Below are 121896 nucleotides of genomic sequence, written 5' to 3' on the forward strand. Positions count from 1 at the left end.
AGTGGTCATCCATCCTTGCAATATCAGTACAATAATTGTATTTTTAATCCAGTCTCCATTTCACCTTTTAATTTGCTTCCTTATATATATGTTATATGTATACAAAACATTCTATCCTTCGTGTAGAATACTCCCAAAAATTATTTCATACAACCCAAATAATATGGTGATGTTGAAGTATTTATTGGTACAAAAATGGACAAATATGACTTCTGGGTCAGCATATTTCATTCATGTAGCTGAAATAATCATGTTTTCCAATCACTAAGAATTCATCATTATTCATATTTTAGAGAATATAGGTTCCACTATACATAGTTCATTTTAGCAGCAAACGTCCAGTGGTCTGCAGAAGTCACCTCTCCAGATTTCTTCAAACTCAGAAGGTATATTTCTAGGGATACTTCTTTTACATCCACTGCCATAAAAAGTAACTCTACCCTTTCTTCCTCTACCAGCATGCCACAACTCCGAAGTTGCAACAGTAAATATACATGAATATATTTTTGCCATGATGTAATCCAATCCAGATCCATAGTGTACATAAGCATATGACATTCTTTGTAGTTAATGGTTAAACTATAACATCTGTAGCAAAAAGAATAATTGTCAGAGACAAATATTTAAAGATTTATCCTCATTTGTAAGTGACAGCTTGATGTAGCTGGTTGATACAGGTTGTTACTATATTTCAAATATATTGCCTCCATTGCATAAACCTATATAGCAGAATATTCCTCTGCAATGTGAGTGTGTTGCAACAAACATTCTATTCCGCTTCACTTCTGCTTTGGTTCTTTTTTCATAGTAATCACTGTGGTATCTGATATCTGTGATGCAACATTTTAATATGTCACTTCGCAGAACTGATTTTGAATGTGGTTGAGATGTTCTCCCATTACAAATGAGATAATGTTGATATTAATATTGCTTTATGTGGTAATGCTAAACAACCGCCCTTCAGAGACTACAGCTTCATTCATCCAGTGATGATACACTACAGAAATGTTGATTAAAAATTTAAGCTAACATGTTATAAAAGTCTCTCTGTGTCTATGTATGGTGTATACAAAGCAGTAACATACAACATAGATAACAGCATCAATTGATTATACTGTATTGTGCAAAATAACAGAGTAGGGAAACGTTTTAGTCAAAATCATATTTCATTTGCATAGCATGTTCTGTTATAAAATTGTGCATGAAAAACACAATACAGATAGTGTCATATATTAGCTCTGAACAATGTAGTAGAGAAATCACCTGTTGGGGCACACATTTATGATTTGGCCCATGTGGACTGCTATATACAGAAATACACCTTTCGCTCTTTTGTGTTCACATGCCCAGAGCCCTGTGTCTCTACATTTTATTTGTACAAATACATTTTGAAATAGGCCTCATAGGCATATTGGGAATATCTCGGATGAAATCCTGGTTCTATTAAAGTCAATGGAAGTTTTGCCATTGACTTCAATAGAGCCAGGATTTCATTCCTGCTGTAGCCATAAGACTTGTCATTTTCTTGATTGGAGGAAGTGGGATAGGAAGGATAGATGAGAAATGAAAACTGGGTAAATAGTGTGAATTTTGTTGACTTAGAAATATTTGCCATATTTGTACCCCTTTATTTGCCGTGGCTGTTCATATGATTATTCCTGAAACGTGGATTTCAGGTCAAAGGTAGCGAATCAGCCATTTTAGCTAAGTTATGACACCAAGTGACAGGGGAAACAAGGGGAGTAACTTCAGCATCCTCCTCAAATGTATGGGAAGTCACTATCCCATCTTTTTTTCATTCTTAATACTAGTCCCATTGACGCTGGTCCTGCTGCTCTTTTCCACAGCACAGTGCACATTTCAAGGGAATACATGGGAATTGCTCACTACAGAATATATTTGTTAAAAAATATATTTAAAATAAATAATAAATTAATTGAAAATGGGTCACTTCTTCCTTCATTTGCAGATACAGTGAATATAGAACTGTTTAAGTAGATGCGGATATGGATGACAGATATTGCTCAAACGGCGCACTTCTGTGAGCACAAATAAAAGATACAAGGTATGTTTAGTTACATTTCCATTACTTTAATATGATAGTCACTGCAGGTCCAATCCAACTTCTGTTGGAGTAACGGGAGTTTTTTATTGACTTTAATAGGAACTGAATTAGGCCCTATATCATCCAACATTGACCTATCACTTGGTAACTTATGTTCACTTGGAATCCGATCCTGCAAATTCCTAAGCACTTCAAGAGGTGCTGAGTGCCCTATGATGAACTGCTAGGCACCTTGTAGGGTTAGGTTCATAAGGCCTCTAGTTACATTTCTGTGAGTGATTATATGCTGACAGTAGCACATTGACACGTTTTTCTGCATAAGAGTTAATTTTTAGTCCCAAGTGGTAGTGATTAACTTTCTCAGAATTTAAAACTTAGTTGGTCAAACAGAACAGCCAGGGTTAAGCACAGCTATGGCTGTTAATTAACTTATATGACAGCTATCAATAAAGAGGCAAGGTGGGTGAGATAATACCTTTTATTGGATCAACTTCTGTTGGTGAGAGACAAGCTTTTAATCTCTCTCACCAACAGAAGTTGGTCCATTAAAAGATATTACCTCACCCACTTTGTCTCTCTAATACCCTAGGACCAACATGGCTACAACAGCACTACACATAGATATCAATAAATATTTTAATTTATTGGGACTTTCCATTTCAAAGACATTTAAATGGGGGGAGGAAGCAGAATAGTAGCTTGGAAAATCTAACTTAATTGTTACAAGAGATGGAAGTTTTTCTTTCACTGATAACTGCAAACCAAAGTCATGTTCCTACTTGAATGCATATCTCAGCCTTGCCTTGACATTCTTAAAAATCCAAATTAAGGTATAATTTATGCATATACATATAGATTATATAGATATTTTTGAAGATGCTTCTTTTAGAAATATCATAGTTATCATGTATTTTGAAGCAGTCAGTCATATTCACGTTTATACTAAATTATTTGCACAAGTTTAGTATTTTTAAGAAGTTCATCAAATACCAGATTCTGCATTGCTATCTCTTGTATTTGAAAAATGGCCAAAAAGAACTCTCTTTCATCAAGTCATTACAAAAGAGGAACAGTCACAAAACTTATGTTGAATTTTCAAAATGTTTTAGATGCGCCATACGTGCATCTAAAAATGTCATGTGTATGTGGGTGAATGTTCTAACAAATTAACTATATGTAAACAGATGAGTACACGTGTGAGCAGCTTTACACATCAGACCAGAAGGGAAGAGGAGTGGGTTTGGCAAAGATTTGTACATGCATTTGGATTTATCATTGAGAACGTATGAAGGAGAATTATGAAACTGAGTGCCTTTTACAGTTATGCTGACATGCTCAGCTTGTAGCATAAAAAGGCATGATACTAGTAAAAATGCTAGAGAAGAAGGAGATTTAGGGTATGTCTTAGAGCTGGTTGGAGGATGATGGTTCCATTTTGAAGAATTTCAAAATTTGGCTTAATTCCAAATTGGAGCATTTTTTTTTGTCTTGAATTGATCAAATTTTTTTGTTTCAACAAATTCAAAATGTTTAATTTTGATTTTCACTTTCTAAAACAATTATAAAAATTTTGAAAAAAGTAATTTCAAAATGAAAAATCAAAGCATTTTGTTCTGACAATGTCAAAACAGAATGTTTTCAGAGACTATTGTATCAGCCTTATAAATGTTATATGTCTTTACAGGCTGGAAAACAACTGGAGATGGTTAAAACAGCACTTCACTCTCCATCTGTAAGTAGTGGGTGCCATCAAAAAAGAAAGACAATCAGAAGGTAGCCTTATTTCTGACAATAGTTGGTCTTGAGGTACTTGTTTAACAGTTGTCAGTTAGCTCAGGCAGAGGAGGTTAGCTAGGAAAATGTATTACAGAAATTTGAGGACTAGGGTGACTAAATGTCCTGATTTTATAGGGACATTCCTGATATTTGGTGCTTTTCCTTATATAGGTGCCTATTACCTTCCACCCCGTCTCACTTTTTCACACTTGCTATCTGGTCACCCTATTGAGGAGTAATACACTCCATGTCAAACTGAAACATCAGAGACATTTTTTTAAACAAAGAGAACAAAAAGAAGGTGAAACCATAGAAGAATTTGTGACTTATATAAGGCTGAAAGAGCCAAAAGTGCAATTTTGGGGGATGTCAAAGATTGTAATTCTGGGGCACTCCCATGGGCACCTCTCTCAGTCTTTTGGCTGTAAGTCTCAGGGAGGCGGCTCCCCCACTTCTGAGAATGACCACCAAACAAACAAAAAGGCAAACAAAATAATTCTGCAGCCCACGAAACAGTCCGGCTCACCTTACTTTTGTCTGCATTTACTGGAAAGTGTCAGGGTTCTGAACCCGCTGAGTCTGAGAGCCATTGTCTGTGCAGTCTGAGTGCTAATGAAAAGTAAAGTGAAGGTGGTCATTCTCCATCTCCAGAGGGTTCAGGTGGAAGAGGCTCTTCAGCAGCTTTCTTTGTAAGTGGCTGTGCTCTTTTTTTAAAGACACCATAGTAGAGACTCACCTTAAATGTATTCCCCAAATTAAAAATCAGAGTAAGAGGGCCAAAAAAAGTGCCACCATGGCTAAACACAGTAAAAGAAGCAGTTAAAGGCAAAAAGGCATCCTTTAAAAAGTGTAAGTTAAATCCTATTGAGGAAAATAGAAAGGAGCATAAACTCTGGCAAGTGAAGTGTAGAAATATAATTAGAAAGGCCAGAAAAGAATTTGAAGAATAGTTAGCCAAAGACTCAAAAACTAACAGCGACATTTTTTTAAAGTACATCAGAAGCAGGTAGCCTGCGAAATAGCCAGAGGGGCCACTGAATGATCGAGATGCTAAAGAAGCAGTCAAGGAAGATAAGGCTATTGCAGAGAAACTAAATGAATTCTTTTCATCGGTCTTTACAGCTGAGGATGTGAGGGAGATTCCAAAACTGGAGCCTCTCTTTTCAGGTGACAAATCTGAGGAACTGTCCCAGATTGAGGTGTCATTGGAGAGGTTTTTGAACAAATTGATACATTAAACAGTAATAAGTCACCAGGACCAGATGATATTCACCCAAGAGTTCTGCAGGAACTCAAATGTGAAATTGCAGAACTACTAACTGAGGTATGTAACTTATAATTTAAATCAGCATCTATACCAGATGACTAGAGAATAACTAATGTGATGCCAATTTTTTATAAAGGCTCCAGAGGCAGAGATGATCCCAGAGATTACAGGCCAGTAAGTCTAACTTCAGTACCAGGCAAATTGGTTGAAACTATATTAAAGAACAGAATTATCAGACACATAGATGAACATATTTGTTGGGGAAGAGTCAACATGGTTTTCTAAAGGGAAATCATGCCTCATCAATCTATTAGAATTCTTTGAGGGGATCAACAAACATATGGACACAGGTGATCCAGGATATATAGTGTACTTGGACTTTCAGAAAGCCTTTGACTAGGTCCCTGCAAAATAAGCAGTCATAGGATGAGAAGGAAGATCCTATCATGGATCAGTAACTGGTTAAAAGATAAGAAACAAAGGATAAGAATAAATGGTCAGCTTTCAGAATGGAGAGGTAAATAGTGGGGTCTCCCAGGGATCTGTACTTGGACTAGTACTGCTCAAAATATTCATAAATAATCAGAAAAAAAGGGTAAATAGTGAGGTGGCAAAATTTGCAAATGATACAAAGTTACACAAGATAGTTAAATCCAGATCAGACTGTGAAGAGTTACAAAGGGATCCCACAAAACTAGGTGTCTGGGCAACAAAATGGCAAATGAAATTCTTTGTTGATAAATGAAAAGTAATGCACATTGAAAAACATAATCCCAAATATACATGTAAAATGAAGGGGTCTAAATTAGCCATTACAACTGAAGAAAGAGATCTTGGAGTTATTGTGGATAGTTCTCTGAAAACATCCATTCAATGTGCAGTGGCAGTCAAAAAAGCTAACAGAATGTCAGGAATCATTAGGAAAGGGATAGATAATAAGACAGAAAATATCATATTGCCTCTCTATAAATCCATGGTACACCCATAGCTTGAATACAGCGTGCAGATCTGGTACCCCCTACATCTCTAAAAGGGTATATTGGAATTGGAAAAGGTATAGAAAAAGTACAAAAATTATTAGGGGTATGGAACAGCTTCCATATGAGGAGAGATTAATAAGACTGGGATTTTTCAGCTTGGAAAAGAGACAACTAAGGGGGGATATGATAGAAGTCTATAAAATCATGACTGGTGTGGAGAAAGTAAAAAAGTGTTATTTATGCCTTGTCCTAACACAAGAACTAAGGGTCACCAAATGAAATTAATAGGCAGCATGTTTAAAACAAACAAAAGGAAGTATTTCTTCACACAATGCATAGTCAACCTGGAGAAGTCTTTCCCAGAGGATGTTCTGAAGATCTAGACTATAGCAGGGTTAAAAAAAGAAATAATGTTAATGGAGGATATGCCCATTAGTGACTATTAGCCAGGATTGGCAGGGATGCAAAACCATGCTCTGAAGTGTCCCTAGCCTCGTTTGAAGAAGCTGGGAATGAACATCAGGGGTTAGATCACTTGATGATTATCTGTTCTGTTCATTCCCTCTGAAGCACTTGGCATTTGCCACTGTTGGAAGACAGAATACTGGGCTAGATGGGACCATTGGTCTGAAATAGTATGGCCGTTCTTATGTTCTGTGTGGAATTAGGGATTACTAGCTCTGTTTCCCTCTAAGTGCCACCTGTGCTCTGCTGGGAACTTCCCTTTTAAGGAGCCTCCACTATCCTGGTGCAGCAAGTTGAGGCTGATTGTGCCCAGAGAGCTCTTTGACTCCTTCCTGTCCAGGGTGAGAATCTGTCCCACCACAGGGGACTGAGTACTTAGTAAGAGACCAAACTGGGATTGGGATCTGGAACACACATCACAGAGAAAAACTATTTGAAGACCAGAATTAACCCTCAACAAAGCAGTTAGAATTTGTCATGCAATGGAAGTCACCCAGTCCAGAATGAAGCTTATGGAGCATGATATGGTGCTCTGATACTGTGGATGTGATAGAGAATCCAAAATATTGCAAGAAAAGAGACCTGAGGCAGAAAGGCATATGGTCTATATGAAAGTCAGAATCCAGCAAAAACAGTAGATGCAGCTGAACATGCTGTGACAATCAAGATAATGCCCAGCATATGGGAACAGATGCAAGACATGAAACTGATTACATCACTCCACAAGAGTTTTCAAGCACCAGTACAGTATACACAAAGAGGATGATGACAGCAACAACACTAGCTTAGATAAATTCTTCTTAGGAGCAATGGACATCTTTGCTGTAGAAGACAACTGAACTGTCAACCTAAAAGCAAATGGGACATTTATTACTTTATTACATTTTGTTCAACAGAAAACTAAAAACAAGAAAGCCTGATGTCAGAGTCACTGGAGACTTGCAAATGTATAAAGAGACAGATAAGACAAAACAAAAATCAGCATGATTTGGGGCCCTGAGAGCTGCCACCACTTCATGAAAATGATGTTGTGCATCTTTGTGATGGGAAACAATGTTAAATAAATCTGCTTGCTTAGAAAGAGCTGTGTAGTAACTTATAATGGTTGGCAATTACAGCTGTTGTGCCTTGGGAAAGAAAGGAACATGCAGATGCTGGTCTGTTTAGGTAGTCTGACTTGCTGATGATACCACAATGTAGGCAGGGAACTGTGCAGCCTGGAAAAAACCTGGTCAGGAGGGTGTGACTGTCTGTACCTCTATGTTCACCCCTTTTATAGGACTATGATAAATTTTGTACAAAGTATGCCTTGTGAGGTATCATTTGAAAACTCATAATTTGCTGTCATTATTGTCCTGGTAAAATGTGTGGCAACATTGCATGTAAAGCTATAGGATTTCTCCACATGGTATTACTAAGACATGTTCCAAGTCTGAAGGGAGCAGCCACAAACCAGTTTCCCAAAGACAAAAGTAGCCAACGCCTCAGTCAGGTGTCAACAAAGTCAAATGGACCATCACCTGTTTAAGTGCCCATTCTTTGGCAGGAAAGAGACTGAGTGAAAATCTACATCCTGACAAAGGAATAGTGAGGGGTTTCTGTACACGCAGATTTTCTGTCTCCTGAACTTCAGTTGGAGATAATTCTCGAAGAAGAGAAAGAACTATAAGAGGAGAGAGGAGATGCCCCCAAATTATTCCTCCCTTTCTCTCTACCCATGGCATCCACAAGACTTGAAGGACAAAGGAAACAGCATTGGACTGAGAGATGTTTGTTTTGAATTCACTTAGCTTGTTAAGTTAGGTATTAGTTGCATTGGACTTTTCTGGTATCCAATTCTGACTTTTTATGCCTCATTACTTGTAGTCACTTAAAATCTATCTTTCTGTAATTAATAACCTTGTTTTACTGATTTATCTAAACCAGTGTGTTTTGATTGAAGTGTTGGGGAAACTCCATTTTGGATAACAGGATTTGTGCATATCATTTTCTATTAATAAAGTTACAGACTTTATATGAGTGTGTATTGTCCAGGAGAGAGCTGGCCAGTACAAGACATTCATTTCTGGGGAAAGTCTGGGACTGGGAATTTACTGCTGTTATTCTGCAGTGTAATTCATGAGTGGCTGGCTATAGACTCATACAATATAACTGGGAGTAACTTACGTGTTAGAGACTGTGTGTGAGCAGGCAGGAGTGGTTGCTCTCACAACTCAGCAGTATAAAAGGCATCCCAGGCTGGAGAATTGAAGAGACACAGCTGTTCTTCAGTCCAGATTGTCAGGGCTAGATTTAGGCAGGCAACCCTGGGGTGCTGGGTTTGGGAGGGAGGGTGCTGGGCTCGGGGTGCTGTTTTTGTTATTAGCGACTGTAGGCTGGCAACATGGCCCAGCTGGGGTGTCACGACCCTTCCTCGGGCCCAGGCTCCGAAGAAGGCCACAGCGCCTTGCTACACAGGGAAAAAGCTAGCAGGTTATGAGTCTTTAGCCCCGGCCCCAGGCAGGGCGGGCTAGGCCCGCAGTCTGTAGCCCCTGGCACTCAAGTGGGGCAGGGCAGGCAAAGTCTGTTGCCTCCGGTCTTCAGGCAGAGCAGGTCAGGCAAAGTAGTTTGTAGTCCCCGGCTTTCAGGCAGGCGGGACTGACAAAGTCTGTTGCCGCCGGCCCTCAGGCAAGGCGGGACAGGCAAAGTGCTCTATAGCCCCCGGCCTTCCAGCAGAGAGCCAAGCACTCCCAGCATGGCTAGGGAAGAGGGGAGGGGGACACAGGCCCACCCATCTCCATTGCATCCCAGCCCAGGGCCCTATCAGTGGCAAAGTGGGGCAGAGTCAGTGGGGATCCAGCCACAACATGCTGACCGGTGCAACCACAGACTCAGCCATCCCTGGGCTACTTCCTCTCACCCTGCACCCGGGTACCTGCAGCCAGGGGTCTTCCTCCAAGTCGCTGGGTTAGACCACGAGCGGGAGTCCCATGAGTCCCTCACTGTCGGCCGGCGGCAGGTTCGGAAACTCCTCAGGGCCATCAGTGGATGGCAGCTCCTCCAGGTCACAGGGTCCTAGTGGGTCCTCTGGTACCCTGGGCTCAGGCAGCTCCAGTGGGTCCCTGGTGTCAGGCAGCTCCTCTAGGTCAGGGCCAGCTTCAGGAGTTTCTCCCAGTCAGTGGTCTCGGGTAGCTCTTCCCAGCTACTTGGCCTGGCAGCCCTTCCCAGTTACTAGGACCCGGTGGCCCTATCCAGTCACTCGGGCCCAGCAGCCCAGGCAGGCTTTTGTTCTGCACAGCTGCAGGCCCAAGCCATGGCCTCAGAGAAGGCACATCCTTCTCCGGCAGCAGCTTCCCCTTAACTGAGCCTTTTAAGCTCCCCCTTCCTGTCCCGGCTCCACCCCTCTGCTCCTGGGATATTTGGCCTGCAGGGCCTTGTTCTGCTCAGCAGGGGTGTCACGACCCTTTTTTGGGCCCAGGCTCTGAGGAAGACCACAGTGCCTTGCTACAGTGACAAAAGGGAAAATAGGATGTTTGAAGTAAAATGTTTTATAGAGCCTAGTGTGCAAATGTATCGTCTTATATGACAGGGATAAATCATGAATGCAAATCATACATCAAAGTCATGAAATGGGCTACAAATGCAATAAAAAATAAGGTATTCAAAAGTTTAACAAATGGGGGGGTGGGGGAGGGAGCAAAAATACTCCTCTCCTGAGGCGTTATTTGGTTTAGGGCCAGCGCTGCAAATTGTACCCTGTACAGAGAGAGAAAGATATTGGTCTCTGCCCAAGAGAGGTGATAGTGAGGAAGTAAGCATTTTCCTTACTAATAACTCCTGAGAGAGACATTGACCTCACAGTTTCAGAGCTTGAGCCTTAGTGCTGAGGGAGCAATGCAAAAACAGCTGTAAGCCATCTTTTTGCCATTCCCAATTCTGCGGCCTATTTGAGGCCAAACCAGCTCCCAGCATTAATCGGAATAGTCACAGGGAGAGTGCAAAGAGATGGGAGGAATAAAAGAATCCCTTCTTACTCCCTGGCTTGTAGAAATTGCATAAATGCTTGAAGTAACACATTAAAATATTCCATATCTATCCCCTACTTCTTTCTTTGACATCCTGAAAAAATGTAGAAAATATATATCAATAATATTTTCATACATATGTGCACACATACATACAATATGAATACTTACATATTCAATATGAATACATACTCCCCTGTTTAAATCCTGCAATTTCTCTTTATATCTTACTCCAGTTACTGTTGCAATGGTCCTTCAACATTTAGGAAGGCAGTTCTCATCCCTGAACTTTTTTCAGTCCAGGGTGATGTCAAAGCAAATATTTATAGAACAAACTGGATATAATCCTGAATTTCACCTCCAAATGCCAGAACTCAGGCATGTCACTTCAAGAAGGTGCCGAACTAGGCAACAGCAAGAATCTCAAAGATTTCATCAGCTAGATCTCCTGCCTGGTGATTGCTCCATGCTAATGCTAAGCCATTGTGCTGACTGAAGTCTCACATTTCATAACTTATCTATGTGAAAGCAACATGATCTGTAATTTATGGTACATGGTCTTGTCTCTTTAGTGAGAGTGGAAAGAGGTCCTCTGGGCAAGGCCATCCTTTTGGCCACATTATTCCTCCCTATCGAATAAAATGGTGGAAACTTTTTAAAAACATCATATTAGAGGCTCAAAATAAATGCATATCGCAATTAAAACACAAGGGAAGGAGACCAAAAAAGTACCACTATGGCTAAACACCAAAGTAAAAGAAGTTGTAAGAGGCAAAAAGGCATCCTTTAAAAATGGGACGTTAAATCCTATTAAAGAGAATAGAAAGGAGCATAAACTCTGGCAAGTCAAGTGTAAAAGTGTAATTAGGCAAGCCTAAAAAGAATTTAAAGAGAAAATAGCCAAAAATTCAAAAACTAACAGCAAATTTTTCTTTAACTATATCAGAAGCAGGAAGCCTGCCAAACAATCATTCGTATCACTGGATGATCAAGGTGCTAAAGGAGCACCCAAGGAAGATAAGGCCATTGTGAAGAAGCTAAATGAATTCTTTGCATCAGTCTTCACTGCAGAAGATGTAATTTTCCACACGTGAGCCATTATTTTTAGGTGAAAAATCTGAGGAATTGTCCCAGATTGAGGTATCAATAGAGGAGGTTTTGGAACAAATTGATAAATTAAACAGTAATAAGTCACCAGAACCAGATGGTATCCACCCAATAATTCTGAAGGAACTCAAATAAGAAATTGCAGATCTATTAACTGTGGGATGTAACCTGTCATTTAAATCAGCTTCTGTACCAGATGCCTGAACGATAGCTAATGTGACACCAACTTTTAAAAAAGGCTCCAAAGGCAATCCCGGCAATCATAGGTCGGTAAGCCTAATTTCAGTACCAGGCAAATTGGTTGAAACTATAATAAAGAATAGAATTTTCCAACACATAGATTAACATGATTTGTTGGGAAAGAGTCAGCATGACTTTTGTAAAGGGAAATAATGCCTCACCAATCTATTAGAATTCTTTGAGAGGGTGAACAAACATGTGGACAAGAGCGATACAGGGGAAATAATATTCTTAGACTTTCAGAAAGCCTTTGACAAGGTCCCTCACCAAAGGCCCTTAAGCAAAGTAAGCAGTCATGGGATGAGAGGGCAGATCCCTTCATGGATCAGTAACTGGTTAAAAGATGGGAGACAAAGGGTAGGAATAAATGGTCAGTTTTCAGAATGGAGATAGGTAAATAAATGTGTCTCCAAAGGATCTGTACTGGGAACAGTGTTGTTCAATATATTCATAAATGATCAGGAAAAAGGGGTAAACTGTGAGGTTGCAAAATTTGCAGATGATACAGAGTTACGCAAGATAGTTAAGTCCAAAGCAGACGGTGAAGAGTTACAAAGGGATGTCCCAAAAATGGGTGACTGGGCAACAAAATGGCACATGACATTCAGTGTTGATAAATACAAAGTAATGCACATTGGAAAACGTAATCCCAACTATCCATACAAAATGATGGGATCTAAACTAGCTGTTCCCACTCAGAAAGAGATCTTGGAGTCATTGTGGATAGTTCTCTGAAAACAACCGCTCAATGTGCATCAACAGTCAAAAAAGCTAACAGAATGTTAGGAACCGTTGGCCACTGTTAGAAGAGAGGTTACTGACTTAGATGGACCATTGGTCTGACCCGGTATAGCTGTTCCTATGTTTATGTTAAGGCCATTTCTCAGGAAAATCCAACCGCCTAGCTAAGCGTGGTTGTAGTTTCCCTCAGAACTTGTTGATGTTGCACAATGGCAGCACAATGCGACTTCACATCCTGTGAGTGACAGCACATCACACAGCTGTTAGACCTGCAGATTGGCCTTGAATTAAGTACTTTTTGATCTTAGATATTTTGGTGTGTGTTAGAGGCATGGCTGAAAAGACCAGAAGGTCAAGTTCTGGATAGCATATGAAGTGTTTTGATTGTTTTAGGAAGTAGCTTGGAGGAAGAAAATTAAATGCATCTTATCTCTCTGTTTGCTAAAGAGAAAAAATAAATAGTCAGAAAATGGTTCTTTCCAACGACTGTTTTAGCTAAAATAAGGTGGGTTAATTATTAAATCTTTTACTTAGTTGCTCATTTGTTCTGCTGATGCTGTAATCCTGGGTCACAGAAAGTTTAAGACTGCTTTACCACAGTGACTTTTTTCTTTTTGCTGCAAGTTTTCCACTCTGAAAGGATGTTAGGGGTTTTGCTGCTTGCTTTCTCCTTGGTTACCATTGCTCATGCTGAGCTCTGCAGGCCAGGTAAGTTTTGCAATTGAACCTCATCCTTCATCAGTTAAATGTCTCATCTTGGTGTACACTTTCAAAGCTGGCCTCTTCTTAGACTTCTTTTTGTAACACTTCTGTGTGGAGTTTGAGCATGTACACTCTGAGCCTTCACCTCTTTTGTGAGTTTGCAAATGGACTGCTGAAGCTGATCTGATTCTATTCTAAAGAGGTCATGGTTAAAACCACACTGAGAATCCAGGGTGTCCAGGCATATTCACACTGATAACATCGAGTTTTCCTAATCATGTAATAAGATACATTTAGAAGCTTTTAAGACTATGCTCTGTTCTGTAATACAGTTGGAAAAGTAAGTAATTTAAAAACCAATCTTCCAAGATGATTTTTATGTTTATTGCTTTCTTTTTCTTTGTGTCAGATGCACAGAATGCTTTCAAAGTACGGCTTAGTATCAAATCAGCTTTGGGAGATAATGCAGTAAGTAAAGTATCTTTATGTATTCTTTCTGACTGAATAAATGACAAAGGAGAGCTAGTTTAAATGATGAAATCTCTGAGGGGACACAGACAATTTGCACTGAAGTTTTAATTGTAATAAACTGCCCATCAAGTCATAATTCAGGTATTAGCTTCTTAAGGTTTGGATAGCATTGGTCTAAAACAAGCTTCCTTTAAAACTGTAAGTATAAAGCATACCTGTTCATAAAGATCATGTTCCATGTACATTAATTTGGAAAGCACTTTGAGATGTACCTTCAATATGAAAAGTGCTATGTAAATATAAATTCTGTTCTCTCCTAGTTTGGCTAAAGCAATTCTGCTTGAGAATGCTAAATGTAAAGGCAAGCAAGTTGTGGCAGATAAACGGAAAAGACTGGTAGATCTTCCTTAGTTTTGATCTTATTTCAGACCAGTGGACAGAATCCATCAATTCATCCCCAGTTTTGAATACTTGCAGTATATCTCCTGTGTGTTAAAAGGTTCAACACTGAATTAGATATGAAATGTCTTGATCTTTTTTCTTATTGGAAGACAAGAGCCCCGTTATGCTAGAAGCCTGGGAAATAAACTTCCACAGTAACATGTTATAAAAGGTATTTGTTGGAGATACTTGAGCTCTTTTTATGACACAGGAAGCTATTCCCAAATAAAACTGAAATGTCAGATAACTTAAATCTGTGTGAGCAGGGACTTGATTGTGATAGAAAGTGCAACACCCAGAACAAATAGGCAATAGATTTCCAGGATATATGGTAAAGTATTTGTATTTGAAAATCAATATCTATGTCAGCTTTCCTTACTAAGAAACTTTAATAAAAACAGGTTAAGTTGGATTGTTTTAAAAATATATTTAAAATAGCATAAACGTGCAGCAGAAAATTGGATGAAATCATACTTGAAACTCATTTGGATTACAACTGTTTCCATTCTGAACAAAGAATGAAAATGACAGTTCACAATGTTTTCTCCCTTAACGGTAATACATCTGTCTGACTGTAGTCAAATATATTTTTCAGTTACATCAACTATTTATTATTTTACTAAATTCTGCATCACAAAGCACTTAAGAACTGAATCAGTAGCCCAAAAGGTACCCCTTATTCTGGCTTTTTGTTATAATAAAGTATTTCTCTAGTTGTTTTACACAGGATAGACTGTAGTTTATTTCATGAAGTATAAGAGGTTTGAATAAAGCTAAGACTTGCAACAATATAATTTAGGATCATTTTTACATCAACTACCTGCTCAGAGTAGTTTGCTGACACACAAAAGTATCAGCAGATGGTCAGTAATTGCTTCTCTAGATGCACAACAAATGATTACCTTTTTACAGCACTTTTAATGCCATCTGCAAATAAATAAAATTCAAATAGATGTCAATATACCCTAAAATTAATTCAGTTTTAATAATTTGGGGCACAATGCTGTCTTTCCTGTTTTAATATGGAGGAGAAACAGTACAATCCACATAAGTTTCAGATGGAAAATACTGAATCTCCTAGTACATTTTTGCTTTGTTACTTAATTCTGTTTTATTCATTTTCAAATGAATGGGCAGTGTATAAAGATACAAGAGTATAAGCAGTACTGGCATTTTTATTCTTGTATGGCAGGATCACCTATAAAGAGGTATACATCCAGGGGTTTAGCATATAGCTCAGTAGAGCTAACAAATAATAGAGAATAGAGAAAAATTTAGTTAATGAATTTCACCTATATTGTAGTGGTAGCAAAGACAGACAGCATTCTTTATAATGTTCAGAAATGAGACTGTAAATTCTTTGGGGCAGGGACCATCATTTACTATGTTTATACAGCACTCCGCACAATGGATCCCTGACCTGATTGGCCTGTTGGTGCTACTGCAATATACATATGATAATGTTAATACTTTTACTTCCTTTAGTTCAGATCATTATAGGATACAGCTGAGTTTCCTAAACTGTGTTGTCTGGACCATTGGTGATCTCAGAGAGCCTCTGTTCACATGGTACTGTATATCCTCTGTGTTTCCAGGTCCTAAATCACACTAAAGGGGAGCTGAAAAGACAGTAAATGCTTTATTAATATTACTTTTCCATGTAAGCAATTGTTGTAACTGACACCAAAATGTTATTTGATCACCAATGGAGAGAACGTTGATCCATATGATCACAAAGTGAAGAGGATGTGGTCTGCAAGATAATCTGTTAAAATGGTGTTAACATGATGAAATAATTTGAGAACTTTGGCATTACTAGAATCATGTTACTGATTGTCTGTCACACAGGTATTTAGAGTGGCAGAGATAAATTAATAGGATTGTATTGGCTTTGGCCATGGTATAAATAAATGGAATATGTATTAAAGTCAATTATTGTTGTGCCTTCTTATGCCTAGCTCAGTTTGACCCATAGAATCAGACTGCTAAAGCATCAGGCTGCCTTCTGAATTCTAGATCCGTCTATATTACTCTGCTACTTTACAGAATATAGAGGATGGTATGTACAGTAGCTCTGTGATCAGCACAGAACTGATGAAGATGTGAGACAGGAACAACAAAAAGACTGAGACTTAAAAATAAAAGATACAGTGTAGAATATACTATAGTGTAGAATACACACTGAATACAGATGAGAACCATAATCCTATTTTTCATCATTTTAAGGACATCTGCAGTCAAACAACACTGCATTGTTTACTGTGCTAAAAGAAAAGATCTTCCTTTTATTTGTTCATGGAATTACTGACTGACTCACCACACACTATCACACTTTCTCAGAACAGCTCCAAGAGGAAAAAATCCCTGTTATATTCATCATCATACCTATTTGTACAGCTATCAAGAGATCCACATGATGCGCCTTGAAAATAGATAGCATGTAAGCTCTACTGCATGCTAGCACAGATAATAGACACAGTACAGCATTATCAAATACATTTATTTTTAAATAGCTGAGTAGTACAGATTTGGCTTATTTACATACTATTTATGCACATATTGTGCTGGTATATACAGGAGATATACAAAATAAATCACTTGCCATTCAGAAAGCAATAGCACACTATTTGTGAAAGAGAACTGCAATACAGTATTTGAAACTACAAGTTCTGTAGGAAGAAAGCTTGGCCTTGGGAGAGAGTCTGTTGTTCAGACTACCATTTTATCTTTCTAAGTTCTTATATTGGCACGCACTACTGCAGTTGTTAGCATCATTCTTGTTTCCTAGACCTTAGAGATAGGCCCAAATGCTGAAGTTCAGATTTGGATCTGGATCTGAACATTACCCAAGTTCTAAGTTGTCCAGATTCAATGTCCACATTCAGTCAAATGGCCCATTTAAGATCTCCTCATCTAGTGATGATTAGTTTGTACCACAGTTTATAGCCTACCTAGTCCTTGCCTCTTTTCCTGTGTTGATCCCGACTCCCCAGGGAGGCCCCAAGAAAGGTGAGAATGTTGTCATGCAGGCGGTTCATACCCTCGTTTATGCGCAGGAGTGAAATCCCTGTACAGAGGTATCCCTCCCCCACCCGCTCATGTGGTTGTAAGGGTTTAAAAGTCAAAAATTGTCATTTTCAGCAGTATGTTTGAATTGATATTATTATTTGTGTTTGTGCTGGAGCTGCCCACTCAAAAAAAACAAAAACAAACCAAAAACCCAGTTTCAAGTTGCCGGTGGTGCTAACTATCGGCTCTGCTGGGCTACTGGTTTAGAGCATTATAATGTGGATTTTTTTAAAAACTCCGTTTATACTGAAAGCTTCAGTGTGGATGTAGAAAGCAGTCTCTGACCTCCAATATTATCGTTCCAACGACTGATTAATGTTTGCAAACTGCTGGAGGGAGGTAAGCCAACCTGTCTCAGTTGTGGCTCTTGTCATAGAAATGTAATAGATGCAACCCTTGTGTTTGATTAGAATTAAATACAAAAAATGAAAGCCCGTTGGGCTTGTTGAAGTTTGCCTAAACTATCTGAAATTGTGACAACGTATTTCTTCATCAGGAGGGTAGAGTACTAGACCAAAGAAATTGAGGGAGCCTATATTTTGATGGCATTTGTACTTACTGAAGCAGCCTGAGTGCATCTCTCTCTTCTGCCTCTCTATGTGCAGTAATAATCTGTAGTGTATTTGATGCTTTTTGTAATCAGGGTTATATAGCGAGTGTGAAAGTCTCAGGTGCGCTGCATCCGCCTACGCCAAGGGACACGTGTGGTGAGCGTTAAGATTGTCGTGCCCAAGACAGGTCTAGAGCAGCAGGGCTTGTGCAAGTGCATGGAATCCCAGTGAGCCCTTTTGCACATATTAGCAGACATGCCCTGAACCACATTCCAGTCCTGTCTCTTTGTTCACCACTCTCAACTAAGTATTGCTGGCCCTCAGCTTATATCCCTTTTAGAAAATGCCATGACTGTCCGTAGGACCCAAAACACCCTTTCAGATGACCAGTCTCTGCAAGCATGTCAGTGTTCTGGCCTCAGCCACTAAAACACCCAATGAGAAGCATCATTAAGTTATCATAATAGAATCCACTGACTGATCATACACTGAAGGCAAAGCAATATTTCCAGAGCAGATTTTGAAAGCTGCCTTTTCAGGGATGTTATTCATCCCATTCGTTTGCTATTACTCGTATGAATATCTGTTATCCTGTACTTCGTTGTGAATAAAAAACATATGTGTTGTGTCAAGCTAGTATGTTTCTCTGTCTGCATATAGAAAACCTTCATGAAATCCTGGCCCCATTAAAGTCAGTAGCAAACCTCCCATTGCATACCTCCCAAGAGCCCCAGGTTTCCTGGGATTGTCCAACTTTGACCTCGAAGTCCCCTGTCCTGGATGAAGTGGCTCCTGTCCCAAGGGGCTGGCTGGGCCTGGCTCCTCACTCCGGTCATTGCGACCTGGCTCCTGGCACACAGGATCACATTGCTGCTCAGGTTTGGCCCAGCCTCCTGGGTGAGGGGCAACTCATTGCAGTGCCACTCAAATTTGGCATGGCCACCACCCCATCAGGGTGAAGGGAGCCAGGCCCAGGCCTGTGGCAAAGGAGCCACTGGAGCCGCTGCTGTGTAAGGTAGGCTCATCCTGCAACTCCCTAGGCCTCCAACCCCCTGGCGCAACACCCGACACCCCCTCCTGGGGCAGGACATGTCCAGCTTCACTGGAAACATTTGGAGGTATGCCACTGAATTTGCTGGGGCTAGGATTTCACCCACTATCTAGGAATGTATTTGTGGTTACTTTGTGACTATCTTGAAATGTAAAATAACATGCCCAGTGGTTAAAAAATATTTTCCTGTAGCTGAATATCCCTAATCTGTTGTAACATTTCCTTTGCTTTAATTTTAATTCTTCAATCATTTCAAAGTGCAGTTATGATCAGCAAATTGACTGTGTAAAATGACATCTTCTTACTCAACGTATCTCTAAAAAAAGTTAATTTTTACTACTTTTTATACACTTTGCCACTGTTCAACTAAGACACCCATGGAAGGGTTAGCTGAATTCATTTCTGTCTGAAATACAATCAACAACTAATAAATAAGGCTCAGATTCATATCTATTGTAAATTGGGCAAGTAAGGTTGGGCTGACCAGATATTCCGATTTTATAGGGACAGTCCCAATATTCATATTTTTCTTACATGGGCACCTATTATCCCCCATCCTCCTGTCCCAATATTTCACACTTGCTATCTGGTCACCCTAATGGAGGTATGCCAGGTTACACTAGCTAAGAATCTGGCCCTACATTCCAGTTGCAGAATCTTTATAGCTGATGTTGACAATTTGTGAACAAAAATAACACAGTTTGACTTTCAGATCTTAGAACAGAAACGCAGAAGCGGGCAGTTGGGGGAAAATATTTTACTTATTAAAAATGTTATTTATAATTAAATATTATTAAATTAAAATATTTTATTTATATAAATACCATATAAAGTTATTTAGAAATAATAAACATGAACTGCCCACAATTCCTTTTTTTTACAAAGTTACTTTGCAAAGTTTAATTGCACTCTAAGCCTCTTTGTCATATAGTTTCAATGAATGTTGTTACAGGTAAAGCTTAATATGGATTCAGAGATAGGAATGTTTTTTGATGCTTTCAGTTTTTAGCTCTTAGAACATTAATGATAAGTGCAGCCTTCTGTCAGGTGTCAAGACAATGGGTTGAAGTCAGTCCTTACAAAAGCAGGTGCAACTCCATTCAACTTAATTTAGAATTATACCCACCTATGCCAAAGATGAATCTGGTAGACTATAACAAGAGCATAAATAGATCATGATATTTTGAAAACTACATGTACACTGACAGTAATGCATTAATTGTAAAAGAGGTATTGACAGTGGTCCTTCATTTCTGTGTCACTATCTAGCCAAGGTCTGTTTTCAGTCAATGTTGCTATTGTCTGATTACTGGTCAGTAGCCTGTGTGAAAGGAGTTCATTTTTTAGTGTACAGATGTCCATATCCCAGAAACCAACATCACAACTAGCACTTCTTTCCCAAACTTTACCAAGGTGCCTGAGCCCAATACTGGTTGGACCATCTCTAGGAATGACAGTGAAGTCTGCTCTCTTGGCCGGTTCAAGCCAAGGACTGAATGGCATGGAGTGTAGACTTCACTTTCATTTGTAGAGTTGGTCCAACCACCATAAGGCTCAGGCATGTTGGTGGAGCTTAGGGAAGCTTCTGTTGATATTCCTCGTCTTTGATAAAGAGAAAAATGAGATCTGTAGTGCTGTCAGCCTGGCAACTTTCATAAGCATGCAGTCCATTCAGATTTTTGAAAAGTTACAATGTTCTGTGTATTGTACTTCCTGACAAACCATTTAAAAATACCTTGTGCACAACAAAAATACTCAAGAAGTTATTTTCATAGCATTGTCAGGAAGGTTTATTTCTTTTTGAATGCTAGACTATTTGAGGGTCAATGCTCCAAGCAACCCTGTCCCTGCTAGTACTAGTGCTAGAACAGTTCATTTTCTATCTTTCTTTATAGTATTCCTGGGATGCAAGTGAAGAATACCTGTTCAAGGCAATGGTGGCTTTTGCAATGAGAAGATATTCTAGCAAGGAAACAACACAGTAAGTGCATACTCAGTTCTCCAATATACGTGTTTACAATATTGCTTATGATGGAACATACTTTGATATAGAAAACCTATAGAAATAAACAGTATGTAAAACCAGCATATTGCAATGCCATTATTTTTTTTTTCTGCCATCCTGATAATGTGCTAGGCAGCTTGTGATCTCTGCCCCAAGCAATGTACAATCTATGGGTGAAATTCTCTGTTGCTGTAAATTGATCAGTTGGCCGTAAGTGTAACATGACACCATAAATGAAAGGTTCTGAACAAATGAATGGGAGAAAGAGGAAAGAAAGGACAAGGATGGCAATGAGAAATGCAATGTGATTTTTTAGTTAGGCATGATGGTGGCTCAGTTCCCTTTTTTATATCTTTGTCTTGTTGTTGGTTACTTGTGCTCCCTTCCATGTCTCATAGGCGATGTGGCAGAAAGACCAGCATGCAAGAAGAGGCAGAGATGCTTTTGAGAAAAGGAGTCAGACGTGATATACAATGACACACTTATCAGAATTTGGAAGTCCCTAGTAGTACATCTGCCTAATTACCTTATACTTTATCAGGAAAAAGCTTCAGATTTCACCCTTCAAGGCATAGATTGATTACCAGATGGAGTCAGGAGAAAATCTTCCCCATGTTACTGAGTATTACACCTTCCTCTCAAATTTGTGGCATTGACTTCTGTCATAAGACAGGCAACTAGACTAGATGGGTCATTTGTCAGCGTCAGGATGGCAGTGCCTATGTCTTTAATATGCTCACCTCCTTGGAGATGAAAACAATATAAAGATATTTTGGTATTCTATCATTTTTTGTTGTTCATGAACATTAACAGAAATGTCTGCAGTTCTAGTACATTACTGAGACAAGGCTTTAGGTTTACTTTTAAGCAAAAGAGACCCATGCTGGCAATGAGTCTGATGAAGCTTTTTCCATATTTGCAAAGAGATTAGCTAATCTGAGTCACATAATATTTGACTGCAGCTGCAGTACATGGCTTTTAAATAGAACAACCGCACCCATACTTAAGATGTTGGTTCATTATCATTTCATTCTGATTTGTCAAAAGCTGTCCTTTGTGCTAGAGAGTCAAATCTGGTATGTACCACCATTGCTTTCCTCAGGCTCCACAGGAACAAGACAGGTGACAGCATGCTTCTTTTTTATTTTACATAATTGCACACAATATGAGTGCTACACTGAGAAAATGATTTCAAGGTAACAAATCATTAAAGATGACCTTCAAAGGCTTTTCAGGATTGTTCACTTTTTCAGCTTATGAGACTCATGGTCCATGAAGCTTCCCTTCTTACTTATTTTTTATACAAACCCTGTTTTCATAATTTTTTTCTTCAAACTGGTAGCCATTTCACCCACATGGAAAAAAACATGAAAGAGACACTTAAGCTCCGCCCCCTAAAATTATGTATTTTTCACAGACATTTTAAAACCAATCTCTCAATTTTAACTTCGGCTGTGGAATTCTATGGATCGGTTTATACACTCAACAGCAGAATTATCATTCTCTATTAAATTCCATATTCACTTCAATTGAGTTATTATTGGTTTATACCAGTGTTGACAAAAAAAGAATTTATATCCTCAGAAAGTATTATAATCTATACTTTTGTGTCAGGAACTCAGCTGGCTGCAGGAGCGGTCACCTATCAGTCCAGTGAGCTCAGCTGGGCCCAATAAAGCCTCACTTAGGGACTATGCTTAATGGACAGAAGGGCCAAAAATCACCATATAAGCCTTGCAGCAAAACAACACAGTGTCTGCACAAGGCGTTCCACGCGTGCAGCTGCATCAGATCTCTTTCTTGCCTAGCCCTTGTTTCAACCCTTGCCTGCTTCACTCCAGCCCCGGTTCCTACCTCCCTCAGAACTCCTGGTTCCAACCACTCTCTTGTTCCCTGGCCACGCCTCCAGCCCCGTCCATTGAATCTGCTCCAAACACTAGGCCAGACTCCTGTTCTGACCGCTAGATCACACTGTCTACACCCTGGTGTGTGACATTTTGTGCCAGTGTTGTTACTTGCTTGGAGGTGGGGTTGTGTGTGTCAGAGGAAAAGGGATAATTCTTTGGTGCTGTATTTTATCAAAGGAGAATGTAATGTAATGTATCAGATTAGACCAATTAAAATGTTGTGTATTGAAGTCAGAGAAACATTCCCTCCCTCCACTTTCTTTATCAGGTAGTGTTCTTTAGATGCCTTTTGATCTAATGATGTAACTTTTGTGCCAGTAAATTATATGATTAGATAACCTGTTTAACTTCCATTTGCAGTATCGGTGATTTTACTGGCAAAATGTCAATGAATTTTCATTAGGAGTTGTAGAAAATTCACCCTGAGTTACTCAGTATCATTAAAAACACCCAAACCCTAGCTGGTTTCCACATAATGTTATGGTCTAAATTTACTCTGACAAACAATATGAGACATTGTATGCTATTGATCATAGATTTATCATAACTCACAGGAACAGAGCAATTGAAGGATTACGTTTTTGCATAAAGGTCCAAATCCTTGTTCCTCTTGCAAGTCTATAGGCTGTGTACAGAGGGGGATAATCTGAGAAAGGAAAGAATCATTGCCACAGGATCACTGAGCAGCAGGAGAGATGCTCCATAGCTCCTACTACAGTTTCAGGGTTGCATTAATTCCCACGCCAGATTCATACTCTTCAACGACATGGGAGATGAATAGCGGGTAGATCAGCACAGTCAGAACACCCTACCTGCTAGGATTCAAAGTGACCTTGCTAAATTCTTGGAAGAGGGATAAAATGGGATTTTCTTCATTGCAACGACAAGCTTTTGGCATAGGAAATGGCAGTACTGCCCCTGTGTTACTACAAAGCCCTGTTCAGACCCTACTTCTTGTCAGGAAGTCAGAGCAAGTTCCCATTAAATTCAAATTTCAATCTAAAATTAATCAAACTAGAATTTTAAAAGAAAACCACTGATTTGTGCTTAACTCTTTACAGACATATTACATTGACAAAGTTGTGTGAGACAGAAAATTCACACTACCCACTTGGGTACTCTATAATAATAGAAAATGAATGTTTATTGAAAAGTTTAACTTTTCCAAAAGAGGCACAAATCCTTGCTTTCCTGCTTAATAGGGCCTTATAATTCACTCTGAAATAGACATTCATGAGCTACATAAACCAACCTTTGATCGCACAGTGTTAAAAATTGATCCTCTGTAATTTGTGTTGGTAACCCTGGTTTCCCTAATCTGTGACTTGTTTGAAATAATGTGCATCTCTTTTGTGTTGGAGACAAGTTAATCTTTAGCACAGAAAGAATGTGAGAACATTTACTTTCAATCAAATAGCAGAATCAGTTGTTGCCATATCTTTTATCACAGCTATATTTAAAAAGCTGCAATATCTTTCATTGATCTGCCAGACAAAACCAAACTTTGTTCTGTATCTTCCACACAAGTATTTATCTTCCATATCCATATTTAAAATATTTTGATCATTTAGAAATGAATTACAAATGGTCGGGTGTTCTCAGATTTGAATTGATTATGTCAAAATGAGCATTTTGGTCCTGCTGGTTACTCTTCACAGAAAAATCCTCAGAGTGACCAAAAGGTTCTGTGGGGATGTGAAGGGTCTGCTGCCTTGCAGAATGTCAGAGCAAGGGGCTCAGAAGAACCCAAATTCTGTGGATCTCCTATGATCCAGTAGAGGACAGGGTCTGCACAGAGGCTTTATGCCTTTGCACTGCCTTTTGGCTCCCTGCCACTTTGTTCTATTCCTTGACAATCTGATAACTCCCCAAAGGAAGGAAGTTACTTTTCCCCCTGGCTAACAGGAAACTTACAAGTTTTTATCCCTTCTGCCCACTGATCTGAAAGAAACTATTACTTAGATTGTAAGCTTTTGGGGGCAGGGCATGTTAATTGTTCTGTGTTTATACAGTGCTTAGCACAAGGGGGTACTGGTCCATGACTAAGGCTCCTAGGTGCTACAAGTATACAGATAATAATTTGTTGTCATATATTAAAAAAGCAAACCAGTGAGATTTTCCCGTGCAAGTACTGTGGGCCCTAAGACCAGGCCCAGTGTGTCATTCTAACATCAAGATTCATCTATCATCTCCATGGCAAATATTGACACTTGCTAACTATTTCTACACAGAAAGCAGTTTTACAGTGACTTTATCTTAATAAATGTTTCTGTAAATAAATAAAAAATATCCACATGATGACATATGTTTACAAATGTACATAATGGTAATTTATATAACGAAGCCAAGTTTTGGAGTCTGAACAGAGTCTTACTGTTAGCTACATATAATGTTACAGCACAGTATGAATTATCACACATGTTGGAATGGGAAATGGTATGCATAAAAGAGTAACTTGACATGATAAGATATGTGAACTGGTACTTGTTGCACTGTAGTCCATCTACAGTGTTTACTCAGCCTTCTTGAAACTCTCATGAACAACAGCTTAAATCTTTTCGAAGCCTTGAGGGATTTGTTACTCCGAGAGTCTGTTGATAAAGAGTGGCAGTGGAGCCAAGTTCTGGGTGATCGTAATCATGCAAGGATTTTATATGTAACAGGGAGCTGAAAGGAAGTGAAATTTACCTATTTTCATGACTCTGGCTGCTAGACCATTACAAAAATTAATAATTGCATTTGCCTGTTAATGATATAAATAGAGATGTACCTACATCTAAGCACTTTGAGAAAGTTTGTATGCAGCTATGGGCCCAAACTTTTTGGCTGAAATCCATCTCTGAATGTAGTATGATAATTCCAACTATATTATCATCTTATGCATGAAATGGACAAGAAGAAGAACAACAACATTACACCCAGTTATGAGATGCAGAAGCCTGTGTGAAGTACTTATGTCCCAATCCTGCAAACTCTCCTCATATGGATCTCCTAGTGAAGTCATGGCTTTAGATGAAGTCAGTCAGAGTCTCCCAAAGAGAGTATTGGCCAAAAGTAGATTTTTTTCTCCATTCCTTCTCCTGCAGATTTTGCATCTTGTTCCTATATTTTTAGGAAAAAGCATCTACTTTTATTTTCTGCCTAATGCCAATAAACTGAAGGAAAAATTTTAAAAACACAGAGGACTGCCTTTTCCTTTTATTTATATGTGCTCTCTGTATTTGTGTTATTGAAATTTATGAAGTACTTAGAATTACAGACATGGTGGAAGGTAACAACACATAGTTCAAATTTACAAAAATAACACAGGGCGCAATTCTAATGCATATCTCTACACACTGTATTTCAATTTCTGAAACCAAAAGGCTTCTTCTATCCAAAGCATTAGGGAACCTTGCATCACTAAAACATACTGCTGTTATATAATATTATAAAGCATTCCAGTAACAATGGATCAATAATCAAATAATATAACATAAACAAGCCTATGTCCATTCCGACTCAAAACCTAGCCCACTTCCTTCCAGATCAAGATTATTCCTGTATAGGCCGTGATTATTCTCTTATGTAACCTCCTACCTTGTGCCAACATTCTTCTACAATCAGCAGGACACCCCTGAGGTCTTTCTAGAAGTCATTTAATTATGTTTCTGATCAGCCAGCAGATGTCACTACAGAACATTGCTCTGTAGTGGGTAGCTCTTTGCAGAAGGAAATATGTCCCACTAGAAAAAGCAGAAGGGAAGAAATATTAAAACTAGTCTCAGCAGTCTGGGCCACCTTTGTTTTTGGAACATAAAGTCAGTAGCTCTATTAGTTATACTTTAAATTCCTATAGGATTTTATTCTCTTACTTACTTCTAATGGTATTTACATGCTGAATTACCAATAAGTGTACGAGTATCAAAAAATCTAAATTTTAAAGACATTTTTTAACTCGGTTTTATGTAGCAAATCATGAAAATCTGATTGCATGCAAATATTCCAATAACTGCTTCATATGCAGCTGAATGTTTCTGTCTCTAGAAAGTTAAATATGGCTTAACATTACCTAAAGGTTATGGTTCAGTGCTAGAATGATGTGAGGTTTAACAGTCCCTGGTAAACTTAGCCCATTGTCTCCACAATCCACTCAACTCCCAATGCAGCAAGTGACTGAAGAGCTGAATTCATTCCCAGGACTAAGCTGGCTTTTTCTGGAATAAACCCTCTCAGAGGGGTTCAAGATCAAAAGCCTGTAGAGGATGCTTCAGTCAGATATAGTGTCCACAGCTTCTCTTACTTCCTGTGTGGGCATAGGAGACCAACACAGCCCCAAAAAGATGAGTGACACTGATTGGAAAGTGGGCCTGGCCCACTGTAGGGCAGCTGGGAAGTGCACTGATTCAGCATCCAGGAGCTCTACGGAGTTCCAAGTGGAAATAAAATCTCTTCTGCCCACAATCCTCCCTGAGATGCAAGGGACAATACTGGGGCAGGGAAGTGCAATATGCACCTCCTTATGGCAGCTTCAGGGAGTCTGCTTCTGATGTTATAGTCCCGGCTGTGCATTATTATTATTATCTTATCCCCTAGGCGCCCCAGTCTTGGATTAGGAACCCATTGTGGTGGGTGCTGTACAAACGCAGAACAAAAAGATGGCCCCTGCCCCACTAAGCTGGCGCTATAAATGCATTATTTAAATTTCAACCCGTCATGTGTATATCTGAGACCCGGCAAACATGTGATAACACATTTCCCAATGGTGAAATGATGGTGATGATATGGCCAGAAAATGTATTAAAAATAAAATAAAGCCTCTATAAATACAGGGATTGTGGTGGTGGTGTTTTGTTACAGTATTGGAGGATAGGAAATGGTATGACCAGTATTTCTTTCCCGGTCAGATATACAGAAGCTAATAATTTCCTTTTCCTCAGACTAAAACACTAACTCACATACAGTGATAACATCTGCCACTTCAGTATGTACTTCTGTTCTGTACTTATTTTCTAATGAATCGTTTTGTTTTAAATGTCCACAGAATTTCCGATGTGCTGCTTTGCAATATGACAGAGCGGGTGTCATTTTGGTTTGTGGTCACAGACTCTTCCAGAAATGTTACAACTGTTCCCGGAAGTGAAGTGGAGGCAGCCATAAGGTAAAGTCAATTGCTCCTCTCTCTGATTCTTCCTTGCTAACCAAAGATGCTCTCTTAGTGTGAGCCCGTGTCTCAAGCCATATGAACTAGCACTCTGTGTCTTTTAATTACATTAATTAGTTTATGGTTGAACACAGTGGAGTCTGTACTCTTCTTCCTACATGCATATTATATTAAAAGGAGCTATGTATGGATGAGGGAGAACAACCTTTTTGAACTCTTGTAACGTGATTTGAAAAGTGTCATTTTTTTAACTGTGGGTTCTCATGGTGTCTAGGCACCACAGAGCTCTGCCTATAGCCCACTGTTCAGTGTGCATCGCACATGTCCCTCTAACGGCTAATCCACAGAGTCTGCTACAGCTCCCAGCTAGGAGATTGAGTACTTTTAATTCAAGTGACAAAGGCTCGTGCTTTTAGTGCTGACTGTTCCAGGCTCATACTGCACTGTCAGCCCAAGCAAATAATCAAATGCTTACATTCTTTTTTTCTTAGATTTTTGTGGAAAGCCTGTCACTATAGTAGATGAGCACCATTTGCACACAATACAATGTAGCATAAGTTGTCTCACTTTCCCATTAAAAATCCTGTTCTGAAGCTAGAAAAACAACAATGGAGCTGCATAGGAAGAGAAGAAAAATAGGTTATCGGGCGTCAACAATCTACCACCTTGTGCTGACAATGACTTTGCAAGGGTAACTCCCATAAGCAGAGTTACCCACATGTTTCTCAAGTGTCAAGCGAAAAATAGACCCCTTTGTTTTTAAATGTATTGCACTTTGTCTTTAAAAATCATGTTATCTTTATAGAGGCATAATACCTAATTCCTGATGAATGAATATGCGTTCTTTTGGAAAGATTAACTTTAAGCTTATGAGCAGATTAAACTATTTCCTACAGAGACACCCAGCAACAACTTCAGTGCATTAGTAGGCGAAGGAGGTTATTTATTCACTGAAACTTGCTAAGAGTGTTGGAATGTACCTTTTTTTTTTTTTTTTTTGCATTAATTTCTGTTGTTCTTTTATACATTCAGTAGCATAAGCTGATTTACAGTAAGTCTTTTATATGCACTGTTTGCCACAGAAATTGGATGCTATTATAGCACGTTAGGTTTTTAACTGTTGTCTCTCAGTTTCTAAAGAAGAGTATATGCTTTTTAAAATGTTTAAATTCCTGCCACTAGGTTAGAGACAAGAAACAAAATTCCCTACAGAATGAGAACTCCAGTGCTCAGGACTCAACTCTTTTGGTTGCAGTATTCTGAATTTAGTGTTGGACATGAACAGATTGTTTCTTCTTTTTAACACAGAAATCGCACAATAGTGACATGCTTTAATATACACTTATCCATATACATCTCATCCACACATATAAAATATATATATGGATGTTTGCATGTGTGCATTTAACATGTAACTGTGTGACTCATGCTACAATACAGAGCATGAACAATGATTATTTGTCTGGGCCTGCTGAGGATCATCCATTAATACAAGCAAGGCTGAAAATTTGCCATGAAATCAGGAAAGTTCACCATACAATATGCTGCATAACATTATGGCTTTCAACCCAAAATAGAAAGCCTTGCTTTCCCCAATTATTACAAAACTCAGTGTTTAAGGAATGGGTAAAGTTATTGCTTAAAAGATGTCATGACTTCAAAAGAATTCCCAAATCCTTATAATCCCATATGTACAACATACTTGTAATAAACACTTGCACTACTAAACAGGTTAGAAGTTTTATATTTAAACATATAACAAAAAAGATGTAAGTGAAATACACACTTTAAAAAATTCCCCCGGAGACCAATAGATTAAAAGGAATTTATCTCAACAACTCATAACATTTTACAAAAGCTAGTGGATTTTAATATTAAAACGCTCCTTGTCCAATAGAGCTGAGATTGTGAACCAGAATGCATTAATGAGAAATGGATAAAAGCAATATTAATATCATAACACACAGAAATTCAAATGTTTGTTCTCCATAGAATTTGTATTACATCATAATTGTAGGATTTAATTTGCAAAAAACAGCCCTCAGCTTGGTTTGGTACAAATGTAAAAGCAACAAATGTACCATGTGCTCTGGACGGCACACTGAGTAATCAGTCTGGAATAATATAAAAGAAACTATGGACACATGTTGGAATTAAATATTGCCATAATTCCAAAACTGTGCATATGCAAGGTATTACAAGAGAAATGAAATTTCCTAAAAATAAAATACTAGCTATCCTACCCCTTCAGGGGTTGTATCTGAAAAGTTTCTTCCATTTTGAGAGAGATTTCTGGGTCCATCTTTATCGCTCAAATAAACTATAGGGACTGTTTCTCAGACTGGTAGACTCTTTGAAAATGGAAGAAATTTGTAAAGAGTTATCACTTGGTTACTTCAGTGTGGATAGTGTGACATTGCTAGACCAAACTAAACTGTGGTTCAGTTAGATTTGAGAAAATCTAATAATATAAGGACCACAACTCTGTACTCAGAATACAAAGGTTTGCTTGAATTGAATACTGCTTGAATTGAAGAAGATTTTCTATTACCAGTCAGTAGTAGAATTAATGATATAATGTTAGAATATAAGAATGGCTATACTGGCTCAGACCAATGGTCCATCTAGCCCAGTATTCTGTCTTCCAACAGTGGCCAGTGCCAAGTACTTCAGAGGGAATGAACAGAACAGGTAATCATCAAGTGATCCATCTCCTGATGTCCATTCCCAGCTTCTGCAAACAGAGGCTTGGGAAACTTTAGAGCATGGTCTTGCATCCCAGCCTATCCTGGCTAATAGTCACTAATGGGCCTATCCTCCATTAACTTATCTAGTTCTTTTTTGAACCCTGTTATAGTCTTGGCCTTCACAACAACCCTTGGCAATGAGTTCCATAGATTGACTGTGTGTTGTGTGAAGAAATACTTTGTTTTGTTCTGTTTGTTTTAAATCTGCTGCCTATTAATTTCATTGGGTGACCCTGGGTTCTTGTATTATGTGAGGGCATAAATAACTATTCCTTACCCATTATCCATGATTTTATAGACCTCTTTCATATCTCCCCTTAGTCGTCTCTTTTCCAATTTGAAAAGTCTCACTCTTTTTAATCTCTTCTCACATGGAAGCTATTTGATGCCCTTAATCATTTTTGTTGCCCTTCTCTGTACCTTTTCCAATTCTAATATATCTTTTTTTTTAGATGGGGTGACCAGAATTGTGCGCTGATTTCAAGGTGTGGGCGTACCATGGATTTATATAGTGGCATTTTAGCATTTTCTGTTTTACTATCTATCCCTTTCCTACTGGTTCCTAACATTCTGTTAGCTTTTGTACACTGAGCCAATGATTTCAGAGAACTATCCACAATGATTCCAAGATCTCTTTCTTGAGTGGGAACAGCTAATTTAGATCCCATCATTTTGTTTGGATAGTTGGAATTATGTTTTCCGATGTGCATTACTTTACCTTTATCAAGGTTGAATTTTATCTGCCATTTTGTTGCCCAGTCACTCTCTTTTGGAAGATCCCTTTGTAACTCTTCACAGTCTGATTTGGATTTAACTACCTTTCATAACTTTGTATCATCTGCAAATTTTGCCACCTCATTATTTACCCTTTTTTTCTGATTATTTATGAATATTTTGAGCAGTACTAGTCCAAGTACAGATCCCTGGGAGACCCCACTATTTACCTCTCCATTCTGAAAGCTGACCATTTATTCTTATCCTTTGTTTCTTATCTTTTAACCAGTTACAGATCCATGAAAGGATCTTCCTTCTCATCCTATGACTGCTTATTTTGCGGGGATCTAGTCAAAGGCTTTCTGAAAGTCCAAGTACACTATATATCCTGGATCACCCTTGTCCATATGTTTGTTGATCCCCTCAAAGGATTCTAATAGATTGGTGAGACATGATTTACCTTTAGAAAACCATGTTGACTCTTCTCCAACAAATATGTTCATCTATGTGCTGGATAATTCTGTTTTTTAATATAGTTTCAATCAATTTGCCTGGTACTGATGTTGGGCTTACCAGTCTGTAGTTGCCATGATCGCCTCAGGAGCCTTTTTAATAATTGGTGTCACATTAGCTATCCTCCAGGCATCTGGTACAGAATCTGATTTAAATGATCGGTTACATACCACGCTTAGTACTTATGCAGTTTCGTATTTGAGTTCCTTCAGAAATCTTGGGTGAAGGCCATCTGGTCCTGGTGACTTATTATTGTTTAATTTAACAATCTGTTCCAAAACCTCTTCTAATGCCACCTCAGTCTGGGACACCACGCTTAGTACTTATGCAGTTTCGTATTTGAGTTCCTTCAGAAATCTTGGGTGAAGGCCATCTGGTCCTGGTGACTTATTATTGTTTAATTTAACAATCTGTTCCAAAACCTCTTCTAATGCCACCTCAGTCTGGGACATTTCCTCAGATTTGTCACCTAAAAAGAATAGCTCAAGTGTGGGAACCTCCCTCACATCCTCTGCAGTGAAGACTGATGCAAAGAGTTCATTTAACTTCTCCACAATGGTCTTATCTTCCTTGAGTGTTTCTTTAGCACCTTGATCATCCAGTGGCAACACTGATTATTTGGCAAGCTTCCTGCTTCTGATGTAGTTAAAAAAAATTTGATGTTACTTTTCGAGTCTTTGGCTGATTGCTCTTCAAATTCTTTTTTCACCTGCCTAATTATACTTAATTTGCCAGCCTTATGTTCCTTTCTGTTTTCCTCAGTAGGATGTAACTTCCAATTTTTAAAGGATTCCTCTTAATGCTTCTTTTACTTTGTTGTTTAGCCACAGTAGCACATTTTTAGTCCTCTTACTGTGTTTTTTAATTTAATTTTTTAATCAATGAAATTATTGATTGTAATAAGACAGATCCCAAAAAGACAAACACAAGCATCTGAGCAGATCTAACTACCATAGACTCCAATTGACCTTGAATCAGGCCCACAGTGGAGCACTGTAATATACATGAACAGAAGGCAACACTACACTGTGGTTAGCACACCAGTGTTCACAAACTGTGATAGATGTGGTTAATCAAGCAGTGTACATGTACATCCAGAGAGACAGCAAAAACCTGGGAGTGTGCATTAAGATAAAAACAACTCATGAACTAGTTTGTTACCTTTTATTTTCAAAGCGTCCTTTAAGTAAGTGTTAAAATTTTACAAAACCCTGCAATAAGGTATTGACAGTCAGGATTTACTGACCCTGCCCCTTCAGTGAGCAAGGAGATACAAGGCCAGATCCTTGGTGGAAATCTGTCTTAAAGGGGCAGCTGGGAATTCACTTATCATAGGGAAATCCCGCGGTGGCATAAAACTCACGTAGCCAGCTCTACACTACTTGCTCCACCTTCCATATATGGATATTCTGGGGTGGCTGGAGAGTGCTTTCTGAAAATTTCCATCCAGCAGGGACTGTGACAACAAATAAAACTTAAAACAACTGTGTAGTGTTTTAACATGCACCAGGGGTCAGTTCAGTCTTCAGCCAGTCCCAAGATCGTTAATGTGGGAAGGTAGCCCAGATGCGGTACAGTTGAGGATCAGAGCCTAGTAGGATGAACGCACAGGCCTAGGAGCTAGGAATTCCTAAATTTTAATCCTGTTTCTAACACTGACTCCCTCTATAGTCTTGGGATAATAATACTTCCATACCACTACTTATCTACCACACAGGGCTGTTGTGAACACTCATTAGTAGGACCCTGTTCCTGCTCCCATTGAAGTCAATTACAATTTTGAAGATTAAAAATACTACCTTATGGAAGTGCTAAGTATGATTATTATTGCAAAATCTGTCCAGTGTTATGAATAAAAAAGCAACACCCACAAGTGTAAGATTTTTCCTTTAATAATAATTACACTAATTAATAATAATATTTGTTTTAGCAACAATTTCATTTGTTTTGTACATATGCCATCTCATCTATTCATGACCCAAAGTAGAAACAATAAATAATATAATAAATATGTAAACAGTGATAATATCAAGCCTCAACCTTGACCCCTGAGCTTTCAAACAGTTGCATATGGGACTCTTGAGGCTAATACCCTGTACAGGATATATAGGGATCAGTGATTGTGCCTATGTAATATATGGAGCCTAAAAATATCATATTGGGCCACATTCAGTCCTGCCAGAGTGGTACTGCCCACATCGTTGTCTTTTCATTTATAAATATGTTTATTGGTTGTGTTGTGTTTTGTATTTTTTTTTAAAAAGGATGAACAGAAACAGAATCAACAGTGCCTTTCTACTGACTGACAAAACGCTGCAGTTCTTGAAGATCTCCTCCACTTTATCACCACTCATTGAACCCTCTGTGCCTGTCTGGCTTATCGTGTTCAGTGTTGTTCTTTGCCTCACTGTGGCTGGAATTGCTTTCCTCGTTGTGTCAGGAATCTGGCGATACAAAAAGTAACCTGTGCTTTTGTTTTAACTAACTTTTAGTGAATTAAGTGAATTAGAAGTCTTAGAGTTGGATCAGTCTGCAGTTCACATTGGTTCCAAAGAAACAATAGCAGTCTTCTCTCCCCAGATGAAGATATCTATGTCCTTTCAAAGGGCGGGTGTTATTATTTTGAATTGTGGAGTTATTAACTCAGGATAACAATCTTGGAGGCTGTAGTGTGCGTAGGCGTGCAAAGGGGGGAGAGGTTGCCCTCCCTCAGCGTCAATCTTGGAGGGAGGCCACACCTCCCTGCTGTTATGTCCTGGGGTAACTACCTAAATCAAAAGGGGAGATTCGCAGTTCGTGGGATTCCCAGGATGCATATCGCACTACCAAGTTAGAGGGTCCCGGCCCTCAGGCTGGGCGGGGCAAGCAGCAGTCTAGCGCTCACAAGCAAGGGGGTGAGCACTAATGCAGGTGTCCCAGCCTCAGGGGGGCAGGGAGTCTGCCGCACCAGGGGTGGCGTGGCGGTGGGGCAGGGGAACACAGGCCCACCTGACTCCACTGTGTCCCAGCCCGGGGCCCTAACAGTGGTGGAGCTCCAGTACGAGCACAGCCGGCCCATGATCAGCTATCCCTGGGCTTCTTCCTACCCCATCCCGAGGTGTACCTGGGTCCCCGGGTCATCCTCAGCATACACAGCCAGTGTAACCCCAGCAGTTCTTTGGCGTCAGGCATCTCCAGCGACTCTAATAGTTCAGGGTTGTCGCTGGAATGGCAGGAGTCTCTGGAAGGCTCAGGGGCCGGCAGCAGGCGGTAGGCGTCTGACTCCCTTGGAGTCTTCTCCTCAACTGAAGTACCAGGCCCAACTTTTATACTTCTTGTTCCTGTCCCGCCCCTCTGCTTCCTGTGCGTGGCCGTGAACTTCCTGGTTCCACTCACCAGGGGTTGGGCGGCCATCCCTCTGTGTCAATCTCGGAGATAGGCCACACTCTGCTCCTGATTTGTGCAGATTCAGGAGCCATGTGCAGGCCACACCAATGACCAAAGGGATATTTGACTGAAATTTAAAATGGGCCTGATCCTGTAAGGCAGTGTGTGGCCTCAGCTCTCATTATCTTCATGAGTTCTAGGTGCTCAGCATCTCACAAGATCAATTGCAGCTTGGACTCACCATGAGACTAGTTTATCATGGTTATGCAGTAGAGTAAGAAATAGTTGTCTGCCCTCTCCTTACTCATATTGCAGCAGCAGTCATAGTGTTGCGTGCATAGTGCATAGAAGTCCTAGTAAGGGCTACTTACTTGATACTTACTGCTGTGAGCCAGTGAGTTGGAGGGGATGGAGAGGGGCAGGGAGGGGATGGAGCCTTGGCATTGACACCCCCCCACCTCCACCCGTTAGTTCCCCATTCTCTATTCCTAATTGCTGTTATATCAGATAGTTGTACTTGGATAAGCACATCTTTAAGCTCACCTGAGACTCTCCTGCTTGATCTTGCGGTGAAGAGAGAATCCTTTATTTGCTTGTGATCGTCATGGACGTTAATATGTTGTCACAAGCATTATGATTTCATTGCAGGCTCAAACAGGAATAGGAGATGGACTGGGAAAGTACAAACTCTTGTTGACAGCTGGATAGCTTAAAAATTAGCAAATGTACAGTGGCAAGGAAAAAACTGACAAACAATCCAATGTAAATGGATTTATGTGCGAAGACTAAGATGTTGCAGCAATTGCCCCAGTATGAAAGTGCCTCATTTTAGGTGAAGAGGTTAAAACAACTGAGTAAAAATAACATTTACTGCTAGGGTTGAGTGAACCACATGGAGTTAGAGGTTGGTGAACCTTTCAAACTACTTTTTTAGATTCAAAAGACTAGTATGAGACTGTGAAACTCTTCCCCAGCTAATCCCAGCCCTGTTTTAAACAACAAGAACAAAACCCAACCAACCATGGATGAAGCTAGTCTTGTGGTTAAGGCTTAGCATGAGACTCAGAACTTCTGGGCCCAGTTCTTAGCTCTGCCACAAACTTCCTGTGTGACCTTGGGCATCAGTCAACTCCCCTAAAATCAATGGGAGTTAGAGGCCTAAATACGTTTGAGGATCTGAGCCTTAATCTCTCTGTTACCCTTACAGAAACTACCCCTTCTGTAAAACCAGGATAATGATACTTCCTGTATCTCATCCTCTGTCTGTCTTGTCTACTTAGAGATCAGTTCTTCAAGGCAGGGACAGTCTCTTATTGTGCATGTGTGCAGTGACTAGCACAGTGGGACCATGATTCCCATTTGGGACTCTATGCCCTGCTGAAATACAAATTATTAATAATGATAATATTAAGTAATCATGATTCTGTAGGGAAGCCTGTGCTGTATATTAGGGACAAAAGACACACACCACCATCTCCTTCTTCCTTCTCAAAAATAACTAGGCTGGCACAGGAGGGCTCCCTATCTATGGTATATACTGTATAATTTATGTTTTCTTTAGAATATTTTCTCTTCCCTTTTCTGCTTCTTCCTCCTGTCAGCCTCTCTGAATTTTTTTATCCTGCCCTTTCTCTGCTCCATCTCTTGCCCTTACATTTTCATTAGATTCTTTTTCTTTGTGCTCACCATTTCTTCTTATATCTACCATCTTTTCTCAGCAGAACATAAACTCAGCTCATGTTTGAATTCTATCGTACTTTCAAGCCAACAGCAGTTAAAGGGGGTTGAAAATGAGGGGAAACAAGTTTGTTTTTTCCTGTCCACTGCTGGGGAGATTTGAGGGTTAATGGGAAGGTCTAGGCCACTTTGCTTCTCAAAGGAGGAGACAGACACTGGGGACCAGATTTTCAAAAGAGCTCAGCTTGTTCGGTGTTTGGGTTCTTTTGAAAATCAGGCCAGAGCTGTCACACTGGGTGTTGCTGCCGTTTTAGTGCTTTCAAAAATCTAGCCCCAGTTATGGGTGTTGAGTATTTGAAAATCTGGCCCTTTTTACTTCAGAGGGCTTTGGATCAGGCCCTTACAGAGTGAGCAATGTAAGGAAGTTTAGGTCTTCATTCAATAAAGTACATAAACATGTTTTTAAATCCCTCCCTATTCAGGACAGCATATAAGTGTGTGTTTAGCTTCAGTAGGACTTCAGCATGTGCTTAAATCTCATTGAAGTTAAGCACATGCTTCAGTACTGTCCTGAGTAAGGATGCTTTTCTTGACCAGGCCCTTGGTGAGTAACATTCAAGATCTACTGCTCCCACATAACACTCCAAGAACCATCTAGCTTTAGCTTCAGGTCCTCTTATTAAAGGGCTCAATCCTGCTCAATTTGCAGTTTGGCCACTGATTTCAGTGGGAGCTGGATCAGGCCCATACTGAACAGATTCTCTCGCCAGTCCTTCATAAGCCTGGTTTCCAGTGCATTAGCTCTATCACCATGGCAGCATGTCATCTCCTTCGCTGCTAACAGACTTGTCTCATTTCCACACTAGGAGAGAAACCCCCAGAAGATGTGACTGTGCAGAGCCACCCTCTTCCCTTAAAAGCATATCACAGTAGGGAGGAGAGGAGTTTATTACCCACTCTCATTTATTTTTAACAGGCCTCTAAGTCCAAGTATCTCTCGCAGGCCAGTAAAGTTTTATTATTGTTAATATTATTGATGTATAAGTTCTGAGTCAGGTTGTCATGATATGTGTTATGGGATTGGAAGAAATACTGTAGCTAACCTGTGAGTTTCTTATCATTCTAAGTTGCTGATGCTGCAGGATGTAAAGTACAGCAGATTCTTTGACTATGAACCAGCAGATCTCAAGGTCAAAATAAATCTGGAGATTAAGGGAACTATACAAACGTTGTTGGCTGCTTGTTCAGGACTATATTTGCTTAAAGTTTGTCAGTTTAGATCATTTTCTTCTGCTATTTTAGTGTGGTTGGTATCAGACTTTGAGTCTGGAAAAGGGAAAGTATGCAAGCCATATTGCTACTTAAGCTAGCAATCAAAGATTCAATGGCAGGAAGTTAAAGCTAGTGAAGTTTAAACTGGACATAGGATACAAATCTTGAACAGTGAGAGAAACTCACCACTGGAACAGATTACCAAGAGATGTGGTGCATACATTCTCTAACATTTAAGAGTCTGTAAATCAAGGCTGGATGCCAAGATTTGTTCTAGTTCAACCAAAAGTTGTTGGACTAGATGCAGGAATCATTGAGTGAAATCTATGGCCTGTATTATGCAGAAGGTCAGACTAAATTGTCATGGTGGCCCCTTGTAGCCTTGAAATCTATTAAATCTATGAATGTGTATTATATTCTTTGTTTTCCTTTTCTATTTTGAACCCTCTCCAGGCCATTTTATAGAAGGGGAAACTGAGGTATAGAAGTTAAATGAGGCGACAGAAGGGAACTAGTGTCAAAGCGATACTAGAATGTACTCAGGAGTTTCTGACTCCCATTCCAGGTTTTCAGACTACTAACCTATGCCCCTTTGTACATAAAGCATTGTAAACTTCTTAATAAAAGTGCATGCTAAACTATTTTTCTTATGTGCAATCTTTGTTGAATGGTACACTGTGATTGCAGTAATGTACTTTTGTTATTCCTTTATAGAAGTAATAAGGAGTCTGTAGAGACAGAAGATTTAGAAGATAAATGTGACACACCAGTGACAATAGAAAATGGGATTCCCTGCGATATACTGGATTTAAAAACAGGCCAGATTAATGGAGTCTACGCAGCAGATGATGAACGGTTCACACCACTATGAAATGTCAATTTCTTTTTGGCTTCTTTGAGAGACTCTGTGCCTACTTTATCTAGTCATGACTGCTGAATGTCAAACAAGAAAAATATGATCTGTCAGTTATTTTCCTTTGAGAGAAACTTTACTTGATAAAACACACACACACAAATCTGTGTTACAAAGCTAAAGCAAATGTGAGGACATCAACTCACCTGTTCATTAAACATTTTCAAGAAATGTGTGGTGGAATGGGGTTGAAGCCTGTCTTACATCAGATGCTTAGTTATTAACAATTATTAAGGACAGCATTATGGCTAGTTTGTTGTTTTCTTTCCCTGTAATAAATGTGAACCACATTACTCCTATGTGTTCCAGAAGAGAGCATTTGTCACTGTCAGTTTTCACTGGAGCTAGTCTTGATTTGGTTACGAATGTTTCTTTGCAAACAGACTCTTTATGCAGAAATGCAGTGTGTCTTTGGTTTGAATAGGAATTCATATGTGGTGTTTTTATTTGCTGTGAAAAAGCTAAAGGCCAAGGGTCTGATCTGGCAAGATGCTGACAGCCTTTATAGCTTATGGAAGCGAAGGTTCAGAGGTGACTTCATTACAGCCTGTAAGTACTGACCAGAGAAAAGTGATTTAGTACTAGAGAAGCCCCTTTAATCTAGCAGACAAGGACACAGGATCCAAAGGCTGGAAATAAAAGTCAGCAAAGTTCGAGTTGGAAAATGTGATGCATTGGGGATATTTTCAAAGGCACAAAGGGCAGTCAGATGCCCAACACTCATTGAAAATCCATGGGAACTAGGCACTTAACTGCTCTTTGAGCCTTTGGAAATCTTCCCCCAAATTTTTAACAGTGAAAATAGAACAATTTCCAATTTCCAAGGATTGGTAAATTCTGACTCACTTGGTCTCTTTAAATCATGACTAGATTTTTGTCTAAAAGATATGCTCTACTACAACCACCAGTTATTGGGCTTGATACAGGCATCACTGAGTAAAATTCCCTGGTCTGTGTTATGCAGAAGATCAGACTGGATGGTCATAATGGTCCCTGTTGATGATCTATTCATATCTATGAATCTCCCATTGACATGAATGGGAGCTGAGGGCACCTCACACGATCAAGCCCTAAATTCTGCCCTGGGACAACTTTAATGGGAGCCAGTTACACATAGTCCATGGCAGAAATTGATGTTAAGGACCCAGTCCTTCTCCCATTGAAATCAATAGTAAAACTTCCATTGACTGCAGGGGAATAGAATCAGGATCTAAACCGAGAAGAATTATGTGTATTGTTCAAAGAGGATATGAATATGTGAGGTGAGGAATTATATCTGCATGACTGCAGAAACATCTGCTTACTTCCTTCTAAATACTGTCCCATCCTCACAACTCCACTGGAAATACAATAATACACTCAAGGATAGAATTTGGCCATTGTCAATACAGTTTTCAGTTTCTCATTTCAAGACAACTATTTAGGCATTAGTATTTCACAGCACATTTTCAAACTCTTTCCCTACAACAGGAGCAGGTGTAAAGTGATAAGAGCTGGCAAACAATTCAGGGTCTGGACTGACTATCAGGATCCCTGCCCCAAGGAGATCAACCCTGCCTTCATTGACTATGTTTTCTTTTTTGGTCCCTTCCACTCATCCCTGAATCACAGGGGGGGGGGGGGTGAGCAAGGTGGGTGAAGGGACCAGGATATGGAAAAGCAGGTAACAAGAAGGAAAAGGTGCACTGAGACACATGAGAACAGGGAAGGGAAGAACGAGAAAATTAATAAAAATAAAATCATGGATCTAAGAAGATATATGCCTAGCATGGTCTCAGTTTGCTTGCATCTCTGTCTACTTCCTACAGTATGCCCTGTCAATTTAGACTGTAAGCTCTTTAGGGCAGGAATAGTGTCTTGTCTATGGGCTATGAGGTTCCTAGCACAAGTTTGGGCAACGAATTAATAAAATAAAAACATGGAAATGAATGATATGATCCCTGGGTCTCAGATTTTCCATCTATAATATGGGGGTAATTATACTCCCCTGCGTCATAGGGATGTTGCGAGGTTTAACTAATCAGTGTTAGATCATCACTTTGAGATCTTTTGAATGGAAGATGCAGTAGAAGTACAAAATATTATTACTGGCCCCCATTCTGAGGTCCTTAACTGGGGCATTGACTTATTTAAGGAATCAGGATTATGCCCAGTATTATTATTTGGCTGTTTATGTGGGTGGCCAGCTACCTTCTTAGGTGCCATACTCTGTATTGCTAGGAATGAACTGCAATGTGATCTGAATGGCTGGAACTGTGACATCTCTTCAGAAACTGATGAAAAGTTTGTGCAGTGTGGCCCATTGCAGAATGGCTTAAAAGCACAACAGCAAATGGGAAGTGCAGAAGAAAAAGTGCAGTTATACAATGTGGGGCCTGGTCTACACCGACAAGCAAATTTGGCAGCAGTCGACAGCAGTTACACAAGCTACAAAGAGTAGCTTGTGTAATTTAAGTCCACTTCCTAAATTCCCTTCTGCGCGCCTTCTCCACTATGCTGCAATGACAGGAAATGCATACCCGTCCATGCAGCGCTACGATTTTTGGGGAGGCGGTTTTATTAAATCGACTTCCAGATCAATTGAGCGGGTCTTCACTTCCACTCAATCGATCCAGATAAATCGATCTGAGAGCAGTGAATTTGCCACCATCAGTGAAGACATACCCTGGCTGAAATTCACTTTAAAGTGTAAAGGAACCCTGGCAAGGCTTTTTACACCACACAAGACCTTAATGAGGATTTGCACTGGCCAACACTTCAAAAGTGGTTGTCTTCTGAATATTTCATATGCTATAAACTATTATTGGGGACTAGTGGTTATTCACTAATCTCCTTCTGAATCAATTCTTCAGCAGTGAGATTAGTTAACAGTGACTTGGCCTGATTTTCTGCTCAGCATTTATATAAAGTGCAGACAGAGAGTACATTTTGTTGCCTCTACAAGCTGTGAGTAAATGGTCTGTGGGATATAAAGCAAATGGGCTTGTATCATTCATAGCAACTGTTAAACGTTATTCTTGGTTTAAGATTCCTGGCTGAAATAGTCATCGGAAACTGGGTTATACAAAAGCATAATTGCTGTGGAAGAAACTAGTCTGTGTTCTAGTTTTCTCATACTACAGACTCTAGAAAACAAAGATTTTGACTTGGTGAACTGTGTCCTTTTAAACACCACTAGTGGCACTATGCCCATTTACACCAGCTGAGGACGTGGCCCAACTATTTGATCTAACCTTTGCTTGTTTGCAGTTGTTGTTTTTTTCTCCAAGCAACCTGTCATAGAAAGATGAGCTTCATTTAGTTAAAGGCAATGAAAGGCAAAGTGCCTTAAATTACTTCCTTAAAGACAGTGAGACAATTCTATCATGTGCCATGAGGTATGAATTGAGCAACACTGATGTGGCTGAGAGGAGAATTTTGCTTTTCTAAGCGCTTGATAAAAGGCTACCAGTCATTACCTAAACTCCAGATAAATGAAATTGAATTCAGTTAAATGAAGCAAATATAAAATTGGGAGATGTTCTATAGAAAGAGAAGGTTGATCAAGGTTTATCAGTAACTCCACGTCCAGAGTCGATCACAGTTTCAGAAAGGACAATGTGGGTGGGCTTCTGATCAGCTAACAGAGAGAGTTTTGATGCCTGTGGGGTAGAACTAGTGCAAATTATGCATAAACAAACTGAGCTGTTGGTTTACTCTGTCACTCATTACTTCAGAGTGTTTAGAGAAGAGCTTAGAAATATCTGCCCCTTACTTAGAGAACAAGCTCCTTTTCACACTATTCATGTTTACTGATTAAATCTGCACAGAACTGTGACTGTAGCATCAGACACATTCTTTACTTTTAAATGAAACATAAATGTGATGATTTGTAGGAAAAATGGTGAACTAAGGGACCAAATGTTGGCAGTGCCTACTGAGGTAATTCTGCCATTGATGTGGGTGGGAGTTTGTAGTAATCCTTTACCACAATTTATGGTAGCTCTACATTGGGCTGACCTATCCTGAGACCTGGAACATATAGGTGAGTGAAGGGGTTTGCACTTGCTCTGCTGGAACATGGTACAAAGCGATTCAGAGGGAATGGTGTTTGTGCAAATGAGCTTCTTAGCCCCCACAATCAGACCTCCATGGATCCTGGTCCTTCTCTCTTCTCTTATAACTCTACTACTTCATCTCTGCACATCTACTGTGGGGTACAGATACAATCAAGAATGGGTTCCCCACCATGAGTACAAAATAATCATTGCGGAGGTGCTGAGGAATCTCTTTAAGATTGTATCTTCAGCCACTTGATCATGTTGGAGGTCTGGCCCAGTGGGCCCTGAACTCTGCAATCAAATGACAGTCTCTCTGTCCATTTGTCTTTCCTCTGGGAAAGAACTTGCCCTCCGTGTTGAGTCAGGAAGACACTGTGTATGTCTTAGTGCATATGGATAGAACAGAGTTTGTGCCTATCTCAGTAGAAAAAGGTTGGGGAGTCGCATAAGGCTTATAGAGCCATCTATGAGAACAAAATTTTCCCCCTTGGAATATGTATAGATCTCCAGGGCTTCAGAACCTGGCCTGATGGCACAGTTCCAGTACTCTGATTTTCATGGATGCATCGGTTGGGGTTGGGGATTAGGACCTATAGATAACAAGGAACCAGAGGCTTGTTGGTCTTCAACTAGCAGTAGTGAAGCTGCAAAACAGATAGAACAATTTTTGTTGGCACTGCCCATCACAGGCCATTTCGGTAGGGGAAAGAAACTTCTTTGTCACATGTTGGCCTTCATGATGAAGCACTTTCCGGGATATTCCTTATTAACCATCATCATTTGTGCTATAATTTGAGGGAAAACAGTCTTGCAGTCTAGGTCTTTTCTGTCCCATTTTGTTATCTACAAAAGAAGAGAGAGAGAGAGCTCTGCATGTAGGGCCCTAGGAAACTGTTTGTGGGAAAGGAATGTATGAGTTCAATGAATTTCTTGAATTGAAATTATTTTTTTTTGAAAAAACATTTTGAAATTGTTGAAATGGGACATTGTGACATATTCCAAATGAAAAAGTCTGGTTTTTTCTGTTCAGAACTACTTTTCATTTAAAATTTGTTAATTATAGTAAAACAAAATTGTATAAAAAGGTCAAAATCAAAACATTTTTCAGTTTGTTGGTTCATGACAATTTTTGAGATTTTTGACTTTTTGACCCCATGCAGAATGGGAAAATACTCTGAAATCTTGAAAATTTTCTTGAGATGGGAAAAACATTTGCCACCTACCCTAGAGTCATGTTCACACCTTGAGTGGGAGAAACTCCCACCCCTGGGGATAAGAAAGAATATACCCTTTAAAGCTTGGGACAGGAGCATGATGAAGAATAAAAACAACAACAACCCTTGGCTGTTTGGTCAGTTCTTCACAGCAATAACCTGTTGCTTATGAAGTAAACTGTTCTAAATATGCCAAGTTTATTTAGAACATATATTGACCAGCTGTCCCCAGCCCATTATCAGTGAGCAGGCTTTGCTCAGCTTTCTATGAAACTGCTCTAATTTGTTAATTTTGTTTTCTTTGAGAGACATGTAATAAGGGATTGTGCAGTTGAATTATGTTCCAACTTTCAAAACTAACAAACTGTTATGTTAATGAACTAATAAATAATTACTAATGAACTTCATTAATTAGTTAATGAGTAAGCCGCTACATAAACCTGTTTATTTTAAATGATTGAACTCAGGAGCTTTCAAATAACATGGAACAGGTACTGTGACTGAATGATGATCAGTGTCACATGTCCATACACAATTGTGCAGATATGGCCACTTGTACAAGTACATTAAGTGCCTTCATGCTGGGTGGATGCACATATAATAATGAAAATCGTAACTTTTGGTTTTGTAATTGAACGTTCTGTAGCCATATAAATATATATGCAGGTATATAATATAAATATATAAGAGGTGGGATGGCAAGTGAAAATTCCCCCTTTTCAATGAGAGCCAAATCTTCCTTTAAAGTCAATGGCAAACTTCCTGTCGACTTCCATGAGAACTGGATTTGTCTCTAGTGTGCATTAGAGAAAAGTTCAGTTTTTCTGCTCTCCCCTCACCTTCACCATTGCTTTGTTCCTCTTACCTGTTTTATGTGCCTTGTTAGCTGGGTTCTGTTGTTACCTGGTGCATTACTCCTTGGGGCTGACATTGAAGGTTTACCACCTCCTTTTATTTAATAATAATTAAAAAGAAAAAATATCCTTTTGGAAAATCAAGATGAAAAATGTTTACCTCTTGCTATGATTTTAGGCATTTGTACTAGCACTGTCTGTCCATTTGGTTTCTGATTGCCACATAGTGCAGTATGTAGCTCTTATCAGCTATGGACCAACAGGAATTTTGGACTTTGAATTAATGTTCTCTATGATATTGTATCTAAATGATATTGCAAACTATGATGTGTGGACATATCCCCACTGGAAACTGTACTGAAATCTTTCGCTCATTTTGCCTACCCTAGCCTGTGGTAGCAGTAGAGCAGTTCAGTATTTAATAATGCTTATGCCTGTGTTTCATGCATTAAGCAGACAGACAGGATGAAGAGTGATTGCACAGGTATTAGAGCAGATAGCTGGACTGGTGCCCTGGTTTGGAGTATGGCCTGACAGCTACAATGTAAAGTAAGTGCCTGGACCGTGATGCCCAATATGTAGCTGACAGAAATCAGAATCTCGTATTTTGTTTATGCTGAGGTCCTGTTTGAGATATACAAAGTAAAATTCTCTGCCTGTTGGCTAGTGTGAGTCAAGTTACATGGCGCAGCTCATCCAGTGCTATAGACAGCGAGTCAGACGTTTCACTAACATTGGCAACAGCAGCGATGCAGCTGACCACAGTAAGGAGCTACAGAAGGATCTGCCAGACAAGCCAGACTCTGAGAGAACTAAATGAAGTTTGCAAGGAAGGAGCCAGGAGCTGCCACTTGTGGTGTCGCAGAAAAGACAGGGAAGATGAGTGGGGAACTGGCATACCTGGAGGGGAAAGAGGCTTCTGCTGTCATATGAGGCTTCGTCTGCCCATTGCATGATCATTTTGACATGTTCATTATGTTCCCCCCTTACCCAGGGCCATCAAAATCAGCCCTGATTTCTCCATATAACAGTACATGTGGTGTAGAGAACCTCTTAGCAGCCAGTTGGTCCTCCTCTTCCTCCCAAACTGCTTGGCTGCCATCTCCTTTGCTATCTCCAGAGCTTGGGATTGTCTGAAGAGGCTGTGGGATCTCAGAATGTTCTCAGGCATCTCACACTACATGTCCTTTTCTCTGTTGGGATCTCCAAGTTAATATTTTCCCCCTCTCCCATGGCTGTTCTTCATTGGAGCAGGCCATGCTGCGTTTGTACTCTTGAACAGCATCCCAAACAAAGTTGAAGACTGATCACCAAGAAATCTGTCCAGTTCATCATAGAATGAACTAGTTTCCTCCCTGCCCTGGGCGTGCTGTTATTGTCTCAGGCCATATTATAAAGTCATAGAGTTCAAGGGCAGAAGGGACTACCAGATCATCCAGTCTGGCCTCCTGTATATCACAGGCCTCCAACACCACCTAACATCCACTAAACCCAACAATGGAAATCAGACTAAATTATTATCGCCCACAATAGACCAGACTATAATGTGCCACAGGCAGGACCAAGGTGCACCAGTGCTCTAAGCCCCTAAACTATCAGGGAAATGAGTACATGAGACATACGCAAGGTAATCCTGGAAAGTCACCCACACCCACATGCTGCAGAGGCAGGCAAAAAAAACACCCAAGTGTCATTGTCAATCTGACTTTGGGGAAAATTCCTTCCTGACCCCACACATGGCGATCAAGTAGACCCTGAGCATGTGAGAAGATCCAGCCAGCCAAGCAACTGAGAGAGAGAATGCTCAGTGCCACCTCAGAGCCCTGGCCCACCCTGCCCAATGTCCCATCTCCAGCCAAGACCATCCCTGAGGCTTCAGAGAAAGAGAGAAAAAATCTTCGACGAATCCATTGGGGGGGACAGACGGGGAATCCCTTCCTGACCTCTGCCCTTAACATTTTCCTGCATTATTCCCCAGACTGAGTGATGCCCTGATCATTAAGGGGTTTGGAACCAGGTGACAGATCAGGTGTTCTGAAATACAGATTTCAGCTACGACTGGATCTCCTTGTTGTCCCAGATGGTCATCGTCCCTCTTACAACTACCTCTGGACAGCTGATAAATGATGCTGTGAAACAGCTCCACAGTCAGAACCCTGGAAGTCGGAATCAGCTGGCATGGGCCAGCCACGGGCGTTTCTTTGCTGTGTGGACGTAAGCCAGGCAGCTACATTATACCAGTCCTACACTGAATTTGTTACTTCCCAAGAGATGTGGTCACATAGTGTCTCATTGAATTTACTAACTATTTCTGTAAATTAGCATCAACCTGGTAAAGGATTTGCAGATCTTGGACTTCCTCTGGCACTGTGAGACTACAGATAATAATCAGCTGTATCACTGACAGCATACTGGGGAAATATTAACTAAAAGTAAAAGCCTTTTATAAGAAGACCATAAAATGCTACTAGTAATTATGTTTCTGCAGCGTTAACCATTAACTTTTGTTTATTTGCCTTTTTAAAGCTATTTTCATTTCTGTCCTTCACTGGATGAAACCTATAAAAGGTCCAGCAAATTGGATTCTCCTTCTTTTCCCCTAGCACACACCTATGTGCAAAGGCTGATGAGACAGAAGCTGATTAAGAAGCTTATTTGAGGAAACCTAACTCAATTAGTGGATCTTGGCTCAGAAGGAAGTATGTTGGTCCCTCTTTGGCTTCTTTGTGGTCTCACTGCTTTTGCTACATCACAGAATATAACACAAGAGGCCAGCACCTTTTTGCTTCAGTTCAATGTACAAGCAGAAGATCTATCTTATGCAAGTTCACTTGCCTCATGGGACTATAACACCAACATTACAGAAGAGAATGCCAGAAAGATGGTGGGTACTTAGCATTGTCTAGGAATATTTGCTATTATTTTAGAAATGATATTATAACTACATTATAGTTGATTGTATGGCTGTAGATAGGTAGGAATTGCTAATGGATAAGGAACTATGCACTTCTAGGGATGGGGTCAATTTTGGATTTTAGTTCCGTAGTTACTGAAAATGTTCTGATGGGCAATTGGTGGGGAATGTGAAATGAGTTGGTGACCTAAATCTATTTCACTGTGGATGATTGCATCTATTCTCATAGATTAGCAGCTTTAGCAATCACCAGTGGACTAGGTAAAACTGTGTTGTGAGGAAAATTAAGTGAAGACAGACTTCCAGAGCCAGGTGTTCTGACTACTATATAGCCACCGGAAGGACAGTAACAGCTATGCTTGCCTTATCTCACAATAAGTCTCTAACTATCCAGCCTCTTCTCTGACTCTAGCTATCCAGTACAATCACCTGCCCCTGTAAACAGATATCATATGCTGTGACAGCATTCAACCATAATCTTATTGGTCACTGACGATTCCATGCTGCAGCCATATTAGAAAGCATCTCCTAACCTTGGAGTCTTGAAAACCAAGGGAAAATATCGTGGTGACTTCTGAAGTTATATTTGAAAACAAACACGTTTCAGCGTGTGATAATGCAGTGTAATCTCAACGGACTCAATTCTGAATAAAAATACAACCCAGAATCCCCATACTCACTGGAGTCGTACTCCTTAATTAAAACATGCCTTAACTGTAACATTTCTTGATTAAAATACAGCCATTGATTGCAGGATGAAATCCTCCCAGCTAATCATTGTTCTGTAACATTCCCAAACATGTAACATTGAAGTGCCATTTATCCATGTACAGGATAATAAGGTGCTCCATGTGATACCAGTAATGCTCACTGACGGTGCCCCTGGTTGTCCCTTGTGCATGCACTATTGTGATGCCAGCAGTGACATGTCCCTTGTTTGCTAGAGGGCTAGAGTAAATGAAAGGGATCCCCAGTAGCTTCTGCAAACCCACTTTTCTCATAGGATGGGGTCACCCCTTCACAATCACACAACCATTTCGCCCTCTCCTCAACCAGTTCTCCAAATGGGTGGGGACAGCCCATGCACCCAACCAGCCCTTCTCATGGAGAGGAGTCGGCTGGCAATCCAACTATCCCCCCTCTGGCTATTCTCATTGGGCAGAAAATCCCCCCTCTCCACTTGACTGCCAACCTGCTTAGTCATCCCCCAGGAACAAATAATGTAAAAAATACATTTACACACTAATAAATTTAATTCTGGTTGGGGGTGAGATGTTAAAAAGAGTAAAAAGAAAATGATGCCCCTTTTGCTCACTCCCAAAGACTGGGGTGGAAAAAAGACATTGCCAACATTTTCATATGCAGTTCTGAATGTATGCATGCCAGGAGGTAATTCTTATCTTTTGATGAGTAGCAAGGAGCTATAACCATTGGTACAAGATCTCTTAAATGTCATGAAACATAAGGAAGTGGGATTAGCAGTGTCCTAAGATTCTAAAGCAACCCTATGTGGCAGGATTCTCATTTAGCTCATTGTCTGTAACAAAAAAGATGGAAATGAAAGATGGATCTTCTAGTGATTGCCCAAATCCAGATAATGTTCTTAAGTACTTGTGATTTCATTGCCTCTGCACGCCTGCTTGTTTTGCAGAGTAGAGACACACACAGCTGCAGAGCTGGCGTGAGCAATTGGTTCATATTCTGCAGGCACAGCTTGGCTCCCAAAAAGGGTTTGAGAATGTGGTCTTCCATGTCCAATCAGTAAACCCTAATTATTATAACTTCAGGAAGATTACATAGTTGTGTAATCAAATGAATTACAATCAGTGGTGTGGCAGTTATGATTTTATTACTTCTATTGTGACAGCACCCAAAGGACTCAGTCAGGATCATGACTCTTGAGCTATGGACTGTTCAAATGTATAAGGTGGACATGGCCCGGGCCCCCAAGGGCTTACAGTCTAACATAAAACAAGATTTAACGCCTGAATGTAACAACCATCACAGGGCGGGGGAGTGGCGGGGAGCATTAATAAGTACACATGGTGACATAGGCCAGTTATGTGCACAACTTGATGATACTGAATCAAACAATTGGTTTGTTTTGGGGGGAGGGTATTGGCTACTTGATTGCTATTTGTCCAAATACAAATAATTTGAAAAGCTCTACATTTGTGCATTAATTGGATCCAAAACATTCCCTAGTTGGTTTCACTGTATAGTAGAAATATTGCCAAAGCTAATGAGAGAACTAGCAAAATCCACAAGACTAATTCTTCATGCAAGGCATATTTTCACCCCTAAAACTTATTATCTTGCTGGATTTCTAACAAATGAATGATTCAGATTTTAATTAATCTGTTTTAGAACGAAGCAGGAGCCAAATGGTCTGCATTCTATGATAAAGAATCCAACAATTCCAAGCAGTATGCACTAGATAAAATTACAGATCCTCTTGTCAGACTCCAACTGCAGTCTCTTCAGGACAAAGGAATATCAGTGCTATCTGGGGAAAAATACAATGAAGTAAGTTCCTAAATGTATGTAGATTGTCCCAAGAATTGAAATACATTTCAAAATATCTCTGGCAGTGATTACAATATTATTCCTAGTCTTTGTTTATCCCAGTAACATATGAAACCCCAACAGTGTTGTCTTGCTGTGAATGATATATCTTTTATTAGCTAATATTACATATATGCACATTTAATTTATTGCTAGAGTTTATATTATGTATATATTTAGAACATTACATTAACTCATTGACTACCCAGAGCCTTCAGTGTATTTACATTTAATTAAGCAACATGCATGTGTCTATATAGCATAGTCAATGGGACTACTCACATAAGAAAAATCATATACATGCTTAAGTGCATTGTAGGTTCAGGATTTTGGGGAATAAATAGAAACACGAACAAGAAGGCATTCAATGAAATTCAAAGGTGGCAAATTTAAAACTGAGACAAGGAAATAGTTGTTCAGATGTGTAATTAGACTGTGGCACTCATTGCCACAGTAAGTGGTTGAGGTCAAATATTTAGCAACAAGCAACCTGCCAGTACCTATAAAAGGGATCTTTTCCCCTCCATTATAAAGAACGTACTGTATACTGTATACTTAGCTAGAAGCCCTTGGCATGGGTGCCATATACATAAAAAGTATTGTTAATATTTATTATTATTATTTATTATGTATTTGAAAGGTTTTGTGGAGTCACTTAATATCCTTTCAAAGATATTGCATTATCTGTCTTGTCCAAGTAGGCTTCAACTTAGCAAAGCATTTGAGCACTTTCTTAAATTCATCTTCACTCAGTTACATGCTACACTGCCTTGCTGCGAGGGATGGGCTGTTGAACTGAGCTTTTAAGGACTAACAGTTATGGAATATTTTTCATTTTGTATTTATTATTTTTTCTTTTTTTAATGGGGTTTCTTGTATTTAAATTGCAGCTGAACTCTATTTTAAGTACAATGAGCACCATCTACAGCACTGGGACTGTGTGTAAACCTGGTGATCCATTTAACTGTTTGCTACTGGAGCCAGGTACAGTATAAACAATGTCTGTCCTGTGCCCTTTACATTAACAGGTATCAAGAAGAGTGAAAAAAGGACAGAGGAGGTTTTTAATTGTGAAAAATCGAATTTTAGGTTTAATAGCTCTGCATTCTCCAAATGATCTTGCTTCATAAGGCTTTGTTGTTGTTGGTGGTGGTGGTGGTTTTTATCTCCCAGTACAATTTTGCTGTGACTTTTTACATGTGGAAATAATGTAGTGAAATAGCATGAGTTGCAGAATTCATGGGTCCTCCATCTGGCTTGCTCAAAATTACATGCTCCATTTCAAATGACGTAGCTTTGTGAGGCCAAAACTTGGCTGTGGCTTCTAAACTTGCAGATCAATTAATGTTAGCTTTACAGCACTTGGAGGTTCTGCCATACAGGGGAAGTTTTGTCAAAATCGATGAAAAGAGAGAGAAGTTCTATTGATAGACTTCAAGCCAGATTCTGATCTCTTTTACACTGGTATAAGTCCAGAAACCTCCCTTCATTTCAGTGAAGTTAGTCTAGAGTCACACTTGTTTTAACTGAATCACATACTGGCCCTATATCTCAAGTGGAGGCGGGGGAAGGAAAGATTAATTGGAAATGAATAAAACATTTCCTTCAATAAATTAAACATCAAAACTTTCAGCTACAGAATGACTGGTTTGACCCACAATGTACATTGAACTATTTTCATTCTTCCTTGTTGTCCTGTTGCTTTTTTGATGTAGAATAACAGGTACTTAAAGAATTCATCCTTTTTTTATGGTCCTGATACTTTTTTTAAACAATGACAGGTCTGGATACTATTATGGCTAGTAGCACAGATTACTCTGAGAGACTATGGGCTTGGCAAGGCTGGAGAGCTGAAGTTGGCCAGAAGATGAGACCATTATATGAACGTTATGTTGAGTTGGAAAATGAAGCTGCAAGGCTTAATAGTAAGTTACAATTGCAATTATTTTGTCCTCCAGAAATACAGAAGGTCTGATTCTCCACAGCCTTTCACACCTTGTGTAGTTATTTGTGCCCGAGCAAAGTCAGAACTTACCACACACCCGTGGGTAGCATTGTCTGCACACACTTTGCAATCACTTTATACACATGTAATTTGCAACAAAGGCCTGCTCTTAACTTGCAAGTTAACATAGATACGTCCAATCAGAGTGTGAAAAATCCACACCCCTGACCAACGTATCTAATCCCTGACTAACCCCCGACCTAACCCTCAGTGTAGACACAGCTGTGTCAACAAAAGAATGTTTCAGTTGACACAGTTCCCATCATTCCGGGTGGTTCTGCCTTACGCCAACAGAAAAATCCCTTCTGTCAGTGTAGGCTGTGTCTACACCAGGGGGGCATGGTGGCATAGCTATGGTGATATATCAGTGCCGGTATAGTCTCTCTAATATAGACATACCCTAAGGTTTTTGATTTCAAAAGGGCAAGCTTTGAGAAATTACAGGAGCTAGTTAGTGAAGTATACTGGACAAAAGAGCTCAGGGACTTAAAAGTGGAGGAGGCTTGGAATTTCTTTAAGTCAAAGGTACAAAAACTATCTGGAATTTGCATCCCAACCAAGGGGAAGTAACTGGTAAGGAAGGACCGCAGACCTAACTGGATAAATAACCACCTCAGAAAGGTTATCAGAGGTAATTAGAGAGCCTACAAGGAATGGAAGATGGGTTTGATATGCAAAGAAAGCTAGGTCTTGGAGGTCAGAAAGTATAAGGATAAAGAGAGAACTGCCAAAAAGCCAAGCTGATGCAAAGGATCATGGAAAGGAAATTAAAACAAATATTAAAAAGCTATTTAACCTTAAAAATTAAAAGAGAAGAAAAGAAGTGGGGTCACTATGCTGTGAGGATGGGGTAAAGGCTAAGGATAATCTAGGTGTGGTCCAACAACTCACAGCTCAGTTTTCCATAAGGACGATAAAGTAGAACAATGGTAGGATGGCTAATGGGAATGAGTGTACAAAAATGGAAATGACCACATCTGAGAAGGAGCAAAACTCAGATCTTAATGCTCTCAAGTCAGGGAGACTAGATAATGGAGGTAAACAGAAAAAGGGATAAAATGCAACATGGGTTTACCAAAGGTAGATCATGCTGGACTAATCTGGTATCTTTCTTTGAAAAAATAACAGATTTTTTTAGATGAGGCACATGCAGTAGATCTAATCTATCTGAACTTCAGTAAGCATTTAACATTGTACTACATGGGAAATTATTAAAGATGGAGAAGCTGGGGATTAATACAAGAATTGTAAAGTAGGCAAGGAACTGGCTAAAGGGGAGACAAGAGGTTGTGCTGAAAGGAGAGCTATCAGGTTGGAGGTCAGTTACTAGTGGAGTTCCTCAAGAATGTGTCTTGGGGCTGATCTTATTTAATATCTTCATTAGTGACTTTAACAAAAAAAATAGGGTTGTGCTAATGAAATTTACTAATGATACAAAGTTAGGAGGTATCCTCTATACAGAGGATTGGAATATTGTACATGAAGAATTGGATGACCTTGAGGCCTGGAGTAATAGAAATGGTATGAAACTTAACAGTGCAAAGTGCACTTAGAAACTTATAACAAGCATTTAGCTATGATAGGGGTGGATCATCAGATGGAAAAGACAGAGCAGGAGGAAGACCTAGTATATTAATCTATCACAGGGTAGATATGAGCCACCAACATGATGTAGCTGTGAAAAGACAAATGCGATCCTAGGACATATCAGGGGAGGCATTTCCAGTAGAGATAAAGTATTAATGCCATTTGTACAAGACACTGGTTAGACCTCATCTGGAATACTGTGTGCAATTCTGGTCACCCACGTTCAAGGAAGTGGAATTTAAACTAAAACAGGTGCAGAAAAGAGCTACTAGGATGATCAGGGGAACTGAGGGCCTATTTTATGAGAAGCGACTAAAAGGTTTGGTTTGTTTAGCCTAGAAAAACGAAGGCTGATTTCTGTCTATAAATGCGTCAGGGCAGTAAACACCTGGGAGGGTTGAAGAGCTGTTTAAGCTAAAGGACAATGTTGGCAAAAGAATAAATAAGAATAAACTGGACATGAATAAATTTAGGCTGGAAATTAGAAACAGGTTTCTAACCATCAGAGGAGTCAGGTTCTTGAACAGCCTCCCAAAATGAGTAATAGGGGAAAAACAACCTAACTAGATTTTAAGATGGATCTTGATAATGTTATGAATGGGATTATATGATGGGGTTGCCTGCAGTAGCAGGGACTGGACTCAATGATCCAGGAGGTGCCTTGCAGTCCTACAGCAGATGTTCCTATGTGACAGACTATACAAGGTGCAAGGCAGTGGAGAATCAGACCAGATACAGTCTTACACCATAATGGAGAGAAGCTCTGTCTTTGTTGGTATTTTGTCTCATTTCCATAACACAACAGTATCTCTCATTACCTGAAATTCAAACATTTCCCATCACTGGGCTGCACTATATTTTACAGCCTCTCAGTCATAGCTGAATGGATAGTTGTGGACTTAGCTATGTCTTTTTGTCTCCACTGAGTTGTATCTTGTATCAGAGGGGAGAACGCATGTGGTGTTCGATTTTTATATATTGTGTTCCATGAATGATCAGATTTTCTAGGATTGCGTTGGCAGAGAGGGCAATAGGTGGTTGGGGGCAGGAAAATAATTTGCCTAGGTGAGATGCAGATGCAGTTATCATCTGAACAGTTGAAAGAATTTTTTAATTTAAGGCACGAAAGATTATGTAGTGTGATGCTTTTCAGAGGATATCTTCTCCACACTTATCAGCGAGGATCACGCTCTCAGGGAACAGCAGCCTGGATGAATTGTTTTTATCCTGGGAGCTTCTATGATGGATGATATCACAGCACATAAATAAAATCTACCAAGGTGTAAGCTACATCATCTCTCTCCCCACCCAGCCATCCGCCTATCTACTTTCCTGTGTTCTACCCTTCCTCAAAAAATCTAATCAGAGGCAGTGACCAGGCATGGAAAATTTAAGCCCAGATGGTAAAAGTTTGTCAAAGTTATAAGCAGTTTTAAAGAGAGGGTTGTAATGGAAAGTGTCAGGCAACTTTCACTAGGAGTCTCACTACCAGCACCCCCCAGTAGTAGAGAGGGCCCAGACAGTCAGCCTTAAACATGGACCATCCCTTCCCCAATCAAATTTCATGGAGGGGAGGTTGAATTTGCATCCCAGGATCTGACCTCGCCCCTGCAGTTGTATTCCTGAAGTAGATTCAAAACAAGAAAGGGCTTTTTTCTATGTCTAGTTTGGAGGCGGCCCGCTCCGCATCCATTTCATGAGAACCAGTTGTGAGATTTCACTGTCACTGAATCTGAACCCAAGCCATCATTCTCCCTTGACCCCTAATCTAATCAAGAAGCCTAGCCTAATTCAATTCTTCATTCTGCATCTCTGATTAGGATGAATCACAGCTAAATGTACAAACAGTTGCTGCGATTTCTGTTTCTGCTGCATGTAGAGACCTGAGCTATCTAAACTGCAGTAGGACAGAGCTCTTCCACGAGGTGGCTTCCTTCCTCCCACCATCTCAGTGGACACACTCATCCCTTGTGTTCCAATATTAGTAACTTCATCTATTCCCTTATAGGGAGAGATGATTTAAATTTCAGGCTGTTGACGTAGAGCTGCACTGCACATGGGGACTGCGCTTCCTAAGGTGCTGTGCTCTGGTGTCAGTAAGAGCATGGCTTTGTTTTACAGACTATTCTGACTATGGAGATTACTGGAGAGGAAATTATGAAACAAATAGTTCCACAAAATATGCCTACAGCCGTAATCAACTGATTGAAGATGTGGAAACGACGTTTGAGCAGGTAGTGATTCAGTGTTAAGCTGTGTTTCATTTTGTCATTTGTACACAGGTTTGTAATTTGTGAAAGTTTCGTGATTTAACCAGCAGTGCTATGGGGAAATAGCACAACTCTGCCGAGCCCATTGGCTTCGGCTAATGTAGGCTGCACAACCCCTAATCAAATGGTTTTGTTCATAACATTTGTTGCTCTCACAGCCCTTTCAGTTTCACCTGGAGTTTCATGTTCCCATGAACCTAAGACTTCAAAGCAAACCTGGGACAAGCCCCAACTGAACATGCAGGTTTCATGTGAACCTGAACTCTTTTCTGGAATTCTCATCTCTCTTTGATCCAACAGGGCCTGAATTTGTTGCAAATCCTATATATTTATTTAGGTTTTTTTAGGGGCAAATCTAGCTTCCTCCTTCACAACTGTAGAAGGTACCGTTTGCAATGGAACCTATATATTTTTGCTTCAAAATGGACAGTGTGCAGGAGGCAGGAGAATGTGGGGTCTGACTACATGGACAGCTGCTACGCAGCTTCTTGCATCCTTCTCCTGTATGGTGGGGGGAGGGGGGCGGGTCATTTGAGTCCCCACTGAGAGCATTCAGCCATTGGGTCACAGTGACATCCATTGAGAGGTTCCATAGCTATTGCATGGCCTGTGCAGTGCTATTAGGGCCAGGCACTGGACTTAGGATGTGAGCCTTACTGAGGGGAAGCTGGATTGCAGTAGCATTGTGTCTCCAAACCCTCTTCTGCAATTTCCTGATGGAAAGGTGGTTGCCAGGGTCCTGTTAGCCAGCCACTTCCTTAGGTACCACAGTGATGTCAGAATGGCCTTTACTGGGATGGTCCTTACACAGGACCCTATAAAAGTTGCCCAACTGATTTTCAAACTTCATGGCCTGATATCATTATTGTGGGACAAGATGTTGACAACAACAACAACAACAGCTGGATTGCAAATTTTAGGATGTATTCACTTGACAGTGTATATGCACCTAGAACATTTGACAGGTGCAATATAATAAAATAAGCAATATTCAGTTGGTTGAATCTTAGAGGCTCTACATTTCCAGATGGTGTCTTAGACAAATTAATGGCTCTGTGATCTATCCCCATTTTTTCAGATAAAACCTTTGTATCGGGAGCTACATGCTTATGTGAGGTACAGGCTGGAGAATGTCTATGGCTCAAACCACATCAGTTCAACAGGATATCTTCCTGCTCATTTACTCGGTATGAAAATGCAACTATATTATATAAGCCTGATTTCCTAGATACTTCATGCTGTGGGAGCAGGACCATGCCATTTAAGCCATAAATATTAATACATTAAACTGCATGTTAATTCAGATTCTCATTATCATTCTGAGCCCCATTGCACTAGGTGCATTACAAACACATAGTGAGAAAGATAGTCCCTGCCCTGAAGAGGTTACAATCTAGATAGACAAGACAGAGAAAGGGGAAACAGAGGCATAGAGAGTTGAAGCAATTTGTCGAAGGTCATACAGCTAGTTAGAGGCAGAGCTAGGCACAGAACCCACATCCCCTATTGGCTCATCTAGCGCCCTTTCGGTTAGCCCATATTGTCTCTCCAAAATGTCACTATACAGTGTAGCCAACTTCACGTCATTAAAGGAAATTAGGGACATTAGGTTAAAAGTCTCAGGAATGGGTATCTTCAGCTAACTAATAAATTCTTGTCTAAGAAAATAATTTTAGGCACGTATTTTTGAAAATCTTGGCCTTACCTCCAACATTCCTTTTTTAACTGTGCCACCTTTGTGTTGCATTAATGGAATGTATACATTTACTAATATATGAACAGCAGTTAATAAAAAGAATTAATTGTAGGATTACACATAGATATGCAGTGGCTCTTCAGTTGTTTCAATTTTGAATGGTCCTGACATTCTATGGTTAGAGCTAGTTCATCTCAGGGAATGAAAGTTTATGATGTTGCTTTTTCATTGAAGAAATTAGCACCTTTGAAATTGAAATAATTTTTGCATAGCAAATAAAAGTAAGTTCTTATATATTTTCTAAAATATTCTACTCGTGATTACATTGTTATATTAAATATATCCTGTCTGCATGTATCCACCTGTTGTATTTGGAGTGTAAGCTCTTTGGGGCAGGGACCATGTTTGTGTCCTGTCTTTGTGCAAAACCTAGCAAAAAGGGGCCTTGATCCATGACTAGGCTCGTAGGAGCAACATAATAATAATAATAGTAATAATAATAATAATTAATAATAATGATTAATGATAATGTGCTCGATGAAAGCCCTTTAATGTTAATATAAGAATTCCCATTAATTCCAATGGGCTTTGCATCAGGCCCTAGGTTACATATGTGAAAATCCTTTCACCTGATTTGACACAAACCAGAAATCTTGTGATGACTTTAAGCATGGCACATAGTATGCTGTTTAATTCATTTGTAACTCTTCCTTCTCTATTGAAGGTGACATGTGGGGTAGATTTTGGACTAATTTGTATGCCTTGACAGTCCCCTACCCAGACAAACCAAACATTGATGTAACTTCTGAAATGCTTAAAAAGGTAGGACTTCTTATGAGATGTCAAGCAGCAATTGGCTGCATTGCAAATACGGTTTTGCTGCGATTCTCATGGTTCTTTAAATGGCATTTTTAGATAATATTTATACTCAATAGAATACTTCAGCCATCCCCCTGGAAACCATGGCTGGCCTTTGGTGTAGTCATGCTTCAGGCAAAGAATTATTTGCTACACTCCCTTTTATTGTTTTCCTTTACTCTTCCTCTGTGTTAATACATTTACTTCCCATCTGTTCGGCTCTCCCTGACTATTCCTTTCCCTGTCTTTCTCTTCATCTTCTCCCACTGTCTAGTCTCAGTTCCAACTCCCTTACCCTCTTCTGCATCTGTTTCACGAGATATATGTTTTTTGTATACAAATCCCAGTAAATAGAATCCCACCCAAGAAATCATGGCATTAACAAGATGTTTGCCAGCCATAGCCCTGATCAATCTTGTATGTTGTATCCTTTTTCCCAATTCTGTGCCAGTCTTGTGTCTTTAGATTGTAAGATTTAAGGACAGTGATTGTCTCTTATGTTTTGTACAGTGCCTACTACAATAAGGCCCTGAACCTGGTTGGGGCCTCAAGGCATAATAATAATAATAATATTCTGTAATGTTCTGTCAAATGTTTAAAGATTTGCCTGAACTTCACTCATTTTACAAAAGCAAACACAATCAGTAGAGCTTAGTATTTAACATTTGACTATTTATCCTAAATATAAGCACTTCTTGGACAGGGACCTCCACTAATGTGGTCCCATTGCTAGAGTATCTGAACCTTTCCCAATCTTTAATGGATTTATCCTCACAACAGCCCTGTGAGGTACGGAAGTGTTGTTATCCCCATTTGACAGATGGGGAATTTAGGCACAGGGAGACTGGGGATTTGTCTACACAGGGAAGCTAGTGTGCAGTAAATCAGGTGTGAATTTACTACTGTTCACTAACTCCCCATCTGGACGCTCTTCCTGCACATTAAGAGTGCCCTCAGGTGGCTTAACTTAGTACACTTCCAAAATGCATTAAGCTAATGTGCAGAAAGGCACTCTTAGTACACAAGAAAAGCATTCACACTGGGAGTTGGTGCAGAATAGCTAGTGCACACTAGCTAGTGCATGCCAGATCCTGCAGGCTTTTTCCCATGTAGACAAGCCCTAAGTCAGTGGTTCTCAACCAGGGGTATGTGTACCCCTTGGGGTATGCAGAGGTCTTCCAGGGGATATGTCAACTCATCTAGATCAGTGTTCTGTTACCTTTTGGGTCAACATATCTTTGTGAAGTCTCATTTTCTGCTATGATTGCCATCAAGACGAAGAGTAGGAATGACTGAATGTGGAGAAAAACTGAATTGTTGCTGCCGCTTCACTGCCTCCCAGAATGACAAGGCTCACAAGTGAAACACAGGCTGAAGTATCACACTGTCAGTACAATATTTATAGTCCAAATGGATTTATTGTATAGTTCTATGGTAAAAATGAGAAAGTAAGCAATTCTTCAGTAACAGACACTTTCATATTTTTATGTCTCCTTTTGTAAGCAAGTAATTTTTAAGTGAGGTGAAACGGGGTATGCAAGAGAAATCAGACGCCTGAAAGGGGTACAGTAGTCTGGAAAGATTGAGAACAACTGCCCTAAGTGACTTTCCCAAAGTCACCCCAGGATGTCTATAGCAGAGAAGGGAATTGAATCCCAGGTTGTCTATGTCTCAGTCTTACACCCTGGCCACTGGACTATCCTATTCCCCTAATTTTAAAGCCTCTGACTTTATGGCTGCAATACTCATAGTCATGCCAATGTAGAGCTCCTTCTACTTAGAATAAGTAAAATTACTGAATGAAATCCAGATGAAGGTTTTTAAACTAACTTTCAAGTACAGGTGCGATCTGATAAGTGACTAAAATTGAAGCTTTTTTTACTTAGATCTGCTGTCTGTTTGTATTCTGAGTTACAGATCCAGTTCTTCTTTCACACTGGTTTTACAACACTGCAACTATGCTGCCTTCAACAAGTTACTCCTGATTTACACCACTGAGAGAGGAGAATCGGAACCTATATTTGTGTACATTACTAACAAAAATAAGTTTTTACTACTTTTCAGTCCTGTTAACACTTTTCAGTTCTGGCTCGTGCATTATAATTAGGCTAGCTTTGACTGCAGAAACCTGATTATTGATGGTGAGCCATGAGCCAGTTTGACTTTCAGCTCCATAGTGAGTTTTCAGGGCTGGCAGTAAGCTACTAACTTACTTGCAAACTGTAAGACTTTGATTTGAAATCACTGAGATACAATAAATATGGGGACTGGGATGATGCTTTTCAGAGTCACTTTTCAGAATATAATCTGTTCTATTGGACTGTGAGAAATACCTAGCCACAGAACGATTGGCTAATACTATAAATGAATTATCACTGTTTGTTTCAGAATTGGGATGTAAAAAAAATATTTAAGGCTGCTGAGGCTTTTTTCGTGTCTGTTGGCCTCTATGAAATGACTGAAGGCTTCTGGAACAACTCTATGCTTACAGAACCTAATGATGGCAGAAAGGTCGTTTGCCATCCGACTGCTTGGGATATGGGAAAAAAGGATTATAGGTACTGTAACGATTGTAACTCTTTCCTATAGCTACTCATAGAATCTTCACATTTCTCTTCAAAGATGTAAAGGGTTGTTATAAAGAGGGTGGTGATCTCTTGTTCTCCATGTCCAATGAGGGTAGGACAATTAGCAACTGGCTTAGTTTGCAGCAAGATTTAGGTTAGATAAGAGGAAAAACTTTCTAACTATAAGAGTAGGTAAGTATTAACATAGGCTACCAAGGGAGGTTTTGGAATCCCCGTCATTGGAGGTTTTTAAGAAGAGGTTAGACAAACACCTCTCAGGGATGGACTAGGTATAGTTGGTCCTGCCTCAGTGCAGGGGGTTAGATCAGATAACCTCTTGATGTCCCTTCTTTGATAACTAGTGCAGATGCCCCAAGGCAAACTGCTATTTTAATTTTATCTTTTCCTTACTTCTCTAATTTTTTTTTGGTAGAGGACAGAGGTAGGGTGTTTAGGGAATTCTGAACAGGAATTTGTAATTTTTTCCTGTAGAATCAATGGCCCAGTCTCTTCTATTAAACAGAGGAGTGCATTTATATTCATGTAAGTTTGTGATAGAACAACTGTGTTGTGAGACTTCAACAAAATTATCACAAATGTATAGTGCTCAGCCTATTGACTTCACTGGGACCATGTGGGATGCAAGTCAGTGAAAAATTTGTCCCCATGTGTCAATTTCACATTCAGTCGGAATGTGAATTTATATATAATGAGACCCATTAGGTTCTATCTTCCTTTGAAATCAATGGTAGTTACCAATATCTTGCAAGGAGAGAATCAGGTCGCTGGTGGGTCACCAGATATCAGTCATTGATCTAGGGCTGAAAATGTTCAGTGCTGGATCTTCTACCCATGTAATCTGGTGGCAGTGAAGGGAAGCCACATTTGAGGGGAAAGAGAAGAATTTGTCTGGTGGGGTTTTATGAAATAGCAGCTGTTTGAAGGTGCTCATAGGTTTGAAATGTCATGGGTAGCTTTGGGTGAGATGGAACGGAGTCCAGTGGAGGTCCAGGTCAAAGATGCATGATACATTCAGTTCCTCAAATGCTTTCATAATTTAGCACATGGATGTCACTCTATGTTGTATGTACTTTGTCCTTAAATGCCACTTTATAAACATTATACAGTGAGGCCTAACAACACCTATAGAAGGTCAGCAGAAATTATCATCATCTCCATGGCACACAGGCAATAACTGAAAAATTAAATGGTCTCTTGCCTGCTTTGCCCTATTTCTTAGTCACAAGGAGATCACAGTGGTCCCCAGGCAAATCATGTCTTAGTTACCCCAATGGTGAAATGTGGCAAATAATGCTCATGCATCACTATAAAGTGTTTGGAGATCAAGAGATGGAAAACTGCTTCTGTATGTGGGTGCAAAGAACCATCTATAGCAGGGAATACAGAGACATAGAAAGGTTAATTAATTTGCTTGGAAGGAAATGGATTATACAAAGGCTTATACAAGTGGATTATACAAAGGGTTAGCAGAGAGGAAACCTGAGTGTAAAGATTTTGGTTCTAAAACCAACTTTCTGTGACCTTGGCCATGTCCTTTAACTTCAGAGATAAGGGTACTTTTCCCTAAGGTGCAAACCCTCCTTGAGCTCACCCAGTGTTGATGTAACTCTGTGCCACACCTTGCTCAGGGCTGCATGCAGTTTACACAGTTCAGCTAGTCATAAGGGTATAAAAAAAAGCTGAAATCTCCACATCTCAGCAGAAGTGTTAGTGCATATTGACAAACAATGAATGTGTTCAACGTGCATCTCTACATCTATAAACACTCGGGCTAAAAAGTGCCACAGCCAATATTTGTTAATTTCTTTCTGCATTATTTATCCAACCAATTATGTAAACTTGGCAACAGACATTCTCCTTAATATGCGCTATTAATATGCCAACTTTCAGATTTCAGCTATTTTTTACTTCTCTGCATACAAAATGCACGTCAATATTCATTTCACCTCTGCAAAATTCAATAACAGCCAAAGGGATTTTACTTAAAACTTTTCCCCAAAATCACCTTTAGGCACGTATCAAACATAGAACAGCTCAAAAGGTTAATGTTTTGGAATACTGTGAACACCAGAGGGTTACACCAGAGGGTTAGCAAGTGAGTTATTGAAGCTGTTTTGCAACCATAACTACAGCATCCAGAACCAAGCAAATGGTATAACTCTGCCAGTGTCTTCCTTTAATTTTAAACACTTTTCATTGGAATGCAGGATCAAGATGTGCAGTAAAGTGAATATGGATGACTTCTTGACAGCACATCATGAGATGGGGCATATAGAGTACGATATGGCATATTCCAATCTTTCTTATCTACTGAGAAGTGGAGCTAACGAAGGATTTCATGAAGCAGTAGGAGAAATCATGTCACTTTCTGCAGCCACTCCAAAGCATTTGAAATCGCTTGACCTTCTAGAATCTACTTTTCAGGAAGACAATGGTAACTAATAAAAATGTATTCAAGTCATATTTTGTAGCAGAGTATGAGGTCTGTCAGATGAGTGAGTGACTTAGATGCTTTTGAAAATTCCGTTTCATTTACATATCACAGAATGGTCATTTTCAAATTGACTTCATGAATCAGGAGGCACTTATTTATAGTGCACCTCCAGTCTGATACTATTGCAAGAATTTAGAAGTAAATTGGTAGCTCTTCACTACCTTCAGAATTGAATAAATATAGAGGAAATCTCAAAGCACAGTAAGATTAGTGCCAGTCCTTGTACTTTTTGTTGCATAAAGTTATACAAAACTAAATGTAAAGGGCTGCTTTGTCCAACATCTTCTGTAGAGTTAAATTTGTCTGGCTTATCCAGTTGAATATTACATAACAAAGATGCGCCTAAATCAAATTCCTGAATCCAAAATCCTCCAAAATTGGGGGTAATTCAGATTAGGATTTGGATCAGAACTCTTCAGCCCAGGTCCATCTCAACTAAATAAATAAAACATGATAATGTTGCAACAAAAGCCACAGGGACTATGAATGCTTAGTAAGTACAGCTGGAACAAAAAGAGAAAAAATGTTTTACATAACAATATCTTCCTTTGTTTCTTTGAGGATTTTTGTTTGTTTGTGTTTTACTAAAATTATCTAAGCAGATGCACTCATTAGCTGTGTCTGGTGAAGGAAGCAACATTAGCAGCCTGGTCATGTATTCATCATCACCTGAACAGTTACACTGTGCTCTTTTTTCAGAAACTGACATCAACTTCCTACTCAAACAAGCTCTCACTATTGTTGGCACAATGCCTTTTACCTACATGCTAGAGAAGTGGAGATGGATGGTATTTAGAGGTGACATTCCAAAGGATGAGTGGATGAAGAAGTGGTGGGAGATGAAGTAAGTGTGGGCAAACAGGAGAAGAACTTTTGGGAAAGAGAATTTAAGGGATTGTTCGGTGTTCATTTTCAGGAGTACCAGAGGAGTCAGGGAAGTGGAGGGGAATGCCAAATTATTTAGCAAAACCCAATCAGATCTGGCGCAGTGGCACAGAAATGCAAGCCATGGTGGATGTTCTTAGTCCTCATACACCTCTATGGACTAAATTTCTGCAGTTTCAGATTTAGGTATGCTGAAATAGGTCTGTCTCCATGGTTCAGTTTGGGAAATCCACTATTTAGGAGGGAAAAAAAGGAGTTATATTTCTTCTCCTCTCCAAAGACACTGCAGGCAAGAGAGCCGAAACTTGCTTTCTAATCCCATCTCTATCACAGATTTGCTGTTTTTTAACTTCATTGTGATTCAGTTACTCCAGATGTAAAATGGAGATAATAATGGTATTCGCTTACCTCATGGGGTGTTGCTCAATATCACTAATGCACTTTCTGGGACCTGCTCCCAAGCCCATTCACTTTAATGGGTGTTTGTCACAAGGTTCACTACTCACCGCTGTGCCACCTCCTGCTGGGGATTAGCTCACAACCCATCTGACACCCTCTCCTTTGCTTTCTCACCCGATGGTATCATTCTTTCTCTGGTTACTCCTTCTTTACCACGCCAGGTGCTCTCTCTTTCGTGGCTTCACTCTCCGACCAGGTCACTATAGTCCTCCCCTTCTGGGGTATCAAAGTCCCATTGGCTGACTGTCCTAGGCAGTTTTCTGCTCCACTGCCCAGTCTGTGCCACTTCCCCAGTGGCTAGGAGGGAACTCAGGCCTGTCCACTAGTCTGGGGTCCAGTCACGGATCCTACAACCAGCAGCCAAGGTCTGTACTGTCCAAAACCTTGCTGCTCTTTCCCTGGGCTGCTTCCCACTTTGCCTCTGTCAGGCTCCTTTTCCACCCTCCTTTTACGCTCTTCCATCAGGGTCCAGATCCCAGGGCTTCTATTCTCCCCCAGTTTCCTCCATTCACTCTCTGAGCCCAGAAAATGACTGTAGGCCTTCTTCTTCGAGTGATATCCCTATGGGTGCTCCACTGTAGGTGTGGCAGTGCCTTCTGTGCTTAGGATCGGAGATCTCCATCAGCAATGCCCGTCAGACCACACATACGCACCTCCCCCTTCCCGCGCTGTGAGCGGGACATATAATGCTGTGCGGTCTGACTATCCCCCGGTCCGGGACGGAATCCACAGCAGAGCTCGCTTCTTCTTTTCCTAAGTAGATAGTGCCTTGCCAGTCAGTTTTAATGTAGTTAGTGCTTCTTCTTCTTCTCTATAAAAAGAAACAAAAAAACCACCTTTTTTTGTTTTCACTTTCCATTTAAAGTTATTCCATAGATTAGGTTTTCGTTTCCCCACTTCTCACCCTTCCTGACTGGGAAGCTTTTTCCCCTCACTCTGATGCCCAGATCTCCCAGATTTAAGAGGTGCATCTTTTGTGGGACTGCTTTCCCAGTAATGGACAGCCACCCACAGTGTATTTGTTGTCTGGGAGAGAGACAAGTACCACCGAAGTGTTGCCACTGCCACCTGCCAGGGCCAGAAAAGTCCAAGACATTCAGCTAAAACGTCTCCTCATGGAGAAATCACTGTGTCCAACATCGGACCTGGGCCTGGACTCTCCCCTGGGCAGCCTTCACGCTCAGCCAGGTCATCCGCCGATCCTCATTCTCCACCTCCCGCTAAGAGAAAGTCATCTCTTTCTTGTTCTGATGAGAAGAAACAGGCTGCCTCCTCACACGGTGAGGCACGGCCCACCAGGACTCAATCCCCTGTGAGGTCAGTTGCCTCGACATTCTCTGACAGGGGACATGGCTCCATGGCCTGTCCGAGTACCTCTGGCACTGGCACAAAACAACAGTCTAAAGACCCTAACTGGGCAGCCCTTAGTACTTTCTCTCAGCCCTCCAGCCCTCAGTACTGTCTCTCAGCTTTAGACACCGAGACAGACCGACTGCGGGAGCTACAGCACCCACAAAAACACCAGCACTGGTGTCCTTTTTGGCACCAATGAAGCTGTCGGCACTGAGCAAGTCCTTGGCACCATCAAAACTACCGGCACTGAGCAAGTCATCAGCACTGAACAAGTCATTGGTGGCGACCAAATCTTTAGCTCCATCTGCTGGCTGCTCAGGGGAATGTATTTCTCCTTCAGCACCGAGTCATACACTGGCACCAATGATGCTCCTTCCTCCTTCACAGGAATTCAGATACCCTAAAGACCTACTTGTATCTGACACTCCTGAGTCACCTCTCCTCAGACACAACCTCCTCGCACTCCCCCCTCTTCATTACACTCCTCTCTTTCTCCTCCTAGAATGGCACTTCCCTTCCCCAGCAACGAGGAGGAAGAAAAGGGAGTAGAGGAAGGCTCCATTGCACCCTCTTATTTGAGATAGGCTCCAACAATTTTATCTACGCATCCTCACTATCTGCAATCCACATCTGGACTGCAGTCCTGGAATGGACCACCACGGATGCAACCACACATTCCACTCCCTCCACACTGGCTATATTGAGACGCCTGGGCCATGTATAGGGCACAATTCAGGAAACCTCCCATGGAACAAATCCAGAGCCCTACACCTCTCCCTTCTCCATTGGTCTCTTGCCCATCAGAAACCAAACTTCTGCTGGTACCAGCTAAGGAGGAAGAACCGGAGGAAGTTCCACCAACACTACATTTTCCTTCTTCTCCCCCGATGAAGCTATCATGCCTCCACCTCCTATGTCTGCTGACAACTTCAGGTACTTTCAGGAATTATTCTGAAAGATAGCAGACTCCTTCCAGATTCCTTTGGAGGAAGTGAAATATCAGCAACATAAACTGCTTTATATCCTCCACACATCCTCTTCCTTCAAAATTGCACTACCGATCAACAAGGCTCTTCTCAATCCCACGAATGTGCTCTTGCAGACTCCAGCATCCATCCCTCCGACCTGCAAACATGCTGATAAAAAATATGATGTTCCAGGGAATGATGTGGAATTCCTGTTCTTGCATCTCATTTTAAATCCCTTGGTAGTGCATGAGGTGCAAGAGAAAGGCCTACAATACCAATCTTGTTCTAACCATCAAGACAGAGACTGAAAACACTTAGATTTATTCAGATACAGGCTTATTCATCGGCCATGCTCCAATTCTGAATATCTAACTATGAGGCTCTTATGGCTAAGTATAAACTATCTTAACTACTCCAAATTAGAGGAACTCTGACATGACCTTCCTGAGGCCAAGAAAGAACAATTTCAGATATTAATATCTGAGGAACACCTCTTGGCCTGTACAGTCCTACAAGGCTCATTAGACGCTGAGGATGCCGCTGCCCACTCCATGACAACTGCTGTGATCATTAGGCGTACGTCATGGCTGCACCTCTTGGATTTTCCTAAAGAGGTACAAGCCACAGTGGAAGACTTACCCTTTGAGGGCCACAAACTATTCACGGAGTGTATTGACAGTTCCTTGCACTCCCTTCAAAACTCCTGAGCTACTCTCTGCTCTCTTAGCATTTACATGCCAGCACTGAAGAAACGTCTGGGGAAGTATCATCTCCTCCCACAATCGTGACCACTGCAGTAGACTCCTCAGTGGCACTATGACACCCAGCACCGAAAACAAAGGCCCCCTGTCAAACTTAGACAGCCCACTCCATAAGGGGCTACTTTTCATGCACTCCAAGTCAAGCAACAACTTTGAATGTGTGGTCATGGCCCTGAGAAGCCTCCCCCTTTTCCATCACATTTGTCCTAAAAAACCTCTGTTTCCCATGGTTAATTTTCAAGCAGCCAGAAAGTTATAGATTATGGTGAAATTTTCACTCATTTTCATTCGCTTCTTACATTTGAGCTGACGTTGGGATTAAATGTTTAGGTCCAGTAATCATAACTGTTCAGATGCACAGATCAAAAGCAGTTTAGGAGCCTCCTTTATTTCGCTTTGTTATGTCTGGATTTGGAAGGCAAGGGAGATGCCAGCAGTTATGACTCCTACAAACAGCCTCCACTGTGCAGAAAGGTCAGTATATATATTTTTTCTCAAGCTGTACTAATGGAAACGCCTCTATTTTTTTCTTCCCTCTCCACAGGCGAGAAATAGTGGGAGTGGTTGAACCACTGCCTCGTGATGAAACATACTGTGACCCTGCCGCTCTGTTCCATGTGGCCAATGATTACTCTTTCATAAGGTATCTTTATCATCATCATAATTTAACTCCTGTATGACAAACAGCTCCTTGCTAAACTACCTCATTTAGAGTGTTAATGCCCAATTCTTCTTTTGTTTAAGGTCCTGGCCTCAGATCTACTGAAGTCAATGGGAGTCTTTCCATTGACTTCAGTGGGCTTTGGATCAGACCTACCGACTAGTTTAAATTCGTAGGGCTGGATTCTCCTGCCATGCAGCGTGACTGGAGATGCCCAGTAGCAATTTCTTGCTGTACAGAGGAACTCTCGGCTGGTGTAATACTGGTGGAGATGGCTCTGTTGTCTCCTATGCCAGTTGCCTCCCCAACCCTCAGCGTCAGGGACAGGAGGGAGCACGTTAGAAGTCCTTCACTGGAGTCAGGTTCCTAAAGAACCAGTGGCACATGCCCCTGAAGGATCAGTAGCTAATACCAGTGACATAAATTAGGGCTGTCCCGGTGCAGCTGGGACTCAGGGAGCTGCAGCTGGTTCGCTGGGGCTCCTCCATCCACTTGATCCCAGCTGGAGTGGAGAATCAGGGTCACTTTAACCCCACTGACTCCAGATAAGGTCCAGTTGTAAAGGAGAGCACATCTTGACTCTTATGCTGTGTTTGATTTTGGCATTTGAACATTATCAAGATGTTTGGCCCAGTCTGTCATTAGTGTTTTGTCTTTCTCTCCACCCAGTGTCACCAGCAGAAATGGTAATCTAAATTGCAGTCCATTCCTAAGAGCAAGGATATTTGCTGCTCCAGAGTGAGCTGGATAACAAAATGTGTGGCTTTTGTTCTTTTTTCCTTTCTTTTAGATATTACACCAGGACCATTTATCAGTTCCAGTTTCAGGAGGCCCTGTGCAAGGCTGCTAACCATAAAGGTCCTCTTCACACATGTGACATTACTAATTCCACAGCAGCTGGTCACAAACTGCGGTAATAGAACACACAGTTTCTTATGTACAAGGAGTTAGAATACAACAGGGCCAAATTGATTCTTGGAGTAACACCACTTAAGTTATTGAAGCCAATGGGGTTACACCAGGGATAAACTTGGCTTGATATTAAAGTCCATTTCCTTAGCTAACTCCAGTGGATTTATGTGGACTCATACCCGCTGAGGATCTGACCCCTGTGGGTTGAGTCTCCCATCAATGAGACAGGAATATATTTGGATGAATATGAGTGCGCTCATATAATCTGTGCACAGATGGAGCCTAGCAATAATTTTTGATCCTTCCATACCCAGGGACATGCTTGCCTTAGGGAGATCAGAGCCCTGGACCAAGGCACTAGAAAATATAACAGGAGAAACGAAGATGAATGCAACACCCTTGCTCCACTACTTTGAACCTTTATATCAGTGGCTGATAAAGAACAATACGGGCAGAAGTGTCGGTTGGAACACATTCTGGACTCCATGTACGTAGTGGTTTTATATGCAATTCCCAATGCTTCATAATACTCACAACCTCTCTTCAATGCTTGCTCCTCTTCTCTGTCTGAAGATGTTGACTCCTGCAGTTGGGAGAGCAGGGCAAAGGTGACAGGCAACTCCTGTGGCCTTTGGACCCAGCAGTAAGAGTTTCTTATGCAAAACTACATTGACTTCATTACTCCCAAAGCTGGAGAGTCAGCATATACAGAGACCAAGATTGCCATCAACCACCCTGTCACAGCTTCCCCTGATTCCCAGAAATTGAGCACTGGGCCCTGATCATGAATTTATTGACAAAGGGCACTTTAACAGGCTTTTTTCCACTGGCAGTGCTAAAAACTCAGGGAGGATGAGCAGCTTGAAGAGAGAATAGTGGTTTTGGTTTGTAGGTACGGATCAGTTTCATCTCTTCACTTATAACCCTTGCTTGAGTCTACTGAGCATGTGTCACATCTGCGGGAACGGTGAGAACTCTTCTAGACTCTCTGTCATCAGAGCTGGTGCAGCGGTACGGCTCAGTGTGGGCAAGCCAGTTTGGAATGTTAAGTGTCATCTCCCCCTGGATCTCCATAGCTGGCCCTCAAAGAGGGTACCCAAGAAGAAGTGGGAGGAGTAGCAAAAGGCTTTGTTCAGCCCCGCATAACTGCATTAAATGCTGAACCACACCTTGAGACACACACCTGTAGCCACAGTCTATATGGGAGGATGCAGCATATCCTAGTGACTGAGTACAGTATTGTGGCTGATAACATTATTAGCCCGGGGAGGGTAAAACTATCAGTAAAACAAAATCACCCCCTTCATCTCACTTGCTATACAGTAGCTTTATAGAAATGACTTTGCAGTTCTGATGCAATGCTTCTTTCTTTTTAAATCAGATGATAGCAATTCAATCAAAGTGAGGATCAGTCTGAAATCAGCACTTGGGGACGATGCAGTGAGTAAAAGCAGATCAGTGATTTAATCCTGTTCCTATGTCGTGTTTTGCTTAAAAAACTCACAGCTCAACATGGAAATATATAGTTGAATCCTGCACAGGACGTATTTGATGCTCTCTGTTACAAACAATATGACAGCTCCTTCTAGCTATTTGTTTGCTGTAATCTTGCCAGGCACTGATAAACGCTGTTAAGCTCCCCTTACCTGCCTCCCTGCCCCCACTCCGGCCCAGGTGCCCAAATGTCTTTACTGTTATGTTTCTGGAGTGCAGCAGCTGGTAGGCAAAAGATGGCACTTGCCTCAACATCACGCTGGAGGACTGGTTCACTGCTAACTCAGCCCATCTGCCGAGGCTGGGCATTTGGTTGAGGATTTGCTCCTTATTCTAGACGTCGTTCTCCATGTTCCTATCAAAGGTGCAGTTCACAGATCCTTCCCTCCTGTGCACATTGTTGTTGCTTTCGAAGCATAAGCAACTTTCCAAGAAAAACTGCCTCTCCTTGTTGCTTATGTGTCCAAACACTCGAGTTTGAAATTCAGACCTAGGTATAGGAGCCTATTGGTCTAGGAAGGTCACACAGATGTGTTGTTATTTGTCATACAAACCCCCACTCTTTCAGTTTGGTCGCTCTCTTGTTTGCAAGCCCTAGTAAACTTTTTTGCTTCTTGTCCCCCTGAGTTGAGGTTGATGTCATTCACTGGTGATAGCAAAACCTTGAAAAGGCTCCATATTACAAGAAGTTCATTGGCCATTATAGTTAATGGTTAACTTAATGCCATTTTATGCCTGGCTTTTGCCATCATGTTCCTGTACTGTGCAATTGAAAGGCTATAAAACAATCTCTTTTATAGTACTTAATTTGAATGACTGTATGTTAGATACGGTCCAAAGCTACAAAACAACCACATTACAGAAACATTTCCCACTAAATACATTTCTGCTCCGACACTCATTCTACCCCGGCTGGACTCACAAGCAAATGATTCTGAAACCTTGTAATTCAGCCAGGGATCTTGGTACATGGGTTCGCTAGTGTGTAGGCATGCTGGGAAGATTCCTACATAGGACTTGCTGTAGCTCTCAGTGAGACGCATTCAGCAATACGCTTCAGCTGCTTTGTATTGCTCAGAAAACGAAAAGTTTAACTGTCTGGCGTCGCTGGGTTTACCGCAGGTTTGCATCACCAGAGCAGCACAAAATAGCTAGAGATTGTAGCAGTGAATCTGGCCCACTAGCTGCAGATCAGCAGCAGGCAAGAATGCTGGGGGGGGGGAAGGGCCTCTCTGATTCAGAAGTGAAGTAATGTACTTTTTTTGAATGACTGAATGAATGAAGGGACAAGTTCACAGTATCTTAAAAGCGCTTAGAAGTAGCACTAAGTACACAGCAGACTGCCTGTATTAGTCATCTCATGGTCACAGCTGGCAGAGTAGACATCCTGTAACAAGTCAGGAACTGACTGTGCAACGAAGACTGTGCAGTGTTAGCAGGGGAGTGACCCTGGGCCTAATCCTGTGCCCCGCAGTGTCAGTGACATGACTGGTTTATTTCCCTGAGCACAGCTTCAAGCCCCACGCTGATGCCTGGGTTAAATCTTTAGCCATCTCCCTTGTGCACAGCAGGGTCCAGTCCTGCAGCTGGTGTAATTTAGTGCAGCTCTGCTGAGGTCAGTGGAGCTACCATGTCTTACACTAACTGACAATCTGTCTCAATAGTTCTAGTAGCCTGAACAGCCTTAGGCTGAGCTGTTGTACAGTGTAAACGTGCGGCTCCTTCTCTCCTGACAAACCTGATTTCTGAATGCTTTCTAAATATGACAGCAGCTATATTGTCATACACTTGACAGACTGATGCTGGTAAAAGCCCAGGAAAGATTCAGGCATTCCCTTCCAGTTATGGAAATGTTACAGAGTTAATTGAGGCACAGTGGATTTAGGGGAAAAAAGTAACTGAGAATTTCACTGTCTGTTTACTACAGCTTATGTTAAAGAAGCAGCGTGCTTGGAACAGCACATATCATTTAAATCGATTGCACTAAGCATCTCATTTAGAATGCACTGACTTAGTCTCAGGTGACATTGATCAGGTAGAGAGACCTGCAGTTTTGTTCCAGCTGTGACTTTGCTTGAGTGATCTGAGAGAGCAAAAAATATTTAAAAGACAGCCATGACCAGCCTTTTCAAATTCACTATTATTTTCTGCCTAACTGTAGACAAAATATTTCATAAACCATTTAATATGAGGATCTGTCTCTTATTTTTGAAAATCTCCTTTTAAAATGTTAACCATAACTGCTCTGTCAGCATCTGCCATGTGATCACACCATAAAAAGCTGCAACTTAAACGTGCTCTTTGTTATGATCAGAAGCTTGTAGGCAAGTAAGTGCATTTTAAAATGGAAATTCCTTCCAGCAGTAGAGGCCAAACTTACATTTTCTTTTAAACAGCACATGAAATATTTGTTTGAACGTTAATGATGAATGAAAACAACATAAAATAGATTTTATAGAAACAAGATAGACAATTAAAAAGCCAAAGGAACCGATCAGGAAACGGCTTTTCCCTACTGTGAAAATTCACCCTGAAAACCAAAATTCTGAAATTTTTTGCAAAACAAAATGTTGAAAAATAATTTATTTTCAGACAATCAAATTGTTTTGTGTAGATAAATCTGAAATGTGGTATTTTTGATTTTGTCCCTTTTTTATTTTTAAAAATTTTTATATAAATAAAGTAAATTGCCAAACAAAAAGTCCCTTTGAATTAAAAATGGAACATTTTTGTTCTGAAAATGTCAAAACAGGACAGTTTGCCATTTTCAAAATGGTTTTAAAAAAATGTTCTAAATGAAATTTTGTTGAAATTGACATGATTTCATGGGATTAAAAAAAAAGATCAGCTTAGTTGAAACGGCATTTTGCAATGGAAAACTATTTCAGCAAAAAATTTCTGACCAGCTCTGCTACTAAATATGAAAAGCGATGGTTGTGGAATCAAACTCTGTTAATATAATGGGTTCTTCTGGGGGAAAAATAAATATTGTAGAGTATAAGGGAACAGGGGATGAAAAGAAAATTAGAAAAAAAGACTAACAGAGGCACAATAGACCGCAGTGGTCAGATACAGGAGACAACAATGCTAATGCCTATGAATGCTAAAGTGAAGGCACTGACATGTGTAGTATCAGCTAAATAAAGAATGTACAATATGCCAGTGCAAAGATAGCCCATACAGCTGTATCTTTCGTTAATGCTAAGGGCCAGATCCCAGGGTCCTGACATGGCATGCCCAATGCACTTCAGAAGAAGGTATTTGTGTGCAATAGTGGCTTTAAGCCACCTTTATTGTCCTGGGGGGTTGATCTATAACTCACTGAAGTCAATGCAAAGACTCCCATTGGCGTCAACAGGCTTTGGATCAGAACCGTGCCCCTCTGACTGCTAAGCACTGGGTCAGTCCCTGGATGTAATGTAGATTCAAGTGAATGGCACTACGCTACACTATATTCATGGAGGAACTGGTCTACAGATTGTGTCTGAGTTTAGAAGCATTTCCTTCTGTTCTAACTGTTCTACCATTCACCTCCACTGAGCTAGGCGGACGTACACCAGCTGCAGATGTGGCCCAATGCGTCCTCTTCTTATGAAATTCACTGCAGCAGGAGATCAGAGGGTTAAAAACTGTAGGTGGGTTTTTATAGTAGCTATTATATAAGGGGTATCTAGAGTTTTATACCATGCCCATAAGCCTCATATCAAGGCTGGATAATATTACCAATAACAAGATTTATGGGCATGCATGCTAAGATATAAGTGTAATCAAAACTCTGGCTTCAAGGTATAAATTGATTGCTACAGAGGTCAAAAATGAACTTTCCTTCCACGTACTGCATTGCACAATTGCTTAGGGTGCAGTCTCAGTTATTGTTGGGTTTCCCCAACTGCACAGGTAGGGGCATCTGCCAGAGATGAGCTGTTTAACACCACTTTCTGTTTCTGCGTGCCGTTGGAGTTGACATCTGGCTATCCTGTAGTTTACTATGAAGCAACACATATGCTCTGCAGTTTTTGCATTGTTTGTCTGTTCTTGAGCACAAAAATCATTAAATAAGCTATGCAGAAATATTGCTACAAAGAATTCTTAACAAGAAAATCCAAGGGCAAAAACAACTTGGCCTCCTAGTAAATGACTTGTTATATATAAAATTACATGCTAGAGACCAGTGTCTAAATCATAAAGTCCTGACCCAGACAAAACTCCCAGTGACTCCAGTGGAAATACTTCTGGGTAAGAAATCCATGAGAACTAGGATTTGGCCTTTGGGTTATTAACTCTTTTTGTTTTAAACAAAAAAGATCTTTTCAGCTATTGTGGGTGAACCCTTGTGTTGAAATGGGATAGCTATTCCTGGTGCTCGTTGTGGGATTCAGCCCTGAAACAAAATAGCCTTATGTGACAAATAACCTAAAATGGCAGAACCTCAAATAACTGACAGCACCTTAAAAGATGGTCAACTTCAGAGGGACAGAATCATCTAGTGGACTAGGTATGGGGCTGGAATCCAGCAACTCCTTCGTTCTGGACTTAGGCTCAGCACTTGACTCACTTAGGGTATGTTTATACCAAGATAAAAAATCTGCGGCATCAAATCTCAGAGCCTGGGTCAGCTGACTCAGCCTTGCAGGGCTTGGGCTGCAGGCTAAAAGTTGCAGTGTAGACATTCGGGGTTGGGCTGGAGTCCGGACTCCGATACACTCCCCTGTCACAGAGTCTCGGAACCTGGTCTCCAACCCAAGCCCAAATGTCTTCACTGCAGTTTGACCGTGGCCAACCGCGGCCATGCTGTGGGTCTTTTGTCGCAGTGTAGACGTACCCTCAGTGACCTTATTCCAGGCACTTCCTGTATGTGTGTCTCATTTTCCCCATTTGTAAAATGAGGCTCATAGCACTGACCTACCTTGAAGGGAGAGGTGAGGATTAATCCGATCTTTGTAAGTCACTTTGAACATGTAAAGTACCTTTGTAACGAAGGTAAGTGGTGAGTCAAGACTTCCACTAACTTCTGTTCATTTTGTTACCTCATTCTCCCACAATGTTTGTCCATCTGTCATGTGCTGCCTGGTAAAATGTCTGTGAGCTTCATGGGGTAGGAAATGTCTTCTTTGTTACCTTCTGTCCAGCTCACAGCCCAATGGGGCCCTGAGCCGTGACTGGGGTTTGATCCAAGTCAACACATTTCATTTTACATTTAATTATTTTTTTTTAAAATAAATAAAACGGAATGAAATTATAAAATGAAAAGTTGTTTAGAAAATATTAAAATGAAAACAAAAATTTGGATGGGGGAGGGTATAGTTTGCAACCAAAACAATTCAGCAGATTCAGCACAAATTTGCAAAATGTTTTGGTGCACCTGAATCCGCAATTTTTAGCCAAAAAACTGCCTAGCTGTAAATATAAATACTATAATTACTACTACTACTGAAGCAGTATTTTAAAAGTAATTTCTTAATGCAGAGTAATTTTCAGTATAATTATAATGTCTATTGAAGATCTCTTTTTTATATTTATAGTACAAATGGGATGAAAATGAATTATATTTGTTCAAGTCTTCGATTGCCTATGCCATGAGGAAGTATTTCTCAGAGGTCAAGAACCAGACAATTACCTTCCAGTGAGTTATTTTGTTTGACAACACATGCTGTGCGCATACTGCTTTTTGTTCAGCAGGGATATGTACTGATGGAAGTAATTGTGATTTCTGTGTAATATAGCTGGAGGAGGTGTGGCGGGTTCATACTAAAGGACATGGGGGCATTGGCAGGTCATAATAGACGAGCTACTTGCTTTGCTGCATGCTGTTTTATTTTCAGAACTTTTGACAGAAAGAAAAATATCACCTGTGCAATAGTTAGATGATATTTTATTTTTAAGTGAGGTAGGAAGATGCAGTTTACCACTTATTAGTGGGGAGATTTTGTCTTGAGAACTGATGTCCAAATGCTAACTGGGGAATAGAGCTATGATTGCCAGAGAAAAGAGCAATAGAGAGACCTTCCCAAAAAATTCAGTTAAAAATAAAAATGAAATTATATAAAATTCTAGGCAATAATACACTTATCATATACATGATGCTGAATATCAAAGGGATTCTGGACACATGAAAGGTGAGCTAATTGATTTGAATGAGTTGAAAAGTCACCCGTGATAAACAAATACTACCCTAATCTAATTTATTTAAAAAATATACAGTCCTTACTAACATAGGCTATGAACAGAAATAGATTTTTGTACCAGAAAAAAGCATCTTTCTTGCTAGGTCTCTTTGAATGATTTTTAGATAGCCTCAGAAAATCATCCAGAGAAACCTATCTACCTAATATATGTGATCACATAAATAGCACATCAATCACCATTATGTCTATGCTCTCATCTCAGCAGGGCCTAGATGCAACCAAATGCTCATTTTTATTCTCTAGTTCAAAGTGCAAGAAACTGAGCTGAATTTTGCCACAAACATGTGAGGGCAACCCCTTTTTTCTGGGCTTGGCCAGCTGCTTTAAGGGATTATGCCAGTGGGTGTTTCAATCCTGGGGCAATGCATCTGTATCTAGAATTACACAGGAACACAAAACTGAAAGCTCAAGCGGAGACAACAATACTCTTTCAAACAAGGGACCCCAAATTGTGCTGCTAGGAGTTGTTTGTAGATATTTGGATGCAAGATAATCATTCATGTGATTTTTTATTTTGGGGTATCTCTTTAATCATCTTTAATCATGAAAAAACTTGTTTTATATATATATTTCTCATCAGGAGCACGGATATCCTCATACGGGATGTAACACAAAGAATCTCCTTCTATTTTACTGTCAGCATGCCTGGTAATGTCTCTGATGTTGTTCCCAAAACTGAAGTGGAAACAGCCATCAGGTGAAATTTTGCACTTCAAGGAAATAACATGAAAGAGGAATGAAGGGGATATAAATACTCAAATGACTGAGGGAGGTGTTATAAGAAAGTGTGAGCCACAACTAAAATAAGGAAAAATTAGGATGAAAGAAATTGTCATATCAAAAAAGTTCAATAGCCAATCTAATCTGATGTAGCTTTCAAAGCAGCCAATATAAGATGACACAGAAAAGTTGTAAAACTCCTCGAAAACATCACATTGTACTGTACTGTGCCATAGAGAAGGAACTTTTCTCCAACCCCAGCTGGTGACTAGTTTATGCTTTTAATTTGAAGATAGATGGCCCATGTAATTTTACCCTAACTAGTGTAAGTTTAGGTGCTATTTTTTAGCAAGACCTTCAGTATGATATGTTAGAAAGAAAGCCAGGTGTGGGAGACTGTGCAGAAGAGAAGAGATCAAGCATGGAGAGTTAGATTTGTGATACCAACACAAAGATGATAAATTAAGCTGTCTGAACATTAAGATTGTGGATAACAGATAGAGAGAAAAGAAGAGGGGACAAAGGATAAATTCCTGAGGGACTGGTTGGGGAGAAGAAAAAAACAAAGGAAGTGCTGAATGAGCAGTTGGAAAGATTGGAAAACTAGGAGAGAATATGGCCTATTGCAAACATTGTCAAAAGCAGCAGAAAGATCAAGGAAGATCAAGATGCAGAAAAGTACCTTAGACATGGCCAGGAAAAGGCCACTGGAGACTTTGGTGAGAGCACTTTTGGTGGAGTGAAGACAAAATGCAGATTTAAGGGGATTCAAGAGGAAACAGAGAAGGGGAAGTCAAGGCTGTGGTTGTATGCTGGACACTCAAGGAACTTAGAGGTAAAGGGAAGGAGGGAGATAAGATGCAAGTAGACAGTGAAGTCAAAGGGTTTCTTGTCTTGTTTTGGTTTGGCTATTAGGACTTGGGATACTATTGTGTACAGTATTAAATCTGACTATGTCACTTCTAGTTACTACAGAAATTCAGGCTTTCGGTTACTGTCTTTGTAGCAGGTGCCAACTTGGCATGTCTTGCTGCTGTATACCTGCTGTATCATGCCAGGAAGAAAAATAGTTTATCACTGCAGTAATGAAGCTGAATCTTCCAGCAAAAAAGTTCAATGGAAGTTTAGAATACCTAGAGGATTATAAAGAATCCAAAAATATTTGATTTGTTTGTGTTTAATGTATTCATCTGTTTGATTGTGCTCTTGATGGCAGAATGTCTCGGGGACGAATCAATGAGGCTTTCAAACTGGATGACAACACTCTGGAGTTTGAGGGTATTCTTCCAACGCTGGCACCACCTTATGAACCAGCTGTCACCGTCTGGCTAATAGTGTTTGGGGTGGTCATAGGCGCAGTTGTGGTTGGAATCGTTGTCTTGATCATCACGGGGCAGAGAGACAAAAGAAAGTAAGAAATATTGTAAATAATATATGCAAGCCGGGGGAAGCTGGGAAACTTAGATGACAACAAACGTTATTGAAACTGCTTCTAAGATGGGTTTTCAAGAAGCCTAAATTAGTGTTCTAAGCTGCCCTAATGCACTGGAGCAGCTGATCTATAATGTGATTGGCATGTCTTTTTTTCATATGAGTTGTCTGAACCATAGTTTTGATCTGAAACCAATACAGCAAAGACTGGATCATTGTCTTGCATTTACTTGTGTCAATGGGACTTCTCTAAGATGCCATATGATGTGCCTCCTCCTGTTCCCACTGAAGTCAATAAGCCCAGTATAATTCATTTTGGTAAAATGATTCACATTAAATGCAGTATTTTTTTTACAATAGTCTCTTGTTAGAAGCCAAAAGAACTTGATCAAAGCAGAGGCTCATCTTCCTTTATATTCTTTTTGCTTGTAGGAGAATGAAATCAGGCGGAAATGAATTAGTACGAACCAACCCTATCAACCCTGAGCCTGAGGATGGAGAAGTCAATCCGGCTTTCATACGACATGAAGAGCTCCAAACATCATTTTAGAAAATAATGTGGATTCTCTATTTAAGTTTTTGTTTTCATTTTAGCTTTAACAACAATGCATTGAAAAGGCCAAAATAATTCAGCTGTCATTAAACGTTATGGGTTCTGATATTTTCAAGCAGCTGCTCATGTGCAGCCGAAGGCAAGTCAAAGACCTGTTTGCCATCTCTGTATTCAATACGTGATGTACAGCTATGCAAGGGGTACATAGTGTGTGGCCTTTTTATGAAATATATTTATCATATCGCACTGCCACTCATGCTGCTGTTTATCAACCAACTATTTGCAATGTCTCTGTGTTTCCTTTATATTCTATATCCAAAGGATTTTAACTTAGCTGTTTCTAGACCAAGAGCAGATACATAAGCAGAAATGAAAAAGAAAGTGCTTCCTCCTGATGACGATGAAGCTGTTCAACAGGAAGAAGGCAAATCAGAACCTATCAGGAGCGTGAGCTGAAGAGAGACCTATTAGTCAGTGGGCAAACACTGAGCATCTGAGGAACCTCAGCTTTGGAGGACTCAGTTTAAAATGACATGAGTTTTTTCACCTTCAAAGTACCCGACTCCGTGCTAAATCCAAAAGAGAAATGGAAAGAAGACAAAGAGGAACTTGGACTTTGTTAAAATGTTGTGGCACATGTAATTTGCCCAGTTGATTGGCCTGGCAAGTATGGTGTTGAGACCAAACAGCAAATGTCCTCCCCCCAAAATAGCTTTTTGGGTTATGCTTCCAGCTGAAAAGGAAATTTTATAAACTGTGTTTTGGAATAAACTACTCCAATATCAAATGATCAGAACTTGAATTCTAATTAAAAATATTTCAGCACTGGTACCATTAGTGGACACCTCACCAGTGGGTAGCAGTTAGGTCATCATAATCTTATAAGCAGCTATCTTCTTCTTCTTCTTAACAACGTATGCACAATGTGCCTCAGATGGCATGTGACCAGGGGTCATCACTGAATTTGGCCCTCTGGTTGGATCATTAGCTTCTCCGGCCCAGCCTGGATTGGGTACTGACGGGAAGTGTGACGTGAATGCTGACCAATGCTTCTCCCCCATAAGCAGCTTTTATTTGCACTTATGGTTTCTGACTTACCTTATTTCTCTTATTTAATAGTTCATAAACTTTAAGGTCAGAAGGGATCATCATGATCATCTAGTCTGATCTCCTCCTGCACAATGCAGGACACAAAACCTGACCCACCCATTCCTATAATAGACCCCTAACCTCTGGCTGAGTTACTGAAGTCCTCAAATCATTGTTTAAACACTCAGTTGTTGGATTTTTTAAATAATATTTCTGACTTCAGTATAGAACAGGAGCTCTCTGACTGATGGTTGTGAGGCAGATGAACTGGGAACATCCTGGTGATTTATTTTTTTGTATGAACCATTCCAGATCTCTAGATTGTACAGAAAATAAAACATGCTTTCTCTACCGGCACTAATGGTTTAATCCCCACGTGAAATGGGTCATTCATCTATTTCAGTGGTTGTCAACCTTTTTTCATTTGCAGACCCCTAAACATTTTTGAATGGAGGTGTGGACCACTTTGGAAATTTTAGACAAAGTCTAAACCCTCAGGGGTCTGATCTATTTCATGTACAAACAAATCTGTAATAGTCATTAACTCACTGAAAAACCCATATAAAAATACATGAAATTCTTTCCTAATAATCTTATTTTTCTTTGTAAACAATGGCTTTAGTTTCCATAGTGATGACATGCGACCTAAATAGGCGGAGAACTGGGCCAAGTGACTGTGAATGAGAGGAGTGGTGTTTCACGAGACCCTCTTTCTGTTATGACTATTATAAACATACATTTGAGAATTCCCAAATTAGCTAAGTATCACACTGATAGAGTAAAGATGATGTAAAAGAAGAGGAATCCCTGACCAGAAAGGTAATGGGAGAAAGGGTGAAAGCAGGAGAAGAAATTAGATCTTACTGGAAGCATGACTGTTCCAGTTTAGGCCCTAATTCTGTAAGTACTGATGCACATTTTAAGATTTGCAAGACTTACTATTTAGCTATGAACTTCAACTTAACCATGTCTCTAAATGGAGACATCCACATGGATTGAGAGCAAAGTTGAGGTCCCATGTACAAAGCAAGCTGGAACCATGCTTTCATTGTGTCTCAACAAGTTAGGCTGTCAAACTAGCCTCACCAGCTCTCCCCTTTATTAACATTTTAACCAAGCTAAAGTAACAAACTAATTCATACACAACTATAAAGCAAAGGGGACTGATCAGTTTTATGTTTGTATTGATGAAGAGCCAGATCCTCCCTAGCACAGCTCACCATAACTTTATTATAATCATGGAGCTATGACAATTTTAACAGCAGCTAAGGATTTGAATCAGAATGTTTAGCATGAGATTTTGAAAAATGGGTGCTGACAATTGGGCTCCTAAGTCCATATTTAGGCTCCTAAATAAGTTACCTGATTCTCAAAGATACAGTGGATTTCAGTGGGAGTTTCTGAGTTTCTCCACACTTTTGAAAATCTGGTCATTTAATGTAGGGACCTTAACCTGGATTTAGGAGCCTATTTTAGGCACCCATTTTTGAAAATCCTGGCCTATGGCACTACTGCAATTGATCTGTGCTGTCTGAAGGAAGCCAGCTTAATGGAGAAGGTAAATCATGACTTCTTGGACCTCCCCCCAAGGGTTTTTGCATTATACAGTCCAGAAGGAAATCTTCAACTCTCCAGAGAATGGCTTGGGAAGAGAATCATCTGATGTAGCCATTAGGGCTAGTTTTTTATGTTAGCAGGGCAGAAAAACTACGTACATTATGTGCCTAGTGTGCAGGCTGGAACAAATTATCTTGGCATCAGCAGTTGATCACAAAGGTAGAAAAGAGAATGTTATTCTAGTAGTAACATTATTTTTAAAATTAATTATATACCATTCTAATTATATTATTTATGGTAGTGCCAAAAATGCTTAATCATGATTGGGCCCTATTATGCTAGGTGGTGAAGAACACATACAGTCCCTACAGCTAGTATTTAAGATGACTTTACTGTATTAAACACTGAATCAACAGTGAAAACCAAACCATAAAGTGGCATTCATGGTGGACACACAGGCAGAGTGTTTTGGGGAAAGAGCTATACAGACACAAGGACAGACCATGACAATGCAGACTGACAAAGGTTAGAGATAAGAGGTAAAAAGTATTCATGGCCTGGTTTTGCCTTATATTCAAAGAAGATATTGCACATGTTGGTACTGGACACTTAGTGATCAGTGTGGATACCAGTGAGACACAGTACGCCCAATTTGCAGATCAATATGGTTTAATGTGCAGGGTTTTCTATAGATATACTAGTTGAATACAAAGCCTAAAATTAACCACAATATATCATACTCACTAAGCCTGGAGAGCTAAGCAGTTACTCAGAAGGCTGTATACAGGAACGGCTTTCTTCAGGGGCCCCACCAGGGAGTCAGTGGATCCTCTGGTCCAACCGGCAGCACTTCCCACGGAGTCAGGTGTTGATGGAGCGCCCCCCTTTGTCTAAGTAGTAACTTCTTATACCCTTCCATAAACAGCTTTCACCTAATTATCTCTCAACTCATTATCACATATACTAATTACGTACATTGGGTTTTCACCCTTTACTACATTCCATTCTCACCATGATAATTGGGGTCATCAAAACAACATCTGGTGATAGGAAGGGCGGTGTAAAAATATGCCCCTTGGCAATGAAAAAGTTCATTCAAGGATAACTTGCAGTTCCCATCACTGTTATCTAAGTGCAGCTGCAAGGATACATGTTGTGTATTTTGTCTTGTTATGTGCCGCGGTGTGCAGAAACTGAGACATCTGCAAGATTACTCAGTAGTCCTATTCATCTCTGCCCACTGGAAGATGTCATGCTACAGGGGTCAGAATAGCCAAGCAAGCAACTGAAGCTATGCTAGGCCTGTAAGACAGCGGTCAGGCAACTCAAATTGTACTGGGCCTCCAACAGCACATACTTCTTAATGCACTGAAATAAATAATGCATCTGTTTCGAACACCTCACTTTCAGAAGACCTAGGCTTGACAAACTTTGCATCCATAATTGGAGATAATATGGAAACATTCAGTTACTGTTATTTTTCTCCATATGGCAAGAATTATTCATAAAAATGGCGTGCACAAAGTATGCAAACTGACTGGCTAATGATGATTTCACTCTGTGTAATCATGAGATCATACAATTATATTATCCAAACATTATAATAAACATTTTGTAAGCACAAACACACACTTGAGGATGTGACAGTCTGGGGTGCACAGATATTAACACAATGAACACAATATAAGAACCTGACTAGACTAGACTAGAATAGTGTCATGACTAGCAGCCTTCATCTTTGAGCAGTCTCATAACTTAGTACATGAAGCATACAAATACAGCTTACCAGCCTGAGCTGCTTTGCCCTATGTCCTACCAGCATGATGTTAAATAGATGGGGGTGTAATATATCTTCTTGCAGCTATGTAAGAGAATCAAGTCAAATAAGGGAGAGTGCAGAAAAGCGCTAAAAGTGGCTGTTCCCTGCTTCGGTCCCATATAAATTAATGGGAATTTTCCATTGAGTTGGAACCAGGATTTGGCCTATAATCTGGTAGACTTTGACTTGTTCTAATAATGAAATCATAGAACAGGAACTATTTTTTCTATTTTATTAATGTTTCTGTGAACCAGCATACTATACTCAGTTAAAACGTTGCCTCTAGTTATATGTCATTCATTCAGCTGACAGAATGGCTTGCTATAAAAACAAAACTGTGCACACACACACCCATGTGCATGCACATGCACACATACAACTCACGTCATATAATTTGAGTATATTTCATATTTAATAGAGAAGCGTGACAGCTACTAGTGCTAGGTTCTGAATTCTCCTTTTGACAGCTGTGTGTTTTGCATCTTCCCACCCTCCTGTATAACTTGTTCTATATTTCACTTGAACCACCAAACAAATTTTATGCAAAAAGGAAAACAACTAAGCACATTGTGTCCTTCATGCTGTAACGCCACAAAAATGGCATGCAATAATTCAATCGACAATGCAAAAGAAGAGCTGTGGGCTACAAATAACACAGTCTCAGCACCTGTCCATAATTTGCAGCTAAAACAAAAGTATTCAGTTTAGATTTAAAGTCCCAAATGGTTCATCTAGACACAGGCAGTCTCATTACATGGAAGTTCAGGAACAGTTGCTTACCACAAAATTCTGGTAACTAGATTCTTGTGCATTGAGTTGTGTGATGTTTGCATTCTGATGTGACGTTACAACATAGTGACACAAAGTCACAGGATTCTGTTACAGATATCAGCCAAATCAACTTTGCAATGCTCCATTTTGGTTTGTCAGATTCCAACAAATAATGTTGCCTCATGCAGGTTTGGTGATTCCTCCAAAGTACCTAATGTCCTAATTAAAGCCTCATCTGAACATGATCAGTTTCAGAGAGAAGTGGCTACTATGTCTAAATCATAAAAGCTGATGCTAACAAGAGAAAGATCAACACCAAAGACATATGGAAAAAGTTCACAGATGGCGCTTTCATGTACTCGGCTTCAAAATTATTAAAGCAATTTTATAAAGCCATCTGAAATGTAACTGAAAACAAGAGAAAGGTCTGCAAGGAAGGATCAATTAAAATCAGCCATTACCATCCTTCTTAAGCAACATTTCCCATTCTGTATCAGCCATTACAGGGAAAAAAATGCTAGAAATGCTATGCAAACATTACTGGCCAGTTCATAATATGTCAGACAGGATTTTTTATAAATGAACATCATTTTCTCTAACATGCCTCTTTACCACTGCACTCCAGTTGCCAAAGCATCCCCAGAATTAATATTTCAGTCTTTCCTGTACAAGGTTTTCATGTAAAGGCTGACTGTTCAAAATAAATCATTCTGCTAAGCGTGTTTTTTCTACTCCTTGAAAAATAACAGCAACGTGGAAAGACAAACACCGGAAGAGTCGAATACACAGAATTAAATGTACTATTCCCTCTACCGAGCCATAATTATTACTATTATGGCAACTTCCACTGACAAACTTTTTATTTAAAAAAGGTGAATTAAAAAACTATGACTCAAACACTATTAAGAATTTTTCAACGTGCATATAAAAGAAAATAGGCCAAATTTACAAACCTGGGTGCTTAAGGGTAGACTCCTAAATCTATATTTAAGCACTTACATAGAGGTGGCCAAATTTTCAGAGGTGCTGAGTGATGCCAGCTCCCATTGAAGGCAGTGGGAGCTACAGATGCTTAGCACCTTTGAAAATTAGGTACCTTTTATTTAAGTGTCCAAATATGGATTTAGAGCCAAATTTCAAGCACTCCGATTTGAAATTTTTGGTCATACTATTGTATGAATAATGTTTCAAACAGTGATGTCTTCTTCAGGTGTCTTGCCTTTCAGAGCAGATACTGATGTTTCAATATACCAATTTGTTAAGGATCATGGAATTCCAGATAGGAATAGTTTTGCATTATCAGGGATTAAGTAGAAAATAAGAACATATCACTGCCAACAGTAGCCCCATAGTTGAATTTCAAACATCACACAGATCTAGTTTAGAATGGACAATGAATGAAGCCTATGTCACTAGGGCCTAATCCAATATGTACAAGCAATGGAAAGTCTCCTACTGGCCTCAGGGGAACTGGATCAGGCCCTAGTGACCAAACTGATCTACTGTTTCACTGGCAATAGCATCCACATTATTGAAGTTAACTCTAATGCCACTGGAGTTGCAGCCACTTGCACCTAATATGAATTTGACCCAGAATACTAATCTCAGGTTTATATAACAGAAAATACCCTGGGATGTGATATGCTAGTGAGAAAATCTATTAGGCTGATATTGCCTACATTTACATTTTCCAAATGAAGATAAAAATACCCTGTTGTGATCTGAAAAACCAAAAAACAAACCTTGAAAGAGTTTACATTAGTACTGGACATTTCACTTTTGTGAAGTGTTATACGGGTCATACAAACAACATCAATGATATACTCCTACACTCTTTTTTCAGACACTACCAACATCACAAGAGCTTTCGTCTTTAATCTATGTTGTCAAAGTGCTGCGAGTTACAAGACAATGAAAAATCAGAGCAATACGGCTGGCTAGAGTCAGCCAGATTTCAGAATTCACACACAAAGTAAACAGGTGATATGTCAACCAATATTCAAAGCTACACAATGAGGACTTGTCTTCAAGGCTTGTCCTCTTCTCGGAGTGGCTCAATAAGTGTTAGGAGGTGTTGAAACGTGGGGCGCTTTTCTGGTAGCTGAATGAAAACAAAAAACAACTTATATGGTTACTTAACACTGAAAATATAACCTATAATTACTGTAACACACGTTCATTTTTCTTAGCTCCAACATGCAGAACTATGGAGAGGTAGTGGCATTTAGGTGGTAAAGCAATTCACATTCTGATATCACTGTCCGTTTTAAATCTTTCTTCTATTGCTGAAGCTTTCTGATTATCTCTTGTTCTTTCTCTTATACATTTTTGTTCAAGTAGAACTTATTTTTGTCATGTTTGGCATGAGTTGTATAAAAGCTAACAATCACCATCTTACAGTAGCACTTGTGCCAGACAGCTTCTAGCCACTCAACAAGGGAGATATCACAGTTTAAAGACAGAACAGTTTAAAGAAGAAGAACAATAAATTGGGAATTTTTTTTGTACTAGAATCACTGTAGGGCAGACATCAATCTTTAAGAGGAACTTAAATATGGATACAGAATAATCAATGTTTGACCTACAAACCTTGACAGCGGCTCTTGTATTTAGAATTGCAGGCATACAGACAATACGATGAATCACTCAGACTCTAAATCCGTCATCTACTTTGAGGCATATTTTAAATTAATCTTCATAAGTGAATGATAAACCTCCCTCAAAGGGAAATTCAGCTAGTTCTCCTTCATGCTTTATTTTCCATACTTTGTCCTCTTATGAATTATGATCCCTTCCTCTGGTGTACTGTTGTAGAGTGCTTTATGGAAGTTAGTTTCTCTCTACAATTGATGTTCTTTAACAGAAACAGTTTCCTGTATTGATTTTTTTTCAGCTGACCGTCATGAATCCCACCAATTATTTTAGATAACTTCTCCAACTCATATGGACCAATGTACATACCTCATGCCAGCAGCTGTACATTAACTGGTAGATGGTATCTGAGGCCAGTTGTGGTCGGTAAAGCCGATATCCCTGAGAAACCTTCTCAATCACTTGCATATTATCATAAAGGTCATAGGGTTGCTTTCCCAACGTGAACACCTCCCACATTAAGATCCCTGCAGAAATGTCCGGTGTTGAAAGACAAGAAATTTGACAGAAAACCATTCCAGATCACGACACTTAAGCAATACTCATCTAACAGAATGGTAACAACAGGTGAGACTTCTAGCAAAAAATGTTTTTCTAGTAAATTTAGGGGGATAATTTGTATCCACAGTATGATGATTGGTATTCGTGTTAGTGATCCTGTGCTCAGTTGCAGACAACATGCTGTTGTAGTGATAGGTGAAGTTGAATGATACAGATGTTTGATGGGGTTGGTCAGTGATAATGCCCAAGCCATGACAATCTAAAAATTGTCCTATGTCAACATTACAAAATAATACAGAATAAGTAGTAAAGGCATTTTGTAGATGATTTTCTCATGCGATTTTGCAGATGTTTTTAGGAAACTGGGACATTTAGTCCTTTAATGTCAGAAGATTTAAATAAGATTCTGAAAGGGTTTACAGTGGTTATATGCCTTTCGTACTTGTCTATAAAAACTGCCAGCTCTAGAAACCCTCTAGACATCAGTTAGTACCTGATATTTTGAGACAATTTTGCAAAAAAAAATCTTTTTAGGGTAATTAAACCTACGTGAAACTCATGCCAATTACAAAGTGAAAAAAATTAGTATTTTATTGTTTCTTTGTTACGTATAATATTGACCACAAAGATTTTTTTCAAAAGCATTTTTTTTCTGAATTTTTTTTTACATCAGAATTAGTAGGCCTTGACTACTCTGCTTCTGCTTCAGGAATCTTTTGAAGACTGGAGAATTGTAATGGGATAGAAATAGCATAACAGAATGAAACCTGGATGCCAGCTTTCCCTGGAGTTTCTCCTAGAATACCTAAAAATCAACATCACTTCTGTTCAGGATTCAGCTATTGGAAAATGACTATCGCTCCTGTTCTTTAGCCCTCCAAAGAATCATCAGGCAAAAACAGGGCAACAAAGAAATGATGGGCCTGATTCGCCTCTTGCTTACAGCGGATCAATGGATCACTGTGAAACTGCTATGAATGAGAAGAGAATCATGCCCTGTATTTCTAGGGTGAAATACTGTCTCCACAGAAGTCAATGTCAGAATTGTCACTGACGTCACTGGAGTCAGGATTTTGCCAACAATGTAAAAGCAAGCTGGAAAAACTATGATTTACAAAAAGAAATGATGATGTCATCAGTATGCTTTATAAGAAAGTAATATGGGGAACAAGCAAAACATTTTCTGTATTGCAATCTTTCTTTAATGGGATAGGGTGACTAGCTGGGGACAAAACTGAGAAGAAAAAGAACTTGGAAAAACCTCTCTTCTACCTTGTTCACCACAGCTCAGTTTTACGTTGCCACGAGAAGAGCAGCTGTTTGAACTCTTCTGGCTGGAGCCAGGTTTGCGTCATGTTCTAAGTTCTGGCAAGAAGCTAGCCCGGCACATGTAACCCATGCTGAGACAATGTGCAGTGCGATCCCACTCTAGTGGCTAGGCTTGGGGTTTATGAGTCTGCTACAAGTTTGGAGCTAACTAAACAGGTCTTTTAGCTCAGGCAGTAGAGGCTTGCGCTTTTAGAGCCAGAGGTCTCAGGTACAGTCTCTGCTCCAGCGACTCGCCCCTGGGCATTGCAGTGCACACGTACTGCACAACATATGGGTAGTGGGCCAAATTTTATGTCTGCGCACCCACAAAGAAGCCATTAAGGTTACAGCAGTTTGGTCTATTTTTTTGTGCATTGCACTATTAAGCAGAATAAGTGTGGGACATAGGAAATACCTATCTCAGACTTTTGCACGGTGGTTGTTAAAGTCTGTCAGTGATTCTTTTAGCTTTTGAAATATACAGTCAAGAAATATTGCATTTTGCTAGCTTATTAAGCATCTACAATATGAAAAGTCAAATCCATACGTACCAAAGGCCCATACATCCGACTTGCTACTAAACTTGGTATAATGAAAAACTTCTGGCGCTGACCACTTCACTGGAAACTTCGTTCCTAATGAGCTTACATACAGGTCATCCAGAACATACCTGCAAGGCAAGAGCCAGTCATCAGGCTGTGACAAACGTATAGTGAAATACTGCTTACTGCTTCTTCCTGGAGAGCGCCTCAAGAACTCTCCAGCAAGCCTCTGAACAAAGCCTGGACAGAAACCCAGGTCTCCAGAGGTGACCTGATAGAAACTGTAATCTCAAGCTACAGAGGCAGGTCACTGCCATCCAGTTACCAACGGTTTTCTTTTCATGTCATCACTAGAGGGAACAGAAACCTCAAATCACGTGAATCTCTCACAGAGGGGGTATTATAAAAACTCTCTTGCACACAGAGAATATTGTTGAGATTTCTTTGACAAGCATGAATTAGTGATGTGCATGCATTACATTTGCCCTCTAACCTTTAGAGATGCCAGGAGTCTCCACCTTCTGTTTCTCATCTCACTGAAAGCCCCAGAATGGGTTAGAATCATTAACTCAATGGAGCTAAAGAGAACTATATAGCCCCTGTGGTTTAACTGTTGGCTTTTTGGCAGCACTGGCTGACTAAAACCAATAGCCCATTGATGATTGGCATTATTGTACTACAGTGGTTGAAGGTTCAGGCTGTAGCTTACCTTGCCATTCCAAAGTCAGACACCTTCACAGTAAGATCACTATCAACCAAGCAATTCCTAGCAGCCTTTAGTGGGAAAACAAGAAAATAGACTGAGTGGCCAAAATCCAAGTGAAATAAGAGTTTGGTTATTTTCTGATAGTATTTCCGTCTTGATAGTACTTTCATTGTAAGGGTCTATGGGCTAGAGCCTGGGTCAGCTGATGGTCCCATAATGTCACCAGGAGACCATGCACAGCTACAGTCAGTGGACACCGTGGAGAGTAGGTACTGCAGGAAGTACCACCCAAGTACCTGCAGCTCTCTGATTGGCCAAGTGCTCCTACTTAACCCCAGGGGTTGCCCCAGGAAGTTGTCTGGGTAACCGCACAGATTTTGACCTGCTCTGACTTCAGACTTTTTCTTATCTCCTGATCTCTTATCCCAGCCTGCCTCCTGATTCCAGCCTGGTACGACTTCTGACTTCCGCTCTCTGACCTCGGCCTGACTTTGACCTCAATTTTTGCTTACTGAACCTGACTCTTGCGATTCATCAAACTCCTGCTCAGTGAATACTGTTCCTCACCTGCAGACCCCAGCCCAAAAGTGACCACTAGGCAAGACTGCCTACGCCCTGGTCACTTATATCCATGAAGTTCTTTGGTTAAAAAAATGATGCACTATGTTTAATTTCTAACAATAATAATACCTAACTCCTCTACAGCACTTGTCATCCATAGATCTTGAAGTGCTTTACAAAGGAGGTCAGTATCATTATCTCCATTCTGCAGATAGGCAAACTGAGGCACAGGGAGGGGTGGTCACCCAGCAAACCAACGACAGAGCCAAGAATTGAATGGAAGTGTCCTGGGTCCCGGACCAGTGTTCCAGCCACTAGGTTACACCACATCAAAAGTTGCTAGTGCATCAAAAGCAAGAACACACTTATGATAGGAGAATGCTAACTTGGTTATTTACTGTGCATTATAAGGAGAAAGGAATATTGAGAGAGAATTTAAGCAGTATGGGTAATGAATAGGCCAGTAAGAGCCCAGTTTCACACAGACTTATTTATGTGAGCATTTACCTAAGGCCATCATCTCTGCCCAGAGGGTTATTAGAATCATAGAATCATAGAAGATTAGGGTCAGAAGGGAACTCAAGAGGTTATTAATCCCAGGGATATGGTTTGCACCTCCTAAAGCCAAGTTTTGTTTTTATTCTTGGTTCTCTATGGTTTGTAACAATCAGTACCAGATTTTTAGAAATTGCTTTTATATTTATCACTTGAATTTTGTGCAGATAAACTGCTCAGCATCCTGGACTTCTGATCTGAATGTACAAACTGGTTAGTTACATGTCCAGTTACTTGATTCGTGTGCACAAATAAGTAATTGCAAACACTAAAACAAATATTTAAAATGATGTTTGGAGATGCTGGGCTGAGGCCCCTTTGAAAATGTAGCTCTCTACATATTGTAGATTCTCACATGTTTTCCAATGGCTACAGCTGGAACACACAATGTCATTAGTGAGTTTGGAACATGAGTCCCCAGGAGCTAGGGGGAGTTCTCTTTCACTGATCTCATGCAATAACCAATCTGAGTCTGCCAGAAGCCATCTGCCAGTGTTCTTGAACACCCACTCCTGCACAAACTGTGGGCCTGGAGATTCAGGTCCTAATTCTGCTCTCAGTTACATCAGTGTAAATCAGAGCTAGACCACTATAACAACAGGGTGAGTAAGGAAAGGAACAAGACTCAAGTGGGTAAAATACTGGCTTATGACAACAAAAGGTCCAAGTTCCTGAGATGGCATTTCTTCGTATAATAGTAATAAAACATCACTAAACAGAACCTTCAATTCCAATGTCCCCACTGCTACCCTTGTATTATGCCAGTGTGAATTACATTGGTATAAAATGGGTGTAACAGAGTGCAGAATCAAGTCCTCAGTATTCTCCTTCTACTTAACCTATGTGGATAGAGCTTACCAAGTCTCGGTGAATAAACTGCTGGCTCTCTAAGAAAGTCATGGCTTCACAAATGTCATAACATATTTCCAGCAGCTGGAAGTGTTGCAGTTCCTTTCCATGATTCTTCAAGTAGCTAAGCAAGCAGCCATTAGCCATATATTCAGCCACTAGATAGATGGGATATGTCTTGGTGCAAACTCCATAGAGCTTAACAAGTTTGGGATGGCTAAGTTTCCTGAAACAGAACATTAAGAAATAAATAGATTATTACATTTTGTGAGCTTTTATTCCTCATCATTACTGTGGCATTCCTAAAGAAACTTTTGGAACCATATAAATACAGAAATAATAGTCTATCTAGTGAAATAGTAAAACCTGTCACAAATCAGGGTTCGATAGATGAAGTCTTAGATGTAAAATTTTCCCTTTCAAGCTGAGATTAATTTCTGTCTCTGTGCTAGTAGGAAACAACTGCAAAAATAATCAGTAAAGGTGAAACTGACTATTGTAGGTTCTACTAGGACAGACTTACTAGGGCAGACTTCCCCCTTGGCACCTGAGACCTTAAGGATTCCATGTCACAGCATGGATTGGGCCCTTCAAGAGGGAACTAGTCAAGCACACCTGTGCCTTATTAAGAGCCTCTCAATGGGGCAGGGGCAGATAAAGGGCAGTTGATCTCTATGAAGAGCCAGAGGAAGGCAGGAAACAGGAAGAGAAAACTGTGGTAGAGAATGAGAAAGGTTCTTGCAGGGAAGACCAAGCAATCAGAGGAGTTGCTCCAGCTAGAAAGGGCTGGGAATGGTCTGCTAAAGCAAGGAAGACCCTGAGATACCAGGGGAGTTTTGAGACAGTACCTCAGAGGGCATGGATTGTTCCCAGTTTAAGGCTGGAGGAAGCCTTTTTGGTGTCCATTTTGAACTTCTTTGCCAATAAAACCAGACCCTATGAATGGGTACTATTGAACAGAGAGAGAGAGAGAAGCCTTTTTATGACTTATGGAGGAGTTCAAGGGGGAAACTGAGGCAGGACACCACAGAGTGATCCAGGCCACGAGAAGGCATTCAGGAGGTGGCTGACCCTGCTGTGTTCCTACTAAAAGAACATAGCAAAGTAGAATCCGCTATTATAACTACTTCAACTAGCCAACTGATAGGCACGTAGTGCATTTCCTTATGTTGGGAAATACCTAAAATGGCCCTGATTAAAACTATTTGCAAACTGGCATCTCACTGTGGAAATTGGGGAGGTTACCTCCTCTTTGCCATGGTGAAATATACTGAAGATGCATTCATGGGTCTGATACATCCCATCTACTGGTATACGTCATTCCCACCTGCTTCTAATGACAGAAATAAATAATTGCATCTATGCCTGTTGAAGTAGGTTTTTCAATGATGAATATAGTTTTAAATCACCCATGCAGAAGCTCTGCAGTCAGTGAAGCTGAAGAGCAGTATAATACTAGCCTTTTGCAGGTAACCCCAGCAATCTTGGTACTGCTCTGCTGATGCCTTTTTAAATGTGATGTTGTAAGTGGCTACATATTTAGCCTATGCCCAAGGTTGTCTGTGGTACTTACGGTTTTGTTTGGAAGAGGAACTTCTTTTTCAGTGACTATTCTATATTACTGGCATGACTTTGGGAAGATCCTTATTTACAAGGTCATTTCATTACGCAACATATAGCTTACATCATGGTGTGAGCTTCCTCTATGAAGTCATCTTCTGACATGGAGCCTTCTTTAATCATCTTAATGGCAACATCATACTTTCCCTTCCACTTTCCCAGCTGCACCACTCCAAACTGGCCACTTCCTAACTCCTTTAGCAGGACGATTTCCTCTCGCTTCAGCTCCCAGATCCCTAGTGGGAAAGAAACAATCCCCCTTAGCTACCAGACTGACATATGCAGTTATGGGGGCCTAAAGGCGACTATTTCATTTTCTTTTGCAGTGCATGAAAGCGTGCCCCATGAAGTCTATGGGTTTCATATGGGAGTTGCAGAAGAAATGCACGCCCTGGAGCACACCACCAGAGTGTCATTCGATACCAGAGCTGAGGTATGTTAGTTCAGCAAACCAGGCAAAGTTCCTATGACTTTTTTTTTTTTTTTTGGTCAAACAATAGAAATGTCTCCAGGCTGTTTTCCAGTCCGCTTGGCAAACAGATACAATCCCACCACATAACATGCTAGAACATAGGAAAGGCCCAGCTTGAGATGGCCGTGACATGGGAGTGCAGATGGACGGAGTGCACAAGGAGCCAGTCACTTGACCCCAGAGGGAGTTGGAAGGCTGTGGGAGCCATGTGCCCCATCAGCCTTTGCAGTAGGCTGCATGCGTGGGTGGGTTGTGACTGCCCTATCTTTAAGAATAATGCACTTGTGCACACCTCTACACACAAGGGAGCTAGGGGAGGAACTGATCACCGAGGAGCACTCCCTAAACCCTGCGTGTGGCAGGGTGGCTCTGCACCAGCCCTGCCACAGAGATGAATCTAACTGGCTGCCAACCCAGAGAGTTTAAATAAAGCTTCTGCAGTGTTCTGTAAAGTCAAGATTGGAAATAATGAGAATCATAATGGTTTGATTATTTTTATTGAAAAATTATAGGCTGGTGGTGTGATGATACGTGGGATCCATCTGCACAAACTACGGAATTCTGGGTGCGATTCTGAACTCTGGGTGTCTTTGTCAAACTCTATTCTGAATGGGCAGCCCTTTGCCTTCTCTGTTGTCCTTTTACCCCCTTATTGGACTGAAATTCCATCAGGGGTGACACAGGGCTGGCAGTAGAGGGTTGGAAATCTGGATGGTTTTCTATTCAAATACAAGTGCCCTAGACAACAGATGGGCTCCCACCCAGAAAAGTTAGTTTGTCGGAGGAAAGGTAACCTGGCCACAAAGTCATCTGATAGGGCTCTGAGATCACCTGACAGAAGGATCGAAAGGTAATAAAATGGCAGAAGCTGCTCTTCTTGGGGTGTTAGGCCATTTTCTCCAGCTCAAGCAGAGGGAAGCTGCTGCAGGAGCCTTGTGGGGCAAAAGGAGCCCTGCCCACTTGAACTTTGACAGACCCCAGGGAAAAGTGAGCTGGAGGGGCATTGCATTCAGGGCGTTCAGTGCTTTCTAAATGACCTGTACTCTCTTGTCCTTTATCTCTTAAGTAAAAAGCCGTGGTGGATTAGAGTCTTGTGCAAAATCTGTTTGTGTGACTTACGTAGGACACCTCTCACATGCCCCCGAGGGGTTAACCTGAGAACCCAGAGTGCCCAAAAGGGTGGAGTACTGGGAAGCACTGTGCAATAATTTTGAGTGTCAGTACTGGTGGCAGAGGCTAGGCAGTTGGACTGCAAGGTCTCAGCTCTCTGAGGATCTTCATCCCAAGAGTGTGTCGGGGGACCCCAAGCCAGTGGCAGTCCCGGGACTTCATTCAGACTTCAAAGGCTTTAGAGGACTTTTGGATCCTCTCACAGCAGTCTGGTGAATGTCCACCAGGGAGAGCTCAACTAGCATTTTGATAGGTGGCAAACAGTGACAGTAGTTTTAAAAGGGAAAATCATCTCCATACCATTTCCTAAGGATGCTGTGGATGGGACCTTATTTGCTTTCATACACACAGCATGTCGAAGCCTTGTAATTATACCTACAAAGAAAGCCAGTTAATGATCACAGTATATGCAGTTCTCTTAAATAATAATGATAATAATAATTAATAATAAATAAATATCCTAAACAACTCATACCCCCACAAACAAATTCTCAAGATTGACACCTAAAAGGGGGATAAATCTATTCTTAGCATTTAGACCATTCAGTATGGCAAGAGATTCACCATAAATACTAGAAACCCAACAACCTGAGCCTGTCTAAATCTATCTATAGTGGAATGAGTACATATGATAGGAGAAAAGTACATTCCAGGTCAGCAGAAGGGGCAGGGAGAGACAGAAATGGTTTACCTGCTGAGTTATGCCGATGATAGTGAATAAGCTCAGGCACTGAATTAAAACAGTAGTTTTCAGCCAAATAATATTTGTTTTCGTAGTCTGTGTGTACGTGGTAATGTTTGACTGTTCCTTTTTTATCTCTGAAAAATATCACAAAGTATTCTCTGTGTGAGGGCCTTGTTAAATGGACTCAATAAAGTCCAAGCCATATTTAGTTAATTAGATAGGTTGTCACCAAACGCATACTGTATCACTTACAATGTTGATGCTATTTTTTCTTTGCTACTATCAGCTGTCATTTAGTTAAGGGGACTCTTTGCTTAATAAATGTTCTCTAAATATTTACTGTAGTAAAGTGGTCATGATAGAGTTAATTGGGCCACCCTGTGTATTATGGGCTGGAGTGATGCTCCAGCCCTCCTTTACTTTCTGTTCTGTTTGTTCCCACTCTCTTATGGTGCAATTGAATAAAGCAGCAAGTTCTGCAGCCTTGTGAGCAAAGTGTTATTTTTGTTGCACTGAGCAGTCCCTTTACAAATTTACGTTACCAATTTTTCATATTTCCATAGCTTCCAATTTGTAGTATTCAAAATGCTGGTCATATTTATAAGGGATATTACAGCTGTCCCACTGCAGGACACTAACTGCCTGGGGATAGGAAAAAACTGGCCCCATGAAAATCATAGAATCATGCCAAGATGCAGGATTTGTTGTGTCTAAATGTTATTTAATGTAAACAATGGTGGTGGTGGTGGTGGAGAAGCAGTGTGTTATATCTTCCTCCGATGCATCTGGTACTGGCCACCTCTGATTACGCGACATTTACCGAGAAGGACCAGTGTTTTTTTGTCACTATGGCAATTTTTCTGAATGTTCACAGTTCCATTTGTAATCTGTCCTTTTTTCCTATTTCTCCCAAGCTTGACCTCTTCTCTCCTTCGTTTCTCTCTCTCTCTTCAGTTTCCCTCTCCTTCCATCCATTCCATTAATCTCCCAAATAGCCTCTCCTTGGAGTTACGCTCCTTGTTCAGCGAGCAATGGAACAATATCCCTACCAACTCTCCCCGACTCTGTATTCCCTGCCATGAGCACACATCTTCTGTGATGCTTTCTGTCACTATAGCACGGGAGCGGGCATAAGGGGCCAGGAGGTTAAGGCATGGATGGATTTAGAGGGATAATGCTGTTTAGAAGTCTGTATCCTGACGTGCAGTTCAGATCTGGTTAATTAACTTTTGTATTGACTGATTCCCCCTAAGGAACAAACCCATGGCCTGGACAGTGGAAATGAAATAAATCCTTTGAATACTCACTCAAGAGCCTTGCTGAATACAGAAACTGTGTATTTTCCCACTTGGCTTGAATTTCGAACCATAAAAGCACCTTCCTTCCCCTAAATAATAAATAAAAAGGAAGGAAAACATCACAAGAAACACCTACTATTTGAGAAATATTTTGTAATTTTGCCTGATGCATTTCCATAATGCCTTAAACTCACATCAGTTTTCCACTGCCACAGTATATCTGGGTGGCTAAACAGCTAGAGAGGTTTTCAGTACATATTTATCTTCCAGCTATTTTTAATGTGAGCTGCAGTTAAACCCTATTTTTCCCCTCTTCCCCACCCTCCAAATTTGCACTATAGGTTTCTCCTTTTGAGGATGGTTTCCTTGGTAAGTGTTGAGACTCTGGTTTCCATTAGGACTTCGTTAGGAGTACATGTAGCAGCGGCATTGGTCTTGTGCTGGAATTTGGTGGGTGTGTGGCTGGAACAAGAAACGTACAAGTCCAGCTGTGGACTAAGATTCAATGCTGCAAGGTGCGGTGCAACCTCATGTCCCATTCAGATTGATGGGATTTGGGACAGTTCAGCACCTGATCAGGCCATAGGTAACTAGCCCTTCTGCTGGTCCCCTTTCCCTCCTAGAAATACACTGTGATTCACCAGATTACACTTCATTTCTTAACCTATGGTGTAGGCAGCTGGGAAGGAATTTGGGCCATGGCTCTGGAAGGGCTGAGCACCAATGGTACAGGCAATGTACAAGGAGTGAGCGTCATGGGAGCTGGGGGGGGGGGGGGGGTGCAACAGTTAAGCTTACTAGCTTCTGACATAGGATATCTCCTACAAAAAGGAGTATGGCAATGCCATTGTACAGCAGTCTCCATTTGTGTGTGTCGTTGAATCCCCAACACAGTATTCCCTGACTGGCAGTCTGTGCTCAGAAAAGACTGAAATTTGAAATAGCCATTTAGAGTATGGTATGTCAGGAGTGAAATCCATTAGCAGAGCTCTGGGAGAGGTGTACACAGTCTCTGCCTGCCCTTTGCCTAATTTAGACTAGTGCCGTTAGTTAGTAGTCACCTCTAGGACCTTTACATTCACTCACAACCTTCTGGAAACCTAATTACTCCTGTATCTTCATACTAAATTAATACCTATTTAAGTGTCTACCATGCTCACTGGAATACTACAGTGATTTAAAGAGCATTCGCACCCTCTAGCGGCCAGGAGTAGCAAAATCAACAATAGATACAGAAACATTTAGAGAGAGGTTTAAATGCAGTTAATAAAGGTATTTCCAGTACCTTCTGTCGCAGCAGTTGCTCTGACTGGGCTCTGGAGATATTACCAGCATACCAGCTGCAGCAAGAAATATTGTTTACAGCATGATTTCCGAATAACAGTTTGGCAAAGTAGACTGATGAAAAACCCTTACAAGATGCTTCATTTTCAAATCTGCTTTTAAGAAGCCAAAGTATCTATCTTTCATGACCCCCATTAGTAGTACTCTCTGGGTACCTCACAGTCTTTAATGCATTTGTCCTTGCCACACCCCTCTGAGGTTAGGGCAGGGCTGTTTATTGAGGTACAGAGAGACTACGTGACTTGCTCAAGGTCACACACTAGTGTACGAGGCTGGCGCCTTAACTGCTAGACCATCCTTCATCCCCGATTACAGATCAAGTTACATTTGCAAATTACGTGTGATTTCTAAGGTAATATTTCTGCATGATCTTGAGATAGCTGGAAGTAGAGGATGAAGACTAAAAAAAAAAAAAGCATGTGAATTAGCATCCTAGACCACTGAGAATCACAGCTGTTTATTCCCCATACACAATATCTATAAAATTCCATTATTAACTGCAGTTCACCAGGCACTGATGGCCAAATTTTGAAAGAACGAGGTAACTTCCCCCTCTCCCCGTGGTTAGATCTCAAAATACCCATTTAGAAGCATTATTGTGAGCAAACTGTGCTTGCAAGTGGGCCTCCCTCTACTCATGACGATTTGTCCCTTGATGGGCCACTATGACGTGAAGAATTGTATATTTTCAAACACAAAGGTCCTTGCCAGTGTTTTTAATAAAACCTTGGATCCTTAAAATTAAACTTCTGGGATAGCTGCTGCCTCCTCACATTCCCTGTGCAGGGGCTTCGGGTCACTGAATCCATGTAAATAGTCCCACTCCTGTGACCTTCTTCACCCTGGCCTCTTTGGGGCCAGCATGGCATCCTGCTCTGCGGCCTTCAGAGCGTGTGGATACTTTCTTTTTTGGCCACTATGCCGCAGAGAGCCCTGCATGCAACCCCACTCTGGGGTGACTTTCAACTGAAAAGCATTAACTGTGTGTAACTCTTGCAACATTTGAACCTCTTTGTGATAGTCAGGCTTTAACTTGCATAACACTTTAAGGAACTGAAAGCTCTGAAATGAAGGAGAGAGCTACTTCATACATGCTTTCCAGAGAAACTTCTCTCAGCCTCGTCATAAGTGTCAATCTTTTGTGAACACACCCCCTGATTGGGGTAAAAGACTGGCTTTTCGAAAAGCCTCCTCATCTACTCATCATCTGTTGTGTGAAAACAGATATACTCATTCTTTTGGAAGCCTATGGAAGATTATTAATAATAAGGATAATTTTTATTGCAGTAGGGTTGAGAGGAGGATGAAGGCTTCACTATGCTAGGGATGGTGCACACATGTAATGGAAAGATGGTCCTTGTCCCAAAGAGCTTATGGTTTACACATGAAAATGCTCCACATACTCACTCATGCTTAGCAATGCTCTCCTCTTCTTCTGATGAATGGTCACTTTCACTGGAGTTTCCCCTACAAAGATGACACACCACATTGAAATCATGAATAAATATGTTGATCTTCCTAAGTCAAAACCCATAATAAATGCATTCACACTGAGCTAATACTATAGGCAGCCCGCAGTGGATTTTTTTTCCCCTTTAGGCAAATGTGAAGATATATTTTCTTTTCTTTCCATTTCTTTATTGGCTTGGTGAGGGTGAAAAGAATACACACTTTCCCATGGTAAAATATTCTAACCTCAGGTTTAGAGCTACAGCAGAAACAGCTGAATGTTGCAAATGAATACGTTACAGGTAAAAAGTCCTTTATAAGTAGTGGTGTCTGCAGTAGCTGTGGGAGAAAATTTTAACTTCAGTTTTAAAAATGACCAATTGAAAAATCATGAGCCTGCTCAGAGGGCATTGACTAAGTTTTCTGAGTGGAACCTAATGCAGCCCCTCCAGCTTTGCGATAATATGTAGTGGACTGGGAGAGTTAAACACTCTCTCTGCCTGTCCCATTAGGTAGAAGGGCTGAATCTCACTGCTGCAGTTGTTATGATGAGATTGTAATTGCCTCATGGAAGCTTACACAGAAATCCTCCAAAATCACAAAAGCTCAAAATCCTCCAGTAAATGTTCTTACCATGAAGGACAGAATTAAAACAGCACATACCAAAACAAGTAAATACCTCCCGCTACCTCTCCCCGACCCCAACAACAAACCAGCAATTTAGGAAATTACATGATTACACGATTATATTTTTTAAAAAAGTTGTAGGCCTGATTCAGACAAATCTGAAACCAGCAACCAGCAAACCAGCAAATCTGAAACCAGCAACTTAGGAAATTACACGATTACACGATTATATTTTTAAAAAAAGTTGTAGGCCTGATTCAGACAAATCTCTTTACAGTCTATGGGATTATTCAAACACATAAAGGGTCTGTTCCCTGTAAACACTCAGGCAAGTGCTTCATTTTATGCACAACATGTTTGCAAGATCAGGGCCAAAGATACTTAAAAAAAAAAAAAGTTGGGTCTGATCTGGCAGATTTCACTTAAACAAAATGATGTTCATTTCTATGGGACTAGTCACATATATAAAGTTATTTACATATGTAAATGTTTGCAAGGTTGGGGCCTTAATGGTGAAGTAAAATTACACTGGGGGAAATCCTGGCTCTATTGAAGTCAATGGCAAAACTTCCATTGATGATAGTGAGGCCAGTATTTCACCCACAAGTTTTTAGCATTAAATATATATGCAGCAAGCACGTGAAGATACATGCTATCCTATATCTTTCAGGAAAGTTTATGCGGAGTACTCAGAAAGCCATTGAATAGATCATAAATTTGTAAAACTTTCTGGAAATGTAACTTAGTCTTTCCTAAAACGGTAGGGTGAAAATTTAAGCACTGAGTGGCTGGATGTTGATTTACCCAGGTTCATCATCATCCAGGGATATCTCTTTCAGATAGGTACTTGGTGCAAAGCCTTCATTCCTGCAAATTAAACATTTCACAGGTCAGTCGTCTTGTATAATTCCATCTTAAATTTGATCACTTAAAACAGGAAACAAAGACTCACTCACAAACTTTTTATAGTATCAAACAGAGATTTTCATGTTTGAAATAATTAAAAGGAATGAATTAAATGAATTAAAATTTGTAACAGTCGGTGATGGTGTCTATAAGCCTCATTCAGAACTTAGGCAGGGAGGGGAGGGGAGCCTTTCCTACCTAGCTCCAAACAAACAGACTGGCCAGGCCCACGCGCAGCTGCCAGTGTTGCCAGTCATGGAGGCAGGCAACCAATCACAGCCAGGCCTCATAAGAGTAACAAAGCCTATAAAAGAGGATGAATACCAGCGAGAAGGGAGGCAAAAAGGCCTGGAACAGCAGAGGGACAAAAGCTGTGCTTCAGGCAGCCTCTCAGGGCAGTAGCACAATGTTATCTTAAAAAAAACGAGAGTTCTGTAGCACTTTAAAGACTAACACATTTAATTTCAGTAGGCAAAAATCCTTGGAAAGTATTTGTATTCAGAGAGAAATCAGCACGAAACACAGAGAAATGCAAACCCATGAAAAGTCTTTATTGAACTACACTCAAACCAGCCAGGACAGGCTGAGCTATCCCCTAATAGTCTAACTCGATTGCTATGGGAACAAGCTAAGCTCTGTTGCTACAGCAACCTAGGCAATAAGGCAACACACAAAATACACAACACACAGGGCAGTGATACACTAGCAGACCCAAGAAAGGAGACGCTTAACCAGGGAATGACCCAGAACAAAGACAAGCCAGGAAGCCCCATGAGCTCAGAAGAGAGCACGACCAGACGCCACCAGGAGTCTGTGACACAGCCATTGAAATAACTTCCATCTTAGAGACTGGCTTTCTCAATTGGAGGATTGGAGCAGGCAGTTTATAGGTGGGGATGCTTCATAATGCCCTTTCTGTTACGTTGAAAGGTGCTAATGGCTGCCAGCAGAGGGTTCTCTGATCCAGACACAATCCTAGACCACATAAAATCAATGGATGTACAAAGCACTCATGTTAGGTTCAACACAATCAAGCAAGGAAGTAAAGCAGCTAGGGGCTGTGGGGTGACCACCTGAGGTACTAGACAGCATGGCAGATCAGAGCTAAACTGTGTAGGCTGAGGGGTTTCCCTGGTTGGAAACTCAGGGTAACACTATCGGTTGCAAGCTGTGTCTGTTGGAGGGAGAGAAAGAGAGGAGAGTAGCAGTGAGTGTGACCCTGAGTGGAACAGAGCCCCGGCTTCTTGGCCAGAGAACTCAGTGGAGTGAAGATTTCTGAGTTAATGAACTGCCTGCTGTTTGCTTCTGCTGTGTTCAAGGAAAGAGGACATTGTGGTTGGTTGTTTCTGTAAATAAACAAGATTACACCAAAAATATACCTGACTCATACTGTGAATTTCTCATCCTAATTGCTACAGCCCTACAAAGCCCTGAACTCTGACTAATGACTTAGGCTAAAGGGGAAACACTATAAATAATTCTCTTTCTCTCTCTGCTCCTTCCTTTGAGCTCAAGATGCTGTGTTTGAACTGTGAGATACAGGAGTTGATTGCATCAGGTGTATACATACACCACTTGGTCATCAGCCCAGCAGTCATGCATGCTGCACTCTGTGAATTAAACTGGGTAGCCCCTCACACATACTAATTTATTGCTGGCCTTCTACTTCCTTTGGTTCTATGGGACTTTTTACAGTGTGACTGAGTACGAAGCTGGGTACTGTGTGTTAGAAGCTAGTGTTTCTTTCTTTTTCTTTCTTTCTTTACAAATTGTACTGGAATCAATGAGTTATTAGTGGACCAGCCAAGTCCACTCCCGCCAAAATCCCTCCAGCCTGTCTGGGACCTCTCTCAGCTGAATATATCTATGCACTGCTTCCAGCTGGAGATTAATGAGAAAATATCTTCCTTTAATTTGTTCAAGGACATTCCTCCCTTTGTGGACTGCAAGGGAAATAACCAAGAAAATCTACAGGAAGGAATGAGGTCTCCTTGTGGTAAAGCACTAAGGGTTTGTCTGTATGGGGTTTTTAATCCAGACCAAATCAAATTAATTTGGTCTTGAAATGCTTGTGTACACATGAAACAACCAATCACTGTGTACTAATGCCACATCTATCTGGAATCCTCCTGCCGAGTGGACTAGGTTCATTTCAAATTGTATTAGTTTGCTCGTTTGTGTGCATACAATTGCTGTGCACCACTTTTTGCATGCTTCCATTGGCTCTCCCATAGTGCTTTGCAGGTTGACCATTACTGACCTGTCTGTTTACTTGTGTGCCCTCTCTGCTCTGGGGTCAAGTTTCCAGGATGCCCCTTCCTCCTTTTAAAAGCTGGCATGGAGCCAGATTTTGCTGTTGGCTCCTAGATCACAGGGTATCATTCTGGTGATACAACTGTGACACGACTCCAGAAGGCCCACACCATGCCTTGCACAGTCCCTTCCCTGGCATTATTCCCTGGCATTATGCTGCCTGCATTCTCTGCCCCTCCGAGGACCACTGGCTTGACCCATTGGAGGATGAGCAGGAGGATGCCAGAGAGGAGCTGCCCTGGAAAGCCACGATCATTTGGGACTCGGGACCCTGATGATGGCCAGCTGGAAAGCCAGTCCCAGTCCTGCCCTGCTACAATGGACCCTGATTCCTGCCTTGTGTCAGTGGAGCCTGAGTCCCCGCCAGAAACCCAGGCTGGGACCGAAGAATCAGATCCCTTGGAGGGAACTTCAGGGTGTAAATACCTGTCTTTACAATTTGTTATTATTGCTGTTGGCAGATGTGAGTTAGGAGCCTCCCCCTTCCTCTCCCTCCCTTTCCCATTTTGCTGTTTCAAAATGGCACCTGCCAGCATGGTGCAGCCCTAGTCTCTATCCCCCCTGCCCATCCCGTGTCCTTTTCCCACAGCAGAGTCGAATACCCAAAGCCTTCATTTGTGCAAAATGCAGCCGTTTGTTGAGACGCTGCTTACAGGAAAAAAATGTTGGTTAGTTTTCATAGTTCATGTGGAGTCTGAGTGCACATTGCATGGCCGGAGCAGTATGAGGTACAAATGCCCTGTAACACACGTTCTAGCTGACAGTCATTGCAGGGCCTTTCTGTTTCTCTCTGCACTGTCTCTATGATTGAAAGGGAGGCATAGCAGAGCTTAAGACTGTGAAACTGCTGAATTTTGCTTAGCACCTTATAGCAGGGGTTTTCAACCTTTTTTAGAAATTGTACTCCTATGATCTCAAGGTTTCACCTGAAGTATCCCTTCATGGTTTTCCCGCCTGGCTCCAGTAGCATACCCTGGGTCTCCGGCGCCGGGGGGCCAAGCCTGCATTTGGGCTCCCCCCTAGGCCTCACACGCTCCCCCCCTTGCACAGGACAGGAGGAGCTCCCACAGATGGTGCCGTCCCCCAGCTGCCCTGGGGAGGAGGGGCTCTATACCTGCGGGGCGGGTGGTGGGGAAATGTGCTGCTTACCTCCTCCTGCACAAGGCGGGCTCTGCAGATGTATCTGACAAAGTGGGTTTCTGCCCATGAAAGCTTATGCCCAAATAAGTTTGTTAGTCTTTAAGATGCATCAGAGAGACGCTGTACTATGCCATCTATATAAGACTGTGGCAAGGGTCAGAGAGGAGCTAGGTGCAAGATAAAAGGAGAAGGAATGGAGGAGAGTAGAGAAAATAAAAGCTCATGAGATTAGCTGGAGCAAATTTTAAAAAGCCACCAGGGTAATTCTTAATTGGCTCCTGGAATGCACCAGTGCCAGCAGGGTTATTTAACAATGGGTGTAATGTGGAACGAGGGTCATTACTGAACAAATATTCTCTATTGATTGTGCAAAGTAAACTTACCCTTGCATGTCCCTTACTTGCCACCAGTCAGGATTCTCTTCTTTCAGAACATAATACTTGCTGTTCCTGACTAGATGGATATCAGAGTTTTCTTTGGGTTCATAGTTGTACTCTGCCACTACTGTCTTCAGTGATGATTTACCAGGTGCTAGAACTGGAGGCAAATTATTATTCTTCAGGTTCTGAAGGCGAGGAAATAAAATTACAATGAGTTGCATCGCAGTAGAAAATAATTTTTAGCATTTATATTGCAGTTTGCATCTTCAATGAGCTCTATGACTGCGAAGAAATTAACTGAAGCTAACTAGAAACGCATGGTTTGTGGAAATACTTTTTCCTTCATCTGTTTTGAAACACATTCCAACAGCTGTAGTCCAACATAAATAATGAAAGACAAACCAAACTCTGTTACAATAATATTCAACGCTAGGTCCTGCTCTAATGTATGTGGAGTTGTGTATTTTATAAAATTAGCAACAGCACAGAGCTTATCTTACAAGACACAAGGAACATGGTTTTGTAGTATAGCGGAGAACAGGACTCAAACCAGCGGATTAAAAGTACACCAGAAGACGTAAGGACATTCTCAATTGAAGCTAAGAATTTGTGAGGTCATAACGAGCTCAAACTGCACAGATTACATGTTACTGGTGGCTCAGCACAAAGGATGAATTTGCATAACAGGAAATGGTAATAGGATTAACTGATACTTACACGCCAGGTGTATCTACACTGCAAAAAAAGGTGTGTTCTTAATTTGGGTTAGCTAATTTAGGTTAAAATAGCAGTGAAGAAATGGCAACTCGGCTAACATGAGTTAGCAGCTTGAGTTCAAGCCCATAAATTACCCTGGGGTTGAACGCAAGGTGCTAACCCAAAATAAGAACACACCTTTTTTTGCTGTGTAGACATACTTGTAGTATGCTTTGTGAGTTATGAAGCTGTAGCACCTTCCACCATAGGTAAGTGGGCTCATATCACACAGTACCAAAAGACCCTGCCATAATATTGTACAATAGCACTTTGCATTTTTAAAAAATGTGCCTTAGGTCAACCAGTATAATAGTCAACATGAAAAATAAAATCAACAAAGCCAACTGTTACTGCACAGTGGTAGCTGTTATTTCCTTTTCTAAACATAGTATGGAAGAAAATGATAATCAAGGCTGATTATTTGTCATGGAATTAAGTGGCAAGAGTCATGGCTTTGTCACAGCAGGCAATGCATTATTTTAAAAGAGGAAAGTCATGGTGCAGGCTTATTTTGCTTAATATTAAGTTGTTTGTCACAGGAAATTATTAGAAAATCAAATAATTGTTTAAAGCCATGCAATATTATTTAACAAACAACTTAAAATCATTAAAAACTCATATTCAAATACACTGGGTGTATATAGATGTAAGCCTGTAAAAATTCACAAAGGAGTCCTATCTTAGTGGTGGGCTAGCTGGGATTATAAAAACTGAATTTTTGTTAAAAAAAATCCTGTAAATCACAGTTCCAGTCTTGGAGGGCATGGCCATCACAAACATACGGCTTTGTAGGTAATATACTACCCTGAGCCCTAGTTGCCTTTCATTGAAGTCAGTAAGAGTTTTGCCATTGACTTTAATAGCAGTAGGAACGTGCCCTAAAGATAACATTTTCAAATGTGGCCAAGTGATTTAGGAGCCTAAGTCCCATTGACTTTCAATGAGACGTAAGCTCGTGTGTGCTTGCCACTTTTGAAAATGGGACTTAGGTTTCTAAGTCATTTAGGCACTTTTGAAAATGTTACCCTAAGTATCTACTGCTGGGAAATATTGACTGTTTGAAAGCTACCACTGGGTGTGTCTCCAAAATACATACATATCTTTAGGTAGAGTTTTGGTGTTTATTTATTATTTCAAGCCATAAGGAGACAAGTTATTGCTAATCCATCTTATTACTTTCAGCAACTAATTAAACTATCTTGTAAACTTGAACATTCATATACATTATACCAGTCAGCACATGGAATGTAAATTATAATACCAGCCAGCACAAGGAATGTCACCCTATACTCCCGTGATGTCAATGGGAGTTCTACCATTAACTTCAAGGGGTGTAGGAGCGGGCCAACAGCTCTGTGCGTGTGCTTATAGAGGAAAAACTTTGAAATTCTAAGGTACTGAGGTTTACTGGCCTGGTGGCAAAGAAAATATAAAGACTTAAGGAAGATTAAAATAAGAGGGAGTGCTCCCATTTTAATCCATTTGTATACTTTTTACCACTGGAAAATACTGTGGCAATGTCTGGGAAAATGCCAAGTGCCCTCAGGTGTACTATATCCTTTTTAAAAACAAATGTTCAAAGCATAGCATAACATGTGTACTTCGACCTCTTTATTTGATATACTTCTTAAATAAAAACACTGACAAACCCAATGGACCTGACTCATATTCATACTCTCCACTTGTAAACTTTACTGGAGCTGAATCTGATCTCGCCTTGGGTTGATGCCAGTGTAACTGCATTGGCTCTAATGGAGTTACTCCTGGTGTAACGCAGTGCCTACACTAGCAGCGAAGGGAGTGGTTCCCCTCCTTGGGTACACTTACTCGTTCTTGCTCTCATCGAGCTAGCGGGAGTATAACTGGCAGGGTAGCAGTGGTACCATGGGCAGCAGAGGCACGGCTTAGCTGTGCCAAGTACATAGCTCCTGGTTTGAGGTGGGGTTGTTGTCAGCAGTCTTAAACTGCTTTTGCTGCTGCTGCCCATGCTTCCACAGCTAAGTTGCTATTTATACTCACTCCTAGTGCGAGGATGTGTACACAAGCAGGGGAATCACGTCCCTTGCTCCTAGTGCAGATGCAACCTGAGAGCTGGTCCCCTCCTACCTGGGAAAGGGAAAGAACCAGACATATCACACATGAAGCATTGGCACTATGGACCGGACCCTGCAAGCCCTCTGCATGTGGATCTCCCTTGACTTAAATGGGAGTTGTGCACATGAAAGACTGCAGGACTGAGCCCTGTGCAAGTCATTATATGACTCACAATATAGCTGTTCCTGTTATAACATCTTCATGTTTCTAATGGGAAGATAGATGGTTATAATAATGCATAGAGAAGATTATGTTCTTTATTAACCATTCAATGACTGTAACACATTCTAGCTGATGTCCTGTAAACAAGATGCACATGAGGTCATATGCACCACTACGATTTGCTCCTTAGGATGACTGCTGTTTGTTAATGTCCCTTCCTTTGCTTCTGAAAAAATTAAGGTCCTGCTGAGCCTGAGGTCTTGTTTTGGGACTATCATCTCAGGCTTTCCAGTCACGGAGCTGGCAGAGCCTGGGTGCATTATGAGGAGGTGGCATTCTCATCCCATGGTGCAAAGAGAAGGAAGTGAAGTGGTTTGGCCTTAGTGGCGACATAATGAAACGTAGTCATAGGGACAAAGCTTGGCCTGTCAAACATGGCAGGCAGGAGAACCAGAAGAGAATAAATATATCAGACTTGCTTCCCCCCAGATTTTAGTGCAGGATATTTGTTTCTTTGTTCTGAGATTTTGAGAATGTAGCTCACTTCATCTGTAACCTGTTAGGAGTTTATGTTTTTGCTTGAGAAAGTACACAGATTTACATCGCCAGCTGAACCAAGTAACATTGGCTGGAAATCAAAACTCTCCAAGCTTCCTGAGGTCAGAAATGAATCAAGCAGAGTTTATTGCTCGCTCTGATTCTTTATGTGTTTACCATCTTGGATTTCATGTAGACAACAGCACTGTAGGGAAGTTCAATTTTCCCCAGGGGAATCCATAGGTCTAGAGGTGTGTTTGTGCATGCACATGCATGAGAAGAGGGGGCTAGAATCCTCACACTAAGGCCACAGAGTAATAGTGGATCTCCTCAATGTCTACAGCTTCAGGATGCAGTAAGGGGGTAAGAGAATGACAGGCCTAGGACTGGCCAGTGGATTTAGCCTTGCCTGCCTGCCTGCCATGACGTGCTGCTACTGAAGAATGGACAGGAAAGAGACAGCAAGGGCTACAAATGGGGTGCAGAAGACTAACAGAGGTGAAAAGCTGCCTCTTATGGTAGGAAACGACTGCTGCTCCCAGACAGCTGGAAAAAGGTCTGGTGGCTCCCGTGAAGCCCATTAATCTGGTTAGTGGTCCCCAGCTCCCATAAGTGCTCCTGCAGCAGCTTCTTTTGCCAGGCCACAGAATAAGAGGGCAGAGGCATGATGTTGATCTGAGGAGAAGGGACACCAGAGACTCAGGGATGTGGGGAGAAGGACGCTACCAACAACAACCTGGAGAGGAAAGAGTGGGGCAGAGTCGAGAAATAAAGTTGAGTTGTTTTGTGACTAGCACTGGTATATATCTGATCTTTATTAAAGGGTCCACTTTGAATTTGTATCTGGGGACCCATCTGAATGTTGTTATGCCCCTGCTTTTTGAATTTCCCTTTCAAAACCTCTTCTCAGAACTCAATTAAAATGAGCTGGGAAGTTCTAATATGAGTCAACCTATTCAGTGGCTGATTTGCATGACTGATAATCTCTTTAGACAAACAAAATAGTCCTTTGACAGGAGTCAGGGAGGATGGACCATGGCATCTGAAACTTGTTTATTCACAGTATCACTGTCCTGAAACTTCATTATCAGAACAAGTGTCAAAAGCCCATGTGCTCAGCTATAAGTTCTTTCCACATCCCTAGTCACACAAAAATATTTAACCCAGTGCTGCCAATTCTTATGATTGTATGAGTGTGTCCTAAAGTTTAAAAAACCAAAAGGTAAATAAAAAGAACCCAAAATGTATTTTTTTTAAATCTCGTTATTTTAAAGCCAATCTTATGACGGGGAAGGAGCTTGAATGAAGATGTTTGCATCCTTGGGGTTGGCAGTACTGTTAGCCACCTCTTAGATGTATGAAATATAATTGAACTCTTAGTCCCAAATCCTCTCCCCAATTCCAAGCCTGAGTGACTTGCCTGGACACGGAAGCATTTGACAGAAATAACCCCAAACCCCAGCCATGGAATAGCAGTGAAGCTGCACTGTAATCACTGCCCTGGCCTAAGTGCTGGAGTGACCTCCATGGATCTTGTGCTCTACAGGGGGGAAAGGACCAGAGAATCAGTGTATTAGAAGATCCTCCAGCCCAGTCCAGACTCTTGTGTCTGCCAACCATCACCCTTCCCTCCAACACGCCTCTGTACATAACCATGCCAGGTGCCTCCCTGGAGCTGGACTCTGTGACTGGCAGAAGCTGCACAGTTCCTGTATAGACATATGTAATCCTGCCTTCTCCCCAATGCCGTGGAATTGCAGCATTTCCACTCGTAGAAGGCCCTCTGCACCTGCAGCAACAGGGAGGATTTGGGTTCTAGATAAATAATATTGGGGCCAGACCTACTCCCACTGAAGCCCATGCTAAAATTCCTATTGACTTCAGTGGAAACACACATAAAAATCAATCTGTTAAAACAACTTCACTGTAAGCAGCGGTTTGCTATGGCTAAAACTGACATCTGTACACTGCAATGCACTGAAAGTATCTGAGACTTTCACTGCTTTGCAAGGGCTCCTGCGTGACAGCACAGAGGGGAGTGTGGGCAGGCTGAGGGATGAATGGAGAAAGGGTAGGACTGGGGGACTGCTATATGTACCTTTGTGTGTGTCCCCAGGTTGTGCTGGTGGCCACTAAGGACATTGAGGCTACTCCGTGATTAGATTGGAGTTGCCTCCATTAAACAGCTGTCTGGAGTAGAAGGTTCCCTACCGCTTCCCCCAACAGATCTTCCCAGAATCTATTTGGGTTGGATGCCGGCTAGCAGATGTGCCCTCATAAATGGGGTTCATCGTAGGCAGATACTAAAAGCTTTTCACCTACCGGTTTTTCAGGAACAGGAGGCAGTGGTTTCACAGAGCTGGTTGCGCTATGTATAGTCTCATCTATAATGGGGGGGGAAAGTAAAAATAACACAAGCAATTTACTGCATGACTCTGAGGCCATATGTGCAATAGGCTTTTCCATGTATGTAACTCTACTAGTGACATCAGCGGTGAGAGCACTAGAGTAGACACAAAGCACTGGTAACCACCAGTTTTACCTCCATGTTGGGTTAACCAGGTTTAGGTGACATGATAGTTACTATGTTGGAGGTTGCTTGGAATTTTCTCTCCACTAGCCCTCTCACACTGTTGCTATCACAAGTGGAGCTGCATTATCAACAATCGGACATTTTTCTGAAGCAAACTTAGAGTAGACACCACACCCTTTTGCATTCAGTAGTATTTCAGACAGAAACCAAGTGTCTGATATATAGTGACCCTAGTTTTTGGAAGGTTTTTTTTCTCCCATGTACTACTGTGTGTAGAAGTTTACAGACAACAAAACAGTTACTTGTGGCAGTGTGTGGATTTCACAGCATTATTTGCATATATCGTATTTGGTTTGGAAGTTACATAAGGCCATTCAAATTACAAAAAAACAACACCTGACAATGCTTTAAAACAGTAGTGCATTGTTTAGTGTTCCAACACTGTATCCACACATATGACACCTACATTAATGCTAAATAGTGCAGCAAAATTAAGGCCAAATTTTCAAAAAGGGGTGCTATATTTTCACTTGCAATCTCGCACATACAAGTTGGGTTCTTAAGTGTTCTGTCTTCCATTTTCAAATGTGTCCCTTAATAGTAAAGTTTCCTATTATTTTGAGTATCCATCTTGGAACAACTGGGGCCTGTTTATCAGAGGGGGTGAACACTCTCAATGTCAACTGAAGTCAATGGGAACTGCAAGTGGTCAGCCCCCCTCAAAAATCAGGCTTTCGATATCTCAAGCTGGGCACCCAAAACCAGAGGCATACAAAAAAGTGTCTGCTTTAAAAAATGTAAGCCTCAGCTATCCTTGTGCATGCAATAATATGTGTGTGGTGGTGGGGGCAGTGCGTTGGGGGGCGGATTTGCTTATGAATATGTAGATCCTGGGATGCAAACATTTTTAAAATTTATTCCTCAGGCTCTTTATGATGACTAAAAAATGCTCTAAAGAATTGTGATGAATTTCCAGTCCAGTCTTTTAAAAATGTATATTTAAAGAAAAAAAAAATAAAATAAAATACGTTAAAAGGATTCTCCTTCATTTCAGCAAATACATTGTTTCAGTACACTGCAGGAGTCTGCAACTCAAGATACACCATCACTAGACTGCTGGGAAAGTCACTTTCATTCATTTTTTGTCCTACATGTTTGTTTTTTAAATAGTGCTCAGGAGGGAAATGCACAAATGCTCTATGAGGTTCTGGAATGTGCATTATTTGAAACGACAGCTCCCTAGCATTGCCCATTTTGTGGAGTAATTTGACGGACAATTTTCCCTAACTAAACTTGCTCTCCACACGGTACAGTTTATAAAGTTTAAATGATTTTTCAGCGATGCTCTTGATACCCCTATGCTTACTGTAATCTTGTTTCTTATAAATGCAGATTCTACAGAGTACCAAAATTAGGTTAAAGGGCTGGGGTGGTATTGCATTGTTTAAAAAAGTATATGGATATAATGAGAAAGTTCAGTTTTACTTTGGATAAATTATGAAGTTGAATTATTTAAAGCTGACACACAAATGTTGGTGTGGAGCTACTATTGTTAGTAGACAATGTGTCTGTTAGGACTCAGCCATAAAGACAAGCTCTGATATTTTTTCTCCCGGTTGTATAACAATAGGAACAACAACTTAGCATATAAGAGTTCAGTCAAAGAAGTAAAGAGAGAGGTGCATTTTTGGGTGTATTTTGGAGGTAGAGTAAAAAGTTGTCATGATCTCAGCATAGGTATTTCATATCCTACATTATTATCCTCTCACCATATTATCAGACTGTATAGTACAATTGCAATGCTGATAAAAGAAGTTAAGAACAGAACATCAAGAGGAATAATTGACTAGATTTTATATTTACCACCATTGACTACAATTATTCCTGTAGATTTAGCAATATCGTGAAAAGCACCGTTAGGACTAACAACATATCAAAAAGCAAATACAAACAAAATGGCTCATTACATTTCTCCCAAATGGTACATCCAGGGGCTGCTTTACATGTCTGGTTGCAACAAAGAAATCTCCCACCGGCGAAGAATCCTTTGTGATACTTGTTTAGTAAACCAGGATTGCCTTTAATTTCTGGAGAGCACAGAAAGGGAAGAAGGAAAAAAAAAGAATTTAAAAAGGTTTGCTGGTAGAATGTTCTCAGTAAGTAATGCAGATTGATAAACTAAAAGAATTCAGTAACTGTGAATCAAGACTATGGGAAGATATGCATTTTATAAAGACTTTGCTAGACTGTCATAAGCCCATTTAAATAAGTGTTGAAAAATGTAATAAAATATTTTATGCATCAAAAATACGAAGTGACTCCATTTCTAATTCAGTTAAATTATAGAAATAACCTAGACAAACAATAGATATTCAATACACCAAATTGCAAATTCCATTACAAAATTGACCTGTTAATGGAATGTCCAGTTAAAATGTAATACTTCCTATTTATCAAGTCTCTTAAATAAACATTTGTTACCTGTATATAAAAAACACTTCAGTATTCTATAGAAATGGCCCAAAACACTATAACTGACAAGAGTGACACTGTCGGTTTTGACCCATTGCTGTAGTATTTTTTAAAAAAGAAAATGAAAAAGAAATCAAAAGCCTGGGGCAAGAGTTTATAAATGATTGCTTAAAGTTAGGCTCCTAAACCCATGTTTCGGCACCTGAATGTACAGCCTGGTTTTTGAAAATGCTGCACACCCAGAAGCATTGGAGCTGCTGCGAGATTGTTCAAAATGTTGGGCAGAGAATTTTGTTACTTGTTTTTACAGTTAAACTTGATTTTAAAAGTTCCTTAGAAAATTGTTATCACTTTGTTATAATGCACGTCACAAGATTTATGCAATATTTCACTTAACAAGTGGTATTCCTCACATATTCTTTTCTAAAAACATACCTTGTTTGAATTACACTCTTACTAACAAGTTCAGATAAGAATATTGGACTGAATCCTGAGGACCCTACTTAAGGTCAGATCTTTCTCCCTTCAGGAAAAAGACAATTTAGGGGACAATAAGCCCCATGAAGAGAAAAATCCTGGAGTTTCTATCCCATAATTCTGTTGGGTGGATGAAATGAGCAGAGGATTCAACTAACCAAAACCCAGTCTGCCAGAGGCCAGGATATGAGTTGGGAAGATGTTATGCTTCCAAATTGCCTACTAGTTTCCAGTGGTTCTTTCCCACTCCCTTACCAGTCTGGATCCCTGCTGGCATCTGCCTCAAGGATCCCCTCCCTGGTCGGACTTTCAATACCAAAGTTTTCTTCAAAAGAATTTTTCAAAAGAATTTATCCCTGGTTTCAAGAAGAAACAATGCACATATCTTATTGGATCCTCCCACTTCTGCTCAGATCCTCCAGGGACAATGATGCGGAGGTAGTTAATATATCTTCATTTCCATGTAGGCAATGAGAGAGCCATGTATTCAGAGTCACCTTGGGACAACTGGGAGATAAACAAGGCCTGACCCAAAGTCCATTAAAGTCAATGGAAAGACACCTATTGACTTTAATGGATGCTACTGCAATCTGTGGGTGGACTGCCACTTCTCTGAGGAGCCCCATTGACTTCATTGGGGTTTGCCTGGGCACAGCACTCTGCCTGCACACTGCTTACTGAATGGATGGGGCCTTGCTTAGTTAAAGACAGTGGAAGGAATCAGAAAAAACTAAATTAAGACTAGAGCTAGTGGGGAAAGTCCAGTGTGGAAATGTGAATTCCCCACCCCCCCACACCACCATTTTTTCATAGAAAAGTTTTAAATGTTCTCATCCCCTCTAGTCCTATTGCATGGTGGAGTGAGATTGAGGCTGAAAATGGCTGACAAAATGATTGCATTAAAATGAGAACTAGGATCATCTACTTCCCTTATTCAGATGATTTCTCTGAATACACAATACCCCCCCTCATGTTTTTTTTTTTTTAAAAAGTCCCCTCACAAGATGATAAAAACAAATGTTACCTTTATGTAAAGCTTTCAGCCACTGATTTCGGCTCTCTTCATTGGCTGCATAGACATACAGAAGGCCATCCTTGTATACAATCTAAAAGAGGAGGGGAAACAATTCATTCTAGTTATCCTGTATTTCACCTTTGGCTCAAAGTTCATTAGATTTTTTTGTTTTTTAAAAAAAAGACCTAGAGTAATGAAAACAAAGAAGTGAAAGACTTAGGAACCTAATAATCAAGCTCTGCAGGCCTGTTGATGCCAAAATGTATGCAACCTAGGACAGTGAAGAGCCAGAACAGAGTTAGTTATATTCCCATTTCACATGAATGTGAGCTTGCATTATGGGCCTGAACCAATCCTGCAGCCAAGGGCAAAACTTCCCTTGGCATTAGTAGAAGAACAATAAGACCCTAAATTCAGTAACTTTTACATTCTCATTAGAACTGGGAAGTACTGTATATGCCTTTCATTCCACCCCCTACCCCAACATTTGAGTGTATTAGGTGCTCATGAGAGTAACAAACTATTTTAATATAAAAATGCTATTTAATGAGGGTTGCGGGTATTCAACCTCAGATAAATCAGACAGTGATAACACTGCTGCCCTCTGTTGGGCTTAACTCCAGGGGTAGTAACTGTTGGGTGGCAGTTAATTAATGAACTCCTCTGCTGCCCAGGTCATGCACCCTTTCCAAGCCACTGCTGCCCACATTTTATACTATAGCACCTCAGCCTCATCACAATGGGAAGTTGCTGATGTTTTGTACTGCTGCATATTCTTCTTCTCATGGACTCCCTGCCTCTAGTATTATCTGCTGTGGCATAAATCTTGGAATTAACCTATTCCTGACAATTACACATACAAATGACAGCAAATTCAAAGTTATGGCTTTTGCAACGGACATGACTTAGCTCTCATGCTCATATGTAGTATTTTGTATTACTGCATATGTTGATAAAGGTGAGGCTTAATATATATGGAATCTGGATGAGGTACAATTGCTGAGGGAACCATAACTTTCAATTTCCAGACTCTTGTGAATAGAAATTGTCAGCCTATAGTTTGAGTGTCAGAGGGCCCAATTTTGCACTTCTCACTGCCACTAAAGTGAATGGAGGTGGGGAAGGTTAAAAAGAAAAAATGAATTGTGATGAGTATTGCACAATAAAATAAACATGTAATATTCAAATAAATGCACCATTCTTGTTTGTGTATAGAATCACACCAAAGTAAATACAGTATTATACACACATGAATACACACATATACAGGTCCTGATCCAAATCCCACTGAAGTCAATGAAATGATTCCGGTTGATTTTGATGGTCTTTGGGTCAGGTTTATAGTAACATGGATTCATTTCCAACCTGCTATAAGTTTTTGTAACAGTCAGCAGTGTCACAAGCCCTTATTTGTGTCAGAAATAATGATTCACCACAGTAAATATCAGCTTAATATTTCGTAATCTTACCTGAAATGGATATTGTCTTTCCAAAGGTGTCTGTTCCTCAAGATTCACTGTCTCAACACATCGAATTTTCTTAATGTCAATTGATCCTTTTTTGCTTCCTTTTTTCTAAGAATAAAAGCCAGAGCAGAACTATCATGATTCTAAACACAAGAGTATCATCATGGAATCAAAAATACTTTTTCCACATGACAAGTTTAATAAAACCACACTTAATCTAAACTGTGCATAATTACACACTTCAGACTGGATAAAGTGGAGTTCCACTTTTGTTCAGCTGTTCGAGAAAGACATTGAGTATCCTCTGTTGTACCTTATTCTGTAATCTGATGAAACTCTCTTTGAAGTCAAGTATCAAGACTACAGGATAGGACCTGCATCTGATACATGAACTTAGGTATTACAATGCAAAAACAGAGATGGAGAAAATAGAATGCAAAAGTCTCTAATAGGAAATGGGAGTCTGATTTTATATTATATTATTTTGTTAAGATACTGGTACTGATCCTGCCACCCTTATTCACCCAAGGAGTCATAACTCACAGGGGTAATCCAAATGTTCTATCGAGAGAGAAAAATAGTTACAATTTTAGTCACTTCAGAGCAATATCTGAATACACAAAAGAAGCCATTGTGCTGAAGATACCCTTTTTATAATACATAGTCACTTTTTAGAATGCAATCACATTTTAGCCTTTTACTTTATATCATTTACGGGTCAACTTCTGCACTGAACTCTCTCTAGTATAAATGACTTCCAAAGCTATGCTAGATATGTAAATCAGCAAAAGGACCCTGATTCAGGAAAACATCCCTGTTCATGACAGTACTTAAGTATGTGCTTAAATTTATGCATGTGCTTAATTCCCATTGACTCTGATATCATATTTCCTCTTTATAAATCCATGGTGTGCCAACATCTTGAACACTGCGTGCAGATCTGGTCACCCCATCTCAAAAAAGATATATTGGAATTGGAAAAGATACAGAAAAGGGCAACTAAAATGATTAAGGGTATGGAAAAGCTTCCATATGAGGAGAGATTAATAAGACTGGGACTTTTCAGCTTGGAAAAGAGTTGACTAAGGGGGGATATGATAGAGGTCTATAAAATCATGACTGGTGTGGAGAAAGTAAAAAAGGGAAGTGTTGTTATTTACTCCTTCTCATAATTCAAAAACTAGCGGTCACCAAATGAAATTAAGAGGCAGCATGTTTAAAACGAGAAAAGGAAGTATTTCTTCACACAACACACAATCAACCTGTGGAACTCCTTCCCAGAGGATGTTGTGATGGCCAAGAGTATAACAGGGTTCAAAAAAGAACTAGATAAGTTCATGGAGGATAAGTCTATCAATGGCTATTAGGCAGGATGGGCAGGGATTGCTGTTTGCTAGAAGCTGGGAATGGCGGATGGGATGGATCACTTGATGCTTTCCTGCTCTGTTCATTCCATCCAGAGCACCAGGCATTGGCCACTGTAGGAAGACAGGATACTGGCCTAGATGGACCATTGGTCTGACCCAGTATGCCTTTCTTATGTTCACGTGCCTAAGATTAAGCATGGCAAAGTGCTGTTCTACAGGGGTAGACTTAAATACGTGCTTAAGTGCTTTTCTGAATCAAGGCCACGGTTTGGTCCCATACCATTTTTAAACTACTTGGAATGAAATATATAATTATTTCTACTATATGATATCAGTTCAAAGTACATTGAGGAAGAAAATCCAGAGGCATAAGTAAACTTTAGAAAAATATGTACCTGTGTAGTTAAGAAAATGATTTCTCACCTCTTTGTCATATTCATAGTAACAGAGACTTGTTTTTGTGAGAACAAACAGTCGTTCTTTGTAATTATTTGGTGACATTTTTTTCTTCTGTTGTGACTTCTTTAAAAGAAGCTCTTCTAGAATTGATTCCTTCTCCATTTTATTGCCCTACAAAATTGCAAATAGTCATTTTTAATAATATCTATTAAAAGATTAACAAAGGCTGCTATGTCCATTACTAATGGATTCTAAAGCACATTATAAAATGAATTTAAAATATATATATATATAGCATGCTCTAACAAGCTGTTATGAAGTATATATTTTATTTTTTCTAAACAGCTATGAGTGATTAGTTTTTTTTTGACTCAGTCAAAAATAAACATGTTATAGAAAATTAAAATTTAAGATTAACCTATGGCTCTAACTAAGACATTTTGTCCTTTTGTTGTCTGAGAATTTCTCCCTTTAAAGTCTTGAACTGTCTGGCAAGGAACTAAAGCTATATAAAACACAAATGTACCACATCTGAGACAGAGGAAGGAAGTCATTATAGAACAAACAAACAATCCTTCACAGAACAGATGAGAAAAAGCATAATTGATCAGTGTTTCCTGGACTGGTAATTTCTAATTTCTTTCTTTCCATTGAAAGAAACATATGGATATGAAACAGTACCATTCATGTACATAAATGTCAAAAGGTAAAAATGTAATTGTATGATTATTAATTTATTAATTTATTATTAATATTGTTTTTAGTTATGCAGTAGCAAGTGAAAAGAGGAGAGAAACCCTTTTGTTTTTAAAGCTATTTGGGTTTAAGGTTACTTACCTGGACGTTGCACTTGCTAGAGGAATTGCGTCCCTGTCTTTTGTTTGCTTGGGAGCTCCAAAGGGAAATGTCCTGCTGAGCCAGACTGTCCATCATATCTTTATCAAACCTGGAGTGTTTATCAGAAAGAAAATATTTGCATGCCATTCATCACACGCACTCCCTCAGAACACATCTAGGCGTGTTTTCTGTGTGAGCATGCATTTTGCACAATTCCATTTTTTGTCTTGATCCATTAAAGTCAATGGGGTTCCCACAGGCAATGGGATCCATATTAGGGGATCCTGATATAGGATTTTGGTCAGGGCTGCATGGAGGTTTTAGGGAGCTAGGGCAAAATCTAAAACTGAGGCCTCCCATCCTTCCAAAAAGCCCAGGGTGCAATAACACTACTAAGAGAAAGCCGGTTGGGGGTCGGGGGGGGAGGGGGCGGAAGGGCAGGGAGGGAAGGTTGGAGAACAAGCCTATCCTTCATTTACCCCACAATGGCTTCTCTTGTCCTACAGGTCTGGACCCAGCTCCTCATAACCCACTCTGGCTGTGGCGACTTGGTACAGGAGATCATAGCACCAAACCTGAGTGGTGCTGAGAACCCTGGGCATTAGCTTGCAATGCCACTCACTCAAATTTGGAACAGATGCCCCTCCATTGTGATGGAGGCCGGACTTGGGTGGTTTGTAACCCTGTGCCTCAGATGGCAATGCCATTCGGTTTGGGGAGCCATCTCAAATGGGGGCCTGAGGCAAACCACCCTTTGTGCTCCTGTTAGAAATATTCCTCCCTTCCCTTCGGCAGCCCTGATTTGGACTACAG

General features: G+C 40.5%; 3 protein-coding genes across 3 annotated transcripts; 2 read left to right on the forward strand and 1 right to left on the reverse strand.

Moving 5' to 3' along the window:
• Positions 1 to 13235: 13235 nt before the first annotated feature.
• CLTRN (collectrin, amino acid transport regulator) lies at positions 13236 to 41113 on the forward strand. Its single transcript, XM_067566109.1, has 6 exons — positions 13236 to 13353; positions 13757 to 13815; positions 20826 to 20911; positions 27866 to 27982; positions 34224 to 34418; positions 38989 to 41113. The coding sequence occupies exons 1-6, from the start codon at positions 13287 to 13289 to the stop codon at positions 39143 to 39145; spliced, it is 681 nt and encodes a 226-aa protein (XP_067422210.1). The 5' UTR covers positions 13236 to 13286; the 3' UTR covers positions 39146 to 41113.
• A 6793-nt stretch (positions 41114 to 47906) lies between these two features.
• Positions 47907 to 81420, forward strand: ACE2 (angiotensin converting enzyme 2). Its single transcript, XM_067566145.1, has 18 exons — positions 47907 to 48179; positions 50577 to 50735; positions 51665 to 51758; positions 52556 to 52699; positions 56488 to 56600; positions 57715 to 57823; positions 59057 to 59154; positions 61579 to 61748; positions 63986 to 64212; positions 64972 to 65116; positions 69243 to 69341; positions 70150 to 70272; positions 70586 to 70758; positions 71653 to 71711; positions 77288 to 77388; positions 78531 to 78647; positions 79887 to 80081; positions 80534 to 81420. The coding sequence occupies exons 1-18, from the start codon at positions 47997 to 47999 to the stop codon at positions 80649 to 80651; spliced, it is 2427 nt and encodes an 808-aa protein (XP_067422246.1). The 5' UTR covers positions 47907 to 47996; the 3' UTR covers positions 80652 to 81420.
• A 2598-nt stretch (positions 81421 to 84018) lies between these two features.
• Positions 84019 to 121130, reverse strand: BMX (BMX non-receptor tyrosine kinase). Its single transcript, XM_067566110.1, has 19 exons — positions 121084 to 121130; positions 120271 to 120417; positions 118484 to 118588; positions 117024 to 117105; positions 115018 to 115137; positions 112840 to 112907; positions 106972 to 107153; positions 103034 to 103096; positions 101561 to 101620; positions 100095 to 100149; positions 98819 to 98898; positions 97518 to 97645; positions 97127 to 97201; positions 95249 to 95420; positions 93574 to 93790; positions 91603 to 91667; positions 90903 to 91021; positions 88852 to 89009; positions 84019 to 87991 (listed from the first exon to the last, which is right to left on the reverse strand). Exons 2-19 carry the CDS (start codon positions 120406 to 120408, stop codon positions 87917 to 87919), a joined length of 1962 nt encoding a protein of 653 aa, XP_067422211.1. The 5' UTR covers positions 120409 to 120417; positions 121084 to 121130; the 3' UTR covers positions 84019 to 87916.
• Between the last annotated feature and the right edge of the window lie 766 nt (positions 121131 to 121896).

Source organism: Emydura macquarii, unplaced genomic scaffold (assembly GCF_026122565.2).
Source record: "Emydura macquarii macquarii isolate MOO-44397 ecotype Brisbane River unplaced genomic scaffold, CSIRO-AGI_Emac_v2 contig_2734, whole genome shotgun sequence".
Classification (NCBI taxonomy): Eukaryota; Metazoa; Chordata; order Testudines; family Chelidae; genus Emydura; species Emydura macquarii.

Bases quoted from the DNA above. Each gene is read 5' to 3' on its own strand.
- ACE2 (XM_067566145.1), top strand. From the start codon at position 47,997: ATGTTGGTCCCTCTTTGGCTTCTTTGTGGTCTCACTGCTTTTGCTACA. The intron at 50,736-51,664 runs GTAAGTTCCTAA...TTTAAATTGCAG, and splicing joins CTGGGGAAAAATACAATGAA to CTGAACTCTATTTTAAGTAC. The intron at 69,342-70,149 runs GTATCTTTATCA...CCTTTCTTTTAG, and splicing joins AATGATTACTCTTTCATAAG to ATATTACACCAGGACCATTT.
- CLTRN (XM_067566109.1), top strand. From the start codon at position 13,287: ATGTTAGGGGTTTTGCTGCTTGCTTTCTCCTTGGTTACCATTGCTCAT. The intron at 13,354-13,756 runs GTAAGTTTTGCA...TCTTTGTGTCAG, and splicing joins TGCTGAGCTCTGCAGGCCAG to ATGCACAGAATGCTTTCAAA. The intron at 27,983-34,223 runs GTAAAGTCAATT...TTTTTTAAAAAG, and splicing joins GAAGTGGAGGCAGCCATAAG to GATGAACAGAAACAGAATCA.
- BMX (XM_067566110.1), bottom strand. From the start codon at position 120,408: ATGGAGAAGGAATCAATTCTAGAAGAGCTTCTTTTAAAGAAGTCACAA. The intron at 98,899-100,094 runs GTACTGGAAATA...TTTATTATTTAG, and splicing joins AGCAACTGCTGCGACAGAAG to GGGAAGGAAGGTGCTTTTAT. The intron at 97,646-98,818 runs GTGAGTATTCAA...GATATTTTTCAG, and splicing joins GTATTCAGCAAGGCTCTTGA to AGATAAAAAAGGAACAGTCA.